The sequence below is a fragment of the Barbus barbus genome, assembly GCF_936440315.1.
Source record: "Barbus barbus genome assembly, chromosome: 26".
Classification (NCBI taxonomy): Eukaryota; Metazoa; Chordata; class Actinopteri; order Cypriniformes; family Cyprinidae; genus Barbus; species Barbus barbus.
Genome location: NC_136754.1, coordinates 16,049,117 through 16,193,295, shown reverse-complemented (window position 1 = coordinate 16,193,295; position 144,179 = coordinate 16,049,117). Strand labels below are relative to the sequence as shown.

At 37.3% G+C, this 144,179-nt stretch overlaps 3 protein-coding genes across 6 annotated transcripts in view; all 3 read left to right on the top strand.

Annotated features, from left to right (window-relative positions):
• LOC306845527 (phospholipase D1-like) overlaps nucleotides 1-29,940 on the top strand; it is a 42,716-nt gene extending 12,776 nt beyond the window's left edge. Inside the window, exons 2-26 of the mRNA XM_079378390.1 lie at nucleotides 3,258-3,434; nucleotides 3,876-4,045; nucleotides 4,121-4,263; nucleotides 5,402-5,513; nucleotides 11,426-11,491; nucleotides 11,843-11,901; nucleotides 12,437-12,529; nucleotides 12,882-13,034; nucleotides 13,919-14,068; nucleotides 14,159-14,242; nucleotides 16,139-16,220; nucleotides 16,520-16,630; nucleotides 16,711-16,902; nucleotides 17,052-17,247; nucleotides 19,695-19,823; nucleotides 19,975-20,093; nucleotides 20,195-20,308; nucleotides 20,468-20,578; nucleotides 21,015-21,103; nucleotides 21,917-22,030; nucleotides 24,207-24,256; nucleotides 25,417-25,551; nucleotides 26,596-26,749; nucleotides 26,836-26,953; nucleotides 27,873-29,940. Of these exons, the coding sequence (XP_079234516.1) occupies nucleotides 3,338-3,434; nucleotides 3,876-4,045; nucleotides 4,121-4,263; nucleotides 5,402-5,513; nucleotides 11,426-11,491; nucleotides 11,843-11,901; nucleotides 12,437-12,529; nucleotides 12,882-13,034; nucleotides 13,919-14,068; nucleotides 14,159-14,242; nucleotides 16,139-16,220; nucleotides 16,520-16,630; nucleotides 16,711-16,902; nucleotides 17,052-17,247; nucleotides 19,695-19,823; nucleotides 19,975-20,093; nucleotides 20,195-20,308; nucleotides 20,468-20,578; nucleotides 21,015-21,103; nucleotides 21,917-22,030; nucleotides 24,207-24,256; nucleotides 25,417-25,551; nucleotides 26,596-26,749; nucleotides 26,836-26,953; nucleotides 27,873-28,097 (3,066 nt within the window). The 5' untranslated portion in view covers nucleotides 3,258-3,337 and the 3' untranslated portion in view covers nucleotides 28,098-29,940. The remainder of the gene's footprint in view (nucleotides 1-3,257; nucleotides 3,435-3,875; nucleotides 4,046-4,120; nucleotides 4,264-5,401; nucleotides 5,514-11,425; nucleotides 11,492-11,842; nucleotides 11,902-12,436; nucleotides 12,530-12,881; nucleotides 13,035-13,918; nucleotides 14,069-14,158; nucleotides 14,243-16,138; nucleotides 16,221-16,519; nucleotides 16,631-16,710; nucleotides 16,903-17,051; nucleotides 17,248-19,694; nucleotides 19,824-19,974; nucleotides 20,094-20,194; nucleotides 20,309-20,467; nucleotides 20,579-21,014; nucleotides 21,104-21,916; nucleotides 22,031-24,206; nucleotides 24,257-25,416; nucleotides 25,552-26,595; nucleotides 26,750-26,835; nucleotides 26,954-27,872) is intronic.
• A 13,723-nt stretch (nucleotides 29,941-43,663) lies between these two features.
• On the top strand, nucleotides 43,664-130,470 carry LOC306846441 (TRAF2 and NCK-interacting protein kinase-like). 4 transcript variants are annotated; one of them, XM_079379835.1, is made up of 33 exons: nucleotides 43,700-44,052; nucleotides 59,886-59,951; nucleotides 89,392-89,448; nucleotides 91,143-91,268; nucleotides 92,484-92,773; nucleotides 96,030-96,140; nucleotides 96,796-96,886; nucleotides 98,989-99,119; nucleotides 102,013-102,067; nucleotides 104,007-104,085; nucleotides 104,475-104,650; nucleotides 105,582-105,648; nucleotides 105,733-105,931; nucleotides 107,412-107,522; nucleotides 109,161-109,247; nucleotides 110,401-110,604; nucleotides 115,421-115,585; nucleotides 116,133-116,378; nucleotides 116,907-117,034; nucleotides 117,133-117,272; nucleotides 119,733-119,830; nucleotides 121,671-121,846; nucleotides 122,008-122,110; nucleotides 122,228-122,371; nucleotides 122,765-122,867; nucleotides 123,110-123,280; nucleotides 123,389-123,532; nucleotides 123,727-123,861; nucleotides 124,570-124,670; nucleotides 124,867-125,016; nucleotides 126,257-126,416; nucleotides 128,289-128,428; nucleotides 128,548-130,470. In XM_079379835.1, exons 6-33 carry the CDS (start codon nucleotides 96,036-96,038, stop codon nucleotides 128,629-128,631), a joined length of 3,693 nt encoding a protein of 1,230 aa, XP_079235961.1. In that variant the 5' UTR covers nucleotides 43,700-44,052; nucleotides 59,886-59,951; nucleotides 89,392-89,448; nucleotides 91,143-91,268; nucleotides 92,484-92,773; nucleotides 96,030-96,035; the 3' UTR covers nucleotides 128,632-130,470. The 4 variants fall into 4 exon arrangements, with proteins under 4 accessions (XP_079235959.1, XP_079235958.1, XP_079235960.1 ...); XM_079379833.1 differs by lacking the exon at nucleotides 92,484-92,773 and having other exon boundaries at nucleotides 43,664-44,052; nucleotides 116,925-117,034; XM_079379832.1 differs by lacking the exon at nucleotides 92,484-92,773 and having other exon boundaries at nucleotides 43,664-44,052.
• Nucleotides 130,471-130,919: 449 nt separating this feature from the next.
• LOC306845979 (solute carrier family 2, facilitated glucose transporter member 2-like) lies at nucleotides 130,920-141,521 on the top strand. Its single transcript, XM_079379010.1, has 11 exons — nucleotides 130,920-131,002; nucleotides 132,549-132,644; nucleotides 133,415-133,614; nucleotides 133,799-133,923; nucleotides 135,754-135,869; nucleotides 136,699-136,861; nucleotides 138,168-138,355; nucleotides 138,481-138,585; nucleotides 139,914-140,015; nucleotides 140,138-140,341; nucleotides 140,432-141,521. Exons 1-11 carry the CDS (start codon nucleotides 130,994-130,996, stop codon nucleotides 140,633-140,635), a joined length of 1,512 nt encoding a protein of 503 aa, XP_079235136.1. The 5' UTR covers nucleotides 130,920-130,993; the 3' UTR covers nucleotides 140,636-141,521.
• Nucleotides 141,522-144,179: the final 2,658 nt, after the last annotated feature.

Here is a 144,179-nt window from a genome sequence, read left to right as displayed (position 1 = left end):
AGTATTTTGTATTTTGAAAATACACAATCCATTTGAAATTGGCCATCCAGTGAAGTAACACTGTTACAAGTAAGGCCTGTTTACACCTAGAATGATAATTATAAAGGTAACTATGTTAGTGTATTCTAAGTATACAATGCAGTTGTGTCATCTGTCACTAAATGCTCAAGCTCTTTAAAGCAGAAATTATTCCGATTGGCTGTCAATGTTTTTATCATTTTATTTTTTTTGTGCTGTTATGGTTATAGTTGTGGTGTGCTATCTTTTTATTCACTTAGATTTAGGATGTACTCACACTAGGGGATCTGATCCGTGCTTGAGCACGATTGACCCCCAAAGTCCAGTTCATTTCACAAGTGTGTCTGCTCTGTACTGTGTCCAGTGCGGTTCGTTTAACCATGTCTAGGCCTACATGAAGAGATGGCTCAGGTGCGGTACGCATAGTGTGACCACTAAACGCGCTGGAGCATGGAACAGTTAAAGGTGGGGTATGTAATTTTTCAAAAATGCATTACAAAACTGAGTCGGGGCCGAGTACCAAAACAAGCATGTAGTAAGGGCCGTGTCTACTCATGATGTGGAGGAGAGAGCATTCAGTGAACAGACGAGCCGAGTGCCAGAAAGAGATGGTGGATAAAAAACAAAAGCGGAAAACGTCTGCGGAATGAAAAGTAGGACCCGTGTAAATATCGGATCAGCTTTCTAGCGCTGGAGAGAACTCAAAGAATGGAAGGCCTGCGATCGGGCGCCAAGGTTGCTTTTTCTTCTGGATAGGTATGTAACACCGTGTCTACAACGGACGCGCCGTTCCGCATCAGCTAAAGTTTGCCTATACTGGATGCGATAAAGCGACTGTTGAAAATAATTTGAAATTTGTGTCAGCACGTCATAAACAGAACGCGGCAGCAGTTTTCTGTCGGGGATTTGTCGCGCCGCGCAGCGCAGCATCCATTGTAACATTGGTTTTGCTTTGTTTCACAGAACTAATCGTTGCATGGGTTGCATAGGTTACGTATGTGTGGGGCGGAGCTATCAAAATAGGGGCGAGACCCTATAAGGCTAGGGGCGTGTTTGTTTTGATGATTTCAAGTATCAACATTGGCAATAACCCCACCTTTAATATAGTATTTTTGTATGCACTATTGTTATCATTATGACACCAAAAATCTTTATCTACTTGGATATCACACTTTTCAATTAATTACATTTTTTACTTTTCATTTAGATTTAGAATGGGTCTGGTTCTCATCTTTTTGATGAACCGGTATTGTAGTTTGCGTGTAAAGCTGCAAATTCCACCATTAACCTCAGCTGCTTCTGTAATAATCATGTGATTATCTGTCTGTTAGCGAAAGGACAATCGCGCTTGGGCTTTAGTACAAGGCAGCTGTGCCTAGTGTAAGTATGCCCTTAGAACAATTTAAAAAAAAAAGTTTTCTTTATTATTAGTTATCTTTGTCTTGGGATACACACACACAGAAAGCTGCTTATTACTCATTTATCCATGTTTATTTATTGATCTGACTTGTCAATAGCTCCTGCCCACTAAAAGCTCCACAGATATATTTACACACCACGACGATATATAAACGATATAGAAAAAGTTAAATCGATTTACACTTTATATCATCGCCGACATTTATATTGTCATATCGCCATAGCAAACAGTAATGATTAAAGTTTAATGAACACATTTGACTAGCTAGTTGATAAAACCAAAATCTGACCCCCCCCCCCCCCCCCCCCCCCCAAAAAAAACTAACAAGACTGACTAGTGCTAATGCTATGCTCCCCACTATAGAATGTGTTTGTTACAATTATCCCCGCATTTGTGCCCTGCTCAACCCATACATGTGAAATGATACCCATACATGTGAATATACACACACACAAACTTATCATCAAACACCAATATACATAAGGGTACTGTAATCTTAGACGCGTCCAAAACTGTTGCAACAGAGATGGAAATACAATTTTTAAATACATGAATTATGTTTCCATCTTTGTTGCCACAGTTTTGTTAGTGCCTTTTTCTGTTCTAAAGAAGGGGGTGTCCCAACACTTTTGTCCTTATAGTGTGTGTGTGCGTGCGTGCGTGCGTGCGTGCGTGCGTGCGTGCTGTCAAAAGACACACACATACAGCATATACAGTTGAAGTCAAAACTTTACGTACACCTTTCAGAATCTGCAAAATGTTAATTTTTACCAAAATAAGAGGGATCATATAATGCATGTTATTGTTGATTTAGTACTGACCTGAATAAGATATTTCACATAAAAGATGTTTACATATAGTCCGCAAGAGAAAATAATAGTTGAATTTATAAAAATGACCCCGTTCAAAAGTTTACATATACTTGATTCTGAATACTGTGTTGTTACCTGAACGATCCAGATTCTGAAAGGTTTATGTAAATTTTTGACTTCAACTGTACTTTGGAAATATTTACGTATTTTATTCATATAAATTATATAATATATAAATATATTTAATATATAAGCATAACATATTTTTCATAAATATGCGTGTGTGTGTATTTATACAAAATAAATATACACCGTACACACACATTATGTACACAAACTTATTTTGAATGAGATTAACCGCGATTAATCGTTTGATAGCACTTATATATATAATTATAAAAGCTTTCTAAAACTAAAGGATATTTGATTTATGATGCTGCACAAATGTTCCAAGTACAATGCAAACATGGCACACGTTAATTTCTGAATGAAAAAGAATATGAAAAAGACAATCTAATTCAAAAGCTAATTAGATTAGAGCTGGTTTTGCTGTAGGACTCAGAATTTAAATTAGACGTCAAGTGGTGACACAACACAGCACTAGACTTGTTTATCATACAAAATTGAATTTCAGTATTTTATGCTCTTGCCAGCCAATTGTTAATTGCACAATTCAACTTTATCCTCATTGCAAGTGAACCAGTATTTAATATTCATGATTTTCAAGCATGAGTGCATGTCACGCAGCCTGTCTATGATGGAATCTACCTAATTTTAATAGCTTCTGCCGAGTCACTGATGAGTCTGAGCTAAAACTTTTCTTCTTTCTTTTTTAAAAGCTGCTAAACAGATTTAGTTTGCTCTTCTAATTATGTCAAATTGCGATCATTTAATTACATTTTAATTTGGGTGTATTTAGTATTGTTTTTTGTTTTTTTTCATACTAGTAGTTGAGAACCATTGCTTTAGGGTATTGACTCGATGTACGTTTTTGTGTGTTCAAACAGGCAATGCTGGACCTTCAGGCTGAAGAGTGCTAAATATGCTTTGAGTCCATAAGAAGTAACTCGATCTGATAAAAGCAGACATGAGTGACACGGTGGAGAACCTGGACACCAGGGAGCTGGGCTTCTCAGATGCTGAGGATGAACCTGAAGAGGTGGACTGTGAGTTCAACCCTTCAGGTAAGTGATTATTAATAACATCAGATCCGAAACATTCATTTGTTTTAGTAGTATTGTCTTTTTAGAGGTGCTTGTCTCATTTTTGATGAAGTTGGCGTCATTGATTCTGTTATTTTCCTGTTTATTACCGTGAAGCTTCTTTGAAGCAATCTGTATTGTATAAAGCACTGTTTAAATAAAGGTGGCTCTTCTAATTTCAAAATGACTGAATACAAGTTAGACTTGAGGAACAGGATTTATTTTACCAGTAATTTTTCAGAGAGGAAGTGAAAGCAGGTCTGTCTAATCAGACATCTGGACTATATGGGATGTGTGTTAAAAGGAGTAATGTGACAACTGAGTAACATGATGCAGCATGTCACAAACAAGCATTCAGCACACACACACTAGAGCTCACATTCGCCACAGGCATTCCTCAGTCCGCCCTGTCTTTTCTTACAGGAGTATCCCGTATCCCATTCTCTGCTGTGTACAGGACAGTTGGCTTTAAAGAGACAGAAGCGCAGGTCTATCTTACCGCTGCCCCTATCACTGCCAAGATCCTCGATGTGGAACGCTTCACCAGGGCCCCAGACCGCTTCAACATGTCCAAACACAGGAGCGTGTCCAAGGTCTGTGAAGCACATGCTAGCTAAAAGCAATTTTGGAAAGATGTCACAGACCTCACATCACTGCTGTGTTCACAGGCAATGTCAGCCGTGTTTAAGATAGAGCTCAAACACGGGAACTTCACCTGGATAGTCAAGAGAAAAGAGAAGCACTTCATGGAGCTGCACAGAGAGCTTCTACGATACAAGACCCTCATGAGGATCCCACTGCCCACCCGAAGGTCAGACCCCTGCCCTACAGATAAACTTACTCCATGATCTTTTACACCTGGTATAGAGTCGATCATGGCACTAAATACAAAACATTTTATATTATGTTCACACAAACCACTTGGAAATACATGTGATTGCATCACATTTATACTGTAAATACTTCATGCTCACCAGACAACATAAAAAGCAGAAACAAGTGTTTTAAAGTGTGAAAAAAGAAAATAACTATCTGTTCGAAACAGCTGGAAGCCCATACAGATTTCACAGAATGTTATTAGTATACAGTGACACTTTATTCATCAAATAAAAGTGGCTTGATGTATTAAATACATTAAGTAATTCAAATGTATTAATTTAGTGTAGTACATTGTGAAATTAAAATGAATATTTTTGCTTTTTTTTTTTACTGTGTGTTATCATCATACAGTTACACAAATTAATGAGTCTTTTGAGTTTCTACAAAAATGTTAAGCAGCACAACCGTTTTCAACATTTATAATAATAAGAAATGACATTTTTCTTAAGCACCAAATCAGCATATTAGAAGGATTTCTGAAAGACTGGAGTAATGACTGCTGAAAATTCAGCTTTTTCATGGATTCAATTTTACAATAAATTAATGATTTCAAATAAATTAATACAAAAGTTTTTTGTATTTGATTTTGCATCAAATACTATTTCTTTGTGTCTTTTAAATTATATTTATTTCGGTATGTGTACTGATTGTTTGTTTTTTTTGACTGTACTTGCAAAAAATACAATAATGTGTTTGCAGATATTTAGGAAACATGCTAAGTTCACATTCTAGCTTCTTCCAAAAAAAAAGCTTGTTTTGGTCTTTATGATTCTGCTCACTGCCAATTTAACCAACAGTATTTTGAAAACCTGGGTTGCCAGTTGAGGGAAACTTCTGAACATTGCGGGTGGCACCTTTTAATATGGCATCTAAAAAAAATCGAAAGTTTCCAGTTTAATTTGGTGAAATTTAATTAAATCCCAGGTTTCTCAGATAAATTGCCTCACATTTTAAGTTAAATCGTAAGAATTCACCACTCGGGTTCTCATGATTAAAAATCCACAAACTCTTTGCTTTTTCAATTCTTCTTTTTTCTGTCTTGAACTGTGATGTCTTTGTCTTTCTTTCAGCCACACAGAGAGAAGAAAGAGCATAAAGAGGAGCGAGGTGAGGCAGATGCCTGCACTGCCTCGGGGAGGTGGAGATGAGCTGGCACGAGAGGAGCAAGTGTCTAGTCGGAGAGTGAGTCACTCCAACATTCTTACTGCAGTACTAGCCCTGGATCAAATGACAGGAAGTGATCACATACACTGTTGAGCATGACATGATCTCGATCGTCCCAAGGCCAGGCGTGTGAGTTTGTGGGCAGGTCTCTCCCACACAACGTCACTGACATGATTCAGTGGTCTCTGAGTGTGTATGTAGTAATCAGAAGAATCAGAATCAGAAAGAGCTTTATTGCCAAGTGTGTTTGCACACACAAGGAATTTGTCTTGGTGTTATGAGCTTCCAGTACAGAAAGTACAAACATAGTGCAGACAACATATAATTAAGGTGATAAAGAACACTAATGAAGAGAATATACAATAATTAAGAATAACAATAGTAATAAAAATAAAAATATACAGAAAAGAGACATGACCATAGACAGAACTGTGAATGTGCATGTGTCCTATGTACAGATGAAGGTTTGAGTTATTTACAGATGTACAGTACCGGGGTGTGTTATGTGTTGTTCAGGTGGGATACGGCCTGGGGGAAAAAACTGTTCTTGTGTCTGGCTGTTCTGCTGCTCAGTGATCTGTAGCGCCGGCCAGAGGGCAACAGTATAAAGAGAGAGTGAGCTGGGTGTGAGGGGTCCAGAGTAACTTTCTTAGCCCTTTTCCTCACTCTGGAGGTGTAAAGTTCTTGGAGGCTGGGCAGAGGGGCACCGATAATCCTCTCAGCAGTTCTAACTGTCCGTTGTAGTCTTCTGATGTCTGTTTTGGTAGCTGAACCAAACCAAACAGTTATAGAAGAATATAGGACAGACTCGATGATTGCAGAGTAGAACTGTTTCAGCAGCTCCTGAGGCAGGTTGAACTTCCTTAGCTGGCGGAGGAAATACAGCCTCTGCTGGGCCTTTTTCGCAATAGAGTCAATGTGATTGTCCCACTTCAGGTCCTGAGAGATGGTGGTTCCCAGGAATCTGAATGACTCTACTGAAGTCACAGTGCTGTTCATGATGGTGAGTGGGGGGAGAGCAGGGGGGTTTCTCCTGAAGTCCACTATCATCTCCACAGTTTTGAGCGTGTTCAGCTCCAGGTTGTTAAGACTGCACCAGACAGCCAGCTGCTCAACTTCCTGTCTGTAAGCAGACTCGTCACCGCCCTTGATGAGGCCTATGACTGTAGTGTCGTCCGCAAACTTCAGGAGCTTGACAGAGGGGTCCTTTGATGTGCAGTCATTCGTGTAGAGGGAGAAGAGCAGTGGGGAGAGAACGCAACCCTGAGGGGCGCCAGTGCTGATGGTGAGAGTCCTGGATGTGAGTTTGCCCAGCCTCACTAGCTGCTGCCTGTCTGTCAGGAAGCTGGTGATCCACTGACAGATGGAGGAGGGCACAGAGAGCTGTCTCAGTTTGTCTGAGAGAAGGTCAGGTATGATGGTATTGAAGGCCGAGCTGAAGTCCACAAATAAGATCCTTGCATAATTCCCAGGTTTGTCGAGGTGTTGCAGGATGTAATGCAGTCCCATATTGACAGCGTCATCCACAGACCTGTTTGCTCTATAGGCAAACTGAAGAGGATCCAGCAAGGGTCTAGTGATGTCCTTCAGGTAGGCCAGGACCAGTCTCTCAAGTGACTTCATGACCACAGACGTGAGTGCGACAGGTCTGCAGTCATTAAGTCCAGTGATTTTGGGCTTTTTGGGGACGGGAATGATGGTGGAGCGTTTGAAGCAGCAGGGAACTTCACACAGCTCCAGAGATCTGTTGAAGATTTGTGTAAAGATGGGGGCCAATTGGTCAGCACAGACTTTTAGACAGGCAGGTGAAATACCGTCTGGTCCTGAAGCTTTCCTAGATTTCTGTTTTCTGAAGACCCGGTTCACATCCTCTACACAGACTTTAAACGCAGGTAGAATGGTGGGGGATGGAGTAAGGGGGGTTGCAGGGGGGGAAGGTGAATGTGTGAAGTGCAGATCAGAGCGGGTGTTGGGTGTCAGTCTGGCCTTTTCAAATCTGCAGTAAAACACATTGAGATCGTCAGCCAGTTGTTGATTCTCCACAGACTGTGGGGGTGGTGTCTTGTACATGGTGATGTTCCTCAGACCAGTCCATACCGACGCCGGATCGTTGGCTGAAAGTTCTTTTTTCAACTTCTCAGAGTAGTTCTTTTTAGCCACTCTGATCTCCTTTGTTAGTCTGTTCCTGGCCTGGTTATACAAGATTTTATCCCCACTTCTGTAAGCGTCCTCTTTGGCCTGACGAAGCTGTTTGAGTTTCCCAGTAAACCACGGTTTATCATTATTGAATGATAAGAATGTCCTGGTGGGGATGCATATATCCTCACAGAAACTGATATATGATGTTACAGTCTCTGTGAGTTCATCCAGATCGGTGGCAGCGGCTTCAAAAACACTCCAATCAGTGAGGTCAAAACAAGCTTTTAAATCTTGCTCTGCTTGATTAGTCCATCTCTTAACAGTTCTTAATACAGGCTTAGAAGATTTGAGTTTTTGCCTATAGGTCGGTATGAGATGAACCAAACAGTGATCAGAGAGCCCCAGAGCTGCCCGTGGGACAGAGTGATATGCATCTTTAATTATTGTGTAACAATGATCCAATATATTACTGTCTCTGGTGGGACATGTAACATGCTGTCTGTATTTTGGCAGTTCGCGGGAGAGATTTGCTTTATTAAAATCTCCAAGAATGATTAAAAAAGAGTCCGGGTACCTTTGCTCTGTTTCAGATATTTGTTCGGCCAGCTGTTGCATCGCGGTGCTCACGCACGCGTCCGGAGGCACGTACACATTCACGAGAATGAAGGAGGAAAACTCTCGGGGGTGAATAGAACGGCTTACAGTTTATGAAGAAGGCCTCCAAATTAGGAGAACACATCTTCTTCAGAGTTGTTACATCTGAACACCAACCTTCATTTATGTAGAAACATAGTCCACCACCTCTCGTTTTCCCCGTTAGCTCCGTGATGCGGTCTGATCTGAACAGCTGATATCCCGGCAAATGAAGCATGTTATCCGGGATGTTTTCACTCAGCCAGGTTTCAGTGAAGCACAATGCAGCAGAGTTTGAAAAGTCCTTATTTGTGTGGGTGAGGAGAAGTAGTTCATCCATTTTGTTAGGAAGGGATCGGAGATTCGCTAGATGAATGCTTGGGAGCGCAGTTCGGAAGCCGCGTTCGCGGAGTTTAACCAGCGCGCCGGCGCGCTTCCCTCTTTTCCGTCTGAGCGCGCGTTTGACTAGGACCGCTGCCCCTCCGACCAAAACATCCAACAAAGCGTCTGAATAATCAAAAACCGGAAAAAATTGTCCGGTGTGTGTTGCCTTATGTCCAGTAATTCGTCTCTGGTAAAACTGACAGTAAGAGAATAACTAAACACAGAACAAACAAACAAAAACAACAAAAGTACGGGAGCGTTCCACACCACAGCAGCCATACGCGGCGCCATCTTACCAACTTTAGCCCAAGTAACAGCACACTGCTTGTCGTATCATTAGTGCGAGTCACATGAGAATATGAGAACATCACATAATCTGAAGATTCGAGCTGTTGAATAGAGCTAAATATCGATTGACCATTTTTTTCAATGTTTTTTCAAAGTATATTTCCTGGTAATTTTCTATATAGACATTTGAGGAAGATCTTTAGAAAACTAATGAATGAATGAATAATTAATCATCTGATTAGTATACATCTCTTCCTTTCAGACAATACATTAGGCCTAATAGTCAAACATCACTTTCATAATTAATATTTTAGTGTCTCAGAAAATACTGTATATTCTTAATAGTAACTTTCATTATAGACATTTAAGGAACATTATGTAATGCTATATTTCTAAGTTATGTAATATTGATATTTAAAGTTCCCTTGCATATGTAAAATAATAGTAAAGTTAGATTCTTTATAGGAGGTATATTCATGATTATGATAAATATAATGAAAACATTGCATTGCAACATAACTAACATTGTTAGCTACAGTGGTGTAGTTGTACCCCCCCCCCCCCCCCCCCCCCCCCCCCCAGAGAAACTGAAGAGGAGAGTTCAGTTTCTCTAGCCACACCCAGGCCTGATTACTGCCACACCGGTTCGCAATCAAGAAATCACTTAAGTAGGACCTGCCTGACAAAGTGAAGTAGACCAAAAGATCCTCACAAGCTACACATCATGTTGAGATCCAAAGAAATTCAGGAACAAATGAGAGTAATTGAGATCTATCAGTCTGGAAATTGTTATAAAGCCATTTCTAAAGCTTTGGGACTCCAGCGAACCACAGTGAGCCATTATCCACAAATGGTGAAAACATGGAACAGTGGTGAACCTTCCCAGGAGTGGCCGGCTGACCAAAATTAACCCAAGAGCGCAGCAATGACTTATCCAAGAGGTCACAAGACCCCACAACAACATCTAAAGAACTGCAGGCCTCACTTGCCTCAGTTAAGGTCAGTGTTCATGACTCCTCCATAAGAAAGAGACTGGGCAAAAATGGTCTGCATGGCAGAGTTTCAAGACGAAAACCGCTGCTGAGCAAAAAGAACATAAAGGCTCGTCTCAGTTTTGCCAGAAAACATCTTGATGATCCCCAAGACTTTTGGGAAAATACTCTGTGGACTGACGAGACAAAAGTTGAACTTTTTAGAAGGTGTGTGTCCCATTACATCGGGCGTTAAAGTAACACAGCATTTCAGAAAAAGAACATCATGCCAACAGTAAAATATGGTGGTGGTAGTGTGATGGTCTGGGGCTGTTTTGCTGCTTCAGGACCTGGAAGACTTGCTGTGATAAATGGAACCATGAATTCAGCCGTCTACCAAAAAATCCTGAAGGACAATGTCCGGCCATCTGTTCGTGATCTCAAGCTGAAGCGAACTTGGGTTCTGCAGCAGGACAATGATCCAAAACACACCAGCAAATCCACCTCTGAATGGCTGAAGAAAAACAAAATGAAGACTTTGGAGTGGCCTAGTCAAAGTCCTGACCTGAATCCTATTGAGATGCTGTGTCATGACCTTAAAAAGGCGGTTCATGCTCAAAAACCCTCCAATGTGGCTGAATTACAACAATTCTGCCAAGATGAGTTGGCCAAAATTCCTCCACAGCACTGTAACAGACTCATTGCAAGTTATCGCAAACGCTTGATTGCAGTTGTTGCTGATAAGGGTGGCCCAACCAGTTATTAGGTTTAGGGGGCAAGCACTTTTTCACACAGGGCCATGTGGGTTTGGATTTTGTTTTCCCTTCATAATAAAGAACTTCATTCAAAAACTGATCTGAAACAAGTGTGACAAACATGAAAAAATAATTAAAATCAGAAAGGGGGCCAACACTTTCACACCATTGTAGATGGCGAAATAACATTACATTAAACTAAAAAACAAATCCTGGCTTCACTGCAAAATAAAATAAAAATTCATCATTTTTTGTTTGAGTTTTTGTTTCAAGTGATTTTATGCTTAATATCAAATAGTTATTGTTTTAAGCATAAAAGTCAGTGGGGTAAGAAAATAAACTAAATTCAAAAGGAAAACATGACTGACTGACTTTTTTCTGTTTTAATCAGAAACTCACTTAATTTTGGTGCATTTGTCAGAAAACAAGACTTATGTCATTTTGCTAGTAAATGTGTATTGATTTAAGAATGTTATGATATCTGTACTGGAAAACAACACCAATATAATGAGAAAGAACACCATTGTTTTGCTGTGTTGATAACTTTTCAGCAAATTAAATAATTTCAAACATTTTTAAGAAAATGACAACAGGCTAATGTCTATGGAAAGGTTTAAATTTCGTCACCAAAGATATATTTAGCAATATTTTGAATGGCATTTTTACTTTTTGAGTTTTACTCTTATCTTTCATGGAACAGAACCAGTGCCACAGAATCAAACTTTTAAAACCAACTAACAAACTTATTTTCCTTTGTCAGAAACAACTGGAAGACTACCTAAACAAGCTGCTGAGGATGGCAATGTACCGAAAATACTACGCAACCGTAAGCTCACTCTTGATTATGGAGTTCAGGCCCTGATAGAGCTCACGCTGAGTTATCTTTAATGAAGCAGCAGCCTGAGGATCAATATTAGAGATGGAGACAGCGTGTCCTGAGTGTGTTAACGTGCATCTCTCTCTCTCTCTCTCTCTCTCTCTCAGCGCTATTCAAGCAGCTTTAATCAAGGACATCTGTAATTCTCTCTCTTTCTCCCTCACATTCCTTTTTTGTGCTCTCTCTTCCTCTTTAATACCCTGCAGGGGTCAATATAGCTGAGGTTTTAGTGTAATTTCTTTTAATTGAAGCTGCGTCTCTGTCTCACTGGTTTTAAGCAGAATTGTTTCTCTTTTACAGATGGAGTTTATTGATGTGAGCCAGTTGTCCTTCATTCTGGACTTGGGCCCCAAAGGCTTGTAAGGACACACTGTATTTGTATTATTTAGTGAACTATATTGCAACTTTATTTATTCAGGGTTTATTTATTTATTTTTCCATTGTGACACTAATGTCAACAAAACAACAAATTTTTAAGCATAAATTCTCATTATTACCATATAAAAATGTTTGAATATTTTTTTTTATAATTTTGTATCGTATAACATAAAGTATTGCAATGCAGTTTTGTTTGAATTCAGTTTTATAGCAGTATGACAAATACTCCCATAATGTATAAATGCTCTAAAGGTCATGGAAATTTGGGAGGTGATGTGTTTGTCATGAAAATGTTATGATGGAATACATGTCATGCTCCTAAAATGTGCTTATTTTTATGCAACATACTGTATAATTTATTATCTCATTTCTTATGACATATTGACGTTTACATTTACATTTAGCAGATGCTTTTATCCAAAGAAACTTATAAATAAGGAACATTATGACACAGACATGTTAATAATGAGCTTCATGAGATTCACTCATACACTCATACAAACCTGTATCTTTCAGAGAAGGCATTGTTTATAAAAGGTCAGGAGGTCACCGTATCCCAGGCATGAACTGCTGTGGCCACAATGAAGTCTGCTATCGCTGGTCCAAGAGGTAATTATTCATAAAAACACAAAATCTATTGCTCAATTCCTCAAGTAAACCACAAAAGCAGATTAAATACATTCATGCAGTGAGGCTGTGCTCTTCACTTTGAGCTTTAACATTTGTGAGACTCTTTAAAGCAGTGTTATCTGTAAAAATGCACAGTTCAGATAGAGCGGACAACCGTGCACACACATAGTCTCTTTGAGTCTAGCGAGCTGTTTATCTCTGCTCCACTGATACCGTGTTACTTTCATTCTCTGATTAAACCGACACTGTATCACTGCCTTTCACTGCTGTCTGTATAATAATGCTTTTGAAAAGCACACATTGACCTCATGGTCTTTTGTGCTTTGTGTAGGTGGCTTGTTATGAAGGACTCTTTTCTACTGTACATGAAGCCAGACACAGGTGCCATTTCATTTGTCCTGCTGGTGGACAATGAGTTCAGTATCAAAATGGACTCCAAATACACAGAGACCAAGCATGGAGTGAGGATAGAGAACTTGTCCAGGTGTGTTCACTTAAATGAATAGTTCACACCTAAACATGAAAAATTGCTGAAAATTGACTCTCAGGTCAACCAAGATGTAGATGAGTTTGTTTCTTCTTTGGAAGAACAGATTTGGAGAAATTACACAACTTGCTCCCCAATAGATCCTCTGCAGTGAATGGGTGCCGTCAGAATGTGAGTCCAACAGCTGATAAAAACATCACAATAATCCACAAGTAATCCACACGATTTAAGTCTATTAATTAACGTCTTGTGAAGTGAAAAGCTGCATGTTTTAAGAAAAAGAATCCATCATTAAGGCATGTCAAACCTTAGTGTCTATCTAAAATATGCATCCTCTATCCACAATGTTGATTTCTACAGTGAAAAAGTCATCTTGTCTGAATCAGGAGAGAAATATGCACAGATCAAGCAGCATTTACATGTGAAAACAGTCCAAAGCAGCTTTAAACAAATATGTTGGTAGATTTTGATGTGAACGAACAGAGATTATAGACTCGTATTTTGGCCAGAAGCAACAGTTTAAAGTTAAAACAACATAATGATGGATTGGTTTCTTACGAGTTTTGTGCTTTCCAAGACTTTAATTAATGGGCTGGAGTCATGTGGATTACTTGTTGATTATAGAGATGATTTTACTTTTTGGACTGCATTCCGACGGCACCCATTCACTGCAGATTATCCACTGGTGAGCAAGAGATGTAATGCTAAATTTCTCAATATCTCTTTTGATGAAGAAACAAACTCAGCTACATCCTGGATGGCCTGAGGCTGAATACATTTTCAGCAGATTTTCATTTTGGGTAAATTCCTTTGAACTCAAACATTTTCACTTATACAATATGTCTCAGTTTGCAGACAATTTGTGTTTATGTGTTGTGCAGGAAACTAGTGCTGAAATTCACTAGTTACAGACATGCACGGTGGTGGGGACAGGCCATTGAAAGCTTTGTCCGGAAACATGGCAAGGCCTTTTTAAGGATCCACCGCTTTGGATCATTCGCCAGAGAGGAGGAGAACATACCCTCTAAATGGTATATTTAATGGTGGTCTTCTTGTGAAATATAAGATCTAAGACATCTTCTACCCTGTAATATATGCCAACTAAAAAAACGAATGTCCAGGTATGTGAATGGCAAAACCTACATGGAGGATGTCGCAAATGCACTGGAGGAGGCCAAAGAGGAGATCTTCATCACAGACTGGTGGTATGTGCTCACTGTTTACCCTTCAACAAGAAAACATGTTCAGGCAGACAGACAGTCAGTCTCAGCCCAGCTCACACTATTGCTTGATCCAATGTTCCTATCACAGGCTGGACAGATTGCTTCTACAAACAGAGCAATGTTTTGATAGCTCCACAGTGTCACAGTGCATACATTTTTCTGGGAAATCAACCTATAAATAGTGTATGTATAGTTGTGTGTGTGTATATCAGCTGTGAAAAAAGAAAGCAGAGATTACATCCCTTTTTTTTCTTTTTTTTTTTTTTTTTTTTTTTTTTTTGGAACAAGTGGCAGCCTTGGCTTATTTGAGTGAGACAACATGGCCAGAGAAAAAAATAATTGGAACTAGTTTTAAGTACTTTGAACTAGTTCTTTGTACAAGTTTAAAACGGAATAGTGTAGTGGATAAGTTTTTGTTTTTAGTGCAAAATGAGGATGCACAACAAAGTCTACATGTAGTACAAGTAAGAGCCTCAAAATCGGGTGAAAGCAAGGCTGGACTGATTATAGTCTTTAAATTAAAGTTGTACTCTTTAATCTGATATGAAATGTTCTTTTGTTTTGTGTTTGTGTCTCATTGTTTGGTAATGCACTGTAGTGGAGTTGCTGTAGACATGCACTCATGCAGAATGTATGGCAGTGGATCAGGGGCTTAGAGTGGGAGGTGGGAGGTGTACTTCACAGGTGTTGAGTTTCAGCCCTCCTTATTTCAAAAATATCTCTCCTCGAATAGACTCAGTGGTCTGATCCTCCATGTGTGAGGGAGTGGGTGGTTAGCTGCATATTTTAATGTATTTTTGATGTAGTTGTACATGTAGAATATGAAATATCAAACATTCATTTGATGTAAACCCACATGAAAACCTTTTTAATGGCATTTAGTATCAAAATGAAATCAGATCTGAATGCATGTTTGCAATTAATTTTGGACGACTATTCCTTTCCTACACTTTGTGCCCACTGGTTGAAACTTAAACAGCAGATAATATAGGTAGAATATTTTGATTAAAATAATATTTCACATTTATTAATGAAATTGGGTTTTATTAATTCATTTATTTACATTTACATTTAATCATTTAGCAGATGCTTTTATCCAAAGCGACTTAAAAATGTGGGCATTACAGTGCGTGCATAATTATTAATATTCTGATCGTTTTTTTTTTTTTTTTTTCAAGCACATTTTACCAATTCCAAACCACGTCAATCTTAATAACTATTAATTTTGTATTTAATCATTTATAAGAGAGATATAATTGTCCATGAAGGTTGGAAGGGAAAATATTCAGGATATTCATTCAAAAATGAATATACTACTAATATTCAGGTGTGCATAATTAATAAGCAGGTTTTCCTTTACAGATAAAATGAGCCAAAAATTTTTTTTAACTAAATGCCCATGAGAAGGATGCAATACTAATGCAACATTAGAATTTGCAAGGTTAATGCAAGACCATTGGTCAGCGAAATGCTCATTGGATCAGCATGGTCAGAAAAAAAGGGTGGAGAAGAAAAGACTCATTAACTGCAAAAGAAGGAATAATTAAGGTGAAGAATTAGGTGTGAAACCATCAGGAACAATTTAGTCTCCAGTGCCACCATTTTCCAAAACTGCAACCTAACTGCAGTCTCCTAATAATTATGCATGCACTGTAGAAGCAATCGAAACAACAAAAAAGCAACAATATATAAGTGTTGCGTCAAGTTCTGGTTAGTCTAACACAAGTTAATTTTTAATTTTCATAACGTTTTTTTTTTATAATAATATTCACAATAAGACCAGTAACATGTATTAAGAAATTAAGTTGTCCATTTCAACTGAATCTGTGTGCTTGTGGTATGCTGTATCTGCTATGTGATTGTATTTGTAATGTGCAGGCTGAGCCCTGAGATCTTTCTGAAGAGGCCTGTAGTGGAAGGCAATCGCTGGAGGCTCGACGGCATTTTGAAGCGCAAGGCTGTAAGTCCCCTGAATGTTATTCAAGTGCATTTGTCCTTGGTACCATGCTTATAATTTTATTCAGTTTCATAGTAAGGTTATTTATTTATTAAATTTACTATTTATTTTCCACCTATTGTTTTACTTATTTGTTTTTAACTTATTTTATTTATTGATTTACTTACAGAATGTATTTACTGTTTGTTTATTTTTTTATGAATTTATTTAGTTATTTACTTGTTTTTCACTTAATTATTAACTTATTTACTGATTTTATTTACTTTATTTAAATGATGTATTTATTTATTTATTTATTTTAGCAACAAGGAGTGAGGATCTTTGTTATGCTGTATAAGGAAGTGGAGTTGGCACTTGGCATCAACAGTGAATACAGCAAAAGAACACTAATGCATCTTCACCCAAATATTAAGGTAAGCTATTTGTGATTTGATATGCTTTTGCATCTTATGTGACGACTTATGCAATTGTAACTGTTCTATTCTCTTTACAGGTGATGAGGCACCCTGATCACGTGTCCTCCTCTGTCTACTTATGGGCACATCACGAGAAGATTGTAGTCATTGACCAATCAGTTGCCTTCGTTGGGGGAATTGACCTTGCGTATGGCCGCTGGGATGACCGTGAGCACCGACTGACAGATGTGGGAAGTGTAACACGCTCTGTTGCTCAGGCCATAGAGCAGGTTCGAGACATCATTGTGTCGATGCTACATTAATTGCGCCATACCCATGGATGATGCACATTTTGGCTTTTAAGTTTGCAATTATAGACAGTGATTTCATGTTTCTGCCGGTTATAATGAAGTGGAATTATGTCTGTTTTGGGACTCAGGGACTGGATTCATCCACACCCAGGAAAAAAGTGTCCACCAGTGGAAACAGCAGCCGGTCGATGGCTGGTGACTCAGTGGACCTGCCCAAACTAAAAGGCATTGGCCGCACTCGCAAAACACGTTTCAGTCTGTACCATCACATCCAACGAGGTCTTCACCATGCTGACAGCGTCAGTAGCATCGACAGCACAAACAGTAAGAGACTCTTTCGTGACCAAACTGTAAATGATTCCACAATACAGTTTGTGTTTGGTTCATTTCTGTGATGTCCTCTGAGTCTGCTGATGACTAATTCCTCTGTGACCTTAAGGACTAAAAAAAAAGGATTCTTAAAGGGATAGTTCACTGAAAAATGGATAGTGTCATTGTTTACACTCCCTCGTGTCAACTAACTTTCCAAGTACTGGTCACATTTTTTTTCCAATTATTCTAATTATAATACATGGGATTGGACTGGACTATCATTTTTTTTTGTTTTAGGTGTTCAGATCCACATGCCAAAATCACATGAATTCTTCTGTAAAGCTACAGTACTGTGAAACGTTTTAGGCATTTAAAAGGTTTAAATGCTGTAAAGTGTGGATGCTTTCAAAATAGATTTGATTTATCAATTAACTTCTATCACATTGATTCATTAATTAATATTGTACAATTTTGATATTAAAATGCAAAGAAAATATATTCCATTAGCTGTTATTAACAGCATAAAGTGAAATAAACATTACATTTAATGATAAAACTAATAATTTAGTCATAATGTTAAATTAAACTAAATCATTATAAAATATCATCAATCAAAATAAAACCCTTACTAAAAATGTAATTAGTTTACCTGCATGGCATGTAGGCATTTTAGAAAGGAATATTTAAAAGATGAAATAATTTATTGCTGTTGGTTGAATATAAGTAATCAAGCAATCAAAAAAAAGTAACTGTAGTCTGATAACGAGTATTTTCAAATGTAATTTAATCGAATTACACGTACTTAATTTTTACATATGATTACGTAATTCAGATTACATGTAATCAGTTACTTCCCAGCTCTGTCCTTGTGCATATAAAAATCACTGGATTATTACAATTAGTAGCAAATGGACTATTTGGAGATCTAAACTATTTCTATTGTTATTTCCATCTGACACACTACAGCAAAGGATATAAATAAATAACTAGCTTAAAACTAAGACTTTTTTTTTTACAGTAGTGTGTGTATATATATCATTTTAATTATTTTTTCACTTCACCCAGTTTGCAATTTTCTTAATCCAGTTTTCACGAAATACTGAAATTCTGTTATAACTCTAGACTATCTGGATCTGGAAGAAGGTCACAAATTCTCTGTTACTTGTCAATGTCAGTCAGTCTGTGGATCTTGTCTGTATTTTTCTTCTCTGTTGGATGTGCAGTGATGCTTATCCTCTCTGGCTGATAGTAGGTGTAGCTTTAGACACCCTGCCGGGGCTCGAGCGATTGCCCTGTCCTTTTTTTTTTTTTTTTTTTGCTTTAGCTCTTTCTGTTTGTTCTCCCTACCATAGAAGACACACACATAGATTGGTTTGCAGTCAGTCTGAGACAGACTGGCTTAAAGACTAGACAGCAGAGATATGCTTTAATGAAATTACTTTGACCTCAGGGTAGATTTCATTTGTCGCTGATTCTTACACTAAAGTCATATTAATTTGCTATTAAGATAACCAGTCCTTTGTTTCCCCACAAACTTTTTTCAGTTTTAGATTATGGTGTGACTTTGTGGATAAATGTAAAATATTACTACGCATGCAGTGGCTATCAATGCCATGGAAAATGACGGTCTAAATGTCAGTAATCTGATTTTTGTTTGGTCTGATGTCAGTTATTTAATTGCTGAACTGTTACTAAAACTCATTTGCAACATGTACGTTTCAGCATACACAGTGGGGTTTCAGAAGAGACCGCACTAAAATTATAAGCAGCATAATTTTTAAAAAAATTTTTATCTACATTTACATTTATTCATTTAGCTGACGCTTTTATCCAAAGCGACTTACAATTGCTATATATGTCAGAGGTTGCACGCCTCTGGAGCAACTAGGGGTTAAGTGTCTTGCTCAGGGACACATTGGTGTCTCACAGTGGATTCGAACCCGGGTCTCTCACACCAAAGGCATGTGTCTTATCCACTGCGCCATCACCACCCCATGCCACCACCACCACGCCATCACTGCGCCATCACCACCAATCTAAATACATTTACTGAAATATTCAGGATTCTGCATTGTTTTAGGTAAATTATAGCTCCTAATATATAATGTTATAGAAATATAGGGATTATATTCCTTTAAAACATGTTAAGTCATTTATATTAAATTAAAAATATATATTTAAATTATTTTCACTTTTATTTTTAAAATATTGTAATATAATTCTAATATACATAAATAATTCTAATATATTAAAATATAAAATACAATTTAATAATTCATCATGCATTGTGTGTGTAATATATATTCTATTCTTTTACCTATTGTGTGTATTTGTCTAAAGTATGCATGTGGTTACACTGTTCATGAAAAAGAATAAGTAGATTTGAAAGTAACTCGAGTCATTTTATTTTAAAAGATCCTTTGAGTTACATAGCTGTTTTGCATGTCTTGTGTGTTCAGAGAGTGGCTCAGTGCACAGTCTTCAGACAGGAGTGGGAGAGCTGATGGGAAACGCACGCTTCTGGCACGGCAAAGACTACTGCAATTTTGTCTTCAAAGACTGGGTTCGGCTGGACAAGCCTTTTGATGGTGAGCCACACGTTTTACTGCCTGGCCGCTTTTTTTTTTTCAATGATCATTAATCCAGGTAGTCCTAGGTTAATTGTGTTATTAAACACAGGCTTTTCAGTGCATTACAGATGTTTACGATCCTCCTTTTTAACAATGTGCTCGACTGTAGATTTTATTGACAGGTACACAACCCCCAGAATGCCCTGGCATGACATCTCTTCAGTGGTGCATGGGAAAGCAGCCAGAGATGTGGCCAGGCATTTTATACAGCGCTGGAACTTCACCAAGGTGAGAATACTTTTACAGGATACAAGCTTTTGAATTTTCCTTTACCTTAAGCTGTGACATTTTCAGGAAGCATTATTAACAGATTATTTTTTCTCCTTTAGATGATGAAGCCAAAGTACAGATCACTCTCCTACCCATTTCTCCTCCCCAAATCTCACATCACTGCCAATGATCTAAAGTACCAAGTGCCAGACTGTGTCCAGACCAAAGTCCAGGTGAGAACGCATTAATGTCTGTATAGTAGCTGTAACTCTTAGAGCGTGATACTAGGAACATCATAGGCCTGCTGATAAAAATGGATACCTTGCATGCACACAAAGTAACTTTGCCATAAATGCCCATAAAAATGGCTATAAATGTAAATGGTCTCTCAGGTTTTGCGGTCAGCTGCAGACTGGTCGGCGGGAATCAAGCACCATGAGGAGTCCATTCATAATGCCTATATTCAGGTCATTGCCAAGAGCAAGCACTTCATCTACATTGAGGTACACAATCCCCCACTTTTACTTTGTCTGTCAGCGTTCAGTGATATGATTCAAATGTGCTGACAGCTATTTAGTAGTTTAGATGCAAAATGTGTAATAAGTTATAAAACACGTTGACATTTCAGTTGCTTCATATTATTGATAAATGACATGCAGCAGTGGTTGTCAGAGAATATCAGGGGAGATGCCAAGAATGATTCAGTGGAAATTCTAGAAGAACCATGACTTGGATAGTCGCCAAGTAAAAACAAACAAATAAAATCTATACAATTGGAAATGTATTTTAAGAGAACTTTATAGTAAGAGATGCTATGAGAACTTTAATAATCATATATTTTTTAGATATGTACTGTAGCCTATCAGAAGTAAAATGTTCACCTCTGTAACATGCGTGATGAATTAAACTGATTGTTCTTGTTTCATTGTATCGTTTCAGAACCAGTTCTTCATCAGCTGTGCCGATAACAAACATGTTTACAACAAGATTGGTGACGCCATTATTGAGCGAATCATCAGAGCTCACAAGTAAGTGTGAGAATCCTAATGCATTAACACTGATTGTTGATCATTGCCATTAATTGGACCAGAGTATTTTATTTTAAAATGTAATTTTGCCCCGTAACATGTTTAACACAATTTGTAGAGTATAACTGGATTATCATGTTGGGTTATTAAAAACATTTTTTTTAATCCTTTGCTCAAGTCTTACTCCCTCAAAAATAATGACACCCTTGTGCATGCATTTCAACACATGCAAACAAACCCATCCTTTCTGCATATATCCTTATCATCCGAACATATTATTAGGGCTTCACATCAACAGTAAATTACCACCTTCTCCCATACTAATGCAGTCCTGGCAACTGCAGTTCCTTGTGAAGTATGTGATTTACAGCAGACACAAGTCTCTCCGCCGCTGTCATACTCACAGGCTCAGCTGCAGAGACAGGCCTGTCTTTAACGTGCACTGACGGCTAATGAGAAGCCAGCACCTGCCACGGCACTGATGTGAGCCAGACACGGGCTGTGGACGCGCCACTCTTCATTTAGTCATTCCAAGCATTGCCCCCAATACTGAAATACTGCACTGTTGTTTGTGCTGTAACAATGCTGGCATGTGCTTAAAGAGCTCTCTGGGAGAAGAGCCATACGTAATGACTTTATAATGATGGAGGCAGCACACAGAATGAACAAAAGGAAATGCCACTAAAGAGAAATGGGTTGGAAAGGATGTTTTGTCATTTAATGGCAATGGAAGTGAGGATATTTGATTTAAGAATAAGCATGTGTGTATTTACATGGATTTATTGGATTGATGTTTGCTGTAATGTGTCACAGGGAGAAGAAGTTGTTCCGTGTGTATGTGGTGACTCCCCTGGTGCCTGGATTCGAGGGAGACATTTCCACAGGAGGAGGAAGTGCACTCCAGGCTGTTATGCATTTCAACTACAGGTAGGAATGAATCCGTTGCTGTGCACGTGTCTTTGAGCAAAAAAAGGGCAGCTCAGGTCAGACAGTACAAATTGCACCACCTGAGTCTCACTTAACTCTTACACAGTTTGGGGCTCAAAAAATGAAATATTGTGATCCCACATTAATCTTTTTTTAATTATTATTTTGCAGTATAAAAAGTAAAAAAGTAGTTAATTTTAGGCAGGGTGAGGCATGTTTAATTAAATGGCTCATTTAATACATAGATTATTTTTTTTCACTGCAGGGGATTATTTATTATTATAAAATCAGATTGACTCTTCAAAAAATCTGGCCAGATCTAATTGTTCATTGGTTGTGATGGTAATGGTGCAAACATGCATAGGTTTAGCATGCATGAGACTTTAGCAATAGATGGTTTACTATTAATGATTATTTTTCTGAGGGCAGTATCAAAATTTGAACACTTAGAATGTTACAGACAACAGAATAAAAATCTGGAAAGGGCAAAAAAACAACAAAAAAAAGCACATGAAATCTTATCTTGTCCATCCATCTGATCTGTCTGATCTCAGTAACAAAAGTCTGGGTGTTAGGTGGTATCGTATTTAAATATTTAATATTTAAAACCTCTTTTAAAGGTAGACTTCAAGTAGTGTTTTTCAGCAAAAGTTTGAAAAGACTGCGATATTTTCAGTGCAATTTAGTCAGTGACATCAACAGTAAGACTGTAATGACACACAAAAATCAGTTTCAAATAAACGCTATACTTTTGACATTTCTATTCATCAAATAATCTTAGAAAAAATATATCACAGATCTAACATGGATAATAATACGCAATGTTACTTGGTGAGCAAATCAGCATATTAGAATGATTTCCAAAGGGTCACGTGACACTGAAGACTGCAGTATTGATGCTGAAAATTCAGCTTTGCCAACAGAGGAATTAATTACATTTTAAAATATATTAAAACTGAAAACCGTTATTTGAAATGTAATAACAATATAACTCTTTTTTTTGACTGTATTGTTGATCAAATAAATGCAGCCTTGGTGAGCATAAGAAACTTCAAAAAACTTTTAGGAACTTTAAGAAAAACTTAAATTTATATAGTTTTTTTTATAGTTGAAGACAAAAATAAATAAAAAAGTAATGTACTCTATGGGAGAACTTGATTGCTTTCATGATACTATGTTTGGGCCATGTAGATGTGGAATATGTTGTACTATAATTATTTTGCCTAACATTATTTTTTCATTTGCAGAAAATATAGTTTCAGTGACCGAAGTAATGTAATGTGATGTTCTTACATTACTTTGGCTTGTTTTCTTTCTCAGTAGCATTTACTGAGAAATCATTCACATTCCAGGGACATTTATTAACATTTAAAGAGGTTAATGTGGTCTGTGTTGTTTTCAAGTTGAAAACCAAGCGTGTCCTGTACACTGAGCACAACTTGACCGTCTGTTTCTGTTTCTGCAGTGTCATTCATGAGTTCACAGTAGTTGGTTTCTCAGTGACGCAGTTAGTGCTTCCTCTTTAGTGAACTCAGGCACATTCTCTCCTCTCCTCCCCTGATTAAGCTTTAATGAGTCTGACAACATGCTAAACAGCTTCACAGCTTCTTTCAACTCTATCAGAGAGGCAGCCGCGAGCAACCCTGATCTACCAGACGAGCCTGCTTTCATCCTGCAGTCAGGCATGATCATCATCTCCATGATAACCTTCCAATCACGCTCTCTGCATATCATTTGGATGAAAGCAGGAATTTGTCAAAGAATATTGTAAATGTCGCTGATGTGAGGATAATGACCCGTGTTAGACAGTGCACCTTTGATTTCCAATGCCAGCTTACCAATTCATTCCATTACACACGTAAGAGGCACAGCCAAGTGTTAAATGCTTGTTTCACTCGTCTGGAAAATAAATGGAAATAAGCAGTGCTTCATTGTCACAGTAAACATGGAAAACTGCTGCAAGGTTTATTTATTCGTTTATTAGGGTTTTTTTGCCAGGAAATTTCCTTTTCTGCAGCTCCCTGACACATGGCAAGACAGGTTTAGTGTATAAACTTGCTTTTGGTAGATAACCAAGAGAATGATAATGTCAAGTTATTGAGAGAACACAATGAGCTGTCATAACGATTGCATTTGAAAAAACATGTAATCATGGCCTGAATGTCTGCTTTTGTAGGACCATGAACAGAGGAGAGTACTCCATAATCGCTCAGCTGAAGAAAGAAAGTAAGTCTGAGTGTTCCCATCCCTCTTCTTTCTCTTTCTCTCTCTGTACGTGTCAGATGTTGGGGAAGGAACGGTAAGCTGACGTGATTGTGACACAATTTAATGTGAACCTGACTCTGTGTTGGTAACGAGTTCTCTTCTGTGGTTTACCACAACATTGCAACATATGAGACAAGTGAACACAATTTTCAAAATGTAAATAAGTTTCAAAATGTGCTAAATGGTTACATACAGTGGATTACACCAGTAGAACTTCTTGGTTGCACCAATAATGAGTTGAGGTGAAATTTATGAAGCTGTTGCGCTAAACTCGTAGATTTACACTTACTTATGAAGGATTTATAATGGAAAACACCCAACCTGTTTAGTGTTGCACTTCATTTCTTTTTGTCTGTGTTTCTGTCTTAGTTAATTTATTTGCCAAACTTAAACAAAAATGCAGCATTATAGAACAAGTGGGTGAATACAGAGAGAAAGAAAATACAATTATTTAAAATTGTATATAATATGGGTAGTTTTAAAGGTTTTTTTATTGGAGATGAAGTGATAACAGTAAATGTAACAATCTGAGGGTTTGTGAGTTACTGAAAAGATAATTAATAATCTTAAATGAAAATTGAAATCAAAACATAATGTACTTGCTTAAAAAATGAAATATTTTGTGACAAGCAAAAAATAATTTCATGTTAACAAGTCTTTCCATTACTTTAAATGTACTTTAATTTACAATTTTCAACTTTATTATTTTTTAAGTTATACGAGATTCAACACCATTTCAACACAAGTCCATTTATAATTTAAGTTTTATAATACAAGTTGAAATTATATTTACAGCCAATTTGGTTATACTTAAATTCAGTTGCTGCTTTCAGTTTTTAAGTTGAAGTGAAAATTTTTACAGTGCATGTCATGTGACAATTAATCAACCATTAATCGGGGAACAGTGAACGTGCAAATGTTTTTGAATGATTGAAATATTAATAACTTAAAATATTATTTTAATTTGAAATATTAACTTTAAATCTCAAGGTTAAGTTAGTGTGTCAAATGGATTCGATTTGGAAAAAGTTGTCAAACCCTCAGGTAACATTCTGTCTTTCTAAAATGGTCTAAATGGCAAGAGACACCTTTTTTACTCGATTCTCTTTATACCCCCACAGTGGATGACCAATGGATGAACTACATTTCTATTTGTGGTCTGAGGACTCATGCGGAGCTGGAAGGCAGACTGGTGACTGAGCTCATCTATGTTCATAGCAAACTGCTCATTGCTGATGACAACACTGTCATTATTGGTGAGTTAACAATCTTACATTCCCATGATGGCTTTTCTCTGTAATTGTTAAGCAGCTCGCTGTGCATAATTTCTTTTATGGCTAGAGCTTTATACTCCCTCCTTGTGGAGGACTGTGGTAATTTTGAAGGATAGACAGTGAGGCCACACATAATCATTGACCTGGCAAATACATAGCTGGTTTTCACATTTGCCCACTCATTTCCCTAAAATAGTATATTTAGATTGACGTCAACAGATATTGCATCCAATTTATGTGATCTTTTTTTTTTTAATGAGGAAAATATTGTGGTCTGTGTAATTTACACATGACTGCACTGCCAGATGTGCAATATTGACATTTGCTCTGCAGCTAAAGCTAAAACTTATCTTCATGTTTGCATTTTCTGAAAGACGCATCACATCTGTAAAAAAAAAAAAAAAAAATCAAATAATACTTTGTTCGAGGAGCGGAAGAAACTCATAAAAGATAAGCGAGTGTCATTCATTTCAGATAAAGCTTTAGATTTCTGTGAAAGATACAAGAAATCAAATGAAGAAAGCCATAGATCAGGAGGAGGCAGATGGGAACATTTAGCCGCGCACTGAAATTGAGTTATCTTGGATTCTGTAGGTGGAAGATTCGTGTGCTATGGAATTAAATGCCTCGATCAATCACTTATAAAACAATGAATAAAATTGAATCGCAGAGTATTAAAAAAAAAATCTTGTTTTGTTGTCTGTGATTTATTATTTGTCTTGATATTTTAGATTAAGCGAGTCATGACTAGTGTGTGATTCCTTTTAGCACACTGTATTTTTTTTATAGTTATTGCAATTTATGAAACAAGTCAGGCTTGTTTTGCTTTTAAAGCAATTAGGCATTTTTATTTATTTACTTTTATTTTTGTTTTTAATTAATAAAATGTTCAATTAAATTTGTATAGTTTTAATTGAATACATTTAAAACATTTTTAGGATTTAGTGTTAAATCACCATAAACAAAATCCAATTTTTGTTTATACTTTTTCTTGTCTATTTTTAATTAATTTTCTTTATTTTACAGGCTCTGCCAACATCAACGACCGCAGCATGTTGGGGAAAAGGGACAGCGAGGTAGCAGTGATTTTTGAAGATTCAGAAACAACGCTGTCAGTGATGGATGGTCAAGAGTACCAGGCTGGCAAGTTTGCTCTGCAGCTCAGACTGGAGTGCTTCAAGTAAGATCTGGGGAAGCCAACCATCCTAGTGTTAGTAAAACAAGCTGAGTCACACAGCTGAAACTCTTTGTTTTGTCATAAACCAGAACCATTCTTGGTGCCTTTGATGATCCAACCATTGATGTCAGTGACCCCATCAGCAACGGATTCTACAAAGACGTCTGGATGAGCATTTCGGGTCGGAACGCCACCATCTACGAGAAGGTGCGTGTGATTCCTTGTGTCTTTCTCCTGGGCCTGTATCGGAATGGTTACTAAGATTCCTATTACGTGGAGCATTTGAATGATGATTTAGAGGTGTTGCTCGGTCATTTGTCAGATAGGTATTGCTCTCAATCACCGCTGAGGCTCTCAGACTCAGTTGGCTGTTTGGCAGTCTCATGGCAGGCCAGTAATAATGAGGCTTAATGGAATGAGAGATTCGTATTCTGAGCCACCATTGTAGTGTGGCAATTTCAGTAAATACCTCTCACACATCAAATGTTTCTCACACACACACACAATTAGGAAGCTTAGTTTCCTCTGTAAGAGTGCAAGGCCTCTATTCCATAAAACAAAATAAATAGTTTATTTTGAATTAATTATTTTAAGTCATTAAAAAATACAAAGGTTTTTTATGTAAGGTTTGAGTAAAAACAACTCACTTTATCATGGTAATCTTCATAACCGTCTATCTATTATCAACCTTCTATTTGCTAACACTGTAAAATTGGTTTATGGTTATGAAGATGAATAAAATCCAAACAACATACTTTCTTCACTTTTACCCGGCAACTGTTATTTAAATGTGACAAAAATCTCTAGATACAACCATTTGTTTTTTAGTTTGTGTGCACTTTAATATTATTTTAGTATTACTTACATATTTTTATAACTTTTATTAGTATTTTGAATTAGCTTTTATACCTAATTTTTATGTTTTAGTTATTTATATTTACGTTTTAGTAATTTTGCTGTGTGCTTTAGCCATTTTTAGTTTTTTTTTTTAATTTCTTTTCAGGTTTAGTTTTAGTTATCTTAATACTTCAATTGTAGGTCCTAGAGTTGCCAAAAATCGTCATGATCATAATAAAATGAATCTCATCTGTTCTGAATTTCCATTGTTGATGTGGTGGCATTGCAGGTTTTCCGCTGTCTGCCCTCAAGTCTGGTAAGGAACAAACAGGAGCTCATGAACTTCCAGGTCAAACAAGGTCTTGATAAAGAGGACCCTGTTAAAGCTCAGGAGCTGCTGATGAAGATTAGAGGCTCCCTGGTCCAGTTCCCGCTGGAGTTCCTCTGTGAGGAGAACCTCATGCCCTCAGTAGGCACCAAAGAAGCCATGGTGCCCACTGAGATCTGGACCTGATGGCACCAAATGAGAAGCACAAAAACGACAATCCACTTCTAACATCAGGGGAAAAACTAAGACACCACTGTGGTGGACAACTTTTCCAGGAGCAAAGGATATTAAGACAAACTGTCCGTCCATTGTCAGACAATTTCATATATATAAATGTACATAATGATATTTTATAAGTGATTACCAGCACATATTGTGCTTTTACTATAATGTATTTAATGAAATTTGCCTCTCTGAGAACAGAGGGGCTTTTAAATAAATATTTTAATTCTAATGTACATATACATTGATTTTTATTGCTATAGCTGGCTCAATTTTAGAGGCAGCACTCAAAGTGAAGGGCAAAATGGAGAGTGGAAGGCCTGTCAGATATAATTTTCTCACTGCAGCCCATTCTTCAGCATGGCGTCCCCAGTGGAAGCGCATCCATGACAGGCTGAGTACAGTGATATGTGTTTTCTGTCTGGTGAACCTGCTCTTAGACCGAGACTGCAGAGGCTTTTACTGTCCGGCCTCGCTGCCTGTGTCTAAGTGTCAGTGCTCTGGGGAGACCAGACAATCGGTCTGTGACTTAAAAGTGCTGAGTAACTGAAGGAAATTATTGCCTCTCAACACCAAACAGCGACGTGTGGCATCCAATCTTACATTTTCCCTTTCACAAATGTGGCACAGGTCTTTTTTCACGAGTCAGCGTTGTTGCCATTTCAAATTGTCCCTTGGTGTTTGAATATCATCGGGTCAGCCATTTTCTACAGTTTGCCACTCTACTTATTCTTGGTGATATTTTGATATGTTTTTAGTTTTTGTGATTTTATCTGTTCTTTTTTCCCCCTGAAATAAAAAGTACTGTATGGGAATACACTACCATTCAAAGTTTGGGATCGGTAAGAGTTTTTAATGTCTTTTAAAGAAGTCTGTTATGCTCACCAAGGCTTCATTTAACTGTAATTACAGTAAAAAAAAAAAAAAACAGTACTATTGTTAAATTTTATACAATTTTAAAACCGTTTTAATATATTTTAAACCGTAATTTATTACTGTTATGATAATGCTAATTTTCAGCAGCCATTACTCCTGTTTTTAGTCACATGATCCTTTAGAAATCATTCTAATAGGCTAATTTGGTGCAGAAACAAGAAACATTTCTCATCAATGTTGAAAACAGCTATGCTATTTATTTTTGTGGAAACTTGATATATTTTTACAGGATATTTGAAGTCAAAATCACAATTGTTTACACTGACCCCAAGGTTTTGAAAGTTAGTGTTTCAAAATTTGCAACCGATTTTACTGTCATGCAACTCATTTCTCATTTCTGTGACTCATTTGTAGTTGGTGAAAATGTGTATTATAAATCTGAATATAGCCAAATCAAAAGTGGGCACACTAAAATAATAAATAGTCTGTTTTGTTTCAAGTCATGAAGAATTTTTTTCTTTGAAAAAAATGCATGAATCAAACATAAGAGCAAGAATTCATGTTCACAAAATCATATAGCATAGCTTCTGAATCTGTTATAATAGAAGAGATGAGAATGTTAACATTCGTCAACATGTTCTTTATTTCAACATGTATCACTGGCTTGAAGATTCAAGCTTGCTGCCAACATGAGAGGAAAACTACTCCTGTGCCACCTTTTCTAGCACATTTCATAACCAGCATGTTGTCTGTAGTTATATCAACTATGAATTTGACAGACAAGGTATATTTTAGCCGTGATTCCAGTGTAAATGCATTTGTTCAGAAATTTGCACTAAATAGGTTTCAAATAAATTGCAAAAACTGTTAGTTGTGTGAATGGTTTCCTTTGGGTGTTTTACTGCAATAAAACAGCTGATCTTAAATCATATTCTAATGTCTTATTTTTCATTTTAACACCAAAATGCAATCAAAACATGCCCTTTGGGCACCAATGGCTGGGACAGAGGTTTAAAAATATGAGTTGTATCCTTGTGAACATTAGTTTTAATGCCGTCGTTTCGCAGGGGAACTGGCTCTGATCCGTGCCCAAACCTGGAAGTCTTGAAACACAATCATTATGAAGCAATTTAAATGCAAATCTGGCCACTGGCTCGTCCCCAAACGTGCCTCATTGGACGAGACACCCGATAGAGAGCGGCCAACATTAATGACATCCTCTGAGAGGAATCATGTTCAGAGGTATTGAAATCAAGAGTGAAAAGAGTTGATAGATTATCTCTGTGACCTTAATGGCTTCTTATCGTTGATGGTCTAAAAGCCTTCAACCGACACAACACCATCCAGACCCTGAGCATTTGGTTTCTTCAAGAGATATCTGGTCAATTGCTGAGCTGTCATGCCTCATTAACTACACGTGTCATTTGAAGACAGGATCACTGTCTCAATTACTGTGTACTGTAGTTCTCTGGTATTGTGCAATTGCTCATTAAACAGATTGTCCTCTTCTGAAATGAGAAAAGCAGTCTCTGGCTAATTTGCAGTGATGTTCATAATCAGTGGCGGCTGGCCAATAGAGGGCGCTGGGCGCCGCCCTCCCTGAACCGCACCCCAAGTACAAAATAATAATTATATAAATGTATATTTGTATGATGTGATATATTAGAAAATCTTCTGTGAAAAATATGTTTTCACCATCACCATATGACCTCTCTGCCTTTCAGCACGTCTCAATTTCAGCTGAGGGGCGATCGAGAAATCTCTTTGTAGAATTTAGTCAAATGCTGATTCAAGATAGAAATATATTCAAGATGTGACATAAAACTTAGCCAATCAGCATTCTCAAATCTTAACTGAAATGGGCGATTTTTCTGTCGCCCCAAGCTGCTAAAATCAAGGCTGGTCTGTAGTGGCCCAATTTTCAATTACGTGACAATGGCGGACTCGGGTGTTATTAATTCCGGACACGAGCCTAACTCTGTACAACCTCTACTCCAATGTCCGTCTGAGAGGAGAACTTTGGCAGAAAAACTGGGTCCAGATCAGCCTGACCTCTTAATCAGACAGCAGACAAAAGGGAAGAAGTACAGGCGAAGCTACTCTTCCCATTGGTACACCCAAAAGGCCTGGCTATGTGGAAAGGTCTCTGCTAATGCCTTATTTTGTTAAAGCAACTGGGGCAGATCCATCATGGACAGTTGCGGGAGTGAGATATGAAGCACCTGTCCGAGAAAGAAAACATGAGAACACCAGCACACATGGATAATTCCGTCAAACTAGCCATTTTGGGAAGAGTAAACATCGCTACTCAGTTAGACGACGGCCACAGATTTGCGATAAGAAACACAACGAGGAGGTGGATAAAAACAGGTATATTTTATCCAAGATGATTGTGTTAAGTTTTGTGGGGCTTTTGAGTTGGCATTGCGTGGGCACGATGAGACTGACTCATCAGACAACCCTGGCATTTTTAGGGGTTTAGTGGATTTTGTGGCCTCGCTAGACAATGTGCTAGAGGAGCACCTTAAGACGGCAACCGTTTTTAAGGGCACATCAAAAACGGTACAAAACGAGCTGTTGGACTCCATGCTATCAGTGGTAAAGGATTACATTTTGGAGGAAGTAACTGCCGCTGATTTCATCGCCATTCAAGCTGATGAGACGACCGACGTATCTCCCACTGTCAGCTGGTGCTTGTGCTGCGTTACATAGGGTCCAATGGTAACATCCAAGAGCGCTTTTGAGTTCTTTACAATCCAGAACGCAAACGCCGACTCCATTGCTACAGCACTTCTGGACAGTCTAAGTACCATTCTACCAAATGGACAAAAAAAACCCAAAACAAAGTAACAGTTAATTGCCCAAACTTATGACGGGGCTACTGTGATGAGAGGAAGCACCGGCTGAGTGCAGCGTAAGATAATGGACGTCTGCAGAAATGCTCACTACGTTCACTGCTACGCGCATCAGCTGAACCTCATCATGCAGCAGGCGACATCACACATCCCCAGAATCGGCACTTTTTTTCTGACCTTGGTGGATTTTCTGCCTCCTCCAGGACACCTAAGCAAATCGCCGTGCTTGACCAAGTGGTTGCGCACAGACTTCCCAGGGCCTCTATAACACGGTGGAACTTCCAAAGTCGTGCTGCAAACACTGTGTACGAACACAAGGATGACCTTTTAACATGTTTTCAGATCATCAGAGACTGCATTCTGCATTTACCGAGAACGAAATCAATGAGAGCATATACACACTACAGCAACTCAGTGCACTACATGGTCAACACATGTATGAGTTTTGCATAGTAATAACTGGCTATAACATGGACAACTTGAAACACTTTTCATACTCAGCTTTTACAATTACCAAAATTACACTCAATCACATATATAACCTTTGTAACACACAATTGACGATGCAGACGAAAGTATTTAGAATACAATCCATATTCTCAGTTGAGAACATGCTGCTCAGTTCGTTGTCTAATGTATTACATTGAATGACAAGACATGAAATTCACTCTTCAAATACATTCACTCAAATGCAGAGGTGGGTAGAGTACTCAAAAACTGTACTCAAGTAAAAGTAAAAGTACTTCTAGAAATATTTACTCAAGTAAAAGTAAAAGTCTGAATAGTTACTTGAGTAAGAGTAAAAAAGTATCGGATAAAAAAAACTACTCAAGTAGTTAGTTACTAGTTACTTTGGATCGTATAGGTACTGAATATAGTCTATTTTTATTTAGATATATAGATTACATTTATGTAATGTGTATGTGTATACACACACACACTGCCGTTCAAAAAATATATATATTTTAATGTAATTTATTTCAGTGCAAATCAGAATTTTCATCAGCCTTTACCCCAGTCTTCAGAGTCACGTAATCCTTCAGAAATCATGTTGATTTATTATCAGTGCTGCTCTTTTTAGCTTTCTATTCATCAAAGAATACTGAACAAAATGTCACAGGTTCCAAAAAATATTAAGCAGCAAAACTGTTTCCAACACTGGTAATAAATCGATATATTATAATGATTTCTGAAGGATCATATGACTCCGAAAACTGGAGTAACAGCTGATGAAAATTCTGACTTGCATCACTGAATTAAATTATATTTTAAAGTAAATTAATTATGTATTATCCTATAACCTCTGACACTGAAACCTCTGAAAACGCCTCACATGACTGCTCTGAACATAACGAAACAAATGCATATTGACGGATCTTCTGTTCTGCAAAATGTAAACAAATGTAGCCTATATTTTTGCAAGCTTAAATATTGTAAAAATATGAATATTAATTGTGTCTAGAACAGGTCGCGCGCCGCTGCGCAGAGCTAACGCGGGTTTCGCGGGTGTTCATTTCATACTCTGTGACAGCTTAATGTATAAATTATACATTGTATTTAATGTAAGGTACATATACAACAAACTGGTAATGTCATAGTGGTATCGTGGCCTATACCTGTGGAACAGTAGACAGCACACGCGGTGTTCATCTAATAAAAGATCTTCATATAGCTCTAGCAAACAAGCCTTTGCAGATTTGCTTTCAACTGACTGTAGATCCAAAGCCACGTCTTCAGCGCTCTTGATGTTCTTAAACTCTGTTATCTGAGTGAGAACCGCTTCAGAGACTCAGCGCGTGCGGCAGGGAACTGAACGAATCATTCAAGCGGATTCGCGAACCGATTCACTGGTTTGCCAACTGGTTTGATAAAGAAATAAAACAGATTCGACTCAAAAGAATGAATCATTCACGAACGGGCATCGTTCATTGCCCAGAGAAAAGTAGACGGCGCGTTTGGAATAAACCGAAGCATTTTTAACTTGTATTGCATTAAGATACAGTAACGAGAGGAGAGTCGCCCACAGTAACGAAGTAAAAGTACCGTTTTTTCTCTAAAAATATACTTGAGTAAGAGTAAAAGTACCCATTTTTAAATATACTCTAAAAGTATTAGTTACCCAAATAATGTACTCAAGTAAATGTAACGAAGTAAATGTAACTCGTTACTACCCACCTCTGCTCAAATGTAACGCCTAACACACCGTTAACAGCCATCACCGCCGATTAAACAACCACGTGTGTAAATTGAAGAGAATTCATAACGCTAAACAATATTATCTCTTATAGATTCGAATAATATTTCTACTTTAACCATTCATTATATATGGCGGGCTTTCGCGCAACTATGCCATAATCATGTGCTCAACTCACGACACTTAATAAAGTATCAACTAACAGTTTTCAACACATACAACTCACTTATATTATTTCAAACAGTGTTTATACTCAGATCGACAGTATATTTTGTGCATTCTACTTTGTAGTTACCTGGAAAGAAGTGTAAAAGAATTAAGGACAGAATGCTGGTGTGATGGCTTCTCGTGTCTGTATTTACTGAGAATGAAGCACATCACGGGCGCGCACCCTGACCCAACGTACGATGACGTCATGCAAATATGCCGAATGAAAATAATTTATTTACTAATTGCACAAAATATACTTTCCTTCTAATAAACACAAATAACTAATTAAATACTATTTTACAATATTAGAAAAATAACATTACCCAGTTTTGTATCAACTTTGGGAACTTAATCACCATATCACATCTACATTAAAGCAGCTGTCCAGGGATTCACAAACAACATTCAATCAATCAGGTAATAAATACCCTTTACTATTGGCTGATAAAGCTGTTGTTGTTAGAAAGATTCGTTGTCTGTGAAATCTTAATTGTGCCTTGCCATCAAAATGAATGATTGCCATAGAGCACATCTATTTATTTTAATTATTTATTAACATCTTTTGGACCAGGGACTCAATTCCCTTTCTGTGTGGGGACAGTGCATCATCTGACCAGCAGCACCAGCCCAACAAGCGACCGAGGACACTGGGACCAGGAGAACAACGGAGGCTAGCTACAGAGGTCAAACACACACACACACACACACACACAAAAACACAGACCAAAGATGGCATATAGATTATAATTATAAAGAAACAGATGATTAAATACCAACAAGGAAAGAGAGTGAAAAGTATTAGGTTTTCCCAAAAACAAGATCCATAATGTTTGAGGTTTAGTATGGGCGTTATATTGTAAATAATTATTCCATAAAATGTAAATGATTTTTTTGTTCATAAGCATTCTTGCAGTGACTTTGTAAATGTTATTTTGTGAATATAGTATAACATAGTATAACACATTACATTATCTTGCCTCTGTGGGTAAGTGGATATAACATCTTTTGGTGACAAATAAAAGGAATTTATATCAGACCAGTCCAGTATCATAAACCTAGCCACTGTATTAAGATATTAAACACTAGTTTTAAGAGTGTAAAGACCATCGACTCCACCGGGCTAGGACACCAGCAAAGGATATAAGTATCGCTTTTTTTTTTTTTTTTTTATATATATATATATGTTTACTATTGAAATGTTGTTGTATGCATTTGTCAATTTTATTTAATTTCTGTATTTTCTTAAATGAATGTGCATAGAGTATTTACAGAGTGTGAACTTTTAGTTTTAGTTACTTTTTCTTATTTGTAAGTCGCTTTGGATAAAAGTGTCTGCTAAATGACTTAAAGTCAGCCAAACAGTAAACTTAAGTCTACTTTAAATTTAACTGACTAAAAAGATAGGAACTGTAGAAGAAAATAATTACATCACTAACTTTTAAGACTAATCTAAGAAAGCTATGTAGCTGGCCTCAGTATATAAAACGTATAGATCACAGTTATAAAACAGATGGGCCATGTCATGTACAGTACCAAAAAAGTGCTGATCAGTCACAAGTAGCATGATGGCGTTTCTGTCATCCATACAAATGGTAAAATAATTGAGTACATAATATCCTTACATGTAGCAGAAAATAGGTGGTTTATTTATTGAAATGCTACTGTAGACCTTGTTTTGTTTAGGAAACCAATAGCAAGTTCAAGATCAGGAGAAGTAAAGTGCAATGAGGAATACTGGAGTTTAAACATTAGTAATAATATGTGCATGTTATGTTCACTCAGAATCACTTTGATAATGTTTTACAGGTATGTGATACCATCCTGATTCATTCCAAGGAGCGGTTTTCCTTCACCCAGCACCTCGTTAACATTGCTGCATGGAGATTTGTTTCCACAACACAAACGCCCTGTGACATTTCCTGAATTAGCACTTGAAACAACAGTGGAGGCATACCCCATGCTGAACAAGGCCAAGCTCAAAACAGAACTGTCCCTCATCTATGAGAACCCTGAGTTTAGGGTTGGCAGTGGTGCAGTTCCTCTGTACCAGTTTTTCATTGAGAACAATCTTCAAAGTACTTTCACAGAGACTGTCAGTTTTCTCAAGATCATAATCACCACACCAATGACAAGAGCCGAGTCAGAGAGGTGCTTTTCTACTTTGAAGAGGATCAAAACTTTCCTAAGAAATACAATGACCCAGGATCGCCTTAATGCTCTGGCAATGCTTTCTATTGAGAAGAAACTGGTCAAAGACATTCCTGACTTCAATAAGAAAGTAGTTGAGCAGTTTGTCAATCAGAAGGAGAAAAGAGCAAAATTCCTGTACAAATAAGTAAAAAAAAACATGCTGGTTTTTTTCACCACATTGATTTTCTTGTACATGGTTATCCTCAGATTTGTATCAGTTATGGAAGTATCTAAAATTTAACTGAGACTGGTAAAATAACTGATCGGAGATGATTTAATGAATAAACAGGTAACCAGATGTTCGTTAACTTTATCTGCATTGAAATAAATCATATTGCTTTGATTTATTGTGAATTGTTATTGTGAAATTGTTTGCTGTGCCAGTGTGCCACAGCCCCACCTCAATTTTTTCACCAGCCACCTGCCCACCACTGTTCATAAGTATTCAGAGGCCATATGTTAATAATTATACAGTTTTGCACTGCTCATTATTCTCATAATATAAACAGATACAGTATTGCTACTGAAGTCTGCGATGCAGTAGAATGCTTTGTCTAGTATTGAAGCTTTCTAATTAAGCAAAGTCACACTAGCAAGAATGTTGATATACCAGAACAGAACGACTGCTGCTTTTATAAAAGAATTGAAAAATTTATATGAAGCAGCTTGCATTTTAGACATAATATTGTCCAGTTACTTGGTCACAAAGCCACATCAGAATCAACCTACTCTTTGCAAAACACAACCACAGAGGCATTTTGTTCTTGAATCAATCAGTTTTTAATGAATAGTTTAAGTGAATGATTGAAAGCAACTATGTATTTTGCTGGTTTTTTTTTTTTTTTTTTTTGCGATTTTGGAGCCCTCTACAGTTAAGTGAGTGTAAAAATAGACCACATTTTGGTGAAAACGGTTAACATTTAATTACTGTAATAGTAGGCCTAATTTCTTGCAAGAAATAACATCAAAATGGAAAAAGTTGGTCAAAAACAATGCACAAACTCACCTTCAACCGCAACTAAGACGCCATCTTTATTTTCAGCTTAGCTGTCATGGAATGGAACGCACAGGATTGTTAGATATCAAAGGCAGTGACAGATCTATCAATGCTGTCTTCAAAAGTTGATCAGATGAAGGTATCTCAGGAGACAGGAAGTGAAGCATTTTTTCAGATTTCGGATGAATTATGGCAGTTTGCACTGTTAAGAAGTCAACAACACACTGTTAAGTGTTTTAAAGGAATAGCCTTTATTTATAATAGCAATTATTTTGTTTCCTTTGCACATAAAAAGTATTCCCTTAGCTTCATAAAATTAAGGTTGAACCACTGATGTAACATGGATTATTTTAATGATGTCCTTACTACCTTTCTGGGCCTTGAACGTGTCCGTTGCGTTGCTGTCTTTGCAGGGTCAGAAAGCTCTCGAATTTCATTAAAAAAAAACAAAAAAAACAAAAAAGGGGACACTAAAATGATATAAGCAAAACTGAAATGCAGCTAACTTGTTGTCGTAAAGCACTCCGCCCCTTCACAGATTTAACCACTCAGTAAACTAAAATACTCCAATAGGAGTCATTCTGGCGGTACTTATTGGAAATCAGTGTACCATCAGAAAGATAAAAAAAATAAAAAAAACTTACTGTTGCTTTAATGAACCACTTATCGCCACCTATTGGTGTACGATATAAGCCCACCAGACCTGTAACAGTAAAAAGCTGTTCATACAAATATTCAAATGTATTGTAGGCTTATGCATAGACCATAAAATATGTGAAAATGTTTCTGAATATCTTTTGAGTGAAAAAGGATACTTTTAAACAGCTAAGCAAAGCCAAATTTTGCTAGACCCAAACTTCCAAAAGTCGTCAGGATTACTTAAAAGTACTTAATAAATGAACTGAAATCATATTTATTTTTCATCCTTCAATAACGATTGAAGAACATATAATTCTTTGAACATTCGTGCTTATCACTACTGGATCTTTTCCTCTGTGGTGATCATGTGCTCCACCCCATTCCAGGCCCATGCACGCAGATGTGTCTGCTTATATTTCAGCTTTTCCTGTTCTCCATTCCAGTTTTATGTACGAAAACATACCTATTAACGCCAGGACATACCTCCAACTGTGCCTTGTTGAAGTTTTCTTTATTTTCTTTTTTGCATATTGAATTATTCATGTTTCTCTAGTAACTTTAAAATGTAATGTCAATCTCCAAGGCTTGTCACAGGCAGCCAGCTGGTGGTTCGCTCTTTCTCTTGCCTAAAAGTGTTTTTTTCTTTCATTTGTTACACTAGATCAGGTCTTTTTGTGGATCATAGTTAGTTTTTTTTTTTTTCCCTGTAAAGCATCTTTAATATTATAACACTGTTTAAAAAGTGTAAATTGAATTTAAATTGAACTAAACCAATTATTATTTTAGGCTTTAGTTAATCTTCCTCTCAGCTAATCGAGTAATCATCCATGGTTTTTAAAATCTTATCAAATCTTCGGCTGAGACAAATTACAAAATCTTTACATTCAGTCAGTTAAACTCAAGCCTGAGTTATAACTTGAATCTGCAAATCAAAAATTTGTCATCACTTTGTGTATGTCTTTGTTGGTCCCTAGAGTCTGAATTTAACTTCACACAGTTTGCAGTGTCTCTCTTCTGTGTAATGTTCGGAAATTCGCTGTAACCTTGCAATGCTATATCTCAATTCACAGTAACAGCCAGGGGGCAGAATAATGTTCCTGACAGCTGACAGAATGTTTCCTTTAAAAACTTGTTTTTACAAAGAAATAAGATGCTGCAGCTAATCCCCAGGTACAGTCCCTCCTGAATTCATGAAAAATGTTCAAAGTTGTTAAACGGGAAGCATTTCTTAATTTCAAGACAACATCAAAACATGTTCAGATTAAACATGTCATTCCTGATTCTCTACCTGTACATGTGCTCCTCACAACATGGAATGTGTCACTCTGACCTAAATCAGTTGGAACTAAATGATGGGTGTTACAGAAAAACAACCTTATAACCTACAGTGTAGTTCACCCAAAAAAATAAAAATTCTGTTATGAATTACTCACCCTCATGTCGTTCCAAACCCGTAAAACCTTCGTTCATCTTCGGAAGACAATTTATTATAGATATTTTTGATGAAATCTGTGAGCTTTCTGACATCGACGCAAATGACATGTTCAAGGCCCAGAATGGTAGTAAGGACATCATTAAAATAGTCCATGTAACATTAGTGGTTCAACCGTAATTTGATGAAGCTATAAAAATACTACCTTTCTGGGCCTTGAACATGTCAGTTGCGTTGCTGTTTTTGCAGGGTCAGAAAGCTCTCGGATTTCATCAAAAAAAAAAAATCTTTATATATATATATATATATATATTTAAATGTTCACAATAAAAAAGGGGGCTATCAAGATACTAAAATGACAAAAAGCACAATAAAGAGTAGTAGTAAATACTGCCATAGGCAAAACTGAAATTAAAGTCATAATCTTGATAATATTCTCATAAACATTCTGACTGTTGAGTGGTGGGCATCTCACTACGCTAAGGTCATTGACATACTACTATTAGTGGCATTTCCCACTTTCACCACCATTCCCTTATGAAAATTAACCATGGTAACCACAAATGAGCAATGGTACCCATGATATTTGTAGTAAAACAGTGGGTATAATAAAACCATGGTTTATTTTCGTAAGGATTGATCTAATCACTCACAGCGCCACCTGGTGGACTGCAGTACAAAAACCGTATAAGCAGTGTACTGTAGATAATCTGGACTTTGTGAGTACTTCCAATATCCCCAAGCAGCGATACACCATCTCCACAGAACTGCTAATGTAAGTTTTTTATAGCAACTTTTTACCTATCTCATCTGAACAGGCTTTTCATGGACAGGGATCGATCCCTAGAGTTGAGCCTTAACCAGCAGCATTTTTCACTGTCGTTAATGGACAGTCTGAAAGGGCAGATCAAGACTGTAGCAGGCATGCACATGCTGCCTACGGTAGATATCACCTATAGATGTGTCCCTGAGGGCCCACTGCCAAGAGCTAAGTGCTGCATACTGACGCTGCTGAATACACAACCTGACTGCAGTGTGACATTGCAGCTAGGAATTTATGTAAGAAAACAAGAGTAACTCTAATGGTTGTAATGCTTGACATGAGCACCAGACAATGTGCGGAACAAAAGAAAAAGAATGGTGTCAAATCTTTCTCCGCTATTTTGTTATTTCATCATCCAGTTCTGTCAAGGAAAGAGATTGAGCTTGAAAATAGTATGTTGTTTACAAGGACAAATTCTGGAAATAAATAGATGAAAATAAAAATGAAAGCTCTTGCTCATTCTTGGACTAGTTGAAAAATAAAGATATGTGCAAAACTAGGCTAAGATAGCTCTTGCTAAGAGAGGTGATTGCTGCCAGAGCTCACAACCTGGTCTGAAATAAGCAGGGTTGCTTAATAAGATAACCCTGGGGTAGAATATTTAGGAAAGCTTAAAAATAATAAAAAAATAATATTTTATTGTCTCCAGGGTTTTCTAGCTGTACATAGTTTCCAGTCTTTCCTGTGTAGCATGTGGAATTCACTGTAAAACTGCAATGCTATTTCACAGTTCACAGTAACAGCCAAGAGGCAGAATGATGTACCTGGCAGATAACCATCAAGAATGTTCCCTTTCATAACTGAAAAGCCTGGGGTTAAAAATTAATGTATATATTTTTATCAATTTAAATCTTTTTGTTTGCAGAGTTGGCTTGAACGGGTGGGCATATTTGACAACTGTTAGAAGTTGGTCATACTTTATTGTGCTAAAGCACTGACAAGCCAGGTTGCGTGACAGTATAATGGAAGTGAGTTCAAAAAAGCTGCAATTCATTACTTCTTGCAAAACAACTTGCAAAAAAAGGCCAAAGTCACTTACTGTATAATAAGTGGACATGGCAACAGAGCACTGAATGCAGCTTTGAGTTGATCTGATGGGTTGAGTGTTCAAGAAACATGTGAATATCTCATGACCCACTGACCAGGATTCTTTAGACTCTCTTATATGGAAACTCTTTCTTCACAGACCAGTACAAATCACTCTTCTGTGTCTTCAGTGCACACATTGTATGTTGGTTATATTATGAATCGCACTCTGAGGGATTATGCACATTTGGTCGTAAAAAGCTCTTTCAGTCCATCCCGTGGCGCTGAAAGGCTTTCTTGTTGTCCGCAGACTGACCAAATGCTCTTTCTTTTCACATTCAATTCTTCTATAGCAGACTCCTGATTTCTTTTTACTCCGTGACAACCTTAGATAGCAGAGAAATTGCAAAAGACAAACCGGTCTGCTGATTCATGTATAAATGGAAGGTACGTTTCTACTGAAGAAGCACCCCTGGGGCAACAGTTGTGCAACAAATATTTGCTAGACATGTAACAAACATACTTCCTGCATGAATTTCACACAGTATCCATCCATCCATATTGTAGGGTTTGTACTTCCTTCAGATACAAATTCAGATAACTGTTTTAGGTGGGACACATTTCCCAGGAAATCCCTTTTCATGACTCATTATATAATTAACATGGCAAATACAGTGTAATCTGTCTTTTTATGTTGCCTACAGCAAGTAGCCACCAGGGGGCGACAGCCCGGGTCATCAAGCCCAATTGCTCTCAGTGGCTATTTGCCCCATGTGGGTGGAACTATACCTATTGAATTTTGTTGTATTCCATTTTGTGAGTCACCTTGGATTAAAGCATCTGCAAATCTGAATTCGGCCTGTTTCTCTGTAAAATGGAGGCATCAAAAAGAGATGAATGCAAAAAGGGGTACTCAAATAAATATTAATGATTCATATCTTTTTGGAAACAGATTTTGAAACAGATTTAGCTTCATGAAAAGACCACTAATGAGCTACTTGCATCAAAACAATGAGCAACTTCATCTGGCTTGCACTTTACTGACATTTTAAGAAAAACGATCTTTACCCTTAAAACACTCACTTGAAGAGACTTGTGTGCAAAGTAACAAAGTTACACTTGTGTCCAGTAGTTGCCGAGCAGCTGTTCTGAATAGGCAATAATAAAAGGAATCCATGGAATTTTAATACAGACTTATTAGAGAAACTCTGGTCAGGCTCTGGATCTTTGTTCAAATAATAGTGTCTGTGGAGCTATGTATTTTATGTGATCGTCTCAAGTAATACAAGTTACATTAAGGATGTTGTTTAATAGACAATGACAACACAATAACTGCTAATGATGTGAGAAAATAGTTTCCTTTTAACAATTTATCAGTGGTGTTTAGCAACATCTCTTAAAGCCAACATGCGGTAGCATCAAGTCTAAACACATTTTGTTCTTTAGCATTTAAGAAATATGTTAGAGACCCTCTCCTCTAATTTCAGCCATGCAGAAATGAACATGACTTGACTGGTGTGTTACCCTATTGCAACAAAACAGGAAAGCAGAACATGTAAGGAACATGAAAGGAGTTCTAAGAAGTGGATTAAACAATTATATAGGTCAAGTTTCTAAGGAAGCTGAAATGTTCGGCTGAATTACAGGGTGGCTGTGCCAGACTGCAGTGGTTTGGATGAAAATGAGGATAATGGGATGAGCTTATAATGTATTCCTTTAAATAGAAAAAACAACAGATTAAAATGAGGGAAACCGACCTGTATTTTGAATGTAATGTAATGTTATAATATATCTTGCAGGCCCCAGTTTTTTATTTTTATTAAAAATTAATAGAATGAATAGAATTGGTTTATTGTTATTGTTACCTCTAAAACATCAGAAAAATAACAATCTTCTTTACATTTTTATGCTGGAAAACAGAGTTGTATACATCAGTTCTTTGGAAACATCGAACACAGAGGTGAATTATTTTGAATCTTATCATCGCTGTTAAGATTATATCTCATTCAAACAAGTGAAGGTGTACCTGAAGGAATATCAGTCAGATCTGGCCCTCAGCCAAGCAGATCTGTCAGGTAAACATGCGTTCCTAAGAATCACTTAAGATAACTGCTTACAAAAGGGCAGCATAACACAGAATAATGAGATATGATACTAGTGTATTCCTTTAAAATATAAAAACATAAAGTTAAGTATAAGGAAAGGAAATGAGGAAACAGTGAACAGTGGAAACAAAAAAATAGGCGGTACTAGTGATGCTGGCTCCGCCCCGTCTTTTAGCCACTCCCACACATCTGATTGATGCTACTCTCAAGACAAGCGGCATTGAGGTTTCAGCGACAGTGTTAGAGACCAAAAGATGTGTAGCTCCTGCTGAAAAACATGCTGTCTTCAGATCACACGATGTTTCTGTTTGCTGGGGTCAAATCTAACTGAGGTCTAGCAAAAGCATCGGTGGAATCCAGAGTTAAAAGACGGATTGTACAATAAGCGCGAGCGATCAGCGAGACGAGATTTGAACGCGCTGCTGCCGAAGGAGATCAGCGGACGGCTGCCTGAGATCCATTCAACAACATTTCTTTGTTTCTCTGTGTAATTCCGGTTTTCTTTCGTCTTTAATATGGCGAGCGATTCTCCGGCACGGAGTCTGGATGAAATAGACCTCTCCGCGTTAAGGGTAAGTTATGTGTCCTTTATTGGAGATGCTCATTGATGTCTTTTGATGTTGCGGTTGCGCCGTAATGGCAGGTGCAACAATCACTACAATAGTAGAAATGGAGTAAAATGTAAAATAACGGCTGAACGAACAGCGACAAGACGTTTTGTTTCTGAAAGAACCGTTTACCTTTCTTGTTCAGTCGATAAGAAGCTGTGGAGGGTTGCATTTATCAGATCAAATAGCTGCTTTTTGAAACTTATTACAGATCATTGCAGAAAATGTCAATGAACCGATCCAGTTAATAAAATAACACTCCGATTATCCTAATATCGTCAGTCTTTCTTCTTTGGCATTATTTGTGTGTTGTACATGTTGTACTGGTCTATTCTATTAAAGTAGCCCTACACGCTGACTGCTTCTCTTATAACCATTCGTTTTATCAGGACTTTTATGAATCGGTGACAAGGAAATTGAGAAATATTTACTAGAAGTCTAGTTTTAAACGCCAAGTTCTTTAATGTAATGTTTGTGGTCATGCTAATTTGTTGCATTTTTGAAAAACGACGGCAAAAATGGATTGTAATGATCAGGAAAAAGTGCTAGAATATTTTATATGCTCATTAAATGCATACAGTATCAACACACACACACGCACACACACACAGAATCATTAATCATAATTTTCCTAAAAGTTTTGAAACATTTTTCAATGTAATGTTGTTGTCATACATTTGTTATACATATCATACATTAAATAAAATAATGCCATAAAGACATGGCAAGGTTTTGTAGATTTTATTCTATTTATTTTGTTTTTGATATGAGAAAAACATGTATTTTCATAAAAAGACAAATATTTTTGTCACATGGCAACAAAATGGCTTCCTACTAGGTGTGTGCGATTATTGAAAAAAAAAAAAATCAATATTTTTATTTTTTCTATAACGATAATTAGACACTGTTTTGCAGAGTGTGTTATTGTGCTGATATCTGTCTACTGTGGACAGCTGCAGCTTTTGGTATTCTTTATATTATTTGTGGTCAGTTTACATCAGTGATGAAATAATCTTTTCATTTGAGCTTAAATACATGCTTTACCTTTTAATAAAGCATTTCTAAAAGTGTACATATTTTGAGTCAAATTATTACATTTAATCAGTCAATTAAGATAGACACAGGCTGTTACCAAACAAATGAAACCAGTATCAACAAAATAGCAGAAGTTGGATCTGAAGTGGCATTTAGATGTATTTAATGCAGCGCAGAGGGACATGGAGTGCTTTAACCAGTTGCAAATGCATAATTTTTGCCATTTTAAACACAAAACATCGAATATTGATATTTCAAATTATTTTAAAACTGAAAATAGACCTTGAATGTGAAATTAAAACCACCAGTAGGTGACAGAAAGTCACTGTGAATAAGTGAGTCATTGCGACTGAACCACTGATCTATATTCTCTGTAATGGATCGGTGGACTGAACCGAATCATTTAAACGTTGATTCATTCAGGAACGAAACAGTCATGTTGCTCACTTCCCACTGTAGTTACCATGTTCTGAACACCATATCCTTTCTTTTCCCCTCAGATATAATCTATCTAGGTGGTTGAATAAAAATATTTGGACTTTATACCTAAAGATTTCCTCAACTTGGCATCAGTAAGCTTGTTAGCTAGACAGTTAGCATTAGCTAACAATATTTACTTATTTTCAGTATTGTTATGAATAAACATTCATATCTGTCTACTCAGCTAGATGATCTAAACAATATAAGAATTTATACAGGTCCTTCTCAAAAAATTAGCATATTGTGATAAAGTTCATTATTTTCTGTAATGTACTGATAAACATTAGACTTTCATATATTTTAGATTCATTACAACACAACTGAAGTAGTTCAAGCCTTTTATTGTTTTAATATTGATGATTTTGGCATACAGCTCATGAAAACCCAAAATTCCTATCTCAAAAAATTAGCATATTTCATCCGACCAATAAAAGAAAAGTGTTTTTAATACAAAAAAAGTCAACCTTCAAATAATTATGTTCAGTTATGCACTCAATACTTGGTCGGGAATCCTTTTGCAGAAATGACTGCTTCAATGCGGCGTGGCATGGAGGCAATCAGCCTGTGGCACTGCTGAGGTGTTATGGAGGCCCAGGATGCTTCGATAGCGGCCTTAAGCTCATCCAGAGTGTTGGGTCTTGCGTCTCTCAACTTTCTCTTCACAATATCCCACAGATTCTCTATGGGGTTCAGGTCAGGAGAGTTGGCAGGCCAATTGAGCACAGTAATACCATGGTCAGTAAACCATTTACCAGTGGTTTTGGCACTGTGAGCAGGTGCCAGGTCGTGCTGAAAAATGAAATCTTCATCTCCATAAAGCTTTTCAGCAGATGGAAGCATGAAGTGCTCCAAAATCTCCTGATAGCTAGCTGCATTGACCCTGCCCTTGATAAAACACAGTGGACCAACACCAGCATCACTGACTGTGGGTACTTGACACTGGACTTCAGGCATTTTGGCATTTCCCTCTCCCCAGTCTTCCTCCAGACTCTGGCACCTTGATTTCCGAATGACATGCAAAATTTGCTTTCATCCGAAAAAAGTACTTTGGACCACTGAGCAACAGTCCAGTGCTGCTTCTCTGTAGCCCAGGTCAGGCGCTTCTGCCGCTGTTTCTGGTTCAAAAGTGGCTTGACCTGGGGAATGCGGCACCTGTAGCCCATTTCCTGCACACGCCTGTACACGGTGGCTCTGGATGTTTCTACTCCAGACTCAGTCCACTGCTTCCGCAGGTCCCCCAAGGTCTGGAATCGGTCCTTCTCCACAATCTTCCTCAGGGTCCGGTCACCTCTTCTCGTTGTGCTGCGTTTTCTGCCACACTTTTTCCTTCCCACAGACTTCCCACTGAGGTGCCTTGATACAGCACTCTGGGAACAGCCTATTCGTTCAGAAATGTCTTTCTGTGTCTTACCCTCTTGCTTGAGGGTGTCAATGATGGCCTTCTGGACAGCAGTCAGGTCGGCAGTCTTACCCATGATTGCGGTTTTGAGTAATGAACCAGGCTGGGAGTTTTTAAAAGCCTCAGGAATCTTTTGCAGGTGTTTAGAGTTAATTAGTTGATTCAGATGATTAGGTTAATAGCTCGTTTAGAGAACCTTTTCATGATATGCTAATTTTTTGAGATAGGAATTTTGGGTTTTCATGAGCTGTATGCCAAAATCATCAATATTAAAACAATAAAAGGCTTGAACTACTTCAGTTGTGTGTAATGAATCTAAAATATATGAAAGTCTAATGTTTATCAGTACATTACAGAAAATAATGAACTTTATCACAATATGCTAATTTTTTGAGAAGGACCTGTACTGTTGATAAACAATATAAAAACAGACGTCAAAGGGCTAAATGCATAACATTTTAATAAAACTGCTAACGTTACAGCAGCAGGGAATATGAACGTGCATGAGTTATTTTATTTAATCTGTGTTATTTTAATGTTTTGTTTTTTGACCTAAAACATAGACACTGACATGATCTGTCTGCATTCAAGCATTTCAGTGAGCTTAAATAGATCACCCTTTACAGCAGATTTAGTTCACAAACAACTGACAGTTTTGACCTAAATATGATTTTCAGTTACAATAATTAATCCTAAAATTTGACATTATTAACTTACTTTTCTCGGTTCTTTACTTGTGAGTTCAGTTCACTGGAGACTCGCTCTAAACGGATCATTTGAATCAGTGAGTTGTCGACTCGAGAACAGCTGCAATCGGATCATTCCAATTCATGAATGAATCGTTTGGTGCGATTTGCGAACCGATTTAACAGGTTCATTGAAAAGAATCAGTTTGTGCATGAATCAGACACCGCTTCTGTGTCTCGGAGCACGTGATGTATTATAAGGAGTAACGATATGTTTTATGAAATGTAGTGAAATAAAAGTTACTCAAAATAAAACTACTCCAGTAAATACAGATACTTGAAAAATTTACTTAAGTACAGTAACGAAGAAGTTTTACTTCGTTACTGACGATCACTGCTGTTTGGAATTATTTTTTGTCGGCGAAATGGAGCAAAAACCGGCAATATAGTGCTAAAACGTATGCATCTTAATAATAACTTATTGTTTATTGAACTGTTGTATAAAATCAATATCACATTTGTAATCATGTTTATTTGAAGAAAAAACGGCATGAAACGTAAATATATAAATTTTCTGCCCCCATATCTTGAATGTTGCGATCATTCTTAATGCATTTTAATAGACTGAGTCAGGCAGTGAAAGAACACTCTCTAAATGCGCACGCGCACTGTTTAACCCGCTTCATCACGTAGGCTAATGTAAGCGTGCACTCCGTGGGTGTTTTGTTTGGTTTTTGCAAAATACTCGATATTGTCAAATTGCACATTGTTAAAACAACAATTACGATATTATCGCAGACGATATATATCGCACACCCCTATTTCCTACATATTGGTTATGGCACACTGACTCTGAGGTTTTATATTTATTTTTTCTAATTTAAATACCATTTTTAAACAACAATTTCTTCACAGCTTATTTTTTGAGGGCATTAAGAAGTTTAACTCTTTGTCTTTTTTTTTCTTTGAGTAGACTGTTTAAATGGTTACATCTTCTAGAACATTTTGACCAAAAATATTTTTTTTATATTTTTCATATTTTTTTTTCTCCAAAAATATAATTTATATTTGATTCAGAAATTGAAAACGCACTCATCACAGTAGAGGAATTGCATGTTTGATTTGCGTTTTATTGTGTTCATAAAAGAAGTAGATCTGGACCAACGAGAAAAAAAAAAACATAATTTACCCAAATCGGTTCGTTTATTCCACTGTTTGTTCAATAGAAACAAATTTGATCTTGCTGTGTGCTGCTGCAGGATCTATCTGTGTCCAACCGGGAAACAGTGCGCCATATGCATGGCTTGATAAATGCTCAAATCCTTCTAATGCCACCAAATTACTCTCAGCATGTTTTCCAGCGACTTCTGAGTGGATAAACTGGGTTACTTCCTAACAAGGCGCTGTTTTTATGTGTCACTTCTCAGATTATAAAAACTGTGTCAGTCTGTCTAATTAGTGCCAGTGCGTACGTGCGTTGTCCTGTAGCTCACTGGTAGCGCATGCAGCTGACACGGCCTATAGGTCATGGGTTTGGTTTCCAGGGAACATAAATTGGATAAATGCATCTGCTAAATGCATACATGCAATGTGAAAATATCTATACGTCTCATCATGACGAATGTGTGTGATAAGTAAATTAGGCACAATATAACTGGATGGGCAGTTTAAGGATGCCCATATGGCGGGGCACAGTTTCACAGCAGCCGTAAACCAATTACCCTGTGTGCTGTAGGATCTAATGGGCTAAAGGGATGCACGTGAAGTGCTCTTCTTTCTCTGCTCGCGAGGCTAAGTAGCGCGTGGGATGGAAAGATTACTACAGATAGCCCTTTGAGTGCTTTTGATTTGGCCATCCATTGTGTCTGGTGCATTAGCTTCACCTTCCCTGCCTCCTCACACATGGATCTGTTTGCGCGTACATGCTTCAACACCACAGATCACATGGCGCCCCAGATGTCGCTCGTATTTTGAATGGGATTAGGTTAAGTGTTAATCTCCGTTTCATACAAGCCATGTTCTCTGCCCTTCACCGAAGCAGGGTGATATGGAAGAAGTGAGTTTTAAAGGCCGCTCGCGTCACTTCCTGACTGTCGCTTTCAGTCGGTAGGAAAAATTCAGATTGCATAAAAAAAAAAATAAGGCTTATGATTTGTCTGAATAAGCACGTTGGTTTGTACTTGTGAAAACGGATATTTAGGTGCTGTCATGACCTTATTTTTGCTGTCTGTCCAGAACCCTCACTAAATGTTTGTTTATAAAATGTCATATGTGCACCTGGGAATGAATCCTTTGCTTTTATCTTACCGTTCATTTTAATGTAGTTTGTTGAGTGTACTTTCTCGCGCATGTTGTGTTTGAGCGAGAACGGAAATAGGTCACCCAGAAGCAGAGCGCTGACATGTGCAGTAGTGGGGAAACATTTCAGTGCAGCACATGCTTGGATGGGCCATTCATAAACTCTCTCTCTGGCACAGAAGCGGAGGTCTGTGTCCCACATACATGGGAGCCATGTTTGGCATCACCTGGTCAGCCTCACCTAGTCCTGAGGGACGATACCTGAAAATGAGCTTCTGTGCTCTGACCACAAACCTTGAAATGAGATCCATGCCCTGTCTGTTTGTTGTCTGGCCATTTTTAGCTACAAACACAAGTAGAGAGGACCTTGGTTTGTCGAGGGGTCGTGTACCGCACAGTGGCCGTGTTATTAGACTTGGTTTTGATGCAGGTCATCAGAACGACCTTCGTTCACCCATATTAGTGAGGTAGTGTTTTTCTCGACGCAGACAAGGTTTGTTTTACTCGTGGCTTTGACAGGCATGTGGTTTAGCTGTAGAGAGGGGCCCTGTTCAGTCAGCTCTAGCAAGACTCAAGGTTAAGTTCTTTTAAAACAGGATATGGGCCAATGATGTAACGGTAATTTATTATTTTATTCAAAAATAAATTTTTAGTGGTGTGAAAAAGTGTTGGCCCCCTTCCTGATTTTTTTTTTTTTTTTGCATGTTTGTCACTTTAATGTTTCAAACCCACATGGCCCTGTGTGAAAAAGTGCTTACCCCTAAACCTAATAACTGGTTGGGCCACCCTTAGCAGCAACAACTGCAATCAAGCATTTGCTATAACTTGCAATGAGTCTGTTACAGCGCTGTGGAGGAATTTTGGCCAACTCATCTTGGCAGAATTGTTGTAATTCAGCCACATTGGAGGGTTTTCGAGCATGAACCACCTTTTTAAGGTCATGACACAGCATCTCAATAGTATTCAGGTCAGGACTTTGACTAGGCCACTCCAAAGTCTTCATTTTGTTTTTCTTCAGCCATTCAGAGGTGGATTTGCTGGTGTGTTTTGGGTCATTGTCCTGCTGCAGAACCCAAGCTCGCTTCAGTTTGAGGTCACGAACAGATGGCCGGACATTGTCCTTCAGGATTTTTTGGTAGACGGTTGAATTCATGGTTCCATTTATCACAGCAAGTCAAACACTTTTTCACACAGGGCCATGTGGGTTTGGATTTTGTTTCATAAAAAACCCCTTCATTTAAAAACTGCATGTTGTGTTTACTTGTTATCTTCGATTAATATTTAAATTCGTTTGATGATCTGAAACATTAAAGTGTGACAAACATGCAATAAAAAAAAATCAGGAAGGGGGCCAACACTTTTTCAATATTTTCAAAATATATATATTGTTTGTGTGTGTATTTACCTAATAAATATACACAGTACACACACACACACGTGTAAACAAAAACTTTTATTTGGGATACGATTAATCTTTTGATAGCACTAATATATATGTATATATATATATATGTATATATTAGATTTTTTTTTTTTACCTGCATATTAATATTATAGAAGGAAAACACTTTCAAATATTCCAAAATCTTGTGGTGAGATAAAATACACACAACAGGAAATGATATTATTATATTAGAAACCTGCAGTGCCTCATTATTGTTACCTTGAAATACTGCTTTTCAAAAGTTTGGGTTTAGTATGTTTTTATTATTATTTAAAATAATAGATTTATTCAGCAAGGGTGCACCACTCTTTTCAAAATTGACAATAATGAGAAATGTTTGTTGAGCTCCAAATCAGCATATTAGAATGATTTCTGAAGGGAATTTCTGAATAGTTATGATTAAGATGTTGTATGGTGCAAATATGTTTACCTTTTTACTTTTACACCACAACACAGTTTTAAAGTAATTAAATTGAAATTCATAACCATATTAAACCAACATAATGCACAAAATACATTTCTATAAACTTGTCATCTGCATTGAACATTTCCTTATAATGTGGACATTCTTATGTCACAGACCCAATCATGATAAAACGGCATGAATGGAGCTGCGCTGCTTGCTTGGAGTTAGGCCTCAAGATCCTGCTTTCATTCACGCATCCTCTCAGTTTGAGTCTTTGTGTGCTTTCTTTTCATTCAGCAGCTCGGTGGGTTAAAGGAACAGTGCTAGGTCCGGTGCTATGAGGACCAGGTGGTGCGCCGTCTGCTTCCCTCTCACCTGACTTCCGTACGCTCTGCTCCGCATGTGCAAAAGTGTAGGAGAGATGACGAGATCATGCCTGCGCTCCTCAAAGAGCAGCAGTGACAAGACTCTGCGGGTGACAACGTGGGCTCTGTGTCCTCCCTGGGTGTGCATGTGTGCGGTTTTGTGCGCCTCTTGTTTTTTGGGGAAATTATGTATGCGTTAGTCACTTGCTGTCACACCCTGGTACTCCAGCTGCATTCCATTCAGTGACATTCTGCCCGAGGATATCTTGTATAACTTTATTTTTATATGCACGCCACACCAAGAAAAGCAAATGTGTAGTTGCTGATAATGGGCTGAACTGCCTGTTCTAGCAAAGCCACATCGAGTGGGGTGCAGAGAGCCGTCTCGCCTCATGCCTAGCCTAGTGCTGGTGTGGTTCAAAGTGCTTGTTGGTTTTATGTTTGCGTTTAGCCTGTGCCCTGCAGCGTTAGCTGTCCTGAATCTTCCCTCCCATCCTCCATCTCTCCATCACTCTGCCCTCCAGCAGACGTCCGCTGACCCATTTCCTGTCTTCATGCAGAAGCGCAAATGTTGACTTATGTAGTTTCATTTAGCTAGAAGAAAATCTTTTTTTAAAATGTGTTTAATAAACTGCCACTTCTGTTTAAAATGGCCTGTTTACACCTGGAATTAAGATCCATCTCGGATGACCCATTCACAAGAGACTGTTTTGTCACCACTACTTCCACTTGAATACTAATTTAAGCACAAATGTGACATTTTGGTCTGAAAAATTATTTAACTCTTAGTCTAGCTCTTGTATTTGATATGCTTTACATGATCTGTGCACCACTGCATGTTAAGTGGTCTTTATCTGTCATTACACACTTCCTTGCATGGTTTAATATTATAAACCATAATAATAATATAAGTAAATGCTAGCTGAGACACCGTCACTGGGTAGAGTAACCTCTTATGAGTCCATTTTGAAAGAGAATGTGACTTGTCTCGTGAATGGATTAATGTCCTGTAATTATCAAATTATCAAATGTTTGTAGATTAATAACATGCACTGATTATTGAGTTTCTACAAGTCTGTTGAAACTCATTAGTAATCTGAATTCCAAATGATGAAAATCTGGCAAAATTGTGCACAGTGTCAAAACTAAATGTTTTTGTAAAATTAACATGTAAAATTAAAATAGTTGCAGAATCGTTCACTAGGCCTATTCACTACAGACTTGCTTTCCACTCATTGATGTCTATATACTTTAGATTATAAGTATAAAATCAAATACTAAAATAGATTTAGATTTATTTTATAGATCGGTGAACACGTCACCACTTGTGCATCATCCAGAATTCAGAGATTCCCTCTTTTAAATACAGCTTGGCTCTGCTATAACTCGTAATTATGACTCCAATTTCCAATTCTGCTCGCCGGGCACAAGATTAGCAAGGCCATGTGGGTGGGAAAAATAACATTATCCAATTATATTTTAGCCTAAACATATTTCTGTTAGATAGGTCCTGCCCTACACTTATTTCCCACTGAATATGCTACCCCACTCTCTAATATGAAAGCGTAAATGAGTGCAGATACCACCTAGTTTCAAGTACACTTCACCAGTTGTGGTCTCTGTTAAGTGATCTTAAAAGGATTTTATGTGAATAGTAACTGAGACCGTCACTGTGAAGCGTAACCTCACTTTTGAACGAGAGTGTGACAGTCTCTTGAGTCTCTTAAGGTGGTGTAATTAGCAAACTTTTGTGAAGTGTTTTGCATTGATAATTTCATTCTTGGTTGCATTAGAAAGAAATCCTTCAGCAGCGCTCTTAATTCTCTAATGTAAGAGTGCTGATCTAGTCTGTTGGTCTGAGGCAGCTCTCCAGACTTCTTCCTCTGCTTGTGTTCATGGGGATTGGCAGTATAGGATGTTAGCACAAATAGATGCCTGCCTCCCTTGATTGGGAACGAGCGGCCGGGATGGGATTTCGGAGCCAAGGGTTTGTTATCGCTGTGGTATTGATCAGCGGTTCAGCGGACTTCGCTGGGTGCCGTGTATTGATGTCGGAACCATTTTTTTCATTTGCCTTTTACATGACTCATTGCCTTGTGAAGACTAAAAGTTGGCTCAAACCTCCTATCCCTCCACAGACACATTGTTTTATGGTGCGTCAGAAGTTTGGGAGCACAAATTAGGTTGAGAAAGGCCTAAGGGCAGGTTATGCATTCATCAGGTGCTCTTTACAGAAATCGTTAATTGCTTGTGTATTTGTGTGCAAACACCCTTGTTTCCAAAATGTCTCACAACTTGCTCTGGGATCACAGAGTGTGTGTTGACAGTTAGAGATTTATTACCTAGGTAAACCAGAAAATATTTTTAGTGTTCACTGTAATTACATACTGGTATGACCAAGATGTTATATAACAGCATTTGCGTAATATTACGTTTTAAAGGGTTAATTCACCAAAAATAATCATCATTTACTCACCCTCTTGTCGTTCCAAACTGATGATAATAGTTTGTTTCAAATATTAACATTTTTTGTTTGACGAGATTTCTGTCCCTTCGTTAAAAGGCCATTGCACCAAAACTTTGACACTTCAAAAGTTCACAAATGCATTGTAAAAGTAATAAATCTATATGAATCAAGTGGTTTAGTCCAAGTCTTTAAAAGAGGCACAATATGGCAAACAGATTTAGTTTAGTCTTTTATTCACATATAAACAACAACTTTCTGAACCATCACATTTTTGGGGGTAATTGACTTTCAGTGAAGGGACAGAAATCTCTCAAGTTTCAATGAAAATATCTTCATTTGTATTTTGAAGAAAAATGAAAGTCTTATGGGTTTGGAAAAACATGAGGGTGAGTAAATAATGACTTTTAGAATTTAATTTTCATTTTTAGGTGAACTATCCCTTTAATTGGTTTGCTCCGTATAATTTTAAATAAAATGGAATCGTCAAATGACCTGAATGTATTGATTTTTAAAAATCATATTAAATCCATTGGATTAACCTATCCCCCCCAGTGTATTAGAGTTGTTTTTTGGGTCACATTTGTTTGGAATTTGTTAGTTTTTACTCTTGTTGACTTTATTTTTTTAATGTTTTAATTATTTTTTTTTGGAGCACAATCCTGCTCTATATTATAGTATAGCATATCATCACACACTGATAGCCGTGGAAATATATCTGTGGTACAGTATCAGATACCAAAACATGGTAATTATTACAGTCCTTTACTATTGCGATATCATTCTAAATCAAATAATATGGTGTATCTGATAATGAAAATGTACAGAAACATGTCCTGTTGTGAGAGAGTCTTTTGAGCACTTTTGTGTATTTTTATGAAATCGAGTGTTCATACTGATTCTAAAACAGAATTTAAGACAATTGATGTGACCTACCAATATACCCTGATTCTGTGTCATCATATGTAGCATGTGAATGTAAGTGTGTTGTGCTCACGTTGTGCCTCAGCTTTTTCCTGCAGCATATCAAATATGGATGTAGACAGATATATTTGTGTGTGTGTGTGTGGCAGAGGAATTCAGGCATCACGAAATGTTTGGAGCAAACAGCGTCTATTGTAATACAGAGCCAGAGTCAAGCAGACTGATCATCCAGAAAATGAAGAGGAAAAGATAGAGACTGTGGACACCCCAAACACCTGCTCTGAATGTTTAAAATCAGCTGCACCCCTTCCCTACAAACTCCACTGATGTATGATGGTTTAAAATAATAGTTCACACAGCAATAATTTACTCAACCTCGTGTTGTTCAGAAATTCACAGAAATCCTATAGAAACGTGAAAAGGCTTTGTCTGAGAAACAGACTGAAATTAAAACATGTAAACAAATCAGTGAGTCAGCTCAGGAACTGAATTATTTTGATTCATACAATTCATTCAGAATTTTGTAAAATGAGGAGTTGTTTAAAAATGTCCAACTGTGAATTTAAAAGAATGATTCATTGATTTGAACGTCACTATTTGCTCATAACAACTAGGATAGATTTTTAATGAATAACATGGTTTTTTAATGAATAACATGGGTTTGGAACACCATGAGAGTGAGCATAATGATGACCGTTTTAATTTGAGGCAACTATCCCTTTAATAGTGTTGTGGCAGCTGTTCACCTTATAAAAGTTGCAGAAGCGGTAGTTATGAAGGGGGGGAAAGTATGCAAATTTGCATAGGCTAATATTTAACTATAGCAGTTGCTACTGGTTTTCCTTGAGTTGCATCAACTGTGTATGTTAGCTTCTGTTGTGCCTCTGCCTCTATAAATAACACCTTTCAGGCTGTCTTTCCCTTCCACTCAGCCTAGTGCTGCCATGTTAGTTTTCTGTCAGGCAGGTCAGCCTGACGGTGGGAACCATAACACGGTATTCTGCTCATGTTTGCTTGAGCAACAGAAACCTGAGTGATGTGCAAGGTTGTTAACTCCTCTCTGTCCATCACGCTCTCGCTGACTGTTTGCACGCTGACCCTCATTTTCAGATGAATCAAGACAGGAAGGTATGAGGAGGATGTGCATCCTTCCTCTGTGAGAAGACAGGAGGAGAAATAAAGAGCGAAACTCATTTCCATAGACACAGTGACTGACACGTCTGCTGATGCAGCCGGAGAAAAGGGCCATCCTGACAGTCTTCTCAGACAAAGCACAGACCCAGCATGAGATGACTGGGGTGAAGGAGAGGGGGAAAACAGCCATGAGACCTCTGTGAAGAGACGAACGGCTGAATAAGGGAAATAGTCAAGACACCAGCTGTAGAATCAAACGACAAAAGACAAAATATTCATAAGAAATGTGTTCTTTAGCATTCGCCTGCATCCTTTATTTATTTATATATATATATATATATATATATATATATAATAAATAAAATGTTTAATATTTTTTGAAAGACTCATGCTAAACAAGGAAGCCTTAAGTATATATTAAATCCAGCAATATTGTGAAATGCTGTATTATGATTTATTTTTATTTTATATTTATATGCACATTTTATGATCATAATTCATTTATTTTTACATTTAGATTATCTTTGCTCACTTCATTTTTAAATAACTGTTAAATGTAATCTTTAGCAAATCTCAAAATTAATGTCAATTTTTATGCTGTATATTAAAATGTTGAAAATGTAACCTTTTAAAAAGATTCATTAATGTTTGATTTTAGTTTACAGTGAATTTCGACTTAAATCTTGTCGGTCATGGCGAGTTGTCATCTAGATTAAGAAAAAGTCATGTGGGGGGTTGAAAGCTTGAAGTGGGTTAACGCTCACCGCTGCTTGGTTCAACTCATCCTCAGCGGTCAGTGTCATGTGATCACAGCTGACTTCCCCCATGTCTTTGATATGGTTCGATTTGGGATTAAGATTTGCTTAAAAGCTTCTGCTACAAATGGCCCCATGAACCCATTGGACGGACAGACAGCAACGACAATGAAGGTTGTTGAAGCAATTTCAACTAAGCTCTCAGCGTTGAGACCACCTTGGCGTGAAATGGAGTTTGGGAATGGCTATAAACCCGATTGTTTTCCTCTAATGTTATGGGAACAGCCAGAAGTCACTCAGAATCGATAGATCCAGTTTTTACCTTGAGGGTAAAAGCTTTCACAGCTATTATTCTGTATAGACAAATAGTTCTTTTTTCAAAAAAGTAATCTGCTAATTTTGTGTAATAGCATTAGTCATCAATAGACAGATGAGTTACTTTGTCTAGAGCCTGTCGTAAAAAAACAAATCAACTGGATAAAAAGTGAGACCTTGTTGAATAATATTGGCAGCACAACAGAGAGGAACGGGGCCAACAGGTTGACTAGATTACCTTCCTGTAGACATTAGACATCATGATTTATAGACGTGTGTGGTTATGTAGAATTGCTTTCTTTGTGTTGCATTCTTAATTATAAGGTACATGTCTATTGATGTGGCTTTAGGTGTTGCCAAAACAAAAAATGCAGACTTGTATTCTGCTGATTGTTGGAGATTTGAGTTCTCTGTGCATTTGTGCAATATCTGTCCCTTCACTTTCTCCTATTTCATACTGTAGCTTGTGTCTTCTTGACACGGGTTTCCCAGTGGCCTTACAGCTTTGGCTAACAGACGAGCCACATTTCCAATCAATTCAACATTTAGTTTCACAAGTAGTGTTGTGTGGACTGTCTAGAGTCGGCAGCTTGTGTGAACAACACTGCAGCTTGCTTTTTTTTTTTTTTGCCAGTCAGCATAAGGACAAGATATTACTCATCCCTGGAGAGCCATGTATTCATCCTCAGCTCTTTAGGTGATGCATTAAGAGAGAAATAAGTTACAAGGCTTCTATGCATTGTGCAATGCTTCCTAGATTGAACAGGGGATGTCTGTAGAAAGTTACTTAACTTGACAAAATGTGTTCGTTTGGAGAGCCCTGCAATGTCCTGTGTAATATTATGTATTTACATTATTATAGAGCATCATACTTGAATTCCAAAATTGTTGCAATATTATAAATTTATCAAATTACTTTTTTCCCCATTTATATGTCCTCTGAACTGTTATGTAACCAAAAACTTTAGTATGGCCTAACTTGGTATTGTACCAAAGTAGTACGCAATCACTGGTGTGTAAATTTGCTTGTGTCTGTTTGTTCTGAAAATATGCAGCCCTTATGATTTGCAGTCTCGCTTAAGTTGGCTGAATAATATCCTGTGAAGTCCACTTAGCCGGACACTATTGGGCAATTGGAACATACCCATAGTTTAGGATTAGCCAAAATGGTGAATGTTGGATTTACACTCTGCAGCTTAACTATTAAGAGCAGTGCATGTGCAATCATGGAAATGAGTCACATTTTTGTGGACCTCTTCTCATGTATACTAATGTGATGGTTGATTCTTGTCTGAGTTTAGATTTGGAATCTCACTGTCTGTCAGTAGTTCTCAGTGAGTGGAGCGCAAACAAGAGAAAACATCCATACGCACAATACCGGTTTTGTCCTTTTGAGCAATGTCATCTTTAAAGATATTACTCCCTTTTCACCGTTTTATCGCAACAGCTTTCTGTTGGACAGAGATTGGTGATTGTGAGCAGGCTTTTGATGTTTAAGGCCTCAAAAATCAACCAGGTGGTGTTTGGGTGAAGCCAGATTAAATGGCACACGTCTTTTCTCCCTGCATCGACCCTTTTATTTAGAGTTTCTTTGTTTAGGTGTTAGATGGAGTGTTGGATTTAAATCTCACACTTGGTTGGGTGCTGGCCATGAGAGATGGTACACCGCAACAGTTGTGTGATGGAGGACACCAGGGGTTTTTGTGTTTGTGTGAGCTGAGAAGCAATTAGCTTGCTGCTGGAAACACTGTGCTGTTTATTAAAGCCAACATGGAATCACAGTTTCTTTCCTTGATACATGTTCCTGTTGTTATTGTGAAGGATTCATTGGTGTGCATTATTCAGAAAAAAAAAAACAACAACAACTCCTCTTTCTGGCTGATTTCATTCCAGCCATTTTTTAACTCCTCCTTTACAACCACTTTCCCGATGGATACAATTTAAGTGCCTCCCTCTTTTTCACTGTAGATACTCCACATTATGAAAGTAAAATGAGTTTGAGAAATCACAAATACTTAAATTATACTACCAGAGTGTTTTTCTTTGTGCGTTTCTACTTTCGCTGACCATAAACTTTGCTCTTTTTTTTCAGGACCCTGCAGGAATATTTGAGCTGGTGGAGCTGGTCGGGAATGGCACATATGGTCAGGTGTACAAGGTAAGACACTTTTATTGTATTCTTTTTGAAATAATTGCTTTTCCATAACATTTTTTCTCCAAACCTGGTTTTTGAGCTATGGAAACCAAAAGGAAAATGATTTATGTGATGTCTGTCTGAATGTCTGACTGGGGTTTAAGGGGTATTTCAACCAAAACATTTTTTCATCTAATGATCCACATTTCTTTCCAAACCAGTGTGACTGGATGCAGGACACAACAAACAATGACATTTAGGAGGACTTAGAATATAGTGCATTAGTCTTATAGACTACTGTTACGATACTTGTATTGTGCTTTTTCTGTACTATGGAGCATGACAGCAGGGCTGTCCCAAGCATGGAGATGGGCCTAGTATGAGTTAGAGAATACAGGTCCCCAAATCAGCCCCCATGGACGGCTCTGCTTGATTGACATGGTCACCATTTACTTCCATTAAATGAAAACGAGCAGCACTAACATTCTAATTAACACCTCCTTTTTTGGTGAACTCTCCCTGCAAACCCTGAACTGTGCTGGGTATCTTCTGATTAAAGTATTAAACTGTTCAGTCAGATAAGGTCCTTGCACATCCCACCAGAACAGCATGCGGCCACAAAACTGGGCCCTGCTGCGGAGCCAGGACATATGCTTGGGAGGAGTAGACAGGAACGACGAGAAGAGTGGCCATGAGATAGAGCGGGAAGCAGTGAAGGGAGGGAGATGAGAGCTGGCTCTGTGCCGGAGTTAGCAAATAGAGCCTAAAAGAAGTTCTTTAGTGGGTGGAATGTGATAAGAGAGCATCTGATGTACATGCGTCTCTCTTTGCCTTGAAGCTGCAGACACAGACACACGTTTCAGATTTGTTGAGCGAGATCTGTGCTCAGATGGGGAGGTGAATCTCTTCCGCTCTGCTTCTTTCTGGTCTCTTAGTGGGGTTCTGCTCTGTCATTCCAGTTTGCCCTTCACGTCTCAGACATACAGAGCAGGTCTGAGTGCACAGGTTTATGTGGAGGAACTCGGGTTGGTGTACACCTCATCCCCTTCAGCTGAACCTGTCTGCCCCATCATTCCCTCTGGTAACAATCTCGGTATGATTTACATGAAATTACATTTATTGCATATGAGATGGAATCAAATGCTGCGGTTGACTACATTGATATCCTTTACTTTGTATTGGTACGGCATCAGCCCATCTAGTCAGGGTTTGGAAGTAAGAATGGCACGATGGTTTGGGGCCAGTTTGGGAGGCATTCTGGCCTGTTTATGGAACCTTCACCTACTACCGATTGAGCTGGTGCAGCATTTATGCCTCTGATTCAGTTTGCATTGGCATAGAGTTACTCTTGAGCAGGGGTGTCCAATTCTGCTTTTGAATGGCCGACATCCTGCAGAGTTTATCTCCGGCGCACCTGCCTGTAAATTTCTAGTAATCCTAAAAACTTTGATTAACACATTCAGGTGCATTTAATTATGGATAGAGCTATGCTCTGTAAGATGGTGGCCCTCGAGGCTCAGAATCAGACACCCCTGAGGGAACAAAAGAACTGAGTAAACAAACAAGGGGTCATGCAGTGTCTGTTTAAAAGAACCTTTTTCACTTTGAATTCCAAGTTGTTTGTTGGAAATGTGACTTTGTAAAGCAGGGATAGCCTAATCAGTTTCTAGAGGGCTACCATCCTGCAGAGTTTACTGTAGCTCCGGTCCTAATCAAACTCAACTGAACCAGGTGTGTTTGAGTAAGTTTGGAGCTGATGTTTGCAAGAGGGTAGTCCGTCAAAAGCAGGATTTGCTACCCCTGCCCCAAAGTAATCTTAAAGTTTAATGTATGTTGAGAACAGGGGTATAGCCAACCCTGTTCCTGCAGAATTTTGCTCTAACCATAAGCGAACACACCTGAACCCGTTAATCAATGTTGAATCACAGATGGGTGTGTTGGAGCGGGGTTGGAACTGAAGTCTGCGGAAACGAGCATGAGCAGGGTACTTCTAGCAGAATTCTTTTAATTTAACCTCAGGGCTTTTGAAATTTTCTTTGGAAGTATGCGGACTCCAAAAACTCGCTAACTTGTACTGTACTGTCCCATTGTTTTGAGATTGTGTGCTTTGTAAGAAAGTGAAAGATGGTCATTTCAGCTGTACTGGCAGCCAGTCGATGTAAGATCTGCCTGGTGAGACACTTCAAACCGCCAGTGAGCACCTTTCCTCATCTCATTCATAATGGAGAGGCAGCTCTTCCAGTTCCTGGAAAGACCGGTCTGCAGACGGATCCCTGCGGTCTGACTGTCACCACCTTTCCTACGCTGAGGCTGGATTTGGATGTGGGTAATTCCATAATTCCACTCTGTCACAGTTAGTTTTCAATGAAACCAGCTCTCTTTTCCTCTTCCGATACTTTATCTGAGATCAGAAATATGCTGTTTGTTTGTGTGTTTAGTCAGACAGGAACTCATATGGTTAAATTGTGTGCTGCTTAGCTTGGGATAGGTTTATCTTTTTTCATGTGGATCTTCCATACTCTTTTGTTCATAGCTGATACTACACCACCTCCTCTTAGGGCTTCATTTGACACAGGACCCTCAAAGGAGTATTGAGGTTTAATTGTTGTTGTGGTGTTTTTTTTTTTCTTCATCAAGAATATGTTCAACTCTGCTTGGAACAGCACTTCTTTTGTTGCAGAAGTAGTAGCACTTTTTTCTTCATTCAGTCCTATTGGATAAAAAGAGGCAGGATGTGGGCGCTCCTGAAAGTGCATCAGTAACTGCAGGGGCTCATCTGAGAGCAGAGTCCTGGTGCTCTCAAGTTATTTTGGATGACATTGACCTATTTTTGTCTCTGCTTCTGGATAAAAATACCTCTGTCTAAATGTCTCCTTGTGCATTAGAGACACCTCGTCTGAGCAGAGACACCTGCTCTAAAGACCTGTGTGGAAAAGCTCTCAACTCATCTCTCTCATGCTCTTTTTGTTTCTTTTCTTTATTTCTGTCACAATATGTGAAAGTCAGGCTAATGCCTGTTTGTGAAATGTGTTTGTTGTTGTTTTTGTGTGATATCTGTAAATCTTATGCAGATGAAAATCATGATAGTGTGGTCTATGAATTCCAACCAGGGCTGTGTTTCCCAAAAACATCGCAAGACTAAGTTGATCATAGAGCCATTGTCACCAATGGAGCTACGATCAACTTAGGTCTAAGATGCTTTTGGGAAACACAGCCCAGTACTGTTCCGTGTACTTTATCATTTTTTTATTGGGCATTATAATGCAGTTTTAAATGCCCCTTACCCCACACATATACAGTAAGAGCCTTTGAAACTGGCCATAATGATGCCTGTTGAAGTTTAAATAAGCCACATCATGTCGCATTGACTCATAGAATGAAATCATTTCAGAGCTCAATGGCACCGCTCATGCAGGCATGAGCCTGGGTGGAGCGTCATTACCAGAACTGAACACTTTTGCCCTGTTGGTGTGTTATGCTCCGTTATGGCTCATTTAAAGTTGAGAGAGCAGTTGAATAAGACATCGTTTGTGTCGTTGTGACTGATGGTGACTCAGATTCTCACAGAGCTTGTATGTCTTGGTTGGTTTCAGGTCTGTAGGGTGACTCCTGCTGTAAACGTGACTTGGAGACACTGGTCCTGATTCCAAAGTGCTGACGGCATGCTAAATTGTTGTACCCTTTGTTGAATAATTGAATCTGTTTATCCAAACACAGAAACCAACGGATACTCTTTGTATAATCCGTTTCAGCTAGAGAGGTTTCACAGTTTTCAGTAACAATTTGCATACCAAAACAATCTTTATTTAAAAAGTTAAATATTAGCATTAATAAGTTAAATATATGTAGCAAGTAAACTGCTATCTCCCAAGTAAACAGTGCTTTACCCGTTATGAATTATTCCATGAATTTTTTTAAAGTCAACAATTAAGAAAAAATAGAGTAAGGTTAAAAAATATTTAACAGCAGTATCAAGTATTCAAGTGGACATTCAGCTCTTGAAAAAATACAAACATAATCAGACATAGTATCAAATTATTTAGATTATAGAACTAGAACTTTTTATTGATGAATGTTAGATTTAATACATTAATACTAGGGATGTCGCAATTATTCAATCTACGCAAGATTATTTGAGAACATTTTAAAATTGTAAGCAGATATAGAAATGGAATAAAACTAGCCTTTTCCATGTCTTTGTAAATATTTTAGTATGGATAATTTTCACATGACATCACACCCTTATAGGAACGCCCACCTGGCAGGCAAAACCAAACTTTTCTCCACTGACCGCCAGTTGTTTTTACACAGTTTGCATTAAGCAGTAATGTAGTAAAACGCAGATATTAAAAGGCAAAATTCAGTAAACACCATTGATTATGTATATACAGGCAATCAGATGAAGCCAGAATATAAATGCAATGTGCAAAGCTTCACGTTAAATTGTTAAAGCTCTGAACCATTAAGCGGATTGCGTTCATATTCCAGTATCATCTGCTTGCCTATGTAAACTATGCATCATTAATATAGAGAATATTACTGTTTTAAATATATTAAGGGACTCTAAATGTGTTTTTTTTTTTTTTTTTTTTACAATGTTTTGTCGTGCTTAATATGCATTGGAAATGGGCAAAATATTTAGTTTTACATTTGTTTTATTGTTTGGAGAGGTGATCTAAATCACTTCAATCAAATTGTGAATGTGAAACAGATGGAAAATTGTCAGGCTTGTCCTGCAGTTCTATGGATGTTTTGCCCTCCAGGTCTTCGAGTCGGTCATGTGACTGAAAGCTATGAATTAAAATCTTATTATTCAATCAATCCTCTGTAGTTTTATAAGACTGACTTTTACAATTTATTGTATAAATCCAAATTCAACATGATTAAATGACTTCTTAAGGTGTTTTGTTGTAGGCTTAGTGAACGTGAAAATGAAATAATTATTTACAATTATTTGTTTGACAGTTTCATGACCTTGACGGTCTTAAACAATACTAATTTAATGCCTGGAATTGGCAGCTAACTCAACAATTTGTTGTTTTTTTTCTCCTATAGGCTGCTTTGTGTTCAGCAGCCTAGTTAAAATTAATTAAAAATCTGTTGACAGGCCGTCAGTAAGTACCCTTGGAAGTCACCCTTCGGTCACTTGATCTCGCTATGCTCTATTAACATCTGTGTACAGTTTGTCAGCCAGTGAATATGAGTCTGCCAAACTTGTTTTCACTATGGTACAGGTTTCAATCAGATCAGCATTGTCTCATCTTACACTTACCCTCATAATGCACAAGCAGTCATATGATTTTGTAAGACTTGCAGTGAAATTTTGACTTGATAGACAGTTGATATATTTAAAACCAGCAATGTTTTTCTATGATTCATTGATGAATCATGGATGAAGCAAACGTTCACATGGTGCATTTTGAAATACGTTGTCTCAAAGTGTCTGTTTGCATGTTTTTGAACTTTCCACACTTTGCTGGTTATAATGATGCTCCACATTTACATTAGTGTCTAGTCATAATGCCCTATGTTGCCTTCTCATTTTGAGACATACTGCTTAACATTTAGATTGCCATATGAGAGATGCATGCCATGTTCCTTATGTTCACAGATCAATCATGACAAGATTAAACAATATCCGGTCATTTGCTCCCCTTTCTTCATCATATTTTAAAAGTTTAACATGCATCACGTGGTGGGTGTGTGGTTTGTCATGTCTATACATGACCCTCTCTTGTAACAACAAGTCTCCTTGCCAAACCCCCAACCGGATGCTCCACTGGAGACTTTTCAGTCACCCAAAGAACAGCATTTGTGCAAAGAGATGTATTAAGGAAAACCAAGTAGGTGTTTTCCCATCATGCTTTTGACTAGGACCATGCCCATAATAGTAATAACGGTTTCACATACTTGTATGATTAAACATGCAACACAGGTATGAGAAATGGCACCAACTCCCTTTCCTTCATTTGATTTCCTTGTACACTACCAATCAATAGTTTGAAAACATTTGACTGAATTTGAGAGGCTGACATTATACACTTTAATGGTTCACATGTCCTGTGGTGTGGACTTGATATACTCAATCTAAAGCTATTTAAACAACATTTTGTTCATTGTTTTATTATTGTTAGTCATGCAGATTTTATGAGTTCATATCAATTGATTTGTACTTTGAAAGAAATTTTTGTTTACAAAAACATTATGGATCAACTGCCCAATTATGTTTCTCATGATGTAATATTTTGATTGCACTTAAATGCTTAATTTACAAATTGGACAAATATGGTTCGTTTGAAAAGAAATTCATTTATAGGTAGAATTTATATTGTTATATATATGATTGTTCATATGTGTTTGAAATAGAAACTTTTTTCATAGTTTTAGTGAAAAGTGGAAATGATTGTAATAGACAGAGCCAGGTAGAATACTTGTAAATTGTAGTCTATTACTGATTCCAAATTACATGACAAAAATTGTAAATGGTAACGTAATCCATTACATTATGCATCTTAGGTAATGTAATCAGACTACTTTTTGATTACTTTTAGATTACTTTTTATCTAAGTCATTTATCACATTGATTTTAATAGGATATTCTCATACCATATTGATACAAAGAATAAGAAAATATATTCCATTTGTTGTAATTAATAACATGAAGTGTATTAAGTATTACAACACTTCAAGGTTTCCCAATCTGGGGTTTGTAAATGAACTGCAGGGGCTTCTTGAGTTTAATGAATATAAATAATTAAATCATAAAAATGGAAAATTTAAAATAAATAATTTTAGAATATCAATCAAAATAAAACACTTAAAATATTTAATTTGAATACCTACATTACGTGTAAATAAGAAATAATATGTGAATTTGTGTTTTTTAAAATTGTGTGAATGTACCCAAAAGTGGAAGAATTTGATTTTTGTAAAAATGGGTCTGAAAGCGCTTCTAGGTGGATTTCCTTTTCCTCTCTTTGTCTAGAAAGATGTTTCGGTATTAGACCACACAGGCTCATTGTGTGTGTATATGTGTGTGTGTGTGTATATATATGTATATATGTATATGTATGTGTGTGTGTGTATATATTACACATTACACACACAATGAGCAATGATACACACCCATGATTTTATATATATATATATATATATATATATATATATATATATATATATATATATATATATATATATATATATATATATATATATATATATATATATATATATTATCATGGGGGACACAATTTGCAGTTAGATTTATTAGCTCTGGCCTACAACCATCAATCTTGCACTTAAAAAAACACATTTAATCTCGTTCTCATTCTGTCCTCCTCTTTGTAAGTTAATTCCCTTTTATTCCACAACTCTCAGAAGCAGCACATCTGTCGTTCTAATACATATTTCGCTTTTTCTTTTTCTGACTTTGTTCTCATTCGGTTAAACATTCGACTACTTTTATATATAGCGATGTAGAATCGCTAAAAGTTCCAAAGATAGAAAAGATTGTTAAATCTAAATAATTTAAACCCCTTCCTCCGAGCCCGTTGAATATTTCATGGGGCTTTTCAGTGCCAAGGTTCTGCTCTATAACACACATTATATAACACACTCTATAACACTGCTAGTGTATGTTACCTATTGCTAAAATTCAGCTAGTGGGAATGATGAGCTCATGCAGCGATGCCTTGTTAATTACAATTCTTACTCTTTACATAATTCATGCCACTATGACACCGAGAGGCGGTGGCAAATGTTGAAAACATGGAGGAACCGTAGAGGAGGTGGAGGAAGAATGTAGGTTTTGCTGCTTGCGTTCGTTTGTGTCTAACTAGAATTTGTTGGAGGCAGCTCTCTGGGGGGTCCAAGGCAAATGAGGCATCTGTGGTGTTCGAGGCAGGCCTGTGATGAGGGGTGATTAAGCTGCCGATTGCCCCACTGCTACAGTAATTAAAGCAGTTCGCTATCTCTGTTGTGCTCTGCTATTTGCCCATTCATGGAAATGCATGACTGGAAGCGGAAGAAGTAGTTTTAAACAGCCTGAGCTCCTCTACCCCTCACCAACAGGTCCCTAAATGACAGATGGCGTGCATCCTGGCATTTGCCCGCAATGCTCTAAGCGCTCGGGCATTAGGCAGTGCTTCTTGTTGGCTTGTAAGTACCCTTTTCCAACGATTATCCGACATTTCCTAGTCTTGAATGGAAAAAAATAAAAATAAATTAGGATGAAAATAGCTTATTTCCTTATTGGTGCCAATAACTCATGAGTGGTATTTTAATTGACAGTAATGGCAAAGTAATGCATTGTTGTCCAGGAATTAGGCAGCGGCCTTATTGAATAAAGAATGCATGTATTCATCTTCCTTATGGCAGTATGTACCACCTGCTCCCCCAGCATGCTTTATTATTATTTAAAAAGCAAGATCACATTTCACCCGGAAGTTTAGGGGCAGATTAAAAATGAATTTGTAATCATTGTATTCATATCCGTCATGATCGTCCGCCTTCAGCTGCTGATTTGGAAATGTGGATTGAGGAGAAAACGTAGGTGTAAATAATATTTATCTTTATACATTTACAAGGTTTGAAAGCTTTTGAAAGGTTCAACAATGGAATTGTGCAGTTATATATTATTATATTATAATTTTTTTTAAATCAGAGCCATTTTTTTGCATAAAACAATTTTGAATTACTGAATGTCTGAACAATGAATTTCAATACGAATAAAAAAGGCCTTAGCGCCAAACACTTCAGTCCAGTAGACCAATAATATACGGAGCGTAGATCCAAAAAATGTAAATGTTTATAGATCCGCACTCATCCTAATGCTCCAAAAATGCTTATCATTTATTACCCAGAGGTCATAAAAAGTGCAAAAATGTGCAAAGGTGGATACTTATGTGGTTGCTCCTCAACACTGCTGTAAATGCAGTGCGACCGAATTCTTGCTGTTCATGACATGGCACATTTACTTTTCAAACCAAAGCTAAGGAGGCTAATCAAATATTTAGGAGATTGTTTGGGGGTGTGTGTGAAAAGCTGGAGAGTGGATAAGGACAAGGCCAGACTTGCCCAGTCAGAGGAGAGGAAGCATTTCCCTTCTTGGTGACTGCAATGAGTGTCCATCACGGGTTTGTTTTGTTTTAAAATGTGTAACGTGAGGTTTGTAGTTGGTATTGCACCAGTCCAGCACTTCTCCTGCATGTTAACCATGTTAAAGCAGTTTATGCTTCATAATGTTTATGCTTCATAATTGCCATAAGATGTGTTTGCCAGTGATTCTTCTTGTTGTTTGTCTCAGAAGTTTTTTTTTTTTTTTTGCCAACATTTTTTGAATGAAAGCTTTAACTACTGTAGCTTAAACATTTTATTTAATTTTAAGTAAATGTTTTTTTTTTTTTTTTTTTTTGCTTAATCTTTTCTTTCTCATTCCTGTCCATACATTTTACACATTCACCACTTCCCTTTATCTTATGCAGTGTAATAGTTAATTTACAAAGCAAAGCCACAGGCCAGACCAGACCAGAAACAGCTGACAGTTTACCACTTCCACCTTGAGGAACAGTCTGGTGAAAGTCTGAGTTTCTCAATGAGTGTCTCAGCTCTCTTTATTTCGTCTTTATGACGCAGTGGATCGCTTTATATGCTGATTTTTCTATTTCCTTTTTAAAGAAAAAGTCAGCATGTAAAGCGATCCACTCATGAAATATGGCAGAAGGCCGTTTGCTGATTTTGATTTTTGCTTTTGGCCGACAGCTCAAAGGAAGAACCTTGATACTTCCTGTGATTTTACTAAACAGTAGATGCTTTGCACCCATGACTGTACACTTAAAAGCCCTGTATGCATCACAAAGACATGGGGACTTCCTGTCTCTTTAGTGCAGTGCTGTATCTGAACTGGAGATCTGTGTTCTTATTAAAAGTTGCTGGATTGTAACTGGAATCTGTGCTTCGGTGAAGAGTGAAGACAGGCGTCTGGACTGTCCCTCTCCCAGCCACAGGCTTTCAACTTGAAAGACACTGACGTGTCTGTGGGACTTGGTTTTTTCAGAAGTGATGATTTCATTATTGTCAAATGCTCATGAACCAGACGCTCAGGCTCTCATTTGCAGGAACTGCAAATCATATGCTGCTGACTGATCATTAAACAGAAAACCCAGCAAATTTACATGTCAGCGGAAAAGTCACCCACGTCAATACTGGTTCATTAAGTGCTCAAAATGTCATTATATATAACAACATTATGAACACTTTCAGTGATTCATGTAACGCCTTAAGAATCACAAGTTTTGATGCTTTCATTACAGTTTTTCCTATGTGTAGAGCCTAATTTAAAACAGCAGTCTTTATTTTTGTCATAGCAAATTGCAGCCATAAACAACTGATTTTTTTGTTACTTTTTTTGCTTGTTTTCTATTCACACTGGGTAGCCCAGACACTATGCACATTAAATGGCTCAAAGTCCTGCTTCACAATATTGAATATAAATAAAATTCAGTCCATTTTGATTGGCTCGGATTGTGCAGTAGTTACTTATGATCATAGTATTCACATAGTATACTCATTATTTTAAACGTGTGGAACAGTATGCAACACAAACATTTCTAACAACACTCTAAAAAATGGTGCTATATAGCACTAAAAGTGGTTCTTTGGCTCGTAATCATAGGGGAATGATATACAGTGTCACATGACCTTGTCCTATTTTGCATTTCTAATCCAATATTGTTTAATCCAGTGGTTCTCAATCATTTTGGCTAATATTGGTGTAACTAAGAAAATGTATGTAATTATAAATTCCCATGGCTTTAAGATTTTATTAATTTGCATGCCTTTTGTGCATAGAAATCACCCTTTTCAAATCTATATCCAAGTTTTTTTAAGACCATATGATCCCTGGTTCTTCAAAAAAAAAAGAAAAGGAAAAAGTAAGAGTCAGTTAAAAAAGATATATCTTGATTTTTAAGGCTTGGCTTATTTTAATGTTTGTTTTAAATCGTTTTAAGTCATCTGAGGCCCCCTAGTGGATCCTGGCCTCCTGGTTGAGAACCACTGGTTTAATACATGCAAGCAAGAACATTTTTCTTTGCGCAGTATACATCCTACAAACTGGAAACAATAGTGTTCATAGTATGGTCATAGTATGTAATTCTAGACATACTCCACCAGTAAAAAAAAAAACAACCCTAGCTGTTCCCTGATGTAGTTTCTGTAGCTAGACTCAACTGTCATGTTTCAGCAGGGTTTTGATGCATCTATTAAGATTGTAAGAACAATCCTGACAAAAATATGTAACGGAAATGCGTGTCATCATAGTAATCGATATGCTTTTGCAGCATAATCTCATTATGCATAAGTGCGTTTGTTTGAGTGCATGTGTTTGCTTGTACCATTCCGCTGAAAACAAGCTAAGCATTATGACGTGAGCAGAGTCGTGACCAGGGAAGAACACTTAACGTTATCGGCCATCAGAGCTTCTGTATTCGTTCTGCGTAGAAGGGTTCAAGACTTCAAAGCGACGCTTCCTTCTCTTTTTTTCCCCTAGGCCAGATGGGAGGTGTGCGATACTGGATCGCAGGAAACCTCACGCTGCTTTCTCGCATAGCAAAGCAGAGTAACAACCTTCTGCCTGGCATCACTGTCTCACCACGACACTATGGTGACTTTAATAAATTGCAATTTTAAGCATCAGACCATGCGCTCTTCATCATATCGCTAATCCATGTCAAATGGATTTACATTAAAAATGCATCAGGACTGACTCTTGCCTTCGTTACACTCATTACGATTATGAATTATCAGCCCTTCATCCTTGTAGGTCAAACATCCAGAATGCTGTTGTGAATATCATTCCTTCAGTCAGAGTATAAAGGGTCGTTTTGTACTGATCTTGATTAGATTAGATTTTTCTCTCTAGATTCTACACTCAAGCATAATGAAAACCACAAATCTGATACCGGTTTTGTGTGAAAGACACTAGGCGCTTCTTTTCTGGCCAAGGTCGGGTCAGGCTGGCGACTGTAAGTCACGGCTCGGCTGAATTGGATAATGAGTTAAATGCAGGCAGGCTTCTGTAGCGCTGTATGCAGGGCTTTGTAAAGTGTGATTAATGATGTCTCATGACTGAGATGTACAGTAAATCCGAGCTTTTTAATGGACAATGTGTGTTCAGGAACTTGTGTGAGAGACGGCAACCACTGTTGTGGAGTAGAGCTTTCTGTTGCACATTAGAACACCCTGCTTTTGAATCGCAGCATTCATGGCCAGGCACAAGGATCTGAGAGTGTGGGAATGGTGGGAGGAAACTGTTAGTGTTGTGAATTTTGATGTGTGTTAGCTGCTGTGTATTATTATTATTATTTTTTTTTTTTATGGATGGTAGAGAGTAAAAGAGAGCTGTGAGAGTGAAATCAAGACACGTCGCAGGCTGGACTCGAACCTGCAACTTCTCACGCTTAAAGCAAGACATTTGCTTGTCAAGACAAGACTGAAACTTCTCTCTTTAGATATTTTCAGGTTTTCCCACAGTCATGGAAAACTTGGAAATATAAGGGTGTTCATTGATTTTTTACTTTTTGATTTATATTTATATATAATATTATTCCTTCAGTCAGGGTATAAAGGGTCATATGTATGTGTGTATATATAGATAATTAAATAAATGTATTTTTCTTTATTAATTTTTTTTTTCGTTTTCAGTTTTCTTGTTTTTATTTATCATTATTTATTTCTGTTTAATATCTGATCATAAAATTTCAATAGTGGATATACATTTTCTAGTTATGCTCAAGTTCCAAAATATTTAACTGGCTTGAAATTTGTGAGTGCAATATCTGTAAAACGAGTTTAGAATTCTAATCAGAAATCGAAAACGATTAGAAAGGTCATGGAAACGTCATGCAAATTTTTAGGTCAAACATGTGGGAACCCTGTAATCTGTGAATTGTAGCATGGAATCTGAATGCGCTATCAGTGTTGCATGCTTGATGTAGATGCATGTAGATGATTGGAGATGGCAGGTGTGTGTGTGTGTGTGTGTGGTGCACTAACCCACCTGGCACTGAAGGCCACATCAGATTTGATGCCCATTAACCCAGTTATGTCCTACCTCCCCCGAGGCCTTTTTAACGGTCTTGCCATTCCAGCTCCCTTATCGCTAACCAAGGTTCAATTAGCTGAGCTTTGTCAATAACCTTCATGTCCCCCCACCCTCTTCCCCCATCTTCTCCTACGCATTTGCCATCAATATTCACCGTCTTTAAAAAGCTACTTAGGTCTGATAACCACCATGACTTCAGATGTGACCCCTGATCGACTGATGACACTTGCTTCTTTACCTCCGTCTCTGTTAATCTTCATCTTTGTCTGGCCGTTAACATCATAACAGCACAATCTGTTCCACAGTGTTTTCGGGGGAATTGTGTTGCAGGGAGTGGCTCCTGAAAATTTACTAGATTGATAACAGCCAGCATATTTGAGTTGAGAGCCGTTGTGGAGGTTTATCAGATTGTTCCCTCAAAAAATAAAATTGCCATCATTTACTCAGCTGCATATCGTTCCAAACCTGTATGACTTTCTTTTGCGAAACAATGATATTAGGGCGAGGTAAAGAGAATTCTCATTTTAGTTTGACTCATCCTTTTACATTTCAGTCTGTTCTTCAAATCTAGCCTTTTTCAGCTTTGCGACAATTTAAAAATGACAGCATAAGAAGCCATTCACACAGAATACATTTTGGTAACACTTTAGTATAGGGACAAATTCTCAGTATTAACTAGTTGCTTATTGGCATGCCTATTAATAACATATTAGTAATGATAAAGCACATATTCTTCATGACCATATTCTACAACCCAATACATAAATTTAGCAACTACTAACTATTAATAAGCAGCCAATTAGTAGTTTATTTAGGCAAAAGTCGTAGTTAATGGTTTCTTAGTTGCGAGAATTGGACCGATGAAAAACGTGATTCTGGCAGTAGAATGGGAAAAACGCAAGGCCTCTGTTTGTGTGTGTGCGTGTTTGTCTTAGCGTAAAAATTTGGGCGCTGCGTTTTTAGAATACTGTGTCATGTGCGAGACACAAAAGACACAAGCACAACAGTCAAACACATCCGTTTAATGTATGTTTACAATGGAATATAGCAGTGGAATGAAAAAAGTGCTCTGTATGAGGGTGAGTCAATAATAAACTCGACTATACCTTTATAATTACTAGCTCTGAGCCTTTTTTTTGTGAATCAGACTACAATGTTGGCATGTTCATTTTTGCATGCTGCTAGCAAACATAGCGCAATAGCAAGATGTGTTCTGTTTATTGTTTTTGTATTTCACAGTATTCAGTCTTTTTATTTCATCGTATTCAATTCAGACTTGAAACTCACAAATTGAATTTCTTTAATAGCAGAAGAAGAAACACTGCTTCTCTTCTTCCTATCCCTTCTCTCCTCCTCTCTCTCCTTCAGTGTTCCTCTCTTTCCTAGGGCAGAGTGTCTCTGCTATGTAAATGTATTCCATCATTCCGGTGACCTCCCAGGACTGCCAGAGCATGTCATTGCTTTTCTCAGCCTGCCTCTCGCTCTCTCCCTCATCTGTCCGAGCAGGCCACCTATTCTCTCACCTGCAGACATCATGTTGGTTGTTTGACAGGCCTCCTGGCAGGGTATTGCACAGGAACCTCAGCTGCAGCCTGTCTTCCGCAGAGGCCTCTGACATGAGGTCCAGACACATGAGCGCATAACTAAACAGTCACACAGAGAAACAACAAAAGCTTTCCCTCTGCAAGCGGCATTCATTACATGCCAAGAAAGGATCTCCCTGCCGTGCTGTTTTTGGTAGTGTGGTCATGTCTGGTGCCTGTAAGGTTTGGAATAATGGAGAATTCCTTGACGAGGCCGAATCGGTTACTTCAGGAATTTCCCGTTCACCCGCTCCCTGTGTTTTTAAAGCTGTGTGTTAGTGATGTGAACACCCGCATGGAATCTACACCCTGATTTCCACAGAATTTAAGCACTCTCTCGCCAAGTTTCTTGTTTATTACATAGTGCAGCTAAATATAATTTTTCTGTTATTTAACTAATTTCATTCGTCATTTAATTGTCTAAATAATTTTTACGTATTTTTCCTCTTAACATCAGCGCTAAAATGTGTAGGCCTATAAAGTCAGCAGATTAGGTACTGACTCTGCTGATATAGAGTACTGAAGGCATTCAGCTCCCAGCAGTCCTTGAGTTTCTCCTGGATTAGCCAGGCTCCGTGCTGCCCTCTGACCAGAAAAGAGGATTGAATTATTCTGTAAATAGAAGCTAGCCACAATATGGTAGTGTGTGTTTCAGGTTCGCAATGTTGCTCTATGCCATAGAAAGACAGTAAAGCCATTAAAGCTGTTTAATGTATAGGGGACTTTATAGAACAGATAGTTCTAGTTAAATTAAAAGATAACAGGGGTGCATAAATCAGTCTTGTATCACCATATCAGTTACTAGTTTAGTTTAGTTTAATTTAGTTTAGTTTTATTTAATTTCATTTTTTAAATTGCATTTAATTATATTATTTTATTTGTTTATTTCAATTATTTTTTTTTTTTATGTAATTTCATTTTCATTTTGCTATTGGCTATTTACTGGTTATCAGCCATAACATGAAAATAATTTATTGACTTCTAGGTATATAAGGCAGAAATTTTATATTTGTGCTTCCATTTATAAATATAATAAATGTTGTGCTTTTTAATATAATTTTATGTAATATTATATAAAAATAGTTTTGTGAATATAATCATGGCTGATAAGATTACAGGTGCTTACCTTTTAGCAATGTCCATACTGACAGCAGAAGAGCTTATTGTACCGTTTTTTTGTTGTTGTTGTAACATTTGAATAATTTGTTTCCTGCTTATACAGTGTGCCAATGTTTGTCTGGGGAGACCCAACACAATTCCCTCTGCTTAGTAAAAATACCAAAACGTGCTGCAGCGTCTCTGGATAGGTGAGAATGAGCCTCCAACAGCCACTTAGGGCCTTTCTGGGCTCTTAAGCTGCTTTTTGAGCTCTAGATGACGATTGAGGGATGGAGCATGATTAAATCAGAAAGAGGCATTTCTGAGATTGCTTATAGGATGACATCTCCGCTTCACCATCTACAATTTTAAGATTCTGTAGGTCTCTTATTTGGAAAGTGGGTTTGGTTATTTGTTCTAGTAGTTGTTCCAGGTCAGATCCAGCTGCTGTAAATGCTGTCTTTGAGAGCTCATCTGTCCCCGTGGATGTCCACCAGCATGCTAAGTGAAAAATGCGCCTTGCTCAGCATTAATTTTTTTCTGCTGTGGTGAATGAAAAATGGAGCGTCTAAAGTCCCCCAAGAAGCCGATCCTATTGTAAATGTCAAGAGAAGTCGGCGAGTACATCACTTGACAAATAGCGCATGCAAAACACATTTGACACTTCTGCCTCCAGACCGGCTATCGTAAGGATTTGACTTCACGTTTTGCAAATCCTTAAGTCAAAATGCATGATAAGATTAATGTTTCATGCCCTCCGAGCCGGCCAGTCCTTGTAGTACTTTGGCAGACAATGGGCAGAGCAATAAATCAATACAAACATGACTGTTGCCGTGGCAACTGGCTCCAACAAGTGGTTGGCATTTGGCTTGTTTATTCCTGCCAAGAACCAATTGATACATGATTGCATAGGCAACTCATTGTCTGATCTGTTTATTCACGTACGACATAGCGCAATGCAACAAGTCCAGAAAATCACCTGAAAAGATACATATGGATTATTCAAGCAAATTTGAGGTGGTACATTTCCAGTGAAACAATCAAGTTAGCAAAATCATTTACAATCATTCTTGCTTGATTTATTAAAGTCAGCATGAAATGGAAGTTGCGATTGTCTTTTCTTTTCTGTTGTAATATATCCGAGTGAAATAGATTCTCGAATGAGAAAAAATGTTGGGTGGGATGGATTTTGTCAGTTAGCTATTGTCATTTGCTAATTGCTGTGATCTCATGTAAGTAACAATAACCCTCCTTTCTAGCAGCCTGATGTTAATGTTTTTGATGAAAGGTTACTACAAAAAGCTATGGAAAAAATTATGTGCATTGATCATTAAGTTTGCCAAAACTTACACACAAAAAAATACAATATTCAATGTTGTCTAGGAATGGCTTTGGATTATTTTAAATTCTATAAAAATGTTGTGTGTAATATATAATATAATATAATATACAGTAAAACTAAACTCAAAGGAGTGTTTTAATATTTCTAGGCATCAGAAAATTTACATTTATAGTTTAAAAATAGATATTCATTTTAATATTTCTTTTAAGTATTATTAAAATAATATTAAATTATTATTACTTTAGATATTAACTTAAGATGTCAATTAAATTTGAAAATAGCAGGAAATGAGCACATTAGTTTTGGCTCATGTCAAATTATATATTGCGCCAATATTTTATATAAAAATACAGCCAATGGAAACAAAAACACCCATGTATTGCATAAAAAAAAGTTTTCATAATTTTTAAATCCGTCACCATGACTTATCTCGAGAGGGAAAAAATTGTGCTTTAGTTACATAACATCAGTTAATAGAAAGTATTATTTTGCAATGTTTTTTTATCAATATTTATGAAATATCACAAAAGTTTTGAGCAAAGCTGAAATGGAAATGCAGCTAGTAAGCCATTCTTACAAACAAAAACAAAAAACAAACTTTTTCTTACTGTAAAGAACATCAATAACCTCAATAACCATCAATAACAATCTAATAACCTTTTTCCACTATACAGAACCTTTGTCTAATGGAAAGGCTCCATGAATGTTAAAGGTTCTTCATGCAGTCTTTTTAAGAGTGCATATCGTATAGCTTGTTGTGTGGATCGCAGGGCAGAGAGGTGTGTGGGAGATGTGGCCTTCCTCTTAACGCTGAGGCATCCATCACATAGGCATGATGTATAAATCCCATTTCTATTGATCCAGTCTCAGGGGAAGGAGCGGGAGAAAGGTGTGGAGAGCAGTCTATGCTGACTAAAAGCAGAGGAAAGATCCAAACAGTTGATGAGTCAACAGAGAGAGAGAGAAGAGGGGACAGACAGTGACCCCACTGAGCAGCCATAAGCTGTTTGCACTGCAGTTTTAATTGCCTTTTCTCTTTTTAATTAAAGCTGCTCTGCAGAGAAAGTCGAGCTGGGATTTATATTTTATATATTTATATTTATATTTCATTTGTGTCCAGCAGTTTTACATAATTGATTTGTTTATCCAGAGCGTTGTCTCGTTTGGTTTGGTTGTTTTTCGGATACATGTAAATATATCCATTCCCACAAATGCCTGTTTTGTCTGTGGTTCAGTCTTTGTTTTTTTTAGTTTTGTTTTCTTCTTTTTTTTTTATCTCAACGTCTCTGGATTGTGCATTGTGGCCAGAGAAAAACCGCCTGCATGTTTTGTATCTTTTGGCAGCACAGTGCGAAGCCCGGCTTTGGTCGGCTGCGTATTTGTTGGTATGGAAACAGTCTTTGAAATACCTGCCACCACGCAAGCTGGAATTCCAAATATTCTGCACTGCAGTCCAACCTCAGGGCAGTTGTTAACCCTTCAAAATAATTTTCTTTGCTTATGTTTTGGGTGTTGGAGAATGTGCCTCTTTGCACCCCTTTTGCTTTTCTGATTGACCTCCTTCATGTGGAGAGACTGCTCCTCTGCTGGACCTGTTCAGTGACTCCAACTACTGTCTTTCTGTCTGTCTTTCTTGTAATGAATAATCAAATTATTACTTATTCAGTAAGAATACATTAAATATATATATATTATATATATATAATTATTTTTTTTTTTTTTACTTTCTACTCATTGAAGAATCCTTAAAAATATCACTGATTCCACAAAAATATTAAGCAGCACAACCATTTTCAACATTGATAACAATAAGAAATGTTTCTTGAGGACCAAATCAGTATTAGAATGATTTCTGAAGGATCATGTGACGCTGAAGACTGGAGTAATGACTGCTAAAAATTCAGCTTTTCCACAGATAACAACTTTTATTATATTTCATAATTATAATGATTGAAAATATGATCTAATTGTTAAAATTGTTAGTTTATTTATTCAGTAATGTTTGATCGTCGTTATTTCTTCATTCAGTTATGTTTTAATCCCAGCAGTAAAGCAAGAGCGGTCCTTAACCTTAACCCTCAAGGAGTTTGTGTGTCAAGGACTGGCCTTTTGAATGACGCCGAATGCCAACACTTGTTTCCTCAGAGCGATGTGATTGGCTGTTGCTGACTGACAGGCTGTTTGTCAGTGGCTTCCTGTGCGGCAGCTCTAATGTGCAGTGTCACCAGGCGGATGCTCCTGCTCTCCTGGCCTCACTGTAATTACTTTGCATGCTTGACTGACTCTCTCCATTAACGGCAGAACACTCTCAGCGCCTACTGAATTATTCCATCGATCCTCTTTTTGTTTTTCACCTCTCTTTTTTAATTTCCCTTTTGTTTCAAGCCAAACTGTCAAAAGAAAAGCAGAATAAAGGCATTATTTGCAATGGGATTATTTGCAAATACATTATTTACGGGTGTGAGGGAATAAGTTTTCATATAACAATGTTTACAGCTTAGTTTGACCTTCCTTTGAGACAAATAGTACGGTTATTTATCAAAGATTTGTGCCGTTTGTGTGTGTTGTTTTCTAGTATGAAATCAGTACTGTATCGTCAGCGATCTATTACAATTCTATACACTGTGGTTATCATTATATCAGAACTGAAAACTAATGAAACGCCTTCAAACCTATTTTTTTTTCTTTTTTAAATTGTACTTGAAATTGTAATTAAATCATACAAATGAATGAATTAATAAGAAAACAGTAGAAGTAAATGAATGTAAAATATTTAAAATGTAGTAAATATTTGCTTGACTGTATTTTTGTTTACTTGAATTGAATAATATAGTAAATATAGTGAAGTGAAGGAACAAGTACATAAAGTTAGGTACATATATTTATTTCAACTATATGCATTATTTATTTATTTACTATTACTTAAATTTGCTAAATAAAATAAAGTATATGAAGTGAAAAAGTAAATGAAGTGAATAAATTAATTAATAAATAAGGTAAAAATATAGTAAAATAAAAGTAAATATAGCATAAATATTTACTTGGATGTATTTGTTTACTTGATTACTAAATATAGTTAATATAGTAAAGTGAATGAATAAATAAGTAAATATAGTTGAAAGAGGTTTAAAAAGTGAACGAACGAACGAACAATACACCATGTTGATGCAAAGTCATGTTCATTTAATTTTGTACTGATATATGATTTGATTCGGTGCAGCCCTGTTTTTTTTTTTCATGACTGGCATCTCCGTACCGCATTGGGCTTTTGTTTTCACATGGAAAAGCTTCCCACCTGAATTCATCGGTCGGAGCTGATGATGACTTCATCAGCCCACTGACCTTCTCTCGCCACAGGGGCAGGATGACATGACCCCTTCTGTGTCATCGTCTCCAGTCTCGCTTCCTGCGTTCACCGCTGATTGTGTAAGACACTATTAAAATACGGGAATTCAGCCACAGTTCCCAGCTATAAACCATGTCCTGTAATCCTGCATATTGTCCTGGCCAATCATTTGTCTGTGCGCTGCACTGATGAACGGTGGCAGAACAGGGTTTTTGTTTGCTGTACTGATTTGTGTTCAGAGATGTGCAGAGACAGGCTGATTGTGACCTTGTGACACTGTCACTTCTCACTGAGATGGTAGTGTGGCCTGCAGGCCAATCATTTCCATCCACCCTGCTGCTCTTTTCTCTGGCGTTTCGTTTCATTTCACTCTCTCGCTCTGGCTCTGCTTTTTGCACTCTCCTGGGAAACGAAGTAGCCCATATTAGCAGACAATAGTGTATTCACACACACACATACAAGCAGAGATGCACATTACCCACATTTCTGCTTCATGTAGGTCACTGGGGATGGATATTGTGCTGGAATGAAGCTCTCGGTTTCGTGTTTCTGAGCCTCTTAGTAATTCTGCTCGTCAGAAATGATCAGAGATTTGAGGTTGTTTGTGGAATAATATCTCATCATATTCTTTTTGCGCACAAATGCAGTATTGCAGTACAAATGCAGATTATTGTTTTGCATGCTCAAAAGCATGACATATTGCTGTAAACGTACTGTAAAAGAGATTCTTTAAAATATCATTCACTGTTTTCCACAGAAGAAAGTCATAAGAAATTATGGTTAATGGTGACTTTTAATTTTAATTTGATTTAACTATCCCTCAATTAATTATACTAGAGACAGTACAAACAGGAAGCAGCCTTAATCAAATAAAATAATATAAAAAATATCAAATAAAATGAATATTTGTTCAAATAAAATATCAAATAAAATAACTATTAATATTTGTTCATTTTTGGTAGAAATCACAATGTTTTTGGTGGCTGTAGGAAGTCTTACCTTTTAAAAAAAATTGAAAGAGTTATTGTCATAATCATCATGTTAACAAAATTGTCTAGTCTTGATAATATCCCACTCCTATATACTAAAACATGCATGTATATAAGCTGGACCAGGGCTGTTTCTGGTCAGGTCCTGTGAATTTTGTGGGAAAATAACGTCTGAATTTGTTATCAGTGTTGTCAGATTTTATTGATGATGTAACTAAAACATATGCTTGGCCATTTTGAGTAGTAGTACGGTAGGACCGGCAGTTTGGGAATTGTGAGTAGTGTATTACCCCACTTCGTTATTCAGTGTGGTTGGGAATTCTGACCGTTTTGTTTTTCACTTTATTGTCCTTGTGAAATTTCCCTCTTGTCAGTGCTTGCCTGATATAATATTCCCACAAGACATGGAATTGAGCTTTGAATGAATTTCAAGGCTGCCTTTAAAATTTCAAAAACATTTTTTATTTGGGAGTCGAGGGGGATTAATAAGCTGTCCAGTATGAGCTCTTTCACACCGAACTTAAGATGCGCTTTGAAGACGGAGAGAAAATTTGACTTTCTCTCCTCTCTTTGTCTTTCTCATCTGAGTGCTTTCGATTGTTTGCAGCTCAGGAGTCAAACAGTACAGCAGCGCAGAACTTTAATTTGATAAAGCGTAAATTTGTCCTTCTCCGATCTAAGCGGAGAGATATGGATTGAACAGAGCAGTTCAAACACACTCCCTTCAATTGCCTAGTAGATTTAACAGAAATCTGGTACTTCAAAATGGGCACTTCGGTAAGTGGAGATGTGCTGAGAACTTTATTTAATCTTAAAAGCTTGTGGACTACCAGTGACTTCTGTTCAACTCTAGCTCAGCCTTTATTTATTTATTTTAGTGCTGATTGATTCACGATTAATTGTGATTAAATGATGAATCGCGATGAATCGCAACCAAAATAAACGTTTTTGTTTACATAATGTGTGTGCTGTGTATATTTATGTATATATAAATACATACGTGTATGTATACACATACATGTACATATTTAAGAAAAATGCTATGTTTATATATTAAATATATTTATATATAATGTAAATTATATAAATATACATGTAAATATTTTCAAAATATATACTGTTTGTGTGTATTTATATATACATAATAAATATACACAGTGTACACACACACATATATTATGTAAACAGTTTTATTTTGGATGCGATTAATCGCAATTAATCGTTTGACAGCACTATTTATTTATTTATTATACATAAACATACAGTTTATGTATTTAATACACATACATTTTATTTATATATTTATTTATTGAAATTATGTATATATTTGCAACTAATTTTATGTATTTAATAAAAAAAAATGTTTTAAGTATTTGTTTATTTAATAAAACCCTACATTTTATGTATGCTTGTAAAGTTAAATTAATTGAATGAATTAAAATAAATCGGTGTGCCCTAAACGTCTGCCTCTGTAGGCCACTCACTGGTTTTGGAACAGGCTTCATATCTGCCACCTCTATTTGGCTGGATGATAAACAAAACATTATCGTTCATTTTGATTTTCTCCAGCACTGACTTAGATGTCAACATTTAAACGAACCATCGGCCAGTCTATCAAAAAGTGTCTGCAAACCGTCTGAACTTAATTTAGCTTCAAGCAAACTGTGCCAACTGGCCAGCAGGGCTGCGTTCCACGAGCTCTGTTTATCAGCCTAGATGAGCGAAAGAGGAGCAATCAGCAGTTCTTATCCTCCGGTGGACTTGCACTGCTTACTGTAATTGTTGCTAGGCTACTGTATGGGGAACCGCTTGCATTTTAATGGCCCTCAATGGGCTTTGTAATTGAATTGGTATGCAGAAGAGAGACAGGCCCAACAGGCCCACTGTCTGATTAGAGGCTGATTGCATGCTGGGAGAGAAAACATTGTGTTGAATTATTTGCCATGGCTCTGTTTCTTGGCCCTCTTGGATGATGCTTGAATCCCAGAAGGGATTGTTTGAGGGCAACGAAAAAGAGTGATTGCACTCCCAGTGTTCATTAAAACTTGTTCGGTTAATGCCAATGGACTTTTCTGCTAGTTTAGTTTTATTGATTCTACAGCAATACTTAGTGACTGAAAATGAGATGTTTTTATGCCAAAGTGTGTCTTTACTAACATATACATTGAGTTATGATCAGCAGCTGCTGCTGAAGTATTCACTGAAGTGTTTACTGCAAGCTTTTCTGTGTCATTCTAATCAGTGGTTTTGGCTCTGACTGCTGGAGACTTTTAGTTTATTATTATTATTATTAATTTTTAAGTGTACTCTCCCACTCCACGTTAAAATAAATATATTGAAGACAAAAATAGAAACCCAGACCACGCTGTGGTCTGTCATAATCATGATCTAGTGTTTACAGAGTCTCACAACAGCTGGGCTTTGCAGTAAATAATGCTCCACTTGAACTCTATCTCTACAAGCTTATTTTGGTGGAACACTTGATAATTTAACACTGAAAACAATTATTTTCTTAAATTTAAAAATTAATTTTATTTGTAAAATGTAATATTTTTATTTTTATAGTGAAGGTGTATTATTACAGTATTTTAAATATATTAATATTATTGTTGTTTTATTATTATAGAACAATTGTTTTGTGCAGACCTACAAAAAATGTTGTTGCTTAAAAAAATTGCACTTTCAATTGGAATTGCAAATTTTATTGAAAATATCACAATTGTATTTTTACTTAAATTGTGCTTCCCTGCAATGTCATTTTAATAAATTGTTTATCCCATCCGGACTGTAGCCACATTCAGAAAGTCCAAACTGAATTTTAAATATGAATTTAAATCTAGTAAAAGTGCGACAATGTGATTTAAGCTCTGAAACCACTGAAACTGTTATTTTTCACCTCTTATTTGCATGACATTGAACACTTCTCAACTGTTTGATGCTCTTACTGTTTGCTCCGCTCTACCTTCTATCCCACAATCCCCTGAGCTTGCCGTAGAGAATGAATTAGAATATCCCACTCAGCTACGCACAAATGGTCGTGCACGGTTAGCCAAAAGTCTTTGAATGTGGTGTAACTTTCCTCTCATCAAGTTTGGGCTGGCTTTCTGCAGCCCTTATGTGGCACTTCAGTACCTCATGGAGTGTTTTGCTGATCAGCTGCTGTGAAACGACAGATTGGAGCGGGCCGGTGTGCACACTTTTTCCCCCCTCAGCACTGCTGCAAACACTGAATAAGCTTGACGGTGTTTAAATGCTCAATATTAGCAGAACACGGGTAAGCGGCTCTATTTTCCAATCGTTGATCTGGTCTTAGTATCTGTAAACTGTTAGTTGCTGTTTGTGGTTTTTAGCCACTGAGAGGTCAAAAGTTTTCGCTGGTGTGATTTGGCTGGGGCACCAATTCAAGGCCAACCGAAAGAGCGCTCAAAGAGTCAATTTAGTCTTATCAGGAATGCTCACCTTGCACTGTGCCTCTGCAGTCACGCGGAGAAGCCACTAGCGGATTGGTTTCAGTGGGAATGGAGGGAGAAGAGATGCACACTTCTCTCCTGCATATTAAACAGTTGGGCTATCTCATTAAACCCAGTTGTTTCCCTGACACTGCGGGCGATCCCTGTCATCTCACCCCTGGAGCCCTTTGTCTGTAGTCCTCTCTCTAACTCAAACATGTTATGCAGCAGAATGAAGCTGTGAGACTGTCAAACAGTGACGTTTATTAACGTTGTGCACAGCTGTTATTATGTATATATTATTTTATGTATTTATTTTCCAAAAAAAATACATGGAATCTATACAGGCATTTTTACTTAAAAAAAAAAAATGGGCATACAGTCAAAACGTTATTTATTTTTTATTTTTTCAACCTACATTGGAAAAAATAAATCCATAAAATAATTATGCAATGCAATACAACAATGCAATGAGGTATAAAATTCAAAATACTAGTAAAACACCAGTAAAAAATATGAACATTTCCATCAGATTATACAGTATATTGTGCCCCATTTTTACAGATTCTTTTTAAATTTTAACTTTTTAACTTTTTTTTTTTTTTTGTAGTTTTCACCAAATAGTTTATTCAATGTCAATTTTGACAACCTCATTGCAAGTCAGTATCAAGTAGAGCCAGTAAACGCCCAATTACATGGTTGTTATGCGAGCCCTTCATGTACTCATCAAGTGCATGAAGGTAATGCCAGCTCTGCCGTTCTCCGGTATCATTCACACTGCGACAGTTAATGTAACAACCATGCAGATGACCGTTTATATTGCCATCAAAACTAGGGCTGTGCAATTAATCAAATTCGATTATCATTCATATCTAGTCAGTAAAGTTGGTTTCATAATTCGTAGTAAATCGCCATCAGCTGCTTTCAGATGGAGCGGCATTTACTACACAGAGCCGTAGTTCACTGACAAGCTAGGCAATATTGCGTTCATAATCTAAGGCGATTCGTCAGATGATGATGGTGATGGCGATTGACTACTAATCACGAAACCGGCTTTACTGACAAGATGTGCATGAGAAGCGAATTCGATTAATTGCACAGCCCTAATCAAAACCATTAAAAAGTACCTTGCTTGTACCATGATACAAAGATAGTAATGCCATGGTAATCTGATAGAGTTTCAAAAATTTTATTGATTATCGCATTCATATATTCCATGCTATTCTTATTGGCTTTTGAAGTGTTTTGTCTGTGGCCTTTAATTTCATCAGTAGGATCGGAGGAAGCCGACCCATGTGTTACGGAGCGTCACGGAATGAGCTCCATTCATCTTCATCACCCTCTTTCATTCCTGCTCTGTTTACTCTGAGAGCAAGCGATTCTATTATTATTCCTGCATGTAACCTAGTGTTGAGCGATGCCATTAGGAGCCAGAGCGCTAAAAATATACTGAAGTATACAGCATTCATAAGAGATGTTTTTAAATCCAATAATCCTCATTCACACAGGCTTTTACCGCAGATCTAGGTCACAAAGACCAATGGCTGAATTGAATTGCGATTCTAAAAGCACACGCTCTGTGCTGACTCCACAAAGCTCACATATAATGCAATGCAGTGCAATACACAATCTATGTATCATGTGAGGTGAGAATATTGTGTATTAGGGGGATGAAACCAGTTCTGTTAAGGTCAAGAGTTTGTAGTGTTTTTGTTTAATCGTAGACGGCGTATTCTGGATTGAAATCAATGGCTGAACACCTGCTGATGGTAAAATAAGTCTCCATGTTCAATTTGGAAGAAAAGAGGATTGGATTTTTCTTTTGAATGACATCCGAATCTATTCACTGAGGCCTTGAAAGGCAGCACTGTCTGACCCATCTGCTATTTGAGTGTGAAGTTGCAGTTGTTATGCTATGCTAAGGGACTGTACATGTTTGCACAAGTCAAATTTTTGCCCATTAATGGTGCCACTGAGGTGGTCTTGTCATTTGCTTGACAATCTCTCTGTTGGCCCTTCGACAAATAGCCAAGGACATTCGTCTAGATATGTTGAGTCCTGCATCCCAGGCTACGCTTTTCTACAGAGGCTATTCTGAATTCCTTTCCTTCTGACATTTCATTGTCAAGATGTCTTCATCTTTGGTATCTCTGTTTACTTCCTCTAGTGCTTTGCTGTCTCTAGCCCTCTATCTTTTTGTCTGGTGTCTGAAGGAAGAAGGGGGAAAGCATATTGCTGAGTGTCGAGTTGGGAGTCGTTGAGATTTAATTAATATGAGTACTTGCTGCCGATTGGTTGATACCTTAGGGAAGAATGTTACCACGCTTGTGAGCTATATCAGAAGGAGGATGTGGCTGATAGCTGAATTAGGAAGCTGCTACATGTGTAACTAAACCAGTTCTGCCCAGTGATATCCCTTAGTCATGGTTTCACTTGGTTGCGAATGCTGACTTGTAAGAGGGACTAATGTGTTAATTAGGGTTAATTATCTTTTCCATTTTAATTTTTCTGTATTCAGTTTTTATCCATTTAAATTTTTCTGCACTGTTTTAATGGTTAAATTAAATGTTATTCATCCAAAAAGCATGTCTAATTAAATGAAATCATGAAACTTACAATATTAAACTGCAATTTATTAAAAGTTGTACTAAAATGACATTTTTAAGGCCCAATGAAATGTTTTTTTTTTTTTTTTTTTTAAATTCTGTTTTATTTTTACCATATTCAGTTTTCTGTTCATTTTCTGGATTCAGTTGGGTTCAATTTTAATGGCTTCATTAAATATGAATAATCGAAAGTATCTGTAATTAATTGGTTTTATAAAAATATATATTTTTTTATAATTCCGCCCCCCCCAAAAAATACTGCATTGTATATTTACATTTTTCTGCTAAATTTTTTTCTGGTAAATATTCTTTTAAAAATAATGTTTTAATAATAATTGTATTATTAGTCGTAGTACTATCATTACATTAAGTAATACTTCTGTCATGGTTTCTTCAAATTAAACTGAACTTTTATTTTGACAGGTTGCTGTGAAGACCATTCAATTTCTATTTGTATATGACATATTTTTCCTTAAAAGAAACGGTAAAATGCTCATGAAGTGACTCTCAGAGCAGTTCTGGAGATTGTTCGTGTTTATGTACTCGTATATTGAACCGGCAGAAGCTGAAAACATAGCAAGCATCACCAGAATTTGGCCAATTCTGTGACATTCTGCGTTATACAGTAAATTCCGTTTTTATGACTGGATTCCGCGATTCTGTCTGTGATTTCCGCATTGCGGAAGGCCCTAGTTAATGAGCGAAGTGGGATTGGAATATTATGAGGATGAAAATGTCACATGTTCCTGCATTAGTGAAGCTGGTGCTCACTATTTTTTTTTTCTCCTGGTTATTAAAAAGAAAGTTAGTCCACAGTGAAATCTGGGTTTAACAGCTCTGACACAACTTGGACTCCAGTGAACAAAACCTCCTTGTGACTCAGAATGCTTCAAGGGGACTGACCACCTTGAATGTGAACCTCCATGTGAATGTGATTTGGGAATTGTATGTGTTGGTTTCACTGTTAGTCTGTACTTAAGCCAATAAGCTTCTGTTGGTGGTTTAGTGATACTGAGACAATGAGTTTCTGAAGAATCATGTGATACTGAAGACTGGAGTAATGGCTGCTGAAAATTTGGCATTGCCATTGCAGGAAAAATAAATAAAGTACAATTATTTTAACTTGTAATACTACACAGTAGACCTATTTTCCAAAACAGTTAAAAAAATCGTACCGCCCTGAACTGTAACACACTTGGTGCTCAGGTTTGTAGTTAGAACTGAAGAACCGCATAGATATCAAGGCAGTGTATTCATTCTTAGACTTAACATGGCTTATCTTTTAAAATGAAAGCATTTATAAGTGCCTTTTTATAGACCTAAATCACATAGTGATGATATGAGGTGTATATGACAGTCCTGCTATTTTAAGAAACTATTCTTTTCAGATAAGGTGATTAAGAAACGTGCTGAAGAGATAATAAAAGATTGTTAACTAAACAAATATGCCCATTGAGTTTTATTATTTGACAGGTGTAATCAAATGTAATATAGGTGTAATCTGTAGTATTAGTGTCAACAAGCCTCTGTTTCGCAGTAATTAATTGCCAATTATAGAACAATAGTTTTTTTTGTGACGTGTATTTATTTCTCTGGGTGTATTTTTTTTTGGATAAACAGAAAATGCTGGAATTTTGGTCAGCTTTCCTTGAAATATCTTACTAAATCATTAAAGATGTTATGGGCATTTCATGAGTTCATCCCTTATTTGGGCATTTCATGAGTTTTTCCTGTATTCCAGCTGAGCATAACACTCTTCTCTAAGGAAGAACATAATCAATTTATGTTCTTAGTTTGTTGTACTAAGTTTTCTGTTTTCTATTTCTATATTCTATGTTTGAATATTTAGGTATATATTGTTTGGTTGCTTCCCAGGCATGATGAAATCACGGTAATATTCCAAGTTTTAAGCGTTTTCCTAAGCACAACCTATGTTTGTTTCTCTGCAGGGCCGACATGTCAAAACAGGTCAACTGGCTGCCATCAAGTGCATGGATGTCACAGGGGTGAGTTTATTTTCATTTCTACTTCAGTATTGACCTCTTATTTTGATCTGAAGCTGTTGAGGTCTTTCTCTTAGAGTGCTCTGCTCAGATCTGCAGGTTTATTTTAGGCTTAGTTGATCTTATTTTTGACGTTTTATTATATCCATATATCCTCAAGGCTTAGTTTTCTCCTCATTAGCTCTCTGGATGATAAAATATGATGTCTTCTTAATAACCTTTTAGCATCCCTTTTTATAATAGAACAGAAAGGATAAGGCTACAATGTCTTCTGTGTTTTTAAAGTAGTGTTTCCTCAGGTGGCAGTCATTGAGCTGCAATGCTAGCATATGAATTGGGAGTGAATTTTATTTATTCGAGCGCAGTATTTCGGTCACGTCTGCTCTTTTTAACGGCAGATTTTTCCAATATATCTTTTTATTTTTTAATCTAAAGTCAATTTAGCATTTATTAAGCTGTTGTAGATTTTGAAATACCGTAGCGAATTCAGTTCACAAGCTGTTATGATTTCACTGGCCACCGTTGGTTGTGTTTGTAATGGCTTGTGGCTGCCCCCTGTTATTTCAGGGTGAATAACGCTTGATTAGCAGGTTACATGAATCCTTGTTTTGTAGGACAAACGTCTTCCCTGTACTATAGACTATGGCTGTTACAAAACCTTATCGACTGCCTTCATAGACATCATTTTAGACAATGTATGAGTGTTTGTAAAATGCCTATGATGCTCAAAAATGCTGTCTAGGTTGGCAGTGCTGTAGGTTTTGAAACACATTTTATAAATTTCAGGACTCCCATGGAAATACTGGAATATTAAAATTGTTTTATAAACCTACAAAAGTATTCTAATTATGCTTATCTCTGAGAATTTTTGAAAATAAATAAATATAAAATACACATATAATAATAATTCAGGTCAATACAGATAAGCTGATAATTACTTTCCTGAAGGCTGCAAACCAATGCATTTTGAAATGATACAAGCGATTTTAGCTATCACATTATATTATTATGTACTGTATAAAAAAAATGGATATTCATTATCAGATTTGTTAATGAATACATTTAGCAGTATTATTAGTGTTTTGAAAGATGAATTTTAAGTAAGCATTAGATACAGAAAAATTTGCATTAAATGAGCATTAAATGTCTAATATCTACCAATAATGATAAATGAATCTCCAAGTCTATTATACTAAACAAATCATGCATATCATGATTATACGTAACTGGCTTGAAAACACTTTTTTGTGCAGTATCCTATAAGATGGTTTTTAAAATCGTCTAGTAAACGCTCATGCCTCAAATTCCTGGAAATTCATTGGTCGGGTGATAAGGGAATCCAGTCATCAGGATGGGTTGTTCCTGGAAATTATGTGTTTGACCTGTAGGGAATGAGGGAGCATATAAAGAGGGTTGTCATTAGCTCAAATAGCTGTTCATGAGCTATTTGAGTCCAGCATGCTCTTGAGAAGAGCTCATTGAGTTGGGGGGGCTTGAGGGGCTCCCAGGGGGACACTCCAGTCTAATCCTGTGCTCTCTGCCCTCCTTCCCCCATCTACTTCATGTAAAAGCACCTGCATCTGTAAGTGGGCCATCAGCCCTTATTATAGGTCACTGGAGTGGTCCCACAAGCCTCAAGCTTTACTTCAGAGAGTAGGGAGATATCCCATGATTCCCTGCTGCATGTGTCTTGACAGGAGGAAGAGGAGGAGATCAAAGCTGAGATCAACATGCTGAAGAAATACTCTCACCACAGGAACATTGCCACCTACTATGGCGCCTTCATTAAAAAGAACCCTCCCGGTGTGGACGACCAGCTGTGGGTGAGTACCGTGTCTCAGTGTGCCAGTGGCGATTGAGGTGGCCATCTGTGCTTTAAACACACTGCCCTGTGCATATGTACTCTTTTATGGGCCTATGAGGAAGTGTATGATAAATGGGCCTTGAATGAACATTCATGAACAGGAATCAAAGCACCGTTGTCTCGTCTACAGACTTGTCATGGAGAGTTAATGGAGCTCTTTGCTGGGAAAAGTTAAGGACTTTGTAAAGGCTGTGAAGACTTTTTGTAAAAATTTTAATAATAGAATGTGTCTTTTTATGTACTTTTCTCACCGAGTTGTGTGTTGACGTGTACTTGAATGTAGTGGCTGACCAATATTGGATTTTCAATACCCAAAGCCAATATTTAGAGATGAGGTTGATCTATAACAATATAATGCTGATATAATATAAATCGTTGGTTCTCAAACAGGAAACCGGGTCGCAGAAAGATTCAAAATTTCAATAAAATATTAAATCTTTTTTTTTGTATTTGAATTTGATTTCTTGAATAGATTGAGAACTACTGCTATAAATAATAATTTTATTTAGTTATAGCGATGAGACCAATATAATTTTTTTTTAATGAATGAAACAAACACTTAGTTTACACAAAATTCACTCAAGGCTCACTGGAAAATATTTAATTATACTCCCTGTATACAATAGTAATAATCCAACTAATTAACTATGCTATTTGTCAAAATTACCTGAAAATGAGTGATCTGATTTTTGAAAGACTGGTTTGTCTGAGCTATGCTCAGATTTGCAGAAAACCTGAGTGGGAAAATTGATATCAAATCAATTACAATTCAAACTTGGAAGTCATTTTCACAGTTCCAGTGATGCAGTTACTGTATTTTGCCATTCTACTGATAGCATTTGGCCTACACTCTCAGACAAAAGGCACAGAACTGTCACTGGTGTGTCATGTACCTCTAAGGTAGTAATATGCGCCAACAAACATACTTTTTTTTTTTTTTTCGCTTTTGTAACATAGGGTACCACCCCAGTGACAGCTGTTTATCTCTTTTTTCTGAGAGTGTATAATGAAGTAAGTAATGATCTCAGTCATAATTAAAGTTGAGAGGGCATTATTTACATCTGCTGTCTATTCTTATTCTTTCATTTCATTTCCCTCTCTAGTTTACTTTTCTTGTCCATATTTTCTTCTCCTGCCAACTCTTTTCCTCTTTCACTTCCCTTCTCTTCCTCAGCTGAAAGACAGGACAGGTCTGATAGTGGCAGGGTAATTTGTGTTGTTTATCAGCGGCTGCAGGGACACACAGGGGCACGTACCGTAGATGAAGCGCTCCACCAATAAAGATAAACATCGCAGGAAATGAAGTGCATTTGTGGCACATCTCAGCACTGAGTGACAGCCCTTGAATGGGCAGACCTTTCAGATGAAGGGTGACATTCCCACTGCTGTAAGACTCGAGGGCCACAGACCTCTTCAGTATTCCCTCTGACCTGCCAATCAAAAGCTTAAAGACACAGAGATTGGGTAAGAAGCTTTTGGCATGATCAAGTGATTGAAACCCACATTCAATTTTGCTCCTGCTCTTCAGGTAGTTGGCGTGCATGTTTCAGAGGGAATTCATTCACTCTGGCACTCAGCTTCAGCGCCGTTCTTGCATAAGCACTTTCTATTTTACGATTGCTCGCACCGATTTGCTCACACTAACTTAACACAGCAGTTAGTGCTGTGGACTCTGAATTAAGCTTGAAGCCTATAAATTACTCCTTCAGTTTTGTCCTAGCGCACAAAGATTAGTTTGCAGCACATTGCACTTTGCAGTCTGTTGAAGAGGACATAGAAACAGTGAAAGCCTGCCCTTTAAAAAAGACCAGCTTACACCAGCATGTCATTTTCACTTTTCTTTAAGGTGGTTTTTGCTGGACTAGCTGTTAGAGCTCCTGATTAAACAGCAAGGTTGACTGGTGTGGTTAGTTAAAGGATTAGTTCACTTCCAGAATAAAAATGTCTGGATAGTTTACAGACATTGGAATGTTTTCCTCCAAAAACCTTAATTTCTTTTCAACTAAAGAAAGACATGAACATTTTGGATCCTTTAATGTACGAGCATCAAACACAACATATACTGGTCTTTTCAAAGGAGTGAACGGAGGCAATCGTGTTTTGATCCTGTTGAGATTCATGTTGCTGCGAAAATGTCTAAACATCAAGCAGTCCTACTGTATGCACACTTCTCTGTCTAGGAGACATGCATTGGTGCTGAATCACAGCCTACGACTGAGTGTGATAGTCTGTGAAAATGAGTCAGCGTCTTAAAATAGAGAAGCACCATCACCCAAAACACAGCCTCATGAGCAGTGCTCAATGATCTCATTCTTCCTCCTTTATGGCATCCTAGACAGAAATATAGCAAGTGTCTCATGATTCATAAAGTATTAAAGAGGTCAAACAGCACATGATGTTTCTTTATGTTGTTGTGGTTTTGTATGTCATAAGTGGATTATGATTTGCTTAAACCTCAAGTTTACTGAGCTTAACTTCAACTGTTCTTACACAATGGATTTATCCTTGTTTGAACTTCACATTTCTTAAAGGGATAGTTCCCCAAAAAAATCTGTTGAACACAAAAGAAGAATTTTTGAAAAATGTTGGTAACCAAACAGTTGCTGGTAGCTATTGACTCATTATTTGTGCTCAAAAGAGGAAAAGTTTTATTTTTATTTTTGGGTGAACTATCCCTTTAAGTCATACTGGCCTCAGAAGCAAATGTTCAGTTTCAGAGAACTGAATGATGTAAAGTGTTTCCTTATTTAACTGTAGGCCATTTCCAGATGCAGCCAGCTTGAGTGGCTGTTGTGTGTTTGAGCACACATCTCTGACCTGGAATATTTGAACCTGAGGGCTGTGCTCAAGGGCTTGTGACTAGACAGGACACTCTCTGCTGAAGTACGATTAGAGGAGCTAGAAGCAGAAGTCACTTCCAATTACAACAGAATAAAGCTAAATCGGAGGGTTTGAGGATCAGTTAAGATGACTAGCTACATTTTTGCAGCTATTTTCATATCCTCAACTGGTGTGTTAGGTTCATTTGTTGTGAGTAACAAACCGAATGCAGCAGTGTTGTAGCATGACAAATCACTAGTATTTTTGTAACTTTGCTACAGTTTTAAGATAGCTTAGTTGTTTTTGTTCTGGAAAGACGTGGTTTCAATGTTTTATATAAACAACAGTCAGGTACTCAGCAGTGCAATCTATTTAATGGGGCGTACTTGTCATTTTAATTTGCAGCAAATTAAATATAGCTTCTACGCTGAGTAAATTCCATGAGGTAGGTGTTTAAAAAACATAGGTGTTTCTCAAAACCAAATTTGTGCAGATTTCTGAACTAGAAAAGTAGATTTAGTTATTTGTCAGTTGCCCTTTTCATGAGAACAAATCCTATTTTCATCTGTAAGAGTTCACTGCCTCCACCCGGGAAAACAAACGGACAAAGATTAATGGGCTATGATTAACTTCGGTAATATGGGCTTATCCGTATTACAGTAATATCACCTTTTGCTTCTGAGGAATTACCCTTCCCCTTATTACAAATAATCATGACACCTGAAGAAAAGAGATGATTTTTTTTTTTTACTTCAATTAATTTTCCAAGGACATTTCAGAGTCACTTGAGTTAAAAGTTTGAAGTCTTATTGTGTTCTTTTTTCATCCCTTCCTTTTCACTCCTGTTTTTTGTTTTGGTTTTGTTTGGGGTGTTCTTTTGTTATTGTATTGAGCAGTCAGACAAGACATGGACTTCTAGATTTATACTCAGTTGCATCTTAAATGAAATCCACATCAGATATTAAAGTTAAAGTCCCTCCTGATCTCTTGTGCTTGCCAGCAAGTTTCATTCTTACAGCCAAATCAGGTCCAATTAAAACCTGAGTGATGCTGCCTTTTAAACACTGCACGTCTTGGGTCTGAGAGACATGGACCGATGGGAGAGGAGGGGATCAGATCCTCAGCGTATGACGATGGTGACAGGCCTTTCCTCCTGTCTGCTACATTTATCCGAGCATCCACTTGCATATTAATGGGCACTCTCTCACTCTCTTAGCCTGCGGTTGAGCGGTGCTCAAAGATTTATGTCCTCCATTTGAATGTCCCTACTTGGGTGTTTGTGTTGAATGCAATATTTATCATGTTTTTTTTAATGATCTGTGGGACTTTCCTCTCTGTCTTAATATATAATAAAATCCACCCAGTGCTCAATGGGGCGTAATCCCATGAAATAGTAACGGGTTGATTAAAGCAGGCAGCCCCTATTGTGCTGTTTGTTTGTTCAGGATTTGTTTGTGATTGTTTGCAGTTTATGTGGGTTGTTCTAATATATTTTTGATAAGCAAATGGTTGGTTAGGGCAAAATTATAATAAATGGGACAACTGTACAGAAATGTGAGATTTGGGGCTAAAAGTTAAGTGTTTCAAGATCCCTCAATGAAGAGTTTTCTTTTCTGTGTTGACATTTTTACTTTTGAAACAAAACATATTAAAGGGGAGTGACATTATCATTTTAGAATGTCTTTGATTGTTCACAAATCTGTATAGTGCTGAAATTGTATTTATGTAATAAAAGTGAATGTAGCAGTACAATAGCATATAGATGACCTCAAAGCTATCAGACATAGACTCAAAGCCATAAATCTCTCACTTTGATTTAATGGAGTCCTTATGGGACTGTGTGAAAGACAAAAGGACGATTATGATTTGCAGGAAGTGACTTGTGTTGTCTCCTCTACAGCTGGTGATGGAGTTCTGTGGCGCAGGCTCAGTGACAGACCTGATCAAGAACACCAAGGGCAACTCACTGAGGGAAGACTGGACTGCCTACATTAGCAGAGAGATCCTCAGGGTAATGGCTCAAGTCACTGTGCTTTATTCACTGTCATCCCTGCTGTGCTTAAACTAGCAATTGGAACTGAGAAAACAACTGGACTGAGATATTCTACCAGGTCAACAGTATAGACTGGCCTATATAAATAATAATTCTCTACATCTAATTATCTACTGTTCAGAAGTTTGGGGTCAGTTTTAATATTTTTGTAGAAACAGATTTTTTAATTAATTGATTTTTATTTTTAATTTATTTTAGGATGCTTTAATGAATATAGGGTTTAAAAGAACATATATAATTTTTAGTAACTGTCCATTTTGTCCATTTTAATGCGTTGTTGATAAATAAAAGTGTTAATTTTACTAAAGTCCAATGTTTTAATAGTGGTGTATATAGTGTGCATTCAGAAGAACTTAAATCTAGAGCATGAGTTGTTTTGTGTGCCACAGGAAAAAAGTCATTGCATTAGGTGACACATTATCAAACCAAGTTGCATTTATTTTAAAGAATGGAAAAATGCAAATAAATGTTAAGGAAGAACATTTTCACAAAAATATTTTTGTTACTTTTAAGTGTAAAATGTAATTTATTAAATGTACTCATTCATAACCTAATTTGTGAATGAAGGATTCTGCCTTTTTTCTCTCCTAATTCATGTTTGTCACTTTTCCAGGGCCTCACTCATCTCCACCATCACAAAGTCATCCACAGAGACATCAAAGGCCAGAATGTGCTGCTAACAGAGAATGCAGAGGTCAAACTAGGTAAGAGCACAGCCCTGAGGCTCAGATAACTTTGCATAGCATTTACAGGCCTCACTGTGACTGTGCAGAGAAGGTTTCAAAGCAAAGCAATGAGAAAGAAGCATGGCCCAGCAATGCTAATGCGCTGTTGTCCTTTAACGATGCCCCCTTTAAGACTCAGCGAGGAAATTAGCATTGACTGTGAGACAGAGTAGGCTGGAACGGAGGTAAATCAATTAGCCTGTGTGGGGTAAATAATTGATAATTCTTTAGTTGACCGTGCTATTCTAGCAGATTTCATAAATATGCTGAAGGCTGAATGCTAAAGGTTTGTGATTACGAAAGGAGCTTTTCAAAACAAATAGTTTCTTTTATCTGTCTCTCTACCTTGAGAACATTTTGTTATGTCATCGTTACATCTCCGTGTTTACTTTGAGGAGAGGCCAATTACCTGAAACCACAGGCACTTGCATGTCAGCTATTTTATCACATGTAAATATTTTCAGTTTTTCATTTTATTATGTCTAGTTAAACTAGCTTCTTATGTAATACAATTCTTTATAGCAGCTGTTGATTTTATTTATTTTTTTTAGCATATGGTGTAAGCGTGTTAAAGGGACAGCTCCCAGAAAAGAAAATTGTCATTCTAAACCTGCAAAACCTTTGTTCATCTTCAAAAAAAAAATTAAGTATGCGAAAATATTCTCGTAGCTTCATAAAATTTAAGGTTGAACCACTGATATCACATGGACTGTTTTAACAATGTCCTTACTATCTTTCTGGCCCTTCAACGTGGTAGTTCCCTTGCGGTCTATGCAGAGTAAGAAAGCTCTCGGATTTGATCAAAAATATCTTAATTTGTGTTCTTTTGGATGATCTATCCCTTTAAGTTTCCAGCAACAAGCAACTGGTCTACACTGAATGTGGAACTGTACATTAAACATCAAAAACATTTAATTAACGGACATTTTTGGACTGGTGAAATTCCCCTGTGGGCGGGGCTACTCTGCATGAAGGTGTGGTCACCTTTGAGAATTTTGGTCAAATTTCGCGGACAAAAAAATGTCCTTCGCAATAGTATAGCAATACATAAAGCACCACTCACACAATAGTCATTTGCTGTTGGTCAATGCAGCAAATTCAAGTGATGAACTTTAACATGAATGAATTCTGTGTGGGGAACTTTTTCACCCATGCGCAAAATTCACAATTTAGTTGAAAAGACTGTATTTTGTTTGCAAATTTTCACACAACAACAGTAAATGTGACACCATGTTATCGTTCACTTGTCTGAACAAAATCTTAAAGATGGCTTTTATCACTTTATTGCATCACATCTGGTTAGTACATGACATTACACTAAAATAATTGGGTAATAAAACAAGGGCCTCAGTTGTACTTTAGGCGCTGTCTCTACTCTGTTTGCTCACAGTGGTAGAGAAGTAATTGCATTATGGCCTTAATCAGGTTACACGCCATGTTGAATTTAACGTGGATGGAAACGAGACTGTGAGGGATAGATTAGTGTTTACAATGGCACACACTGTATAAAGGTCTTAGATATTGTAATTTTCACAACTGCTGATAGCTGAACAATCAGTTTGTTTTTAAATAACAGAACAGTCCATTGAATGCACTGTACTTCTATCCCTCACTTGTTTTCATTCCTGTTAAATATTAAATATGGGCTACCCTGACTAAGGTGTATAGTTTTTACAGTTAGTCCTACCTGTTGTAAATCTGTAGCTCTCAGCATGTGCTTAAAACTAGTGCTGTCAAACGATTAATTGCATCCAAAATAAAAGTTGTTTACATAATGTGTGTATTGTGTATATTTATTATGTGTATATATAAATACACACACATACAGCATATATTTAGAAAATATTTACATGTATTTATACATGTGTATATTTCTATCATATATAAACATAACATATTTTTCTTAAATATATACATGAATGTGTGTGTATTTATTTATACATAATAAATATACTCCGTACACACATTATGTAAACAAAAACTTTTATTTTGGATGCGATTAATCGCGATTAATTGTTTGATGGCACTACTTAAAACTAATCAGATTGTTTTCCTCGCCATCTATTTCATTTGAACCCCAGTGGACTTTGGTGTGAGTGCACAGCTGGACCGCACCGTGAGCCGCAGGAACACTTTCATTGGCACTCCTTATTGGATGGCACCAGAGGTCATCGCATGTGATGAGAATCCTGATGCCACATATGACTATAAGGTGAGCTCTCCTTACTTAGAAATATGTAATCTGTGACATATGATATTCTACATGGTCTTGAAGTGAATTGTAGGTGGGGGGGAGTGAATGTCCAGCACTCTCTCCACCCTCAATACCACGACTTGGGTGACCTTGAGCAAGGCACCGAACCCACAACTGCTCCCCGGGCGCCGCAGCATAAATGGCTGCCCACTGCTCCGGGTGTGTGTTCACTGCTATGTGTGTGCACTTTGGATGGGTTAAATGCAGAGCACGAATTCCGAGTATGGGTCACCATACTTGGTCGTATGCCACGTCACGGTCCACTTTCAAGTTATAATCACGTTGTAAGAAAACACATACAAATATTTTTTTTGTTTCTGTGCTGCTGCAGCCAATGAAAATTTTACTCTATAACAGCAAAACAAAAGAGCGCTCATTTAAAATTGGTCTGCAGTGATTTAACTGGGAGGAGAGTATTGATCACGGCTCCTCTATGTGCTCAATACACACGTGAGCATATGCAATCAAAATCTAATAAACTAGCCTTGGTAATAATTTAGTCAGCATTATCCACAAATCACTCATGCTAATACAGTGATCCGTGCTGCGGCTGGCAGCGTTGATAATGTCACTATAACAGGACATGCAATCATCTTCTCCTTTCCTGTCAAAAGAAATATTGGCTTGTTTCTTTTTAGCATTAGGCTCTAGTCTGTTTCAATGCATGTTTAAAAATTCATCCCTGGTTTAGCTCAAAGCTCAGACAAATGTAAAGAAAGAAAGTGATTTTATTGCAGTATGAAATGTCATCTGTGTGCAGTGGTTTTACTCTCTGTTGCATGGCATTTATATTGGCATATCAAATTGCCTACTTGTCATAGACATAATGCTCAGCACCACTGATAAAAGCCTGTGCTGTATTAGGTTTGCCCGCCTCCTGTTTGAAATCTTTTTTTTTTCTTCCTATTTCAACAAATCCTCAGCAAAAGGACTTTCACAAAAATGTAAATGGACTTTAAAAAATAAATATGAAATAAGAAAGGGTCCAAGTTATGTTGCTACTTAAAAGTCCCGTTTTTGAGTAAATTTAACTTTTTTATTTTTATTTTTTTGTGATGGCAAAATGCTAAATATTTTATTTATTTATTTTATTTATTTTTTTAATTTTTGTTTGTTTTTATCACCACATCTGAGCGGATTTTATTTTATTTTTTTTATAGAAAATTGACATTTGTTGTGTGATTTCAGTTAATTGATTGCAGTCAAAAAGGTCAAGACCTCTGATTTTTTTTTTTTTTTTTTGTATGGGGAATACAGACTTTTGAGGTGTTTAAAGCTGGGTTAATTGTGTGTTAGAGAATATTTCATATACCTTTTTTTTTAATCTAATGCTAAAAATAGTAATTTGACACCAGTTGCATTACTGTTCATGGGCAGTGCCTTGGAATAAAAGAGGGCAGCGAAGAATTTTACACCATTTTAAGGGGCATAGAAGGGTGAAACTTTCACTCATCTTTGTGTTCTGAAATGTAGTCAAATCACTCAATCACACATTTTAAAAGAATCTGTCGGTCTGTTATAGTGTTTACTGACAGCAGTTCCAGAGAAACTGTCAGGCAGCCAGACTTCCATGGAAGAGAAACTAAAGGTTATCACACCGGTTTGTTGTTTGCATACCTGTGGTTACGTTTGTGTGTAGAGGAAAACAATAAAGTAGAGAATCTAAGATGGGTGATTTCTTAGACCGTTTTAGATTTAAACTGATATCCCAGCGTCTAAATGAATAGTGAAATATATAGCTGAATAAATGAAATATATAGCTGATATACCCACATGTGAACAGGGTCAGCAGTTAACCAGTGCACTGGGCAAAAATGTCTCTGAATGTTGCATTTTTAAAAAGTATATATTTAATTTTCTGTTAGTGGTATCTCGTGAGTTTGGTAGAGCCTTCTCCAGCACTATAGCTGTCAGATTTGTTCTGTATTTAGGCCTACTATTTTAGAGAAGTGTTAAATATGGAGTTAATAAAAAGTGGATTTTGATGGAGAAAATGAAAATCAGTTCAAGAAAAGTACATCAACATGTACTGTAATGTTGCAGAGGTGCTTAAACTAACATAAGGACCAAAATATTATTGCCGTGTATTTCAGCAGAAGGTTTTCTGTTTTTACACTTACAGTGTAGCTATAATTATCTAAATTGAGATTTAATGTCCAACATGCTGTGTGTGTTGTGACTAGAAAAAAACCCTTCATAAAGGTAAACACAATTTCTGACACTTCCTGTGACCAGATAATGATGGTTTTGCCTAATAATACCCTTTACTGGTGGTAATCCAGTAACACAAAAGCTGTCATGGCTTATGGCTTAAGTTGAAATTGTATGCGCTGTTAAGGATATTATTTTACTACACACTCAGACAGACATGCTTACATCTTCCTTTTGTAGGACCTTTTCAATGACTCCATGAATGACTCCAATAACTACTTTAAAACAGAGTGCTAATGCGGTATGTGGACCTGTATTAATTAGATTTGTATCTAGGTCCAGTTTTGTATCATTTTGTATTTTGTTTCCTTTTCTTTTGTGTTATGTTTTTATTGTATTTTTTGTTGTCGGTAATTAAAATTAATTATAAATAAAATATTCTCACTGCAAAAAGTTTTTTTTATATATAATTTTAGAAATTACACTTATTGCTTTAATTCTGTTGGTTATTTACATTCAAGAAGATCAAGACCTCTTAGATGGGACAGACCAATTTTACACCATTTTAAGGGGCATACAAACCTTTTTTTACTAGGTTAATTTTATGTTCGGTAATAGTTTATCTAATATCTCTCAACTTGTCTGATGTTTTAAGTTTTTGTGTCCCATCTCATGTAAAGTTTCCTCTCTTGTGTTTCAGAGTGACCTGTGGTCATTGGGAATCACAGCCATTGAGATGGCTGAAGGAGCCCCACGTGAGTAAAATGGTTCACTGCTTTGTGTATATTGGGATTTATGCTTTCATATAAAAGGTATGCACCATCCAAAGTTACATCAGGACAGAGCTACTTCATTTTTCAAAGTCATCAAAGCAGAATCCTCACTTTGTGGAAGTTTAACAAAAAATGTATTAAATAACCCCGAAGCAGTGCCTACACTGAATTAAATATTTTGCAAATAAATGTACCTTCATTTTGAAACTTGATGGATGCAAGCCAATGCATATAAAAAGTTGCCGTATGTTGAGTCGCGTTGCATTATGACATTGGCTGAAACATATGTGAATGTCACAGACCTCTTCTTTGCATCTGTTAGATATATAAGACCGTCCTCGCGGTCAGAGTCTGGACAAGCCGCGTGAGCCACTCCCAGTGGAAGGCTGTCTCACAGATGGCTGAGCAGTGACTGATAGGCAAAAGGGCAGGCAGACTGTAGTGATCTTGTCCTGGCTGGAGAGGGGAATAATCCTGTAGGAAGGTGCCCTGGCAGGGTGGTACTGCTTTGGCCAGGGGACAGAAAGCTGCTGGGCAGTGCACTTGAGGACAAATCTGCCTTTTTTATGTAGTCCATTGGAGAGATGACTCACCGTTGTGACTGCTGACAACAAATGGAAATGTGTGTGTTTGTGCATGTATTTTTGTTGGCACTGGCATATTGGCCCTCGGTATGTAGCAACAGATCTGTGTCCAAAAGTGACATTGCTGGTCAAGCTCACTGAGCTCGACCGTCCTCTAGTTTGGAATGAGCTTGCCATCCCTGCTGCCAGGCTGAAAGACATTGTACCCTCAAACCGCGACCATTCTGTGCTGGGAACTCGCTCGCACCTGCCCATGTAGTCTGATACTTGCCATCTGCGTCTATTCAAGCCGCACGATCCTGTTCCAGAATTGGTATTAGCTTCATATTTGGTTGATTTGTTGAAAGCGAGCTGTTGAACTTCACAAACATGTTGAAAATTGAGTTTTTAACCTCTTGTTGATGCTTGATATTGTTTGTGAGCAGTTTTATATTGAGGCATGCTGAAAACTAATGCAGCGCATTTGAGAAATAGATGTATTTTTAGTGTCAGTTCAAGAAAGCATTTACAGAATATATTACCAGAACTACCTGCTTTGACAGTGTTCACATGATTTTTAAATGGCTCATATCATGCACTTGTCTGAACAGACAATGCTGCGAAACTGACCTAGATGTATAAAACACCTCACCCTGGAATATTCATCCTAACATCATCAGCAAATACCATCATATAATTTAATATGAATTTATGCACTCAATTTAAGCATTAGAATTTGCATTGTGACGTCCGTTGTCACTGTACAAACAAGTGTCTCAATATTTGATTGCTAATGTATGTCAGTATAGTTTAAATGGTTTTGGAAATGCATAAATGTTTTTTATTTTTATTTATTTAATTGTATTTTTTTTGTTTTTATTTATTTTGTTTTGTTTTGTGCTTTGCTTTGCATTTTTCACCCCAAGGGTAAATCAAGCACACGATTGGTGTCACATGTAAGGGGGGGAAATCCAATTTGAGCCATGTTTAACTGCAGTGTGAATAAAGCCTTTAGTACCCAGCTTTCTGTGCACATTTTGAATGGGTGTCATTGTAAGTGCAATACATAATAAAAGTGCTTTCTGACAAGATCAGGTCTTTATTGTATGTAAGGGATATTTATATAGAATCCATAAATGTATTGCTGCTTGTCATGGTCCTGATCACGGTCCAATCAGAACGAAGCATTCAAGAGATAATAAACAGAAATATGCAATCTGATTTTATGTTTTGGCACATAAACAAACTCTACTGGATATTGTGTCCTGTCTGTTTCTAAAAGCTAGGCTGAGATCTGCTGGACGGTTTTGGACAGCACAACACATCCAGTGTTAACATTCTCCTCTCTCTCCCCACAGCCCTTTGTGATATGCACCCAATGAGAGCCCTGTTTCTGATCCCTAGAAACCCGGCTCCCAGGCTCAAGTCCAAGAAGTGGTGAGTGCCCCTCTCTTTGTTCACAAAGGTCACAAAGACAGACCCCCAGTCCAGAGCTTCTGTGAGACCAAACAAGATCTCCCAAGCACTCTGTCCCATCTACTTTTAATCAAAAAGTCCTGAACACTTATTCACTGTTCACTTCATCTGTCACATGTGATCTTCATTCGGTATGTCAGCCCATTTGAGTGAAAACACCTTGAGAAAGGTTGCTTGTCACGCTAGACATACAGGTTTTTTAACGTCTACTGATAATGTCTACTGATACACAATTCCTAAACTTGTAAACAAACTCGCACTTGCCAGACAGCATGATAAAACGAGAAGCCAAAAAGAAAGAGAGCGATAAGCCCGCAGTGTTTCCCTCAAGCTCTTCCTCATATCTGCAGGTCTAAAAAGTTCCAGTCATTCATTGAGAGCTGTCTGGTGAAAAACCACAACCAGAGGCCCAGCACAGAGCAGCTCCTCAAACATCCCTTTATCCGAGAGCTGCCCAACGAGAGACAGATCCGCATTCAGCTCAAGGACCACATCGACCGGACCAAGAAGAAGAGAGGCGAGAGAGGTGAGCAACCTGATCACCTTTATAGATTAACATGTCAAATCAGATATTCCCCGTTTTGTCTTTACACACTTAGTTGAACACACTAAAACAAATGAGCAACCATGAAGATGGAACAGCCATGTGCAGCACACAGCTGGGAAAATGCCCTCACCAGATGCTCTATCTCTGCTGACATTTAGCATTTATCACATAGCCCATGACCTCCATTCCCCATTTTCCATTTGGCTTGTCTTTTTCCCACATATAGCCCCTATAAATTGCTGCTTGAAGTAATATTACATAAGCGTTTAGCAGCTCTTCTCCAAATGGCCATTTTGATGTATTCTCAAAATAAAGGTTGAAAATGAAGGATGTTGCTATGCGGTTATAAATAATATTAAGAAGAGAGTTATATGAGAGAAATTTAGACCTAAACCAAAGCATTTAAAGTGTATTATATCAAGGTTTACAGTAATTATTAACAAGTATATTTAGACACAACCAGTAAGTGTTCAAATAATTTTTGTCCATTTTTAACAACTATATTTTTAATACTCTTAACCATAAGTTCTTTTTGGGAAATGCTTTGCTCAAAAAAACAAAAAAAGTGTTTGTGCTACATTTCTTTGCTGTAAGTGCCACTTGTCAGAGTTTCTATTAAATACGGCTTGTCCCTTAAAGGTACGATAGTACAGCTTGTGTAATTTTAAGTGTCAGGGAGAGAGGGTAAAAAAATTGTCATTAAAAACTAAATTATATTTGTGACTGGTGCTAGAATCCTTGACCATCATAAGTGCACTTCAGGGAAAAGCTACAAAATCATAGAATATTGGCACTTTAAAAGCAGACAGATGCTTTAAGGACACCGAATGTCAAGGTACCTGACAGGGATCCCATCAGGGAGGGTTTTGCATGTCTGAAATGTGACTGCTGGACATTTTCACACCTGCAGATGAGACGGAGTACGAGTACAGCGGGAGTGAAGAGGAGGAGGAGGAGCACGACATGGGAGAACCCAGGTACATCCCGCATGAGGTGTTGGGGGTTGTACTGGATGTGGGTATGAGACAAACTGATTCATTCATTCTTCCATCTCTATACAGCTCCATCATTAACATACCCGGAGAGTCCACTCTGAGGCGGGATTTCCTACGGCTGCAGCTGGCCAATAAAGAACGATCAGAGGCCCTTCGCAGACAGCAGCTGGAACAACAGCAGAATGAGGGACACAAGCACCAACTACTGGCAGAGAGACAGAAACGCATTGAGGAACAAAAAGAACAGAGGCGTCGATTAGAAGAGGTACGTCATTGTGTGTGTGTGTGTGTGTGTGCAAGCCAGGGTGTGTTTACCATAACTACCAAGCTTTACACCAGCTGCAGTCTCATGGCATAACTTCAGCTGCTCTGAGCTCATATGAAGGGAACTTTTCTTAATGTAATAAAGGCTCTCTGCATTTGCTCACTTAGATCTGCTCAGTGCTGTAAGAGATCTTTAGTATTTATATGGAGAACATTCAGATTAGCAGTTATACACGTACACAGACCAACATTCCTCTCCTACAGAGAGTGATGACTTTAACACCAGGCTCAGCGTAGCTTGAGGCCAAGGGTTATTTTAAGGAACAGTGGATTGTGGGAAGCAGGAAATTCAGCATGCTAATGATAAGCTAGTTTTGTGTGAAGTCTATTCCTTGGAATAAGACTACTAGGGCCTAGAGTAATATATTATGTAGGGTAATATATTATATAATCGCAGAATATCCACAATGATTTTGCTGGTTTATTAAACAATATTGTGACTATTACAGTGATTTTTTTTTTTTTTTATGCACTTTTTTGTTTGGCCATTACGAATCTTAAATACTGTAACTAATGCTGTAAATAATTCTTAATACTAAAAATAATGGTTATAAAAAATGGGTGTAGCGAAAACGTGTTTGACTTAGTCTGTTTGAATTGATTAATGTAAATTAATCAAACTTAGTTTCAATTAATCAAACTTTGTGCTTAATTTGTTGCTCAAATATGTTTAAGATATTCCTTGTTGGTCATTTTTCATTTATTAAAATTTTTAGTAACATTTATACATAAAATTAGATTGTACATTTTATCTGTGCTTATAAATTAAAAGAATTAAACATACTCTGGTTATTATCGTTAACAAACTTATGTATATATAAAGTTGTGTTAGTTTAAAGAAAGCTGAATTGAAATATAAATATTAGGAAAAACATCTTAAACTAAATAAAGTAGAAATGTTGCCATGGCAACTAACTGAAATAAGATTAGGAGCGCTAGAGTTACTAAATTGAAATAAAAACTAGAACTGAAATAGAAGTAAATTAAACCCAAATATATATAAAATTTAATAAATATTTTACAAATGCTTAATAAAAGGACTATGAATTAAACTAAAATAAAAAATTTAAATAAGTTATATTATTTACTAAAATGAAACTCCATCGTACTGCCTCTACCCTTTCAGAGTAAATACATAAATGTTGAGATGTACTGAAATCAAAAGGCTGATAAATATTGAAGTATTTATATAGATTTTTGCCATGTCACCCAGCTCTAACCTACTGATGTGGATAATGGGGGACATCAGCTGGTCTGGCTGAATTGTCCATTTTACATCCCAATAGCATCACAGATTAACAACTCTCCAGTTGAGTTTTACTGAAGTTTCGCTGCACATGAAACCAGAGGACGTGGAAGGAAAAATGCTAATACACTCAACAGGTTATTCAGCTGCATGATTGTGTGTGTGCGTCTCACAGCAACAGCGGCGTGAGCGTGAGCTCAGGAAGCAGCAGGAGAGGGAGCAGAGGCATCGCTATGAAGAGCAGCTCCGTCGAGAGGAGGAGAGGAGACAGGCCGAAAGGGAGCAGGTACACACACGGCACTGCTCCGATGACACAGCTGGAAACCAACTACACACTCAATTAATGGCAGTTAATTGTTGTTAAAGTAACCCTGTGAACGGCTCCGTAACGAAGAGGTTCTGTGGAGAGCCAGATAGGACACGGGAAATGAGCGCACAGCAATCCTGATTTTCTCTTTATCTGCTCCAGGAAGATTGACCATCTAACATCCTTAACTGGGATGTGTGTGTGTGTGCGGCCACATGACCTTGAACCATTCCCCCACACAACTCATGATGTATGAAGCGACGGCTGAGTCACTGACTTGATAAATAGAAGAGAATATCTCTCTTTCATTCGTGTGGGTGAGGTTAATTACCTCGCAGAGCTGTCGGTACATTTCTAAGAATGGCCGCTGTTTTCCAGAGCTCTGACACACACACCGCTCACGCTGAAAAGGTTTTCCATCATCATCATCATCATCTCACAGTTGCTCTTGAGAACACAGCGATTACACTCCCCTCTCTCTGCTCTCACTATTAGTATCCTCTCCCACATATTTTGTTCTCTCAGGCATGCTGTTTCAGGTGTGCTGATGTACAAACCCCCAGTGTGCTCTTTCTTTCCCTTCACACGTTTACACCCGCTCTTCGCTCATCACACTATCAGCTCTGTTCTTTCTCTTCTCTCCCACGCATTCAACAGGTCTACACCGCTTCATTAAATTGTGTACATGATCTTTCACTTCATATTTTCTTGCTCTTTTTTTTTTTTTTAAATAACTTTTCTCTGGCTAAATTCTTCTTTCTTTCTTTCTTTCTTTCTTTCTTTCTTTCTTTCTTTCTTTCTTTCTTTCTTTCTTTCTTTCTTTCTTTCTTTCTTTCTTTCTTTCTTTCTTTCTTTCTTATCATTATAACAAACATGTTATTCCCATCATTCTATCTAGGCACATTTCTATCTAGGCACATTTTTCTATCTATTGTTAAGTATATCTTATCTCCTTAGGAAAATTAACAACTACAAGTAAAACCAAAAAAAAAACATGGTTACCATAGATTTTCTACACCTAACCATAGTTTAATCATGGTATTTGTATAAAAACTGTGGTTATACATTTTTTAAAAAAAAAGGTTACAACACTTTTACTATAATAAAACCATGGTTAATTTTCATAAGGGTAATTCTTCTTAACTTGCTATTGTTCTATCTAACTAGCTATTATTCTGTATTGCTATCATTCTTACTGTGGTTTTATTTAACTATGGTTATAGCAAGTTAGCTATTGTTCTGTCTATCATTTTATCTCGCTAGCTAGCTGGCATTCTTGTATCTATGGCTCTGTTTAGCTAGCTGTTGAGTCTATGGTTCCATCTAACTAGCTATTGTTCTCTCTCTGTTGTTCTAGTTATGATTTTGTCTTTCTAGATAGCTAGCTATCATTCTAACAGCTGTCGTTCTAGCTAACTAGCTATAATTCTATCTTTCTATGGTTCTAGTTGGATAGCTCTTGTTCTGTCATTTTGCTGTTCTACCCATTTCACACTTATTCATCTTCTGTGGTCGTCTCCTGTCACACTTCCACTCCAAATCCTGTACAAACTGTGATAAACTCGCTCTTCTGTTTTTTCCTGTCTTTCTGTCTCTTGCGTTGCGACTGGTCTGTAGGAGTATATCCGTCGTCAGTTGGAGGAGGAACAGAGACAGCTCGAGATCCTGCAGCAACAGCTTTTGCAAGAGCAGGCGCTCCTACTGGTAACAGAGAGAAGACACTCGCCGTGCTGTACCCCTGAACCCTGTTCCTCCTCCCCCGACCCGCTTCAGCACTGACTCTGTTAATCTTTTGGCCTCCTTTCGTGCATGCAGAATCACAATTGTGTTTTATTTTGCTTTGAAGTATTAAAATTAAGTGTCGTTTTTGCTTTATTTTTGCTTGTGCTTGTAAAATATGAGAATTAATACCAGTTAAAAGAACAAGAATGTAGTTTATGATTGTGTGACAGTTGGGACATATTGAGGAGAGAGAGATAAGTTATGTTGTAGCTGGACCTGAATTACCCATCTGAGCAGCATGACTCCAACTCTTAGGAACACAACTGTGCTAACTACTCTGCTACTGTTTGTACAGTATATGACACTGTATAGAGAGAGATTTTAATGTTATAACATTTATGTACAATACATCATGTATATTCATGATGATATATTAATCTACACTACACATATCAATGCCAGCATATAGACTAAACAATACAGACAACAAAAGTTATTTATGTATGGTGTTCAATTAATTTATAGACAGCAGAGTAAAGGTTTTTTTTGTTTGTTTTTTTTTCATCCTTAAATTAAAACATTTGTTCCTGTGAAATTCCACTTGTTTTGGTGCATTTTATGTGAAACTGGGAGAGATATGGACCTTAGCAGGTCTTTCTTTTCTTTCTTTGCTCTTGGGAGTTTTGAAGTTTAGAGCAGGCCAGAATGATGCAATAAAATGTGCTTTCCACTGAAGCCACTAGGGAGATAAAGGAGAAAAGAGAATGATAAAAGAGTGAAAAACTGCGCTTCAGGATTTTATGTTACCGGTAGCTCCATTCTTGAGCTTCAAATGTACCTTTTTACAGAAGAGTGGTACTTGCGTATTTTTCCATCTGTAGCACCATCCCAGATTTCTGCCATTGAGGCAAAACTATGCCTGGCATGAATTTGTACCCTCCCATTTGTCTTGAGCTACATATAATTGATCCAGCACATGCATGTTTTGATTATGTATTTGTGACAGTGTACGGTCATTGTGCTTTTGTGGTACTGTGTTTAAGTCCTTGCAATTGCATGGCCCTTGTTGATGTTTTACAAAAGTGTTTGTTTTTTTTTAATTCTTTTAACTATCATAATCTCTCTGTGTCTTCAGGAGTATAAACGTAAACAGCTGGAGGAACAGAGACAGGCAGAAAGATTGCAGAGACAGCTTCAGCAAGAGAGAGCGTACCTTGTCTCTCTCCAACAACAACAGCAGCAGCAACAACAACAAGACTCCAGACCTGCAGAGAAGAAGCAACTCTATCATTACAAAGATGCAGTCAACCCAAGCGATAAACCTGCCTGGGCCAAAGAGGTGGGCAAAACTGAAATTAGACTGAATTTGTCCTTTTTTCCAGCATCGCAGTGTTACCTTACTCCAAGGATGATGTGAAAAGCATCATTGTTTTGTTTTTTTGTTTTTGTCCTGACCAGCTGTGACCATGATGAGCAACAAGTACTAGGGCACACTTTCTAGCCCCACAGTGAAATCCAATTTGTCCAAAATCCTAATGCTAATAACTGTACATGTAACATCAAATGTTTTCTGATTGGCTTCACATCCTACTCTGTTACACATTCTGTGCAGACAGACGAATCACTTGTCACTGGAAAAACATTGCATCTGGTTAGGACACTGTATTACGCTGCAGAAATGTTTTCCAGCACATTTTTCAGGGTCACCAGCCTGGAAACTTTTACTGAAAGTCCACAAATACTTGATGCTGAGTCAGCAAAATGAAACTGGGCAGATTAACTCTCGTTTTATCCTAGCATGTCAGCAAAATGACCACCACAGTCCATTTAGAACACTATATATAACTGAAGGAAACAGTATTTAATGTCTTTGTGAAACAGTATTTAATGTCTGGACTCTTTATTTTGAACTAAATTTGCCGCAGTGTTCTGGTGTTGTCTTTGCTTCACTAGGCCAAGCGCACACTACGAAACAAAAGGTTGTTGCATACATTAGTGATCACAGATCTCAAAATTTGTTTTCACACAAAAGCACAAATAGAAGGTGCATTCAATAGTTTGGTGTGTATATGTGTATATATATATATATATATATATATATATATATATATATATATATATATATATATATATATATATATATATATATATATATATATATATATATATATATATATATATATATATATATATATATATATATATACATATACAAAGGGCACTGATATGTTTAAAGATAAGTCAGTGCAACTTTATTTCTATTGAAACAATTCAGACTTACATTTAATCTATGACAGATTTTAGAAATAAACGGTGTTTTTTTTGAAGACTGAGTTGAATACTGTATTCATAGTAGTAGTCTTTCAAACGAGATTAATAATGTATGGTGCAGTTCACCCCACTTATGATCCGCTGTGTTTTACTAAATGTCAGACAGAATCCTCATGCTCGTTGGCATTGTTTGGTGATGTGAAGAACAAAACTTAGACAATGTAACAACAATGTAACGCACACACCATGCTTTACCAGCGGAGAAAATAGAAGAATCAGTAACTATATGACCAAAGAAGTGAAGGTCTGAAGACAGAAAGACTGACATGGATGAAAAAAGCTAGCATAAATATTGGCAAGACATTCACAACATGGAAAGATTGGATGACAGAGAAAATCCTGAGTAGTAGTTCTTTTTGTGTTGGACAGGCAAGAGATGCTAGTAAGATTTACAGGCCTGGTTTCACAGACAGGGTTTAGCCTAGGCCAGATTAGGTCATAGTTCAATTAGGACATTTAAGTCATTTTTATAAACTTGCCTTTGGGAAAAAACATTACTGGTGTGTGCATTTTGAGACCAAGCAGGGGCACTGATATGTTTAAAGATAAGTCAGTGCAAGTTTATTTCAATTGAAACAATTCAGACTTACATTTAATCTATGACTAGGTGTAAACCTTGTCTGTGAAACCAGGGGATAAGTAGTTTACGCAATAATAAATTCAGTGTAATTTACATAAAACTCATAAAACTTACTAAAAAAAATAAAAAAGAGATGATCATGCTGATCCACTTGATAGATGGCAGTGCAGTGTCTAACAGTACTGTGGTTTTAGTTACTAAAGTATACAAAGAATAGCAACACTAACTCTAGCTAAAGAACTACTGAATGCACCTTTAACACTACACTTGCTTCTTGTCCACAAACACGTAACTGGAATATCTTTGGTGACGTTGGAAGTTGGTGAGACTTTCTGAGACCTCCGTGTAAAAAAAGGCTATAAGAGTTTCAGTCTTGTAGCATGTACTTGACCCAGATGTTTTTTAACCAACTTAACTGTGTTTAACAAAAAACTCTTGACTCACTGTTTCAGGTCCATGGCCGGCCCTTGAAACAGATCCAACCCATCAACAAGCCTTCCTCATCCTCCTCATCCCCATCCCGTCAGCGCCACGTCCCCCACCGGAGCCCCTCAGACCCCACTAGAATGCTTCCCCCTATTAGAGAACAGGTCACGAAGCATTTACAACACAGGAAGCTGCAGCAGCCCAGCTTCCATGTCTCAGGACAGCTTAGGGCCTTCCAAAAGGCCGGGCAGAAGGCCCATGGATGCAAGCCCAACCCAGTGATCACTAAAGCGGTTAGTTCAGAGAACCTGGCCTCGGCCTCAGATTTGCAGCTTTCACCATGCCGTAGACTAGATGTAGATGAGTTGCTCCCACAATTCGCCATTAACCAGGAGCGTCTGGACCTCGATGAGGACAGCTTGCTGTCCAAGTCAGCCCCGGAGCACTCGCTCCGAGAGATGATGAACCGAGGTCAGCGTTCAAACTCAGTGCCATGCAAGAACCTCTTGACAGTGCCACAATGGGAGTGGTCCGTGCCTCTCGCATCGTTCAGGACACAGGATCCATTTCATGTGAATCGCTGCTCCTCTGCTCTGGACCTGTCTTCATACACGTCGGCGAAGTTGCTCAGGCAGAGTTTTAACCAGCCCATCTGGCGCTCCAAATCTTGTGGACGCGAGGGCTTTTTTATTGTTCGCCCTAAATCCCATAATTCCGATATCGCCTCACCGATCCGCTCTGTATTGCGCTGGATGGGGCTCTCTCCTCGAGGCACACCCAGAGCAAGCCCAACCTCCTCAAGGTCACCATCCCCTGGTAGCCATCGCAGCTCCTTGGTCAGCCCCAATTCATCCCCCGTAGGCTCCCCGCTCTCACCCACCAACATGTTGACGATCAGGCCCTTCGTCAAATGAGGTGGTCTGCGATCTTTGTAAATAGGCGTGAATAGATGTAAATAGCTGTTCTTAGATTGTTTCTGATTTGCTCTCTTAATCCTCAAAATAAAATGTCACGTAATGGCACATTTTTTTAGTTAATGAATGCTATTCCAAAATCTATATATGTACATTATGCAACTGACTATTAAGTAGACCTGTTAACCACTTATTCTATCAGTACTCTACGTGTCCCCATTCCTCCTATTCCTATTTTACTGGCTCTTACTCATCAGTGACATCATAAAAAGCCCCTTTGTCATTAGTTTGCCCCTGATCCTCCTGATTCTGATGGCCCACCACCCCGACTGGATCCCCTCTGTGTTTGTGTAAGCCTTCATAATCAGTGCAGCCCATTGCTGGGTGCTTCTGGGTGCATTGCCCTTTGGTGTTGGAGCTCCTCTTTTTCTCTCGCAAGGTGGCATGTGGTAAACTCCTCAAATCATTTAAATCAAACCGCTTTTGGGAAATGTTGAAAACTAAAGGTTTAATGTAAAAAACATCCATTGAATTTTCTATGTATTGGGAAGTGTTCAGATTTCTGTAAGTACTCCTGGAAAGCTGAATCAGTTCCATGAATTTTGTTTCTCTACACCATGTCCTAACTAGCCACAACAAGCGCAAAGCCACAGTAGACTGCCTAGTGAGCAAAATCGCATTAGTCTTTATTCCAAGTCCACGTAAGTGCTGTGTGAAAGATGTCAATTTTGTAGGCAAACCTGAACATTAGCATAACCCTGGTTCCCTCAACAGAAAAGCTAATTTAATAAGAAAAATAGCTGAATGGAAAACAAGATCTGTGGCTAATTCTTGCATGTTTTGTTCAAGATAATCTTCACAAATGAACAACTTTTATGAATAGAATAAAATATGAAAATATTTTAACCTTGTGTTGACCACAGATGTTGTTTCAGGCTTTTTTATTTTTTTTTTAAACCATTGACTTCTGGAACATCTCATTTCCAGGTTTTAAGACTCATTCTTACAGCACTCTACTGTATATTAAAAAACAAATTTCCTCTTATTGGCTGTGCTTGTATCATGTCCCGTAGCAGTTTCATGTTCACTGAAAACTGACTAATTTCTTTTGTCATATTGCTAAAAAACTAGCTTCTCAACCAGTGTAACCAGTTCTATTAGACACCAATGATGGGTCATATAGTTGCCATTTAGAATGCCCTTTAACCTTAATTATGACTCTAGACATATCATATCTCTGAGCAAGATGCTATTCATCTCCACACTAACCACTCATTTTATTTTTTTAATTTGATAAGCTTCTTCCCAAATAGGAATCTGCAATTCTGAGACACTGAGATGGTTAACCAGTGTCTTTCTAGTTCTTTTGAAAAGATCTGTTGGTGCAAACAAGAAGCCCTCAAGTTGTGAGACACTAAAAGACTACTAGTTATCTCATACAAATAGATATGGGTTTATATAAACTGCACTGATTACCTTGATGACTTTCTTAGAAATTAGACTGGAACTGAAATCCTTTAATCTAGTTGTCAAGCAGTGTCTCATATATTGGCTTTTTCTATTGCCAAAGCAGATTCTTTACCCATTGAAATTCTTTCTATCCTTTCACCTCTCAAAGGTCTTCAGTCTCTCTGCTTGTAGAAGATGCTGGTCTGCTCTAACTGATTGTTGTATGAATGACCCGATCAACATGCAACGGCTAATTCTAGCTGAATAGATTGCTTTTCTCTTTCAGATGGTGTGATAGTTTCAACTGATTAACTTTAGTGTTAGCTGGTGCATTTCCCAAACATGTCTTTTCCGGAGCATTTTGCAGGGCCTTGCTAGTTTTTGCTTGTTTGGTTGGTGGTGGCTGAGTTTTTTTGTTTGGCCTATTCTTATGTGACTTTTTACTATTCATGAAGGTTGAGGAGCGTTCTAAACTGAACCGCCAGAGTTCTCCTGCCCTGCAGCATAAAGTGGCTAACCGTATCTCCGACCCTTCCCTTCCACCACGCTCAGAGTCCTTTAGCAGTGGGGGTATGCAGCCGGCACGTACCCCTCCTATGCACCGCCCTGTGGAGCCTCAGGTACAACATGTAGTTTTTTGTTCAAAGCATTAATTCTTATTGCTCAGTATATCAGTACTGTATCAGTTTAGTTATTTATTTTTAGTAAAGTTATTATTTTTCTGTTATCTTTAGTAAAAGATAAAAAGACTCTAAAAAGAATATCCTTTTTTTCATACTGTTGTGATGCATAAACTCACTTGCAGAATTGAAGAAAATTTTGTTGACCATAATATGAAAATAATTGTCGGGTTATTATGCAGAATTTAATATTGTGCATCTCTAATTATTTTTTTATAAAACATGTTCAGAAGCCAGCGTGAAACATCATTCTGTCCTTTAGGGGTGTTATTGGAGACATCTAATAAGTATAAATAAATGTTCTTATTCAAAGGTACACATGGAACACACATGGAAGTCTACCCAGCAAATAATAATTCCTTATAAAATAATTTCTAAAACATCCTTATCCTGTAATCACCAATGACTGGAAAGGTCATGAAAATTCATTGGTGAAAAAGTGTCAGAATCCTGATCTAAGCACTTAATTCTTTCTTCCTCTTCTTAGATGGCTCATTTGGTTCCAGTGAGATCCCATAGCTCCTCTCTGTCAGTCTCTCAGTCCTTGCATGATCAATCTGCCAAGGGCGTTTCAGCCTTTCAGGAGAGCCTGGTGTCCCATCGGCCAGAGATGCCACGGCAGAACTCTGACCCGACTTCAGAGATACCCCCTCCAGCCCCTCGCATGGCCAGCCATGAGGAAAAGCCTGACCGCAGTTCCCCCTGGCTAATGGAAGATGATGTTCCTCCCAAGGTCAGAATTATACAGCAATGTACTTTAAAGCTGAGCTTTACTTTTTCCTATTTTCAAGGCTTCACACCTGAAGAGAGATCTTTTGATAATATTTTTGACAAATACTTCAAACATTTGAAAAGTTTGGGGTTGGTATGATTTTTTTTTAAATGTTTTTGAAAGACGTCTCTTATGCTCACCAAGGCTGCATTTGTTTGATTTAAAAATTACAGTCAGAACAGTAATGTAAAATATGCAATTTCAAATATTGTTTTCTATTATTTTAAAATGTAATTTATTCCTCTGACGAAGAAGTGTGTCCTTTCTGAACAAAAGTATTACTTTTTCAAAAAAAAATAAAAATCTTACTGACCTCAAAATTCTGAATGGTAGTTTGAATGTTTAAATTACAAGACTTTGTAGTAAATAAATTATTCAAAGACTATTAATAAAATATGCAGTCTGTCTTTTGTTATTCAAGAGAACTGATTGTTGTGACGCTATGATCCCTCGTCTCTGACGCTTGGTCATTTGTGTGTTTGATTAAAGTTGTGCGGTACTACCCAGGTGCCTCAGCGGACCACTTCTATCTCCCCTGCTCTGGTGAGGAAGAACTCTCCTGGGAACGGGGAGTCCGGTGGAGGGGGGCGAGCGGCCTCCCAGCTCATCCGCACCAGGTCAGCTCAACTCAACTTAGCTCTCAGTCAGATCACATGCTGGAGGCGTTGCTCTATGTTGCTATATTGAAGCATTGACTGTATCTTGAACTCTGCAGTAATCCAGACCTGAGGAGGACAGAGTTGTCCCTGGATGTAGCTCTGCAGAGAACCAGCAGTAACAGCTCTTCCAGCTCCAGTACACCCAGCTCCCAGGGCGGCTCGCAGCCTGGATCCAGTGAGAGGAACCAGCCCACAGGTGAGAATGCTGTGTCTTCTGAGTCATCTTGAGTTTCTGTAATGAGGACAAAACAATTGTAGAATATAATTCTAGAATTCCAGAAATCTTTTCAATGAACATCTCACTAAACTTGACACAATGTTTTTACTGGGACAATCCCTCTGGCGTAAGTTACATGGTGATTAATTCATGTTTTGAGGGATCAAACCCGAAACCTTCTGGAAAGCAGCCTCGAGGTTTAACCAGTGCACAACACCATCCAAAAGAAAGGCGTTTTCTAGCTTTTATTTACAGGACAGTAGAGGCAGACAGGTAATTGGGGGATAGAAAGGATCAGGACTTGATCCAGGCCTGATTTAAACATGGCTCCCCATGAGCAAACCTTTTGTTACAAGCCAGTGTGGGTGTTCATGTTGTGTTGTGAGTGACTGGAGCAGACGTGGCCCTCCCAAAATGCCCCAGTCTGACAGTCTCCAAGGGACTGGAGGAGCTGGCACTCATTCAGACTTAATTCTGGTTGTTTTTGCTGGGCAGTTCCTGTCAGATGTGCAGTAATGCGCTCGTCCTCCAGAGAGTGAAGTGGAAGTATACAGGTCCTTCTCAATAAATTAGCATATTGTGATAAAGTTCATTATTTTCTGTAATGTACTGATAAACATTAGACTTTCATATATTTTAGATTCATTACAACACAACTGAAGTAGTTCAAGCCTTTTATTGTTTTAATATTGATGATTTTGGCATACAGCTCATGAAAACCCAAAATTCCTATCTCAAAAAATTTGCATATTTCATCCGACCAATAAAAGAAAAGTGTTTTTAATACAAAAAAAGTCAACCTTCAAATAATTATGTTCAGTTATGCACTCAATACTTGGTCGGGAATCCTTTTGCAGAAATGACTGCTTCAATGCGGCGTGGCATGGAGGCAATCAGCCTGTGGCACTGCTGAGGTGTTATGGAGGCCCAGGATGCTTCGATAGCGGCCTTAAGCTCATCCAGAGTGTTGGGTCTTGCGTCTCTCAACTTTCTCTTCACAATATCCCACAGATTCTCTATGGGGTTCAGGTCAGGAGAGTTGGCAAGCCAATTGAGCACAGTAATACCATGGTCAGTAAACCATTTACCAGTGGTTTTGGCACTGTGAGCAGGTGCCAGGTCGTGCTGAAAAATGAAATCATCTCCAAAAAGCTTTTCAGCAGATGGAAGCATGAAGTGCTCCAAAATCTCCTGATAGCTAGCTGCATTGACCCTGCCCTTGATAAAACACAGTGGACCAACACCAGCAGCACTGACTGTGGGTACTTGACACTGGACTTCAGGCATTTTGGCATTTCCCTCTCCCCAGTCTTCCTCCAGACTCTGGCACCTTGATTTCCGAATGACATGCAAAATTTGCTTTCATCCGAAAAAAGTACTTTGGACCACTGAGCAACAGTCCAGTGCTGCTTCTCTGTAGCCCAGGTCAGGCGCTTCTGCCGCTGTTTCTGGTTCAAAAGTGGCTTGACCTGGGGAATACGGCACCTGTAGCCCATTTCCTGCACACGCCTGTGCACGGTGGCTCTGGATGTTTCTACTCCAGACTCAGTCCACTGCTTCCGCAGGTCCCCCAAGGTCTGGAATCGGTCCTTCTCCACAATCTTCCTCAGGGTCCGGTCACCTCTTCTCGTTGTGCTGCGTTTTCTGCCACACTTTTTCCTTCCCACAGACTTCCCACTGAGGTGCCTTGATACAGCACTCTGGGAACAGCCTATTCGTTCAGAAATTTCTTTCCGTGTCTTACCCTCTTGCTTGAGGGTGTCAATGATGGCCTTCTGGACAGCAGTCAGGTCGGCAGTCTTACCCATGATTGCGGTTTTGAGTAATGAACCAGGCTGGGAGTTTTTAAAAGCCTCAGGAATCTTTTGCAGGTGTTTAGAGTTAATTAGTTGATTCAGATGATTAGGTTAATAGCTCGTTTAGAGAACCTTTTCATGATATGCTAATTTTTTGAGATAGGACTTTTGGGTTTTCATGAGCTGTATGCCAAAATCATCAATAAAAGGCTTGAACTACTTCAGTTGTGTTGTAATGAATCTAAAATATATGAAAGTCTAATGTTTATCAGTACATTACAGAAAATAATGAACTTTATCACAATATGCTAATTTTTTGAGAAGGACCTGTATAAATTCTTATATTGTTTAGACCATCTAGCATGGTGGATACATTGTTTTGAATACATTTGAATTTTTAGTCCAATCTAGTAGGCGTATTTCTAGGTGCTGTAAAGATAGGTAGGGTCCACCTTTTGTCAATTTTTGTTTACAAGAATGCCAGCAATCTCAGTTTTCATTCTGTTTGAGAACAAGTTGTCTTTTACATCTCCTCACCAATAATAAGAATAAAGGTCGATCGGTATGGCTTTTTCTTAAACTTTTACATGTGATGTCCTTTAATCTCAAACATGTGGTTACAACCTGTTATGTTGTTTTCCAGGGTCTGGTAAATCAGAAGGATCTCCATTGGCATTACAGGAGACGTCCAAACCCATTCAGGAAGAAAGCAGAGAGTTGAACAAACCTGGTCGACCTGCGGTAAGATGCATCCCAATAGCCTTTAAATATGATCTGGCCATCCTTAATTTCTCGATATGGACAGTACACTACTCTTTGAACCTCATTTTTATCTAGCATTTGCTTGAAGGTGCTTTTAGTTCTCTCTGGATGTAGATGTGACCTCCAAACACAGTTCTAGACTAAACAACCTTCAGACGCAGATGCTGTTTTACGGTTGGAGGCCAAATGTCCCACTGGTTGCATTGTTCAGACTGTCCTCTCTGCCAGTTTTCCACTTGTGAACACTCAAAGCCTTTAGATAAGTGATACACTGAAATGAAAATTCTTGGCTGAATCTTTGAGCACAATTGGTCAAAACTGATATTTAAAATTAGACTTTGTTTGAAATAACTATCAATTTTATTAATATTAATTATATTAGTATAATTTTAGATAAACTAAAATTACACCTACAACTACTTAAAAATTATGTAAAATATATCTACATAAATGCAATGGAAGTCAATTTCTATAAAAGCACCTGCCAGGGAATCACGCCCTTGACATTGGCATTGCCATCGCTATGCTTTCCTACATTTGCATGAAAAACCACCCCCTATCTTTTTTATTTTACTACATTTGTTTATTTATGGCAGGTTTATTTCTCTGAGAGCTATTTTGGCTTGGACAACCCAAGTCCTTACTTGAGGAAACTTCTCTTGAGGCGTGATGAATGTTTGAACAAAGGGCTAGAGCTGTCTACATAATTAGCTGAATTACAATCTGTATTAACCAGTTCCAAAGCTCTTTCTGCACGTCTCTCCTGTGTTTTCTCTCTGTCTGCTGTTCTTTTATCTGTCTTGTCACCTGAACCTCAATCAGGGCTGGAAAGCCAGAGTAAGGGTTGGTAACATTCCCATCCATCTTTCTCTCAGTCCCTCTCAATCTACAGGTTGCTTGGCAGGGGACTGTGGGAATTCTTGATTGCTAATCTCGATAGCAACGCTGACTTGAGAAAAGCTTGTCCTCTTTCACCCTCTCAACTTTCTCACCATGCTGGATTGCCAGTGGCTTTGTCAATGGACTCTATGTGTGGGTGTGTTATTCTCCCCACTTGGCTCGGATTCTCTCGCTCCATCGCAAATAACCCCAGCTGTTTGTTGGGAGCCTTGTTGTTTCTATAGCAACTAAAGTTCAGGAGGGGGCATTTTTATGTTGGGCCTAAAGCTGGGATTACAGATCGAATGCAAACTGATTACAGATGACCGTTGCATGAGACCTCCAAAGTACTCAGCAAATCATTGAGAATTTTTCTTTGTAGGAGAAAAAGTGTATCTGAATATGTGAGAATTTTACAACGGAATCATCTTCTACTTGAGCAAACCTCTAATAAAGATTGTGCACCTGCTGTGTTGAGTAAGAATGAACTTTACATTTTAATGAATTTAATCACCAGTGTTGAGACAGCTACTTTAAATTTGGAGCTTTATAGCACAGTTATAAAACTTTAAACCTCAGTAAGGCTATAGGAATTCTGTAAACTTGCTCAGTGAATCAGTGAAACATTTTTGAACCGGTTAATTTTCTTGAACCATCAAACGGACTGATTCAGATCAGATCGGGAAAGGGACGCCAGAAGCGAAATGGCGTTTATGTCGGCTCACTGCCCATGAGGCTATTGGCACCGACTTGTTACATTGTAATAATCCAATTCATTTTTAGCGAATCCTGATGGTTTGAGGAAAAATAACAGTAATGTAATATTTAAAAAAAAAAATCAGCAACTGAGCTATTGTCACTATATCAACAGCTGAACTACTGTCAGCTACTGAAGATAGCAGTGTTACTGTTCTAATTAGTTATCTCTCTCTTTCTTCAGGATCTGACTGCCCTGGCTAAAGAACTGAGGGAGTTGCGAATAGATGAGATCAACCGGCCGCCCCTTAAACTAACGGACTACTCCTCCTCCAGTGAGGACTCTGAGAGCAGCGAGGATGAGGATGGTACTGTGGGGCATGATGGCACGGTGTCAGTCAGTGACATCCCCAGGATCATGTAAGCGTAAACCTTTAGTTCTCTCTTGTTCCTCAAAATAAATTTTATGTCAGAGCTGTGCCTCAGCAATAAGGGCAATAAAATGAGAACAGAAATAAAATTCTGTTGTAATGTGATTCTGTCAAATTTAAACCTAAGTTTTCTATATTTGTCACCCTCAGGCCCTCTGTTCAGGGAAATGAGTCTTTCACAAGCAGCCGTGATGAGTCCTTTGGTGACTCCTACAACGATGAGTCTAAGGATGGCACCCTAAGAATGAGAGAGGTGAGACGCCAATGCCAGCCACATTAGATATTATTTAGCTCCAAAAAAAGACTTGTATTATATCTCACTTCTCAAATGTTTCACACATTTTTGACTTGCGTTGGATGTTCTCTATAGACCAATGAGAGGCAACGCTTGGGCCATGGCGAGAGCAATGGTTTCGCAGGCCACGGGAACCTACCAGACCTGGTGCAGCAAAGCCACTCCCCATCAGGAACTCCAACAGGCCTCAATTCCCAGGACCTGGACTCTATGGATGAGGTAGATAACATTTAAGAGGGACACGCATCTGATATATTTAGCCAGGCAAAGCAATTTGAAATATCCCAGTCTTGTCCTACCCTCCTCTCTCTTTAATTTGCTCTCCTCTCTTCACTATAACTTGAATTAAAATGAGACTAAAGAGTCTGAAAATGCGAGGAAAGCACTTTGCTCTCCTAATGACTCTTAATATTTTCATAACACTGTCACAGACATTATTTACTGACTCAAGTGAAAGACTAAAATTTCCTGCTGTGTTATAGAACTCATTTTTTCTGAACCATCTATTATCTAAACAGCAGGAACTGTGCTTCTGTTGTATTTTTAGCCCCATCTGCAGACTGTTTTTCTAATTTTACTGGAGCTGATATGGTTCATTTGTTATGTTTGTAGTTTGGTCATGGAGGTGGTTCGAAAGCTTCTTTCACTCCTTTTGTGGACCCACGTGTGTATCAGACCTCCCCCACAGATGACAACGATGAGAGCTCAGCGGCCGGTAAATATACAAATCACAAACAAACACATCTCGTTATCACAGTCTGCAACACTAAAAGGAAGAACATTTATGGAAAGCAATTTAAATATGACATTTTGGATAAAATGGGTTTTAGAATAGGCTTATTCTAGGCAGTGAATGATTCCTGCCAGGGTTGGTTCTTGTCCAAACATCAGTTTATGAATGAAATGTTTCCTCTTTCGTATCATTTAATGTGTTTTCTGGTCTTCTCACCTCTGCAGCTTTGTTTGCTAATGAGCTGTTGCGTCAGGAACAGGCCAAACTGAACGAGGCTCGCAAGATCTCTGTGGTCAATGTCAACCCCACCAACATCAGACCTCACAGCGACACACCAGAGATCCGCAAGTACAAGAAGCGCTTCAACTCAGAGATCCTGTGTGCTGCTCTATGGGGTAAATCACCCTCTCTCTGATATTTGCCTTTTTGGTTTTTAATTCCTCTTCTCACATACATTCTTGAGTTAGAATCCAATTCTGACAAGGCTCGTGTTTCCTGTTCAGGTGTGAACCTCTTGGTGGGCACTGAGAACGGTCTAATGCTGCTGGACCGCAGCGGTCAGGGCAAGGTGTATAACCTCATCACTCGCCGGCGCTTCCAACAGATGGAGGTGCTAGAGGGTCTAAATGTCCTGGTCACCATATCAGGTTTGTCCCACTACAAAAGGAACTTAGACAAGGGCATCAAAGTTGATATTTGCAGTCAGATGGAATTTAAGTCCACATTTTTAAGTATGCACTAAAAAAACATGTTGAACCAAGCCTGGTGGCAGCTCTTTGTGTCTTTTGGGGATACATGTAATGTTTTATTAACATGTCAGCCTTGTCATTGATGTTTACAGGGAAGAAAAACAAGCTACGTGTCTACTACTTGTCATGGCTGAGAAACAGAATACTGCACAATGATCCGGAGGTAGAGAAGAAACAGGGCTGGATCACTGTTGGAGATCTGGAAGGCTGTATTCACTATAAAGTTGGTAAGTCATCCATCTCTGCTAGAGTTGTCACTCACAAAAGTATTGAAATCAATGCCAGTGAAATTTCACAGTACTCAATACCAAGTTGGATACCAAAATCTTGTACGGTGGCAACTAATATCCAAATAAACCTCTTGTATTTAAGTATAAATTACATTAACACTGTGGCATAAAGTATTTGAAATATTAAATCCAGTAATAAAGACTAAAGGTTCTCTTTTAGTTATTGTTTTTTCCTGAATATCAGGGACTTCATATTATCAACAAAATTAAAATGGTATCAATTGCTACTTTATTGTATTATTTATATTTTATTAACAACATAAAGAATACAATTAATAGCAGCAGCTTCATGGAATACAATTGTTTTGTATTATTTATATTCTATTTTATTAGCAAGATTACATATTAATATAAATATTAGCAGCATATATATTAGCTGCATTTTCTGAGGGTGCAGAATGAAGTAAAGTCCAAGATATTGGGGTTGAAAGATGAAGGCTTTCCTGTTCGAGCGAAGGCTGTTAAGACAGAGGCGGTTGAGTAGGCTAATCGAGATCTCTGATGCTAATCGAGAGGATTGGCATTCAGCTCGCCTCTAACAGCATGGAGAGTGGTAGCGGGAAACGGTCTGCTTCCTTGTATGAATATGACAGACTGCCACTGTGAGCTGCAGGTAACTGAAAGCGCGATTTACTTTGTTTTCAGTGAAATACGAGAGAATCAAATTCCTGGTGATCGCACTGAAGAGCTCTGTAGAGATTTATGCATGGGCCCCCAAGCCGTACCATAAATTCATGGCTTTCAAGGTATGATGTTGTACCAATATTTCTTCATCTTTCAAATGCTCCCTGTTTTTCTTTCTTGCTATTTAACTAACATTTAATAATATAATTTGTCAATGAAGGAAAATGCCTTAAAGGTTTGCATGCATTAACTGCCTGTTTAACCAGATCCCTAGAATCAGCATCCATTCCTGTATCTGTATCTCTTTGTTTCTGGCAGTCGTTCACAGAGCTGCAGCACAGGCCTCAGCTGGTGGACCTGACTGTAGAAGAGGGTCAGAGGTTAAAGGTCATCTATGGCTCTAGTGTGGGCTTTCACGTCATAGATGTGGATTCTGGAAACCCTTATGACATCTACATACCATCACATGTAAGTGATGCATTTTTAAATTAACCTCATAGAAATGCTGGATACATTTTTGTTGCTTATACATTTGCAATACAAATCTCTTTATAACCACAAATTAAATCGGAATGCAACAGTGCAAACCTTTGGTTTTAATCTGTGGGACTAGGCTGTGGTTTGGTGTCTTAGAAACACAATTTAGCTGTGCTTCTGGCTGAGGGAGCCGTTCATGAGCAACATCCTCTTGATTTATTTGAGGGGTTCCCTTGGCAGTGTTGCTCTTGGGGGTTGTAGCCTAATCTTAGTGAAATAACATGTACCTCCACACGTTACGTTCCATTCACGGCACTTGAAAGTGTGAAAAGTGTAAGAATGATATCAGGAGCTTTGAGGAAGTCAGAAGCTTGATTTCTGTTCCTATACTACACATAGTATGTTCAGATAATGGCTGTATGTATACGCACACACACACACACACACACACACACACACACACACACACACACACACACTCAAGTCGATATTCTGATATTTTTTCCAAAGCACATTTTACCAATTCCATACCACATCATTCTTAATAACTACTGTAAATTTTGTATATAATAATTTATAAGTGATTATATGGTTGTTAACAAGGGCTGTAAGTGCAAAGCACCTTATATTCAGATGTGCATGATTAAGTTTGTTTTACAGGTAAAATGGGCCAGAAAAGAGATTTAACACACTGAAAAATCAAAAATGTATTAAATCGCCAATGAAAAGGATCCGATACTATAGAAATTGCAACATTAAGGTGTGACATTTGGACAAGAAATGCTCATTGGAGAAGAAAATATATTAACAGCAAAAGACTTTAAAAATTAAGGTGAAGAAGATGTTAAGCCAAGAATTAAATCAGGAACCCTTCGGTCTCAGGTGGCACCATTTTCCAAAACTGTAACCTTCTTGGTGTAGTCTCAATTTGCTGCTTATTAATAGTTAGTAAGGTAGTTGTTGAGTTTAGGTATTGGGTAGAATTAGGGATGTAGAATATGGTCATGCAGAATATGTGCTTTATATGTATTAAATAAACAGCCAATATACGTGCTAATAAGCAACTAGTTAATAATGAGAATTGGTGGCTATGCTAAAGTGTTATCAAAATACTATAATTCCATAGATTCCCTTTCTTAAACAATGAATTCAATTCCTTGAATGTATAAATGTAAATGGAATATGTGGTCAACTGATAGTCTCCTTAAGCACCCCTTCTTCTTTCTCTTAGATTCAGAGCAGTGTGACTCCTCATGCCATCGTGGTGCTTCCTAAGACTGATGGCATGGAGATGCTGCTGTGTTATGAAGATGAGGGCGTTTATGTCAACACCTACGGCAGAATCACCAAGGACGTGGTCTTGCAGTGGGGAGAGATGCCCACCTCTGTTGGTGAGTCTGTGTTTCAATACCCTTCCCAGCTGTGCAAGAAGAAACATACTGACCAGAGAATGACTTCTATTCTAGTTATCAAATATTTATCTTTAGTGGATGCTTACAAAAACAGCATATTTTGCTGTATTGACTAATATTAGCATGATTTCACAGTGGCACTGATTTCCGATTGGCCTCTACCGCAGTGTCTGTTTATGTTAGCTGCCAGCACATGGGATGCGAGGCCAACAGAAGTGCATGAAAACAACAAAGGGCTGCCACACATCCTCGGCTTTGTGGGAGGAGATAAAAGTAGTTCACCCAGAGTTCAAAAGAATTCGAACTTGGCTTCAACTTCTTTTTTTTGAGAAGTATGAATGTGGTTGTGTGTGTGTGTGTGTGTGAGAGAGCTGGTTTGAGTAACACATTAGCTGGAGAATTTAGGGCTTTTGGCGCGCTTTATCATATATAATAATCTCAATGGGGGAGTGTTTGGGCAGAGCTCCTTATGTTTGGCAGGCTGTTATGATTATTAATAGTGCTTGCGTACAGAATTATTCATTTTTTGGGATGATTTTTATGCAGTGCTTGCTAATCTTCACCCTGGCTTATGAAAATATGTCAAGGAAGGCATTCAGAGATCTTACAAAGAGATGCATCTACCCTTTCAAAACAAGACACTTTGTGTCAGCAAATAAATAGGCCATACTATTGACTCATGGGCAGTTATGTTAGTTATGTCATGTACTCACCCCTCATGTTGTGCCAAACTTGCTTTCTTCCTTTCCACACCAAAGGAATTTTGTCAAGTCAATTTTATTAAAATTTTATTATTTTCATAAGTATTTATTTTTTCCAAGTAGCTTTACAGAAAATTGTTAATGTTTATAATAGTTTAATGTCTTCATCCCTTATAGTCACATTTAGCAAATTAGAGCGACTAATAGTAATTTTGTTAAAATATAAATCAAGAATTTGAGATTTGCTGTATAGTAAATATCACTGTACATGAGTGTACTGTATGTATTTGAATAATGTTTGATGCTTATTTATCTGACTTTATATATAGAGCTGTGTGATAATATTTAACAGAATGTCTAAGATGTTCTGTTTAATAAAATGAAAGTAGATGGGGACCAGGAACTATCAAGACAAAAAAGCACTAAAAAAATCCTAGAAGTCATTCATAAGGCTTGTTCGCTGTATCCCAATTCTTCTCATGAGGAACAGACTGAGGTTTAATGGGGATAGTTCACCCAAAAATTTAAATTATGTCATTAATTACTCACCCTCGTGTCATTCCAAACCCGTAAGACATTCGTTCATCTACGGAACGTAAATTAAAGTATTTTTGATGAAATCTGAGAGCTTTCTGACCCTGTATAGAATACTTTTTGTGTGCACTTTGTGTCCTTACAACCTTTCTGGGCTTTGAACGTGTTGCGTTGCTGTCTATGCAGGGTCAGAAAGCTCTCAGAATTCATCAAAAATATCTTAATTTTTTTTCAGTAGATGAACAAAGGTCTTACGGGTTTGGAACGACATGAGGGTGAGTAATTAATGACAGAATTTAAATTTTTGGGTGAACTATATCCCTTTAAGAAGTCATTATTTCAGTAAATATACCACTGTCATTTATATGAAAAAAGTGGCTTTGTCATTCTGCATAAATAACTACTTGTGTGTTTTTGTCTTTTTTTTTGTCCGCAAGAAATGAGCAAAATATCACAGATATTACCTTGGCCAACAGGGATTTTTATAAGCGGAGTATCATTTTCAAAAGTAAAAGGAGTTGTTCACATTTCTTTGAGAGAACTATGGTACTGTACTTTGTTTTAGGTATAAAGATTGTCTATGCATGAGAACTCAACAAGATGTTCTGTTTTGCAGCATATATCCACTCCAACCAGATCATGGGCTGGGGAGAGAAAGCCATTGAGATCCGCTCTGTTGAAACGGGCCACCTGGATGGTGTTTTCATGCACAAGCGAGCTCAGAGACTTAAGTTCCTCTGTGAGAGGAATGACAAGGTTAGACTTACAGTGTTGTAGATCATCATCAATGTTATTGTTCATCTAAAATAGCTTAGACCATTTTGGACAAGCTTACATTTTTCTCTTTTTCTTTTTTTTTTTTTTTTGTCCTGCAGGTGTTCTTCGCCTCGGTCCGATCAGGCGGCAGCAGTCAAGTGTTCTTCATGACGCTGAACAGGAACTCTTTGAGGAACTGGTGAAGCTCCTGCAGACCCAACACTGTGGAGCCTTTTTCCTGTCAGAATTGCATCTGGGAGCGCACGATACATTGACACTTTGGTCTGAAAAAGATTTTAAAAATATTAGAGACTCTTGAGGAGTGAGCTTGGAGACATGGGACTGTCCCGTAGGAAGAGCGCTGGCTCTCTGCACACGGCTCATGGAGGTGCAGTATCTGACGTTACCTGCAGTGGCACGCAATTCCCAGAAGAGGGGGCTGATTAACTTGAACTTGGTTTTAGACCTTATTTGTGGCCTCTGGTAAAGCCTGTTCTTTTAGGGTCCTCCCCTTTACCTTCCTGTCCCTGGTTTCCCATTGGTTTTGATTGACTTTTCTTTCAGTTTCCAATGAATTTTAGTCAGTTGCATGATTGTAAAGAATTGGACAATATTTAAAAAATAACAAATGTGGGGATTACATTAGCAAGCACTCAGGCTAAGACCAAGCTTTAGTCTCTTGATGTTTCACTTTAAAATATTTCACAAATATCTGTGATGCCCGTTTTTGTCCGATTTCTCAAAAGAGAACGACATGCTTAAAAGAAACAAATAACACTGGTGCTCATTTGTATATTGTCAACAAGATCCATATACTGTACATTTATCCAAAGTACTGTATATCAAAGTATAGTTGAGTTTGTTTTATAGCTTTGAAGTTGGAAAAACGAAGCCGAAACGGATCATGATCGCATCTTTAAGTTGCATACCATGCTTTGAATTCTTTCTCTGGTCCTTTTTTGGAATGTTTGAAACACGAAGGAACAGAAGTAAACTGAGTGAAATCTAGTCATACTCGGAAGAAAACGGTCCTCCTCACTGGTTGCATGTTTGTGTAGACACTGGATCAGATGTTGTGTGATGTGTATGTCAGAGCAACATGATATCTGAGATCAACAAAAAAATTAAAAAAGAAAAAATAGAAAGAAAAAGGATAAAAGCACCTGTATTTCAATGACAATTGAGAATTGATGATGACTTTTTTAGATTACATTATAGTGCCTAGCACATATTAACCTGTGTGAAATCAATCTTTAGAGGCACTTTGATTTTCTATTTTTGCATCTTGTATTCTTATGCCATAACTGTTTCGGCCATCATTTGTAGGCTGTATGTCTCACTTCTCAACATTTTTAGAAGGATTCAGCATTGTTATATTAAGCTGTAGCTTCTTACTTTTATTTTGTCACAATGTTTAATCAGTCAAATGGCACTCAAAACATTCCAAAAAGGGAAAAGGGTCTTCATCTGATAATTATGTGGTACTCAAAATTCAATTTCTTGGACTAAAATATCACAAATGTTGGAACTTCTTGGTACAGACAGTAGGTCAGCTGATATTAACCATAATGTATTGTTCATTAGATCTTTTTTCAGTTCATTACTTCTGTTTTGTTTTATATGTTTGCCTGGGTTTTAAGTTCAACGCTTTAGATGTTCTCAAAGTCACTTGATGTTTGCACACTATATAGATATTTGTATTTCTTTCACATCTCTTACATAGCAAAAGAAGATATTTTAATGGTGAGGGAATGAGAGGTTTTTAGCAATAATGTCCTGCTGATGTATGTATGTATGTATGCTGTGTGAACACTGTGTTCGGCCAGTGCTGGGGAAGAACCTCACTGAGCTCTTTTAATTAACTACTTTATTTGACACTCAAGAATGGTTACTTAATGTTTCTGTCTTAATACGTTTTTAATGATCGTCGAAGCTGTAAACAAGATTCTCATTTCTTTTACAGTGATAGAAGCACTATGTCCTCCTTTTTTGGTTTGTTTTTTTATTTTATGATAAGAAAAAATAAACAAATAAGTACCTTTTCTGGCTTGTGTTAGTGTCCCTCACTCTAGTGAATCTTTTCCAGGGCTCACAAAAACACCAGTATCTGTGAGCGCTGAGAACTTTGCTCTGATAGGTGTAATACATTAACTCTTCTTGCTCAAGCACGTAACGTCTTATGCAGTCGCTTTGCTAGATTGATGCTTTTTTTGATTGCTATAACAATGCCGACACCTGACATTTTTCAATATTTGCATAATAAACATGTATTAGTATACCTTAAAGTGATATAAAAAGTCATGTCAATCATTTTGACCACACAAAAAAGTGAAACAATAGTCTGGTATTCAGTGGGAAGATGATTTTCCTGAAGCAGCACATAAACAGCGGTGATACATGGACATCATTAGTGGATCAGGGCAGAAGGTCTCCAGCACAGCACACATGTACAGCATGATCCTGCAGTGACAGGGTTGATCATTTACTGAGTATTGGGAAAGCAGCTGAGAACCTTGGAGCCACTATTAACGACCAAGTGTGGCTTTTGCTGACACTTCATGCAAAATGGAGAAGGTAAATTCATTTTATCCTCCTTTATGAATTAATATGGATAATGAAAATGTCGTTTGATTTGCATCTGAATAAGTAACAGGTTGATATTGCTAAATGTTTTTTTTAGAAGAGATTATAGTAATGACAGGCAGAATAGTGAATGCAGGTGTTATTCATGCTGTGATTGAGTTTACTATTAGTGTTACTGTGATTTGACAAAATAAACATCCATTTAGATGCAAATTGACGACATGATCAACCAAAATGACCAGAATGCAGATAATTTTATGTATGAAAAACTATTTTGATAGTTTTAAGAAATGCTACAGTTCCAGGTGTGTAAATGGAGCTGGCCATTCTGTTTGAATGACTGTTTGTTGCATATTTACGCAAGTGCTTAGTAAACTATGTGTATGTAATTGCACATTGTTATTGTTGCTACTATAGTAGATAATTCTAGTAACGTAATGTGTTATGCACGCTCCTAAATTAGTATTACTGGAGATTTTCAGACCATCAAGAGATTTAGTTCTGTTCACTGAGGTATTACTCATGTACTGGACTGCACAAAATATATTTAATTATGTTTCAGAAATTTTATAACGTTCATTTTGTAGTCCCATCATTTCGGTTAAAGAGAGTTAATCCAACTATATCTAATCATGTCCATTGTTCTTGACTCAAATGTTTGTTCATACAGAGAATACATGTTTTATTCATTTAACAAATATGCTTCATTTAAAGTGCACATTTGAATTAAAATATATTGAATTTTTTAGTTCACAAACATTTGACTTTTTATAAAAAAGCTCTGACCTTAACTATAAATGATATAATTAAGAGGAAAACCTGAAAGTGAGCACTGTAAGTTTTGCAGATTTTGTTTGTATTGCTAATTTCTGCACATTCTAAATTGATCGAGTAAACGATACTGATACTGAATATGAAATTTGATGTTGAAAGTTTTTGCAGGTTTTATGAAGGTAAATTTAAGAATTTTTAATTGGTTTTTAGTACCAAGTCAAGAAAATGTTAAGGAATAAACTGAATGGAGAAAAAAAATGTCAATATGCTTTCTAAATCTTATATTAGCAATGGTTACTAAAGTTTAAAAATACAACTTCCAACATATTAGTGTTTTTCTTTACATTTACTTGAGCAGTAAAATGGCATAAGTCTTGTTTTATGAGACACTGATCAAAATTAAGTGAGTTTATGATTAAAACAAGAACAAATATTTGCCAAAGGGGTTTAGAAAAATCTGCTTAATTCAAATGGAAAACAGGTTTTTATATTGCATTGACAGATGCTTGTTCTTGTTTTAAGCATAAGCTTAATTTTGTTCAATTTCAAAAACAAGACTTCCTACGTTGTTTGCATTTAAATGTATCTTGATTTAAGGATATTTAGATATTTGTATTGGAAAACAAAACTGTGCTTGCAACATTTAATGCCATGATTTTATGAATTCTTTATGCTCATATTTAAGACTTTTTTTTTTGTGGAAGGTCAAAATGAATTAGTTTCAAGATCTTTTTAAGGGTCGTCATGTTTTCCTGTCTCACAGCAGTTAACAGGCACACTCGCTCTGGCAGTGTTCACAGCTGCGCTTGGCTCTCTGCAGATGGGATACAGCTTGGGCGTCATCAACGCCCCACAGAAGGTCAGTCATCACACCATCATTACCAGTGTTGGGGAAAGTTACTTTTAAAAGTAATGCATTACAATATTGCGTTACTCCCTAAAAAAGTAACTAATTACGTTACTTAGCTACTTTTTATGGAAAGTAATGCCTCACGTTACTTTTGCGTTACTTTTTAAATATGAGCAGGGCTTGATTATTTTTAATACAAGAAATTACATTAATACAAATGTAAAAGTCCTGTATCTTGTGAAGGAAAAGTAAATTCACGTCTGTAAAGTAAAACTCAGGATAAGAAGGTTTAACTCTCTTCGGCAATAAAAAAAACAATGAAACACAATTGTTAGTTTAACTAAAGTCATTTTTGCTGTGTAAATAGCATATCGTTAAAAAATATTGCTATTTTCACTTAGTGTAAATAGAATCCATCGCTATTTGCACTTAGTGTAAATAGCATCTGTCACTAAAAAAATTTGCTATTTGCACTTGGTGCAAATAGCCGCTGCCAAAATTTTTTTTGAAAAAGTAACTCAGATATTTTCTTGTAAATTAAAAAGTAATGCATTACTTTACTAGTTACTTGAAAAAAGTAATATTATTACGTAACTCGCGTTACTTGTAATGTGTTACCCCCAACACTGATCATTACAGCCTTCACACTCCTAGCTGCATTCAAAGCCAGCGTGATATGGAGTTATCTCTTTGAGATTATATCTTCAAGAGAAAGGAATATTGTTCAGTATCATTATTGGGAAGGGATTTGTCATGGCATTATGCCATTTGTGTTGTAGGTCATTGAAAGGCACTATGCAAGATCTCTGGGTGTCTATGATGAAGAACTAGCTCTTAGAGAAGGAAGAAACGCCACAGAACATGAAGAACCGACTGATGCTTCTGTGGTCATGTACTGGTCCTTGTCAGTGGCCATCTTCTCCGTCGGAGGCATGGCGTCTTCCTTTCTAGTGGGCTTTGTTAGCGACTTCCGTGGAAGGTGGAGTATTTGTGAACTTGTGAATTATTATTTGCGATAAGATAAAAAAGAAACTGCTCAAGGACAGTAATTGCAAGAAATAGTTTCAGCTTCTTTTATCTTGAAAGAATAAAGTTTTATATGTTCAGATTCAGTGGAATGTGACTCACATTATTGATCCTGTCTGTATAATATTGATTTACAGGATCAAAGGTATGCTGTATATAAATGTCCTGGCTATAACAGCAGGGCTGTTAATGGGTCTGGCTAAGATGGGCACACCTTACCTCATGGTGATAGCAGGACGTGCTATCATGGGACTGTACTGTGGTAAGACAGAACCGTGCCTCTATTTTCATGGAATCTTGAGAGAAGAGAAAAGCAAGGCAAGGCTTTTATAAAAACAAACAAACAACAAGAGTGCAAAAGATAGAAAAGAATAAAAACAGTTTAAAAAAATATATAATAATAACCTTACTCTAATGTAAAAATTCAAAAGCAGAATCTCACATTTTGGATACAACATTGCCAGTTATTTGGTCTATTTTTGCTCCACAAATGGAATAGTAATGTTCATGAACAATTCATTCATTTTGTGTCCGTCTAGCGCAAAACTGTTGACTGTTGCAGTTACACATTACATTTTGCATGACACCTAACTCTTCCTGCAGCAGTTTATTTCTGCTACTAAAGATGTGATACTGCCTACTACAGGGCACTGAAAGTACTATATCTTGTGCGTTCAGCCCTTAATCAACAACAAGGCTACTTTACGTGAATGTGAGCTCCTTGGCAAGATTTTAACTTTTTATAAATATACTTTATTTATTTCTCGCTTGCAATTTTGAGGTGCTCAGTTTTATTTTGGTTTTAGAAAATAAACATGATTGCTCTCCTCACAAATAAACTCTTTCTTGTTTGTTACATGTTCTCTGTGCCTTGTCTTGTCACTTCCTGTCTCCCGTGGTGTTTGTAGTCAGTTTGTATCTTATCTTGTTCAGCTTGTTAGCCTCCTGTATGTGTGTGTGTGTGTGTGTGTGTGTGTGTGTGTGTGTGTGTATATGTGTGTATATATATATATATATATATATATATATATATATATATATATATATATATATATATATATATATATATATATATATATATATAATAGAGAGAGTTAGATAGCCCTAGTGTTTCTTTGTGAGTTGTTGTCTGGTTGCCTGTCATTCTGTTCGTTGTTCCCTTTGGTTTTTGGCTTATTGTTTGTTCTAGTTTTTCCATGAAATACCTGCACATAGATCCTTGCCTCTGCCTGTGTTCCCCAGCTTTTCCACACGTTACAGCTTTTGTCTGGCATGTCTCTTTGACTAGTGCATCTTTGAGCCTATATTTAGTATAAGCAAAATACTTAAGTACTGTTAAAATCAGATACTCTCTAAGACTTTTACTCAAGTTGTTTTGGAATTGGTGACTCTTGTAGTGGAGTAATTTTCACTGTAAGTATCTGTACTTTTCCTCAAGTATGGTTTTCCGGTACTCTTTAAACCTCTGCTGTCAAGTAACCAAAGGAATGAAAGATATGAACCTGAAGACACATTAGGAACTCACAATGTTTCTCATAATTTGTCTTTGACTGCATGTTTTCCCAATTCACAATATGATCAATTATTGAGTATGTGGACATGTTCAGGGATTTTGAAAATATATAAAATTTTAATTGAACTAATTTAAGCTCAAATTAACTAACTGAAAAAAATTGAAATTGACTTGAATAATAGTAGCTCATTGTGCCAAACAATGTTCAAAGATCAAGCAAAATGATCCAATTTTCTCATGACTACAACGAAACGTCTCCGAGCAGCATTCAGAAGCAGTGTTTCCTGATCAAATCAGTTCAGCGAAGTATTCAATGACTCACTCATAGAGGCACCCATTGGCTTCATTCCTAAATGAATCATTATTTTAAACAAATCAGTTGAGTGAATGATTCATGGTTCACTCATCAAGACAATCGCTTTTCGTCCGCTACAGACGTAATGAATATATTTAACATATATATCACATATAAGTAATTTACTTAAATTAGTTTCATTACATTGCACTGTTATATGTTTGGTGTATGTTTATGCAATATATTTTGACTGCACACTGGTTCATATATCACACGTGTTGTAGGTCTGTCGTCTGGCCTGGTGCCTATGTACATTGGAGAGATTTCTCCAATGAAGTACAGAGGTGCTATGGGAGCACTTCACCAGCTGGCTATTGTAATTGGCATCCTTATTAGTCAAGTGAGTGCCACTTTTATAATACATCTAATCCACAATAAGGGTTAAAAGTTCATAGTGGGAGCTGAATATTAACTGAATATTTAATTTTATTTAATAAAAGAGCATGGCCATACTGATCTTCCATGGAAAATCCAGCCTGATCTCACTGCAATTCGTACATATTTTACGAGGTGGCTAATTCGTATGACCTCACTCATACAAATTCATCAAATTTTTGTTCATTAATATTAGTTGCACAATATTAGTTGCACAATTCGTATGAATTTGTACGATTGACCTACACCCCTAAACCTACCCGTCACTGGGGTCTAGACAAATCGTACAAAATCGTAAAAGTGAGGTCGTACGAATTAGCCACCTCCTAAAAAACGTACGAATTGGTCATGAGATAGAATTGGAAAATCTGTTTTACAATCAGCTGAAACAATTGTGATTAAAAAATAAAAAAAAATTGTGGTTGTATTTTTAGTAAGATGCTCATGAGGTCAAAGGTCACATGATCTGCTCTTAGTCTTCATCAGTAAAAAAAAAAAAAAAAGCCTTTATTGTTCTTTCAAATTATATATATATATATATATATATATATATAATTTGAAAGAACAATAAAGGCTTTTTTTTTTTTTTTACTGATGAAGACTAAGAGCAAGATATATATATATATATATATATATATATATATATATATAAGACTAAGATATATATATATATATATATATATATATATATAATATTTTTTTTTTTTTTTTTTTTTTTTTTCAGTTATTAGAATTTAGTTAATAGAACTTATTAGAATCTGTAAGATGTGTGCAAGTGTCCTTGTTATCTACAGGTCATCGGTCTGGATTTCCTGCTGGGAAATGATGAAATGTGGCACGTGTTGCTGGGTCTTTCTGGAGCTCCTGCCGTCCTGCAGTGTCTGTTGCTGCTTGTGTGTCCAGAAAGCCCTCGATACCTCTACATCAAACTAGGCAAAGCGGAAGAAGCATGCAAGAGTATGTGCCAAAGCCTTCTCACTCACTACTCTTGGACAATGTATGTTTAAACATGGATTAATAGGCCTTTTATGAGAATATAGCCATACAGTATAGAGAATACAGCCACAATATTATGACATTAAAGTAATAATATTTAAAATAAAATCAAAACTACAAGAATAACACTTTGTGAGATTCAAGTCAGTATTACGAAAATAAGGAAAGTAGCATCAAAGTAAAGTGGCGCTGATCACTGGGTGCCATTACAGATCGCACAAAACAGGCAATTTCCTGAATGTCCGTCTGGTTCTTTCTCCTTAATAAATTCAATTTCCTTCAGTTCACTGCCGGATTCTAATGATAACTCTGAGCTGATTTGCCAAAAGAATTTCTTTGTTAGTATATACTAACACATACTAGTCAATCTAAATCCTCCACATACATTTTCTGCATTGATGAAGCTGATTAATATATATAATCTCTTATAACATTATTCTTGCAACATTACAGCTTTATTCTCATAACTTTATGCCTTTGTTCTAGTAACATTATGACTTTATTCTCAAAAACACTGGCTTTATTTCCAAAATGACTTTTTTTTTTTTTTTTTTACATTACATCCATATTTTTGTAATTTACCAATTTTATTGAGATTGAGATTATTTTGGTAGCACTATAAATAAATTTTTGTACCATTACAACTTTATTTCTGTAACGGTATGACATAATGTTTTAAAATATTAGGACCTTATACTTGTTCTCGCGTTAGGACTTTATTATCTTTTATTTTTCTCATGACCAATTTGACGTGAATTTGTATGACCTCACTTTTACGATTTTGTCCCGATTTCACTGAGGGGTAGGTTTAGGGGTGGTCATTCGTATGAATTCCTAAGAATTTGCCACCTCATAAAATACATACGAATTTTCAAAAATCATATGAATTCGTATGAGTGAGGTTGTATAAATTTATACGAATTAGCCAAGAACAAAAACTATAAAGATATTAGTGTCCACACCAACGGACTTTAAAGTTGAATGTATTTTAATTGGCTGTCAATGTTTTTATCATTCACCCAATGGAAACAAAACTGTTCTAAAAGTGATTCTAAGAATATTGTTCCTCTTTGTCATCACTGTTATAGTTGTGGTTGAAATTCAGAATGTTCATCAACTAAACAAAGTTTTAAAAATCGCTCTAGTTTAAGAGAATAGCTGAGTCCCTATTCTCTTAGACTGGAGCGATTTTTAAAACTTTGTTTAGTTGATGAACATTCTGAATTTCCTCAACAAAATAATGATTCCCAGTTCTTCTTTCTGGTAGGTCTGAAAAGGCTGAAGGGAGATTACGACACCTCAAAGGACATAGCAGAGATGCAGGCAGAGAAAGAGGAGGCCATGAAGGAGGCGCAAATGTCCATCCTGCGGCTGCTCCGTTCCTCTGTGTACCGCCAGCAGCTCTTTGTGGCCCTGATGATGCATTTATCTCAGCAGTTCTCTGGGATCAACGCTGTACGCTCAATCTACCTTTATACTCCCATTATACTGAAAAAAAAACATTTCGATTGACATTTTATGGACCCCATTACTATTAGACAACTGTAATATTTGATCTTCTCTTTGTTGTTTTTTTCTAGATCTTTTATTACTCTACTTCCATCTTCCAGTCTGCGGGGGTCGGTCAGCCTGTGTATGCCACTATTGGAATGGGAGCTATAAACATCATTTTCACCCTTGTGTCGGTAAACAGACACTAATTTAAAGGCAAACACTGGCTGCTGAGGAACAGGCTCCTGTCTCTTAGAAACAGCAGAGTGTTGTTGCCTCTTGGGCTTTACTTTCCCTTAATGCTTTTTGACAATATTTCAAGACTCATATTGTAGATATTCCAACTCATTTGAGAGCATGTTTCTTTAGACAACAGATTGCAACTGAAAGGCAGATCACTATGATCACAAAGTCACCTATTTAGATTAGATTTATACAAACTTGTGCTGACATTATCAATTATGCCAATATTTAACATATATGACCCAGTGAGACATCTCACCTTGAATCTTGCGAACGGATTAAGATAACTGCTGGATCTGGAGAGGTGGCTGAAGCCTGTCTTCTCTCGGCTCTCAGAGCTGGAGAACAGCCATATGTTATCAGGGACTTTGCAGTGTTTATCTCTGCTAGTTCAAGGGCAGCCTGCAAGTGAAAACAGTTTTGAGTAATGAGTCAAGAGCTACTCTAAATCAAATAATCCATTCAGAACAAGTGTTGATGAATCTGGTGCAGGAAAGCACAATACTTTAGACTAGCCTGAGAGCAAAGTCATTTCCTGATGTTTACTCAAGTATGTTTTAGCTCTAAAGAAATGAATAATTTAATACATTTAGAATGAAGTAATTTTGAAAAAATGGTTTAAATGTGAACTCGCATGAGATGAAGACTGCAGACAAGTAAAAACAGCTAAATAAAAATACATTGAAGGCCACCATACAAAGGTATTGTGATCACATAAGCAGCCAGATACTGTTAATTTTGTCTTGGTAACCAGAAGCTGAAATGGGATTGTTGTAATGGGGCAACCCAAAAATCTGGGGGTGATGTGAACATGATTAAAAAACAAAACAAAAATAAAAACAGTATAATAATAATAATAAAGTTATTTAACAATATATAATTGTATATATAGCTATTAATAAACAATTTTCAATAAAAAATGGAATACAATACACATATGGATGAATATACAAATGTCCACCAAACTGTTAGAAAAAAAGCATTAATAATAATAAAATTGTTAAACTAAATATTTCTATATTTACAGTGAATTCAGGTTAATTGAGACATTTTCCCCAAGTGATTTCAATGGTAAAAAGTGTCCCAATTTACCTTAATTCTCTCCTAAATAGTGTGTTCAGCAGTTCAAGGCCACTAGATGTCAGTATATTTAAAAAAAATAAATAAATAATTCAATTCCACCTTCAAAACATATTTCAGCATACTGGCAATTGTAGATAATTGTGGTCATTTTTGAACAGTCCTATTCATTCATGTTTTTGCATGTGTTGTTTTACAGGTGATCATGGTGGACAGAGCAGGCAGACGGACTCTCACTATTGTTGGATTGGGAGGAATGTGCTGCTGTGCTGTGGCCATGACAGTGGGCCTGACTTTTCAGGTATGATCTGCATTTTTTAATATACTGTAAAAGACAACAAAAAAATAGCAGAAATGAAGAAAACTTGAGTAGGTCTGTGGTAAGTATTTGTTTAATGTCTCACTTTTTATTCTGCTGTTTAGGATGTTTACTCATGGATGAGCTACCTCAGCATGGCAGCTATATTCCTTTTTGTGTCGTTCTTTGAGATCGGGCCTGGACCAATCCCATGGTTCATTGTAGCGGAGATCTTCAGTCAGGGGCCACGTCCAGCAGCCATTGCATTAGCTGGGTGTTGCAACTGGACATGTAATTTCATCATTGGCATGTTTTTCCCTTATTTAGAGGTAAATTGAGTTTCCTGAACCTTTAATATTGTCCAGTATCTTCACAAGCCATCACTAGATAAGCTCTTATAACTCTGCTTTGGTCCTTAGGGTCTTTGTGGGAGCTATGTCTTCGTCATTTTTGCAGTACTCCTATTCGGTTTCACTGTTTTTATCTACTTGCGTGTACCTGAAACAAAAGGGAAGACTTTTGAGGAGATAGCAGCTGTTTTCCATCGCAAACGTGGAGCCCCCCCCTCCAAACCTCAAGAAGAAGCTGAGATGGTGCAGCTCAAGAGCTCTACAGATGCTTGAAAGGGGCCGTTATCTTATGAAAACTGTGGAATGAACGATGTTACTGCTGTCACAGAACTCTCCTGTTATGACAGAACTGATCTGCTGTATATTCCACAGAACTTCACACTGAGAGCTCAATGACTTAGCTCATCATTTGACAGGAAATAATTGGTCTAGGAGCAGGTAAAGAGATTAACTAAACACAAACAGCATAATCGTGAAAGATGGTGCACAATATAGACATGCACTGACTTTGTTGCAACCAATGTTGAGACTTAAATGATTGTATATTATTTTTTTTATATTCCCAATGTTATATCTGTTAAAGATCTTTTAAAGGCATTATAAAATAATATTTTTAAGTGTATTTTATTAATGTGATTTTTTTCCTTTGTTTAATACAGAGAAATTTGGTTGTGTCATACCTGAAAGAAGATTATTCAAACTTTGAGGTATAACATAATGATAAATATTTTCAAATGTACCTATGAAAAAACATCACCTATAGTTTGTTAGTGCATAAATAATAATATTCTTACATTTTGTTCAAGATTGGTGGTATTACATTTGTGTATTTTTGCCATTATAAAATTATCCATATTTTGAAGTAAATCATTACAATAAACTTCCATAGCAATGATTTGCTTTATATAAGACTGTTAGGAAATAACAGTTACTTTATTGCAGCTACAGTAGTTGGTTGATGATACAGTAGCCTACATAGGAAGGCCTTTGAAAACACCATGTTTGCTGTGTCTGTTGCTTTTGTCATTTTTACATTAAAGTTATACTTCATGGCAGTTTGATGAGTGTCAGAGTTATAGGATGATATTAGACTCAAAATGATTAATAGATGCATGCACAATTATCCATGTACTGCATAAATTTGACCTTGGTGGGTTTTTTTCTGTAATTGGCACTTTGTCAGTTATTCCTTCCTTGTATTATTATTATCATTAAAGGGCTATTATAGTCACTCATTTAAGCTATTAGTAACTGCAGATTTATATTCAATTAATTAAACTATTACATTAACTTAAACTGTACTATATTAAAACAATGAGCCTTTTATAGGCTATAGCATAAAGCCTACTGGCTAAAGGAATGACAATGAATGACTAGGGAAAAATAGCTAGAACATATTTTATTTAGGTCTACTTATTACTAAACTGTTTTCTGAGTCAGCGTCGGCTGCAAAGATGAAGTTGACAATGCTGATTCGCCATCTGTTTATAAGTAGCCTATAAATAGCATCTAATTAGACTTATTGCAAAGATCTGCTACTTTTACAGCATGTATAGAATGGCTATTTTCACTTAGTGTAAACAGCAAATCTCTAAAAATGCTGCTGTTGTTACTTTAGTGTAAATAGAATATATCATATTTTCACTTAGTGTAAAGCATCTATGGATATTTGCACTTATAATAGTGTAAACAGCATCTATTGCTATTTTCAATTAGTGTAAATAGACGCTGCCCTAAACTAAAACCATACGGCATTGCCATTAACGGCTGTACAGTTATAGTCCTTTTGTTCTATGGATGGAGGCATACACAACCATCAATGATCCTAAAGTAAATAGCCAGTTTTTCTCGAAATACAGTGGCTTTATTCTTGAAATTAAATTTTTATTCTCAGCATTTTATTTCAACATTTTTCTGGATATTTAATGTTTAATCTCGCATTATAATGACTTTATTCTGGAGATGTTTTTTTATTATTATTGTTTGGCCCTACAATCCTCTCTCTTACTCCCTCATTCATGAAAGATCTCTCATTTGGAAAAATCCTCCTTTTCACATGATGCTTGGCCCGAGCTCAGGCTTATCAGCACGGATTGTACTACAAACTATTTTAATTAACCAGTGTATCTAGACTCTAGTGTATCCATATGTTTGGTTTACTGTATTTTATTCTGATAATAAACAGGCTGCAACATTTGCAGTGCACTTGCAATGTATTTATGCATTTGTGTACACTTACAATATCAACAAATCTTTGTGCTTTTGTAAAATAAAGAAAACGGGCTGCGTTTTCTGCTGTCTCGGTCGAACTGGAGCGTGGAACAAAAATGAAGAAAAGCTCAAAAACAAGAGAAATATAGCCTCTCTAGGCTATAGAAAGCTTGAAATGTCTACTTTAAAAGAACCGATTCAAACCGAAATTAAACACTCTCTCATTATATAGGCTACTGTAAGTGTATGAAAGGTGCATTTCTCTCATATTGTGGAGATGGCAAATCAGCATCGTCAACTTCCTCTTTGCAGCCGACACTGACTCAGAAAACAGTCCAATAAGTAAATAAAATATGTGACCCTGGACCACAAAACCAGTCTTAAGTCACTGAGGCATATTTTGTAGCAATAGCCAAAAATTGGGGAAGTCGTGGGGAAGTTGTGGCCTAATGGTTAGAGAGTCGGCCTTGTAATCCAAAGGTTGCGGGTTCGAGTCCCTGGCCGGCAGGAATTGTAGGTGGGGGGAGTGAATGTCCAGCGCTCTCTCCATCCTCAATACCACGACTGAGGTGCCCTTGAGCAAGGCACCGAACCCCCAACTGCTCCCCGGGCGCCGCAGCATAAATGGCTGCCCACTGCTCCGGGTGTATGTTCACGGTGTGTGTGTGTTCACTGCTGTGTGTGTGCACGTTGGATGGGTTAAATGCAGAGCACGAATTCCGAGTATGGGTCACCATACTTGGCTGAATGTCACTTCACTTCAAATACATTGTATGGGTCAAAATTATTGATTTTTCTTTTATGCCAAAAATCATTAGGACATCAAGTAAAGATCATGTTCCATGAAGATATTTTGTAAATTTCCTACCGTAAATATATCAAAACGTATTTTTTGATTAGTAATATGCATTGCTAAGAACTTCATTTGGACAACTTTAAAGGCAATTTTCTCAATATTTTGATTTTTTTTGCACCCTGAGATTCCAGATTTTCAAATAGTTGTATCTCAGCCAAATATTGTCCTATCCTAACAAACCATACATCAATGGAATAATAATTTATTCAGTTTTCAGATTATGCAAATTGACCCTTATGACTGGTTTTGTGGTCCAGGGTCACATACAGTGCACAGCATAAATGAGTACACCCCCTCTGAATAAATATAAAGATGTATTTTCTTAATGGTCACTAATATAATTTATGGAAAGATGGCAAAATTGAAATGTACCATCACAAATTCTTGTTTGGGAAAATTAATACAAGCTGTTCTGTCTCTTAAGACAAGTTAAGTTAGAACAAGTTCAATAAAACATTTTTATAATATTTCTACGGGCAGAGCAGAATAGCCAAACCAAAAAGAAACAAAGAAAACACAATGTAACATTCATAAAACAGACAATAGAATGCGCACATGTGAGTGGGGCTAGTGCCATCTAGTGGTCGCTGATTTTCTTAGGCTCTGCTGCCGCAGACAGATGCTATTGGTGGATTGGGCAAGGCTAAAAGGGCGGAACGAAAGTCTCAAAATTCAAATGAATCAAATAGAATCGACTCAGAGTCAGAAGAGATGTGAATGAATGCACGTGCGTCGGCTGATCCACAAATG

Coding starts and splice junctions, on each gene's coding strand:
- LOC306846441 (XM_079379832.1), top strand. CDS start 43,996: ATGGCGAGCGATTCTCCGGCACGGAGTCTGGATGAAATAGACCTCTCC. Junction 96,887..98,988: donor GAATGCAGAGGTCAAACTAG/GTAAGAGCACAG, acceptor TTTGAACCCCAG/TGGACTTTGGTGTGAGTGCA. Junction 123,862..124,569: donor CTGTATTCACTATAAAGTTG/GTAAGTCATCCA, acceptor CTTTGTTTTCAG/TGAAATACGAGAGAATCAAA.
- LOC306845979 (XM_079379010.1), top strand. Junction 133,615..133,798: donor GTTAGCGACTTCCGTGGAAG/GTGGAGTATTTG, acceptor ATTGATTTACAG/GATCAAAGGTATGCTGTATA. Junction 138,586..139,913: donor TCATTTTCACCCTTGTGTCG/GTAAACAGACAC, acceptor GTTGTTTTACAG/GTGATCATGGTGGACAGAGC.